The sequence below is a fragment of the Caloenas nicobarica genome, chromosome Z (assembly GCF_036013445.1).
Source record: "Caloenas nicobarica isolate bCalNic1 chromosome Z, bCalNic1.hap1, whole genome shotgun sequence".
Lineage (NCBI taxonomy): Eukaryota > Metazoa > Chordata > Aves > Columbiformes > Columbidae > Caloenas > Caloenas nicobarica.
In genome coordinates this window covers 14,931,358-15,055,451 of record NC_088284.1, presented here as the reverse complement: position 1 = coordinate 15,055,451, position 124,094 = coordinate 14,931,358, and the positions used below count along the sequence as shown (strand labels likewise).

At 38.6% G+C, this 124,094-nt stretch overlaps 3 protein-coding genes across 12 annotated transcripts; 1 reads left to right on the top strand and 2 right to left on the bottom strand.

Annotated features, from left to right (window-relative positions):
• Window positions 1–2,916: 2,916 nt before the first annotated feature.
• Window positions 2,917–38,491, bottom strand: POLK (DNA polymerase kappa). 7 transcript variants are annotated; one of them, XM_065657867.1, is made up of 16 exons: window positions 38,388–38,491; window positions 28,161–28,339; window positions 25,823–25,942; window positions 20,162–20,314; window positions 19,662–19,793; window positions 17,797–17,950; window positions 16,831–16,872; window positions 15,370–15,585; window positions 13,813–13,937; window positions 13,464–13,630; window positions 11,257–11,289; window positions 9,315–9,411; window positions 7,924–8,095; window positions 6,105–7,061; window positions 4,894–4,945; window positions 2,917–4,751 (listed from the first exon to the last, which is right to left on the bottom strand). In XM_065657867.1, the coding sequence occupies exons 2-16, from the start codon at window positions 28,296–28,298 to the stop codon at window positions 4,667–4,669; spliced, it is 2,643 nt and encodes an 880-aa protein (XP_065513939.1). In that variant the 5' UTR covers window positions 28,299–28,339; window positions 38,388–38,491; the 3' UTR covers window positions 2,917–4,666. The 7 variants fall into 7 exon arrangements, with proteins under 7 accessions (XP_065513939.1, XP_065513944.1, XP_065513940.1 ...); XM_065657872.1 differs by having other exon boundaries at window positions 15,370–15,525; XM_065657868.1 differs by having other exon boundaries at window positions 38,315–38,395.
• A 170-nt stretch (window positions 38,492–38,661) lies between these two features.
• CERT1 (ceramide transporter 1) lies at window positions 38,662–119,362 on the top strand. Of its 4 annotated transcripts, XM_065657874.1 has the most exons (19): window positions 38,663–39,125; window positions 43,084–43,218; window positions 51,849–51,899; window positions 64,459–64,575; window positions 89,761–89,868; window positions 90,661–90,799; window positions 91,769–91,852; window positions 97,699–97,856; window positions 103,255–103,347; window positions 104,792–104,878; window positions 105,855–105,947; window positions 106,523–106,600; window positions 110,406–110,501; window positions 111,175–111,307; window positions 111,426–111,496; window positions 112,814–112,942; window positions 113,664–113,793; window positions 115,144–115,280; window positions 116,456–119,362. In XM_065657874.1, the coding sequence occupies exons 1-18, from the start codon at window positions 39,030–39,032 to the stop codon at window positions 115,269–115,271; spliced, it is 1,926 nt and encodes a 641-aa protein (XP_065513946.1). In that variant the 5' UTR covers window positions 38,663–39,029; the 3' UTR covers window positions 115,272–115,280; window positions 116,456–119,362. The 4 variants fall into 4 exon arrangements, with proteins under 4 accessions (XP_065513948.1, XP_065513946.1, XP_065513950.1 ...); XM_065657876.1 differs by lacking the exon at window positions 106,523–106,600 and having other exon boundaries at window positions 38,662–39,125; XM_065657875.1 differs by lacking the exon at window positions 51,849–51,899 and having other exon boundaries at window positions 38,664–39,125.
• Window positions 119,363–122,034: 2,672 nt separating this feature from the next.
• MED18 (mediator complex subunit 18) lies at window positions 122,035–122,990 on the bottom strand. Its single transcript, XM_065657231.1, has 2 exons — window positions 122,882–122,990; window positions 122,035–122,711 (listed from the first exon to the last, which is right to left on the bottom strand). The coding sequence occupies exons 1-2, from the start codon at window positions 122,952–122,954 to the stop codon at window positions 122,158–122,160; spliced, it is 627 nt and encodes a 208-aa protein (XP_065513303.1). The 5' UTR covers window positions 122,955–122,990; the 3' UTR covers window positions 122,035–122,157.
• Window positions 122,991–124,094: the final 1,104 nt, after the last annotated feature.

Sequence of the window (124,094 nt, the reverse complement as noted above, 5' to 3'; positions counted from 1 at the left end):
TTGGATTATTGGGGCTTCATTCTGCTCCCCATCCCTGCCTTCCAGCTCAGGGGGGTGGGTACCTGGAGCACAACTGCTCTATTGAAAACTGAGGCAAAGAAGGCATTTAGTACCCCAGCCTTTCCCTCATCTTCTGTCACTACGTTTCCCCCCACATCCAATAAAGGATGGAGATTCTCCTTAGCCCTCCTTTTGTTATGAATGTATTTATAGAAACACTTTTTGTTGCCTTTTATAGTAGTAGCAAGGCTCAGCTCTTGTTCAGCTTGGGCCCTTCTGATTTTCTTCCTGCATAACTTCACAACATCCTTGTATTCCTCCTGAGTAGCCTGCCCCTTCTTCCAAAGGTTGTAAATTCTCCTTTTGTTCCTGAGTTCCAGCCACAGCTCTCTATTCAGCCAGGCTGGCCTTCTTCCTTGCTAGCTCACCTTCCTGCTTGTGCACCCTTAAGATTTCCTTCTTGAAGAGCAACCAGCCTTCCTGGACTCCTCTGTCCTTCAGGACTGCCTCCCAAGGGACTCTGCCAACCAACATCCTACACAGACCAAAGACTGCCCTTTGGAAGTCCAAGGCAGCAGTTCTGCTGACCCCTCTCCTGACTTCTCCAAGAATAGTAAACTTGATCATTTCATGATTGCAATGCTCAAGACAACCTCCAACCATCACATTGCCCACAAGTCCTTCTCTGTTCACAAACAACAGATCCAGTGGGGTGCCTTCCCTAGTAGGCTCACTGACCAGCTGTGCCAGGAAGCTGTCTTCCATGCACTCCAGGAGCCTCCTAGACTGCTTCCTCTCTGCTGTGTTGCATTTCTAGCAGACATCTGGTAGGTGAAGTCCCCCATAAGAACAGGGGCTAGCGATCGGAGACTTTCCCCAGCTGCCTGCAGAATATTTCATCTGTCTCTTTATCCTGGTTGGGTGGTCAGTAACAGTCCCCCACCAGGATATCTGCCTTGTTGCCCTTCCCCTTGATTCTTACCCATGAACACTGGACCCAATTGTCACCCTCATCAAGCTCCAGACAATCAAAACACTCTCTAACATCCTTCCTAACATTGAGGGCTACCCCATCTCCTCTCCTTCCTCGCCCATCCTTTCTGAAGAGCTTATAGCCACCCAATGTAGCATTCCAGTTGCCGGAGTCATCCCACCATGTTTCTGTGATGGCAACTATATTGTGGTTTTTCTGCTGCGCAATGGCTTCCAGTTCCTCCTGTTTGTTGCCCGTGCTGGCTGCATTGGTACAGATAGACTTCACCTGGGCTGTTGATCCCACTACATTTTTCTGGTGAGAAGCCCCTATTCCTTGTGGCCATTCTCAGCTGCTTCCATGGTTTCTGACACATCAATAACCATCATGTCTTTGCTGTCACATGGCTCTCCATCCCCTACCTCCACTGAGATGGCAGACTGAAGGACCTTGCTGGCATCCCGTTCCCCAAACGTTGGCATGCCGCCACCAGCTTTAACACTTGTGTGCCTGGTTTTCTCCCTTCCACTCTTCAAACCTAGTTTAAAGCTCTTTCAATGAGCCCTGCTAACTCCTGCCCAAGGAGCCTTTTCTCCCTTTGAGACAGGTGTGCCCGCATTTGTCACCAGCAGGCCAAGTGTCATATAAACCAACCCATGATCAAAAAACTCAAAATTCTGCCAGTGACACCAGTCCTGCAGCCAGGTATTGATCTGGTGGGTCTTCCCTCATTGCTCCCTGCAACTGGGGGGACAGATGAGAACACTACTTGTGCTCCTGACCCCTCAGCCAGTCATCCCAAGGCTCTGAAGTCTCTCTTGATTGCCTTTGGATTTCCCTTTTCGGTCTCATCACTGCCTACCTGAAAAATTAGTAGAGGATAATAATCAGAGGGCTGCACTAGGGCAGGAAGTTTTCACGCCTTTAACCCTGGCCTCAGGGAGGCAGCAAACTCCCCTAAGAAGTGGGTCCAGTCTGCATAAACCTTCTGTTCCATTCAGAAGGGAGTTTCCTGTGACAGTGACCTCCCTTTTGCTCTTTATAGCACCAGTTTTAATGAAGGGCATAGACTCAATCTCCGCAGCACCTTCAGCTTAGTTGAACAATCATCCTCAGCTTTGTTGTTCGGTTTCACTTGCAGAGCCTCATACCTGTTGTGCAAGGGAAGCTGGGCAAGTGGGGTAGTCACAGCAGAGACTGTCCCGCTGTGCCAGACAGAAACACGCTGCCATTGCCCCCTATCCCTTGAGCCATCGCGTTCCACCATGCAGACAGAGGACAGCGAGTCCTCTGTACCGTGTCCCCTGTCTACCTGCTGGACCTGCCTCGGGGAAGGCAGGGTGCAACTCTAGCGGTCTATCGCCCTCTCGCACTCCCTGGCATTCCTTAAGGTCCATTATATAACACACAAATATGCTGAGAAAAATACAAAACAAAAACGTGGTATACAGAGTCTTCTCCACAAGAACTGAGATTAAAAAAAAATCATATTGCAGAACTTCATGACGATACTGAAGGCCTTCTTCAGATAAAAAGTTATAAAGGTGCCATGAGAAGCTATAAGGAATAGAAGAAAAGGCTTCTGTTTTTCATTGCAGTAAATAATTTACATGGAAAACACGCAAATAATTTCACGAAGCACTTCCTTTAGGCACATGGAATAACCTCTCCAAAAGGTGTATTTTTACATACATCTCCAAAAATAGACCTTTCTGGCTTTAGAATCATACTGTAGGTTTTATTTCCACATTAACTCTAACATACTCCATTACTTTAACTTACTTTTTTTTTAAACAGATAGTATGACAACTTCTGAGGTTAAGCCAAACCAACTTCATTTGTCCAAGTACTTACAGCAGTTTACTTTTTGATAAGTAATGTATATGTAAAAATACGTTTTAAAGAAACACACAAAATGACAAGGTAATAGATTCTACACTTTTTTTATTGAATCAGACAGATACAAACTTATAAAGGGACAGATGTTCACTTTCTAAACAGCAGCATTAGCTTAAGTCATTGTTCCCTGAGTTGCTTTTATGTCTTTCCTACCACAAGTTTCTAGTTCCCACCTCTGTCAATAGAAGAGCTCATGTTGAATGCTTACTGATCTAGTTTAGAAAAAGCCAACTGATTCAGGTTACATAGTCTGAATCAGGCCAGCTGATTTGGTCCAAAGCAGATAAGGGAGCACTGACATGAATTCAAATGACAGACCTGTGGGTACAGTGGCATCTGGCAATCAAATAGATGAGCAAGTAGAGATGGTGAAGTCATTCCAGCAACTTTGGAAACAAAAACCCCACGTTCTGGACTTAGCCTGGGCATCTAAAACACACCAGGTATATATTCATTTACCTAAAATCAAGCAAACCCCCAGATACTTCCAATACAATTAAACAACAAAACACGTTTCTATAGTAGCTGCTTCTTTTAAAGATTTTGCAATTAAAAAGCAGTTTATATTTCATACAGGGTTTGACATTGTTCATGTAACTTTCAAGAAATACACTGTTATCATAAATTATTAGCCTGATAAATATTTAATTATAATAAAACATCTACATTTAAGCAATTTGGTGTGAACAGAAAAAAATCTAAACAATTATTTTAAATATTTGCACTTTACAACTCCCTTCTTCCACATATGCACTCATAAAATTGTTTATTCAGAAATACAAAATAATTTCCAAGAAGAAGATAGGTAAACAGTAAAAAAGTTCAGCATCTTCTGTATTTGCACATCATTCATATTATTATTGCACCATGAGACCTTTTATTTAGAGTAAATTTAGTGCTACTGACCTGTAACTATTTCATAATTGTGAAGAAAACTGAAGTTCTCAGTCTCTTTGGAAAGCCCAATTATCAAACAGCATTTGTGTGACTAACTTGGAGAAATCCTCCTCTCATCAACAGGCTTATTAACGTTTTTTAAATCAATGAAGTCATCCTGCATCTCACCACAATGAGTCCTTCAGGGCTGGTCCATCAACTTGTAATGAAGTCACTTTCCATGACAACAATGAAAGCTCGACTGTGCTCCAAATTCTTGATCTTTTCCTTTGAAACTGCAAGACCAGGCAGTGTTTGTGTCCACTGAGAAGACAGATGTTCATAAGCTGAAATGAAGCAACTCAGCTCTTCTTTGTTATCACACAGCTAGTACCACAATTAAATTTGGTGGTAAATTGTCTAAGCAAGTGTCAGCCTGAGCTACTATGGCTAAAATGGCCGATACAACCAACACTGAGAAGGCAAGTCAGATGTGGGAAGAGGGCCTTCAGTAAGCACAGCGAGGCACCCTAGCTAATGATTCCTGCTTTCTTGTGCTACAGGCTGGCTCAATGGCAGCTCTAATCCCCATTCTCTTTGTTCAACAGCAGAGAGAATTCACGAGGCTGCTCATGACTCTAACAAAGACCCCCACACATTCAATATAAACAAAGTTGAAGTGCTAGAGAATTTTGATTCTTGGAAACAACTGGGAAAAACAAAAAAAGCCCCAAACCCCACCACATGCCCCAAACTTAGTTTTACCTCTTCTTCTACCTCAAACATCATGTCCTTTTTACATGCGCACGCAATGGCTCCAAAGTGACAGGCACCGGCAAGCAGCCCACAACAATGCTAAAGGAATTTGCAGTCATAAAATACTATGAAATACTTCATACAGAATATGTTGCTACACAGTCATTTAAAAAACTTCTCAATTGTATGCTTGGAATTGCTTGACTTGGCCTTTTTTGATACTGACTGTGAAGTTGTTAGTCCAGACCTAAAGTTGAAAACAGAAGAAAAAACAGTAAGAGGTTAAAATATACAATGCATACCTACACAAACTTTACAACACTGAATATTTTTCTAAAGTTTATCGTTTTAAAATGAGTTGTATAGTCAAGTTTCCAGAAAACCCCTACCTTTTTGTTCCTTGTGATGGATTTGTGCATTGCTGTTCTTTGCTTAAACCTCCTGAAAAGTAATTGTAAACAACAAAAATTAATGACTTCAATAAAGAAAGCAAGCTTCAGAAATTACATACATGGCAGCACTTTTGAAAGAACAGTTTTAGGTAAAGCTTTGTTTTTTTAACATAAGTGAATGCAATCTGTCTCAAGGAGCAGACAACATCTTATTGTCTGCAGTTTGAGTACTGTAGTTTATAATAACGTTTTTAAAAGAGAGAACCGAAAAGACTTCAGTTTCCTGAATTGTAAGGGATTAATCTGAACCTTCTTTTAGTTTTCAACAATAGTAGTTGATTTTCAAGGTGGCTGTTGAAAAACATATTTTTAATTATTTTTTTATCCTGCAGGGAGAAAAAAAAAAGAATCTGTGCCAACAGCAAGTTTTCCATTTAAAACAAAGCTTGTTTGCACAAGCAATAACAGTACTGCCTATAAATTTTTTTGTGTAAAAGATTCATGTTGTAAGTCTTAATTGTGTTTTCATAATTCTAACACACTAGCATTTCCATTTCCTCTTATAAAGCTTTGCAGCTACATCAGGGAAAAGGTACTTTAAACAGATACTTAACTGCATGCACGTCTTGTAACCTGACCAAAGATTAACTCTTCATCAAAAAGAGAAACCACTTGAGTAAATATGCTACTGGTTTGCCACGTTACAGGTGCAGTTATATTATATTTATTAGATGTAAAACACACTTGCAAGTTCTTGCCTTTATGCTTTAGTTCACCAGCTCTCTGGTTTTGCCTGCACATTACATAATGGAACTTTCCTGTCAACTGAATCTCTGAAACAATCCAGGCTGAAGACATTTTCATTCATTTTCACTTCAGTATCAGAAGCCTTACTAATACCTTTCTGAACATTGTTGGGGTTAGCAAACATGCAATTTACAGAAATGGGCTGTAATTCCTATGTCACTATCATTGTGAATGAGAATGCACTGTATAACTACCATCACATTCATAAATCTAGTTAATCATGAGAACTGACTTGACATTTTTAAAATAAAAATATTCACTCTTACACAGGCCTTATTCAAATGAATTTGTTGCAAAAACCTCAAAGCCCCGAAAAGTTCAAACTATACCATTACCAAATTATTTTAAGTGTACAAGCAGATAATTTGAGTAATCAAATATATCCTAACGTGCATACTCACCAACTCTGTCCGAGTTTTCCATATTATAAGTCTTAGCGGGAAAATCTTTTTTTTCTGTCAGTTGCTGGATAAGACCTTTATTTAAGCAGACATCCACATGTCTGTTAAATGACACAAGACTGGTGGTTTTCTGTTCTGAATTACAAACTGGACAAACAAGAACACTGTCTTTGTTGGCTTCAAAGAAACAAGATGAACTAGTTTCTTCTGTATGTTCAGTCTTTTCAAAATGGTCTTCATTGTCTTGTGAAATTCTTGTAGGGAAGAGACACTGTTTCATACACACATTTCTAGCAATATCACTGAGATTGCTAGGCTGTCTTTCTCTGTGAGGTTTATCAGATATTACCTGAGCGAATTTGTCTGTGCTATTGCTAGCAGATTTGTCAGATGTACTTGCAGACTGGTCTGTTCCTGCTAATTGATCTGTTTTATTTTTTTGACACTCACCAACATTTTCACTTTTAAGTTGTGGTAGAAAGTTACGTGTACTTTCTCCTGAATTGTTATTGTTGGATATTTCCACAGTATCTTTAATAAAAGTTCCATTGAGGCACTCATCAATATGCCTATTAAGCTCTTCCAAATTATTGCTGCTTTGCTCCTCAAAGCAAACAGGGCAGGTGAAGATCCTACACACATTAGAATTCTGCAAGTCTGTGACTTTCTTTGTTTCTTCCACAAATTTTGCTGATGATTTCCTATCATGAAAAAGTTGTTTACCTACAGCTTCATTTGGAGAAAAATTTTCACTGTTTAGCTGCCTTGCAGCTCGCTTTTTATCAAAAAAACTCCCTCTGGGAGATGCTTCTGAATTTTTTGTGAAACATTCTTGGTTGGACTTCCCTGGCTGAAGACTAAGAAAACCAACTTCTTTTCCGGATTTTAAGAAACTTGTAATGCTTTTTTGTTGGTACTTCTTCTCTTCTTCACTTAGAAATCCTGATACTCGTACACCTAAAGATGAAAAACAAACTTATAATACCAATTTTATGAAAACTTGATAATAACTCTTAATTGACACCTTTTGAGGTATACATCCACTCAATAAAAGAGCATTTTATCTCTAAATGGAAGCTGTATTACCTGCAAATGCTAACAATGGATCACAAGTTCCATACAATTTTTTCAAACCCAAACACTTGCCAACCATACTATTCATTTCAATACCCATGAAGTTTTAACTGATTACACCACAACATGAGGCTATAAACTTAAAATAATTATCTAGAATTCAGTCTGAATGAGAGTTTTGCATGAAGTTTCCCCACCAAAATATTTTTTTCTTCAGCCCATTCTAATACCACAGACAAGTAATTTTTATATATCACTGAAAGGTTCAAGCAGAATGTGGAAGCACCTGAAACACATGTGTCTTAGAATTTACTTTTAACAGTAATTTTCAAATTTCTTGCAGAACACAGCATCTTCAGATCCATAAGCACTTTTTTTTTTTAAAGCATTTGTTTCTACAAGATGTTACAGACAGAAACTACCTGTTGCTGTGGTGCAAGGCAGATTTAAAAGCTCTTTCATGGCAGCAGAATTAAGCACTGCTATGTATTAAGATTCTACTCTCACATCAATGTGCATGTTGTTCCAAGGCTAACAGGTGTTAGGAAAAGTACAACCTCAATTAGTAAAACCTTCCTGAGTCACTATTCAGCACTCTAGACTTGTTTCACCTTGCAAAAACTACCAGGGTAATGGAGAAAGGATAAAGCCATTTATACTGATTCTACTTTAGAGTGTAGTCTATTATGTTGATACACTCTAAGACCTAACTCTGAACAGGAAGAACGTGTTTGAAATATTTTACCCATAAGTCTTATCCGTAAAGGATGAGGAGCAACACTATCAATTTCTGTTCCTAACAAGTCTTTAGCAACAGCAAATATTTCCTCCTCAGTAGAAACAGAAGACAGTACAGTCGAAGCTCTTGTTTTTACTTCGAAGTTCACATTCTTTAGCTTCAAGGTAACAGTTTTACCCTGGGAGGTGAGGGAAAAAAAGAAAAAAAAATGGTTAAGCATATACAGCACAGAAACAATTATCATGTAGCATTTATACAAGGGCCCTAAAACCATAGTCAGGAATGTGTGCTTATCTGTGTGCAGCAATGGACACTGCCAAGAATTTGCCTGCAAGATTCTGCACTTGCTCCTAAACTGATGCCGAAGTTGAATCCTCTGAACTGGGTCATTTTGCTATGGTTCCTAGTAGACCACGGGCCACCAGTGCACATTCAAGAGATTTCATGCTCTGGCTACAGTCACAACTTCTACCCTGTCTACAAAAAAAATTATTACCTCACTTGAAAACTTTCAGAGACAGATATCTTAACTTTGCTGGGAAAACTACTAGGGATGCATGTTATCCAATTAAGGATTCAACGAAAACATCCTTCCTTCTGCACAGTGCTTTCAGAGCCACACACAGTATCTGTGTATGGCACAGATATTCCCCTAGGAACACCTTCCAAACCATTTGTGTGATTTAGTGAGTCCACTGAAATGTAAATAAATGGCACTCCTTTTGTTAAGGTGCCTTTGTAAGCTTATTCCTTTTTCCTTCTTAGCTGATGATTCCCCTTTCAATATGTCATCTTTTGAAACAATCTTTTATGACTGAAGAAGACTAATAATGTCTTTTGCGTCTTGAATGTTATTCCTCACTTTACCATAAAGACCTCTATAGAAAATATGAACTGTTCTTTCTAGATAATGAAAAGAAATTTGGGGAGAAGGAATACAGAGACTGTTGCGACCATTCATACCCTTGAATGGTGTGAACAACTTGTCAGCAACTTTGGGACATATACACTTTGTAAATTTGACTACTGGCTATAGACTGAATCCTGTATAAATATGAGAGAGAAACATGGTGTTTTAAATATATTAGCATTACATGACTGACCAAAGCATAACAATCAGCTCTACTATTTATTTATAAACATTGCTTTTAGCATAAAATGCTTACATGCTAAATAACTTGCTTAACTAGTTTAATTTTTTTCCACACATATTATTACCCACCTGAACAAAATGCTGCCTAAATCATTCTAAACATCTGTAAATTAAAGAATGGACACTTCTGAAGATAGATCGCATGGTATGATGCTGCTGAAAGCATTCACACTAATGCTGCATTTAATAAGTTTGAGTGCAAAGTGTTGTCTTTTTCCAAGTAAACAGGGAATAATATAAATACCTTAAGTCCCTCTTTCTGTAGCTCCTGAGCAAGGTCTCTGCAGAGTTCTCGGCACAAGCTGTACTGGTCTTCTGCTGTGTTCATTTCACTGAATGTTCTAAGATAAAGATATTTTTTTCAGTGTGAGTCCTAAGATTTGTTCAGTGGCTGTCATCTAAAAGTATTCTTAGTCCAGTTAAACAAATCTACATCAGAAAAAGGTTGTGTAGGTTTGAATGATTACTTCAAGGAAAAACGAATATTCATACAAATATTATACAGAAAGATTTGTGCACATTTAGTTGTTTCAAAATCTTTGCAAAGCCTTTCAAATACTGAAATAATTTGGTGTTCAATTTTTCATGCACTATTTGAAAATGTATCAGATTTAAGGTCATTAATGCTATAATATACGCAAGAGAGAATACTAATAACAACTGAATTCATAGAACCAGCCATTTGTATTTAATCTCCTCTGTACAGTGCTGTGTAACATCAGAAGAAAGAAAGGATTAGAAAGTCAACATCATGCCAAGGATCAGAAATAAATAATTCAGATGCTGAGAAAAAGATGCCAGCTAGGATAATTATGTCTAGCCTTGGAGGAGGCAGAACTATCTTTCTGCCAAAAACCACTGCTAACTGCCTTTGCTAGACAGGGGAATTACAGGGCTTTTTGTTGCTGTTTTTCTGCATTTGCTTTTTAGTAATAACATGAAAGACAACTTTCCATTAACAGTGGTTTTAAGAAAAGTAGGAAGTAAAATTTACAGCCATCAGGTGCTTTTGGAAAGGTCTCATAGATCCATTATTTCGTGCCAGGCTTTATATGTATGAGTGTAAAGTTTATACAGTTACCACAGATTTCACATCTCTCGATTATGTCAGGTTTACCTGATTGTATTGAAAAGTCATCCTCTACTATCATTCACATTCCCCTAAGACCATTTGCATGCTGCCAAATTAACAGGATGAGTATTTTACTGCGGGTCCCATGCCACTATCCAAGGAGTAACTCATGTTATCCTGGCAATGCCGCAGTGATTTACAGCATTGCAATGCTGTGGTAATGGGGAAGCTGCGAAAGTCACAAGTTTGGTATGATATTTCAGGCCCATCTCTTTCCCCCATATAAGCTAGTTTCATGATTTCATCAGTCCATTGACGTCTCTGGTCTGAAACAGTTTCCCTTAGGGAAAAAAAGAAGGAAGAAAAGCAGAAAGATACAATAGGCTACTCAGATTATCTGTCTGTCTGCAAACCTGCACAAGACTATGGCCACAAATTTCTCAGCTCTAGTGGCACCAAATCTTACAGGGCTTACTTAAGCTGCCCACAACTATTAAGTCACAACAGGAATAAGAATCTTTTCTTCTTTTCTAAGAAGATACAACACATGAGGGTAGGGATAATTATTATGGTGCTCTACACATTCTCCTTGGAGTATTTTCTTTTTAAAAATGAACTTTTGAAAATTACATACAATACCTTCTTAAGGAACTTTACACTGATAAAACCTTAAAAGTTAGGACATGTAACCAATTTTAGTTAACCACGCAAAGTTACTGCCTGCTTTGCAAGTCTACCTTATGCTATACTTGCTGTGCATGTGACTGCAGGCTACTAGACTGATACTGACATTAAACTAGAACATATATATTTCCGCCCTATATTATGACTTAAAGACCACTTTGATGCATTAAATGCATTAGGAGAACTAGATTATGAGAAAAGAGAACACTCAAACTGACAGAAGTACCTCCACAGTATTCCAAAGCCCAGAAAAAAAAATAATGAAAGCTTGATTCTGATTTAGTAAGCTGGTTATAAATGTGTTGGGGTTTTGTTGTTTTTGTGTGGTTTTTTTGTTTGTTTTTTAACACATATAGATACACAACAATGCTACTTGACATTATGTAGGTTTAGTGATTAATGTATCTTTTTCAATATTAAAGAGGCGTACCTTTCAGTGCTCATACTTTTTCTTTCTCCATCCCTTTAAAAAGAAAAACAATTTATTATACTCGCTTTACTTAGAATTATCATCTTTTCAATAAACTGAGTCAACCAATCATGCTTCAATAACTAACAGCAGTCTCTTCTATAAAATCTGGGTGTCAACTTTTTCTACAAATCTTGTACATCAAGTTTGAGTGCAAAACTGAGAATGTTTTTTTAAAAAATTTAAACTACTGTAGATAAGTACAGACATAGATCAGCCACGGACTTCAATAAAAATGAAGTCTGGGGAAAAAAAACACCCAAACAACAAATAAACAAAATGCCCCAAACCAAACAAAATCAAAAACTAAGCCCTCAACGAAACTCCTTTCTCATAACAGAAGGAGTCTTACTTAAAAATGAAACTAACTACAAAACCTATGCTGTCTGACCTAGCTGTAACTGGGAAGCACTGCTATTAAAATCCTGAAAATACTATATCCATCTGAATATTTGTTTATCTGAGGAATTAGTTCACTTTCTGTCTAAATTACTGCCCATGTTAAAGGTGATGTGTTAAGGCTTTGTTTGTTTGGTTGATTGTTTTTTTTTATTTCTGGTTTTAAGTGAGCATCATTTAACAACTCTTCTCAATATAAGGAGCTGTGCAAAGCATTTTCGTTTTAGGTCCTTCTTCTGTTTCTAAGTATTGGAAATACCAATTTTAGTACCCTCAGATGTTCCTAAAAGAAGGTGGTCAAAGATCATGACCATAAGATGAACTGTTTACTGAGGACTCAGGTGATAATACATCAAAGGTTTGCTCTCTCCACAGTAAAATCACTGAAATCAAGTTGGTGCTAATAAAAACAAACCCAAGAAATAAATCTATTTGACAAGACCATTAAAAATGTGTTCCCCTTCACAAAGATAATCTTGGCTTTTGAAATGCTCTTTTTTGGTTTTTTTTTAAATGTACTGGGAGGTTACTCAGACTGTACAACACCTAAACAGGGTGAATAAGGGGAGACAGTGCACAAATTATTAAAGGACCACTTAAGATTGCATTATCTTAACAGAAACAAATAGTTGGAAAATGACGTTTTATCTTTTATCAAGTCACCTTCACAAAGTCAGTCTTACTGCATATTCTGTTTTAGTTCAACATACTTCTGAAAATTAAAAAAAACCCAAAACACACAAAGATTTGTGCTAGCACATTACTGGTCTACAAACGGCTAACTATACATTATTTCGTAGTCAAATGGAAAAAATTGAAGATCTATTACTGTCAGAGTACGTCTTTCAGAAGTACCTAAACCACTTTGGAACTCCTAATGAAACCAAATCATTGTCAAGCAATTTTAAAATAGAATTTCAGCAACATAGGAAAGATAAAAAGATATTTAAGGAAGGGATATTGAAAAGAAAGGATTCAATCTTAAATTAAGACGCTTGGTTACAAAACCAGCAAAATGCCACATTTTTTTTTTTAAAGAAGTTTTCCGTGTTTGTACTCAGGACAGGCTTAAAAATGACGCATATTATTGAAAAGATGCATTCACTAGCAGGATTAATTTCTTCTCTCCCAAACAGGAGGCTAAAAAGCCATTATAGTATGAACCTTAAAGGAACAGATATGAAAAAGGATATAAAAATCTTTAGTTCTGTTTCAGCAAATTCACAAGTTGATTATTACAAATATGTACATAAACGTAATAGGAGACACAGAAATTTCTTTTACTTTCATTAGAAATATAACAATTTACTGCCAGAAAAGATCAGAAATCAATGCAATTTTCATTACAATCAGAAAGCAATAAAATCCAATAAATATATTAATTTATTGTTTTTATAGAAAAAACAAGACTGAACACCTCTGCTTAAGATAACTCATTTCTATTTAGCTATTCTAGTAATGATGAGGTTATCCTAAATGATATTGACTTGATTTCTTGATACACACTTATGCCCAGCTTCTCTGACAGACATTTTGGATTTCATGTATTAGACATGGCTGTACAAACTTTTGTTCTTTACTGTTTGGCTGTAGTGTGTATCTCAACCATAAATGTACCAATAACAGGTATCAGAGATCTTTTAAAATATATTAAATAAGACAAATTTTCATAATATTTGTCAATATGTATTGAAATGTACAGTATGTGATACATACAAGGAAAAATTTATGAAAATGTAAATGCAGGAGAAAAAAACCCCAAAACATACTTTTCCAAATGTGTTGAACCCAAACCAAGGGAAATATCCAAGAAATTACGCCAAGATGCTTCTGAAAAAATAAGAGAAAGCAGTGCCCTCTGCTGGTAAAGTTCTGAGCAAGTCACGATTCCAAGGGCTTTTAACATCTTCTCTGTTACTTTTCCTATACCTGGCACCTGAAAAATAATAAGTATCGTTATTTTAGAAACTTTCCATTTGTAATCCAATACCAAGAACAATTTATATCAAATGGAACTGGGTGCATTACCTAGAAAAGTATATTTCTTCAGTAGAAATCTTGCTTTTAGAACATACAGAACATACATGATTGCACAGTAAATGTCATGGTATCTCTTACCTTTCGAATGGGCAAATCTTTTAGGAAGTCTAGCACTGCTTGTCTCTCAGGAGTAATTCTGTACTGCCCATTAGGTTTATTACAATCACTGCACATTTTTGCTAACATTGTATTCGGTGCTATTCCTTAAAAACAAACAAACAAAACCCATATTTTTTAAAAATACAAGGCAATGTTTAATTTCAACTGTTCAATATTTAAAAGCACAAGAGCAGTCTACACATTTGGCAAAGACTAAACACAAGCAAAAGAATTACAATAACTGATAACTAGATTTGCCACAATTCCACAAAAACATTTTGTAATAGACGTGTGAGAACATAAATACAAGACGTAGAATAAATATAATGGATGCACCAGATGAAGTGTACCTACTATTTTGAGATAGTCAAGGTAATACAACATGCACTAACCAGTTATGAGGGCTTAAATACCAAGTGTTTAAAAATAACATCAGTTACATACCTGATTGAAACATTTTATGATGGTGATTACAGTAAGACAAAAGGAAATGCTTACAACCGTTAGAAAGAACTGTTAATGAGGAGATATTGCTTCCTTGTATTTCAGCAAAAAGACTAAGCTAATTCTGACAAAATTTAACTTTTTCATTTTTGGTCTTAAAATGCTTGATACACTTATGAAAGCTATGTCCGTTTTCTAAACAATAACTTATCCTTAGGAAGACAAACTTTCAGCAGAACATAATTATTATTTTGCTACCAGTCATAAGATAACATACATGGGAGGGAGGTATCATCCTGCTTCTTCCTGCTAGCTGTCCCTTTACCTCTGCTTACATTCAATGCTTGCCTGGCCTTCCACATCTGCTTCATAAAGCTCACCATTCCCTGAAGCCTCTCTGAGTTGGTTCACAAAGCAGTTCAGATGTCATCCAGACTAAATGGCTAGGGACATACACCTTTTTCAGTCCCCTAATCCAGATTATTATCAAAACAGCTGAGATTTACAGGTAGGTTGCCTGAAGTCAAAAGACATAAAACTTGAATGATAAATACTAAAAAACTAGTGAACAGTTTATTAACTTCAACATATACTGCTCTGAGAGCTAACTTTTTAATAAATTTTGACATTGTCTTAAGCAAGGAACAATGTGGAGAACTCTTAGAAATACTTAATAGTATGGATCTGCTATTCAAACAGCAATTTAGCAACCAGTGACAGATTTCACTATGACAACTGGCTTATGAAAACAGTTTACATGAAGCACGAAAATAACAACCACCAGTGCCACGATTAGATCCTGAGTACACTGGTCATTCTTCCACACTACTTATATTTCAAGAATACAGAAGCAAAAAGATTATACAATAGTTTATACGATTAAACAAACAAAACTAACCTGGAGTGGCTTTGATAGCCATAGTATCTCTTGAAACACTTGAAAGTCACAGTCTGTGAGGACTTGCAAAGAGGCTATTTCTTTGCACCACAAGAACGCTGTGGTAATGCTGATTTCTTAATGCCCTCTGAGATTAGAGTAGAAGACATTGTGGAAGTACAAAGCATTATTATTATTAATACGTGTCTGAATACCTGCACTAGCAGTCAGCTGAGTTTTCTGCTCAATCCTAAAGCGAATTTCCTTCACGACTTCCTCTGCAGAAGTTCCAAAGACAACCCAATTTTCCTCTGACTGATGTCTTTGTTCAGGGTCATCACCCATCAGAGGTTTGTTGTCTTCAAACAGTACTGGTGAAGAAGAGTATCCATCTTTGTTAGATTTGGCAGACGTATTTACATCACCTTTATCTGTGTTAGACAGAAACATAATTAATTAACCCATCCATCCAAAACATATACTTTAATGATTTCATTTTGTGCTGGCTGAAGAGAGTCCATTAGCACTTTTATTTATTTGCTTGAGGAAAAAAAAAAAATTATCCAAAGCAATTGTGTTGCTTTTTTTGGTTGAAGAAAGGAGAGTCCTAACTGCTTTGTTCTTAGCATAATTTGACCTTGGCTGAGACTGGAAAAATTGGCTAGGAGACTGGATATAGCTCAAAGAAAAGCAACAAAGTTTAATGGCCTGTTGCCATAGCAGCAGAAAAACATCAAAATTTTGGTGGTTTTTATTTCATACCACAGTAAAGGCCAGATGCTTCCTTTTTGTGTGTGTGTGGAAATACTTTACAGAAGCTTTTTCAATATTCTCCAAAGAAAATTAGGGTTCTGGAATATCTCGTTCTAGAACCACCAGTCTGGTGAGCTTCTTGTTTTCAACTGTAGTCATCAAGTAACATCAGAAGCCCTTTGTCTGACTCTACCAACTTTACTACTATGGTTTCACATTCTGAGTGTCTGTGTTTCAGAAAAACAAAGATGTTAGAGAAGTATGAAGAGGCCTGTGACTACACATCAGGGATATTAGTTTTGTAAAGACTATGTCAGTTTGTTTCTTTCCATTCTGTTAATGCCTTAAAGTAGTAGTGTAGCCTTGATTATCCTCTTAATGGCTATTTGGATCATTTTTGAATACTGATAATCTAAATTTTCTGGTTTGGGCATTGAGCAACCATTTGTACGACTCCTTTTTTATTATTCCTGATTGGGTATACAGTTGTGGTTGTGGTTCCAACTCCATCTTTGAGAGCCAAGTGAAATCCAGTCGTACCTTAACCATTACTGTAACTCCTGCAGTGCTCATTACTTTATATATTTTTAGTCTTGTAAAATAATCATGTAACTACAGCTTAAGCACACTGTCTTTGCAGACAATTTCTCATGTTTCTGATGTACAGGACTCACTATAGCACTTTAGGAAACATCTTTGCAAAATACAATAACCTTTAGAACAGAAAATTTATTTATTCTACACCTCCTTAAGTCATAAGATTATTACTATTTATTTGCAAAATTATCATGTTAAATTGTAAAACAAAAATATACACATAAACCATGCAATTTGTTTTAGTAAACCTAGTACCACTTTTCACGCATTTTACTAAAGTGGAAAAAAAAAAAAAATCTTCCAAGTCCAAATCATCTGCAGCATACCTTTTATGCACAGGTGAATAGTGGAGGAAGTTAACCTGTAAACTAACAAATGGAAGGTAGAGAGTATATGTGAGGGTGAATTATGCAAGGACTTAAGCATCTGCCCTATGGATGCAGCACATATGAAGCTTACATTACACTCATATCTGACTGGCAGCCCCTGCTCCCAATTCCTGGTAATGTGGTTACAATAACTGATGCGATTTTATAAGGCAAGCAGCCATTCTCTGGGACCGAGCAGGTCGCATGTTTGTTCCTTTTCCCCTCATTACCAGTCCCTGAAGGCCCTGTGCACCAAGCAGACAAACCGAACAGGCTCCTTCTTCCCTTCCCTACTGGTCACAGGTTCCTGGGCACCAGGCCCATTACTCCCTTGTCAGCCCTGAAGGTCCCCGTCACCTGCCCAACCCAGTCGTGTTGGTGCCCCCACCACAGAACAGGGAAACGTAACAGGTCCCAGGGCACTGTCTGTAAAACTGAGCAGTTACAAGTCCTAAAGGGGAACTTGGACCAGAACGGCTGCTGGACAGGGAGACCAGGACCCCTGGGTGGCCAGGAAAGCCCCCACCACTGTCTGCTTCCTCTGAGGACTGAGGGAGTGACTCGTATTCTTTTAAGTGATTTTTGAGTCTAGATTATGATTGTTATATTGATACAGCAAACCATGTACTAAGATCCAACCCAATCTGCAGAGGGTCTAGGTGATTAGAAATTATAACTTAGCTTGTACTACAAATACAGTATTATGCTACTTCTATATTGTACTACATTGATTCTGCTTGTAGAAATCCTGTGCTATTCTGATCATAAGTTCCATGCTATAGTAATCATAATTTCCTGTTAAGAAAATAAAGCTTAAATTGTAACTACAATTTAGGGCTGCCATCACTCTGCCAATGATCCCTGAAAAAAATCTCTCTCCCTTCAGTGTCAGGTGACTGCATGAAAAGAGAGTAATTTGCTTACCTTTTTCTGTAGTGCTTTCTGTGTTAAAACAGAATCTTCTCCTATCTTCAGGCCAGTTCTGTCTTTCCTCTAAGTGCTCTGTTATGTTCAGGTAGGCTTCATCTAGGCCCATCGGCATAAAATTCGGATCATACTCACTCAATATTTCTCTAACCTTTATAAAGACATAGTGGAAGTTTAAAGCCTTGTTGCTGTAAGAGTGGATCTTGACACACAATTATGAAGTGAACAAATGTACTGTGAAACTTCAAGATGACCTACCAATTTTAAAGATATGTATAGAACAAACTATTGATGTTGGAAAATTATAGTACTGCTTCTTACAAGGAACAAGATATCAATAATAAGTGAGAACTAAACACATTTTGAGAAGTGTATTTTACTGCAGAGGTATTAAGATCAGCATAGGACCGCACAGGCACTAGGTTCACAGACGCTGCAGTAACTATCTGAATAAAACCCTGGGGACTTCAGAACTGATGCAACTTTCTGTGCACTGTGTGCTAGACATCACATATGCAAAGGTTAAAAACAAAACAAAACAAAACAATTGTTTTAAATTACATTCAAACTAATGTTATAGTCAATGTTTAAAGCACTGTCTAAAGCCACAAGCAAAATTTGTTAGAAAAATCTTCAGTGATAAGTGCATCACCCCAAAAGTCAACATAAAAATTAAATGGTCAAAATAAAATCTCTACCTTTTGTCTCTTCCCTCTGCCACTCCCCCACCCCTCTTTTTTTTAAAAAAAAAGGAAAATTTGACCTCATCATGTTTTCTCTATTGATTTTGGTCAAATTCTTAGGTATCACAATATTTGTTCACACACACTTCATCTTTCTGAAACTGATTAAAGATAGGACTCATTGCTCAACTTTTAATGACAAAATGAAATAAATTTTAATATTTAATGCAAATCCTAAGAGGAAAACACAACTGAAAAATCAAATTAACCTGAACCTTTAATACTTTCCCCATCAAAAACAAATGAAATACATATCATGAAATACGAGACTATTAACAAGTTCAAACCCACACTGAAATACTCATATTTATAAATGCTCTTTTACAACAGGAGTGAGAAAAATCAGATAAGATCAAAATGAGTAAAGAAGCTTGCTTCATTTATGTGAAGAGATTGAGGCTTCATAGAAAAAAAAAATCTTGGCATACTTTTATTGAAGTCAGGAGACTTGTGCCATGCACTAGTTTGATTTAAGACTCCAAAAAGATCGTTTTATTTTCTTTTTCCGCCCTCCTTTTCTTCAAAAACAAAACAAACAAAAAACCCACTACAATTTTGGGTATCCTGAGTATTTCCCCTGGTACTAACTAAAATTACTTCAATTAAAGCAAAATCTGATATCTTTTCTCACAATTTTTTTTCCTGTTTATTTCAGGTCCGTTCTTTTAAAACAAATGAATCTGCATTTAGAACTCACTAATGCTCTTTGCTTCTCTCTGCAGTAATTAGCATTTAAAAAAAACCCTATGCATTGCATGAAATTATTATCTCCATGTTTCCTCTGTACTTGCAGCTTCTGAGTAATTAGATTATGCTCCATGGTTTTGAAGTTTTAAAAATTATAAGGCTCAAGTGGTACCACTAGCTTACTATACAGTTTTTAAAATCTCTACCAGTATCACTACTGACTTCATTAAAATAGCAAGATGGGTGAATGCAATGCTTTTTCATCTCCTTGCCCAAAGGCACCAATATTTTGCTTAACTTATGTTTAAAGCCACATCATTGAGGAGTTAAATATTTAAACTAACACTTTACATATTATCTATAACTGATGTATTGATACAGTCTAAAAGGAAGTATGGTGAAATTTTGGTTAGAGAGCACTTTCAGACTTACCTCTTTACTCACTTTGCTGTATTTTTCGAAGTTGAGTGGTACTATAGTTAGATGTGGACAAAGCTTTTTAGCAATAAATCCAGGCATGGCTGCACGTACACCAAATCTCCTAGCGTGGTAATTTGAGGTGGACTTAGGAGAGATGAAATAAGTTTAGTGTTTAGTAATCAAGTTCTAAGTTTTGTGGTAATTAATCAAGTTCTAATCACGTATCTCCACACAGAAAAGACTAACAACACTGAGAGTTTATATGCATTCCTCTGTCTTTCAATCTGTTTACATCCTTTAAGCTTTAATCAGTACACTTTTTACTGAAAAATAAAATCTAGCTCACATGATCTAACGTAAGAACAGATGTTTTCTCTTTATTTTTGTTTTTTTTTCCCCACACTTATAAAAATTCTCTGTATAAAAGTGTCATATTATGTTGTTATTGTATGGTTTATTAGGCTCTAGATTAATGTAATCAGTTTCTGTATTAGGTTGACATTTGGCCTTACCAACATGCTCATTGATCCCACTGCTATGGGCTTTTCCTTCAGCTCTGGATTGTCTCTCATTTCCACAGCTGCATAGAAGGCATCCATGTCAATGTGTACAATCGTATTGCTAAGGTTACGGTTCTTTTCCAGTTCTATCACAAGTTTGTCCACCTGAACAGAATAAACAAACAACTGAAAAACAACCTGGCAGAAGGGCAACAGTACATATGACCCTAAAAATTCAACTGCACCTGGCATGCAGTTAAAAAAACAACAACAAAACCCCCAAACCATACCAAACCAGCACCAACGAAAAAAAACAATTAAGTTTCTGATGAAACCTGCTCCCAAAGAGAAACTACTGCAGCAAACAGTACGAAAAATTCCAAAAACCCAACTGAAAAAAAAACCAACCCAACAAACAACAAAAACTCACCTGTGTGGGGAAAAAAAAAAAAGATACATTATCCAATTCAGACAGAAACTTTGTAATATCACTTAATATGCAGCTTAGCTACTGTGATACAGGTTATTTTAAAAAACTGAAAACAAGTATTAGCGAATTTCCACCACTCATAAATTAAGCTATCACATTTCAGAACATCGGCCTAGATAGGTGAAGAGAAGACCAACAGCTCACAAGGCAGATCCATCTATTCTGTCTTGTGAGAAATAAGGTCTCAAACAAGCAGGCTCATTTACTGCTAAGTAAGCTACTGTTGACGTCTTCACAAAATTCCTCAACATTTGTTACAGGAATCCATGCCATATGAGACTGGATTGCTAGCAGAACTGCAAGGTGACTTTTAAATAAAAGAAATAAAAGCCCATACGTAGAAAGTGTGTTTCGCTCCAGGAGTTAAAGATGTATCATCTACTAATAGACTGGAGCAGTACTCCGTCATCAGCTCCATGGTAGTGTGAGACAGAAGCCAAGCACACAGACCTGAAACACTTTAATTGTGATTAATTTCCTTGCATTCTTTTACAAAAAGACTTGCAGATCATGTGCTTGTTTCTAAAATGTCTTTCAACTATGAATGAGGTATGAAGTGTGTCACAAGAAGAATGAATACATTATTTGACAGGCAATTTTTAAGGTCTACTGGTTTAATATGACTATGTTGGCAGCACCACACAATATTCTAGAAGCAAAAGAGAAAATATCAGAAAAGAAAAACACAAAAAGGGAAGTGCTATCAAACTGTGATTATCTAACCACACTAATGACTATGCTAATCTCTATTTACACAACAAAAGGTTGCTTCTGTTAGAAAAAAGCAACAAATATGCATAATAGAGCTCAAGAAACACACATAGTGAAAACAAACTGAAGATTCACTTTGCCTGCAAGCACAAGGACACCTACACACACATCCATGACATCAAGGTACAATTAGAGATGTCTCTGGATTTATTGCAATGGGTTTATGGTCCTGGAGAGGAATGTTTACATGCAATTTGCATGGTTACTTGAAGACAATTCCTCTCTTTTTTCCCCTTGACAGAGCTGCTTAATAAAAAAAGATTAAAAAACTTATCCAAAACCTCATCTTGGGAGCTGAAGACACTTGAACCAAGGCAAGTGTCTATGAATGTTCCAAGTTGATTTGAGGTATGGAAGGCTAGAATGGGGCCTCAAACCAGGCTATTCTATACAGAAGAACACAGCATGCTACCTGAGGCTGAGAAAACTGGCTTAGACAAATTAAAATCATAAGGCAAAAGCCATTCAAACAACCAAAAAAAAAAAAAAAGTGGGGAATTTACGTTGCTTTCATTATGCTACTAATTCAGCAAGGGTTCAAGTCACACCATTATTATGAAAACCACCCATATTTTAAAGTATTTTTGCCAATAATTTTCAAGTTACTCTCAAATTCATACTGCTTAATTAATTAATACTGTCAACTGCTTCTCCAGTTATATAATTGCTGTCTTTCAATTTATAACAAACCACTTTTTGCTTTTGTCCCATATATATTTCTAATGACGTTTACTGATCACCTAAACGTATGCTTCTAAAGTATGAAGTAAAATAACATTCAACTAATGAGAAATACAAAAAGATATCTCTTCAGCAAAAGCAACAGAAATAAGTAATATGCCAAAACAAAACATATCCAGACATACTCAGAGAATTCTGGGCACCGACAAATGTTTCTGTAGTAAGACAAAGGAAAATTATGGCATAGCTCCTTATGGGCAAGCCAGGATGACAAGTTTTTAAAAGGTGCTTTCAATTTTCCTTTGAAGACAAAAAGAGATACTAAGCTTGTTGGGGTTTTTTTTATCTCTAAGGTAGATGAAAAAATATCTAAAAAGTACAAATTGTAATTAGAAGTTCAATTTTGCATATCGTGACTTTTAGACAATTTAAAGAGTAATCTCTCATTCTGCCTTATCCCATGATGCAAAACGTAAGTATTCTACCTTAAATTGCTTTGTCAAAGAAAGACAGAAAAGATTATTAAAAAAATCTCTTTTATATTTGTAAACGCATCTGTGAAGGCGAAGAGATAAGAACCGGTAATACCATTTTAAGACAACAGTAACTATTTACAGTATAAGCACCTGGGATAAAACCCACATAAATAAAAATAGCAAAGATCAGTACAGCAGTTTGCAAATCTGGTAGCATCTGAATACATTTTAAAAGATTATTAACTACTGCTGAATGTCAAGCATTTCCACTCTAGGTTGTTAGGATAATAGAACTCTGTTACAAAAAAGTTTTCAAAAATTGAGAATTATATAATATTGTGCAGTATATATCTACCCTTAAAAGATTACAATGACATTCGTTAGGAAAAACTTCAACCTCCTTTTCACATTTCAGATTATTAAAAGAAAAAGAACAAACCAAACCACAACAAATGAAACTCTAAAGAAATATTTGTACATGGAAATGGCAGTTTTAAGAAGATTTACACGTACTTTCTAATCTCCAATATTTCCAAAATCAGTGGTGGTAAATGCTGTCCAGCAAAGGTGCCTTTCTAAGGAAAACTAAAAATACAAGAAATACCCTCACGAATGCCTTGGCATACACACACTTAAGTGGTGAGAAAGACAGCATTATGTTGCAGAGTCTACATTTTATTTATATTACTGTTGCCACCATGCAACCAGGATTTTGTCCAACAAATCCAGCAAGTAGGGATTTGTTTGTTTGTTTTTACATTACAGCACTTACATCAACTGCCAGCTTATGAAGCTGAGCCTCTAACCATTCTACAAACAAGCCTTGATCTGCAGATGACAACTTGCAGCATTCATAGAAGTAGACACCTGGATACCTTTGTAATTCTGGAGTACCTCCTACTTACAAATTTTCAGAGAACAAATTAACTCATGGTTTATCAGAAGACAGTACTAAAAAAAAAAAAAAAAAGAGTTAAGAACTTGATAGACAACAACAATAAAGATGATAAGAAGATAATAAGAGCTGACAAAATCCATATCTGAAGACCTAGAGAAGCTGATTAAACAACACACTGCACATATCAAGAAAACAAACAGGACAAATGACTTGCAAAGTTAAACGTGGAGATAAGAGCATGAGGGAAGAGTAGATGGTGGGTACGTGACAGGAAAAGGGAGAGGCGTTTAGGATATCAGAAGGAGATAAAGACTGGCTGGGCCAGGAGAATGAGGACTTCAGTGGGGACTCTGGGGGCATAGACAAGGACTGCTTTGGAAAGAGGAGGTGGTAATTTGAGGAGATGTGACAAGAAAAGGAAAATTCAGGATAGGATAAATTTTAAAAAAAGGAGGGGAGAGAGCAAAAGGGTCAGAGCTTATGATGAAGAAATAAGGGCAAAACCAATCATGAACCAGAGCTTATCTCCACACAGAAGACAGAACCAAAATCCAAGATTTTTGAGATGTTTTGATAGAAGCAAAGATCTAAAATCAGTCAGCAAAAAAGTGTGCATGTTATTCCCCTCTAATGACAGTTCTTATGCAGTATGGCAGCTGACTTAACAGTTACTCTGTTGGAAATAAAGATGACTGCTATTTGAGCAAGTGGCACAAAGACTTCCAACACAAGGTTTGAAACTCAGGTCCCAGTAAGACCCACATGAAAGAACTCTCCTTTTTGAAGCTTCCTTTTTCTTCTATAGAAAGCAATTTTTGTAGCAAACATTAAAAGAAAATAACATTGCATTGCAAGATCAAAGAATCAAGTTCAAAAAAAGACAGCATGAGGGTAGTCAAAGAAGTTCAAATACATTGGCTTTCACTATATATTCTCTAATTCCAAAATTCTACATTAGTTTTATAGGATGTGTGTCATTCATGTAACTCATTTTATAAGACAGACTGTTTTCTGTAAAATGAAAAGTTTTGTGGTGAAGGAATGGTAGAAATCAAAGTATTTTTTCATATTTAATGACTGAAAAGCTACCCCAGAAAACTAAAAAAAAACCTGGACAAGCAGAGACATAACTGATCCATGTTAAAGATCAACTAAGAATAGTTGAGGCATACAGCCTTACAATAAACTTTCCAGAGGTACTCTGTAATTGCAAGCTTCTCTTGGCACTGGCATCTAATTTACAGATATGATTTGCAAATCTGCAATGAACGAAAAAAGATTGTACACCAGATCTTGGAACTGATAATCTTCGCAATAGCATTCAAAGTTAACGGATGCGTTTAATTTTCATGTGCTGCAGCTCCTCATCTACAAAACAAAGGTATCACTCTACTTTGCTGGAGTATTGCAAGAATAATTTGAAGAATTGTTGTACAACATAGAAAAGCCTATGAGGAAGTCAGTAATTCTGCATTCAAAGCTGGATTAGACTTGTGTACAAAAAATAAAGCTTGAGGCCACCCATTGAACAATGAGGACAACAGTAAATATTTAATAATTGCCCACTCAGTGAACACTGTCTGCACTGAGCACTGAATGAAGCAGGAATCCTGTGAGGAAAAACAGCAAGCAATCATGTAATTAAAGACTGAATCACAGTACAAATGTAAAAGGAAAGCAATTAAGCTTGTGCAAGCAACTCTAATTCTGTCGCACCTAAGGATGTCTAGTGTGCAACCTTGGTGCCATTGTTTTCTTTTAACAACCTTTAATAATACACAGTAATGCTTTGGATACTATCATCTATCATTAGCATCTGAGAAGAGAAATAGCCTCTTTGTCTTTCTAGTTGAGGCCACTTGTATTTCTCATGACTGCTTGCTATGATGATTTTTTCATTAAATAGCATAAAAAAGGAATAAACTCGATCCAGAAGAGTTGACTAATATCATGCCCCTAATCCCATTGCAGGCTACTGAACACAAGTATACATATATTATAAAAATGGAAAGTAAACTTAAGAATGGTATGATATTTATTAACAAGGAATTTAACACAGCTTTTACATAAACCATAATGACATCCCTTTAAACTCAGACTTAGAACTTCAAACAGGAATCACTTTGCTTCATTTTATTAATTAGGAGAACATTTTGCAGTGATTTTACAATCTATTCTTCTAGCAAGTTTTTATTAAGATTACATCATCAAAATATTGTGCCCTTTTACTTGTATGACTAACATCAAAATGGTAGTTAACATTGTGCTTATCTCTAGAATTTAAGGCAATAAACTAGAACACACCAAAATGTTTATCATTTGCCATTTACTCCAAAAAGTCTTCACGACATTAGTACCTGCAACTGTGCTTTCAAGAGCTGTTGTGTTGTAATTTTCTCTTTTAGCTGCATCATTTTTTCAATCCGTTGGTTAACTTGTTGATCTTTTTTAAGTTCATTTTCATAAAATCTGGAACCCTGGAAGAAAATTGCAAAAACACTAAGGTTTTTATTTGTCTTTTCCTATAAACAACCACATTTGATCTCTAAATACAGAAAACATAAAGCACAGTGACAGTTTCTAATGCATACTTTAAGTTTTCATATAAATAATACACAAAAGAGACCAGTGGTGCTTTACATCTCTCTCCTCAAATGACACAAATGTATTTCTCGTTCTGAGATAGCTTGCACTCAGATGAGTACAAGAGACTATTTAGATAACTTACTATGTTTACTCATTCTAACACCTGACAACAAAAATTCCAAAATAGTAGATAACAGTCAAACTAATCTCTGCAATAACTCCGAGACAAAGAGTATAAAAAAATTAAGCATTTTGCCAGACTTCCATATAGTTTAATCCACATGGAAATAAATAATGACATTGTAAAAGTCGAATCCACTTATAATGTTGAGTATTGCACTGATCATTTAATCTTGAAGGACATGGCAGTGTTAGAATGTATTTGGAAGAAGATGAACAAAAGCAAATGGGTATAAAAAGGCCCTCTTGCTCTCAAGTAAGTAATTGCTCCTTCAATAGAAGTAATGAATAAAAGGAGATGGGAAAACATAAAAAGACAAGAATGATGTAGAGAACATACGATGTGACTTCCCCTACTGACTAATAATAAGGAAAAGAGGGCATACAATGAAATAGGAAAGAGGAGAACTCAAAACCAGGAAATAAGATATTTTTCTTGCAACATCTAGTTAGCTTACAAGATAAAACACTTGCAGGAAGAGGCAATATCCTTTATTGAACCACCTGATAAAATCTGCAAATGTGGACAAACTTGTAGCTCAAAGCCTTTGACTACCAAACTGACACTGATGCCAAGAATTCAGCCATGGCCAAATAAGAATCATACATTTATACAAAAAGCAAAAAAAATCCACTTTTATAATAATGGCAAAAAGGATGAACGTGAAGACTGTAATGTGTCATGTCTCATTGCTTAGAAGTAATCTCTACTTAAAAAAAAATTAGGGTGCGTTTTCTTTCAGTATCAGACATGCATTTCATGTTTTCTCCCCTCTGCAATCAAAAATGACTTGTTGAGACTCATTGAAAGAAATAAGTACCAAAATGTTGGTGTGGGAAACAACCTGATATTTAAGATTGTTATTAAGCTGTGAGGATTTTTATATCCCACAGTTGAAATGCTATAAAATCTGGTTGTAATACAATTGTGGGTAGTGTTTGTAGGTGTAATTTTGAAAGCTAAAGAAAAGCTTAAGAAAAAGAACCAATGCTTCTTTTTAGATTTCTCAAGCTATATCTGGCATTTATAATCTTTTTGACAGAAATATATTCTAATACATAGATGCCTGTATATCAGTTTTGAAAGTCTGTTTCACAGTTCATTTTCTTTCATAGCAGGAAATGAAATAGTAACTAAGAGCTGTTTGTGGTGTGTTTTCTGCTCCACTCCTGCCCTGCCCCCACTCCTGCAGTTTACCACAGAGCAACAGTAGTCAACACAGAATTCATGAGCAAAATGTCAAGCACAGCACCTAGGGCCATAGTGACACCAAACGGAATACACATTGGGCAAGGAAAAGTGAAAAAATCTAGAGCTGCTCAAATGAAGTGTTATCCCCATATAGTTCTATGAAGACTCTGCAATAACAGGTAGGAGAACTGATATTTCAATGCTTTGTAGATTTGTGAGGTCCTCTGTGGATCTTTGGTACAAAGCTGCATGCTACTTGGCACCTCTCTTGAATACAAAGACAGCAAGAATAACGGGCAGTAAGTGAAATTCTACGGAAAGTACTAGCAAAACCTGATCACATCAAATTCATCAGTTACAGGAAGGTGGCCAACAGAGGTAGATCTGCTTGGCTAATTAATAAGAGGGTGGACAAAAAGAATGGAAAAGGGGAAAACAAGAGGCCTAAGGAAGCTGAAACCTGTACAGTTACCTCTGGAAAATGCTGTGATATTTATACATTGCTTCGGGCAAAAAGGGAGCACCTAAGGATGACTCAGTTTGTTCCTCCACATACCCGTGGATGAATCAAAGAGTACCCTGTAGCAGTCCCTTCCATTCCTCCCAACACATGCATTTCTTCTTAGAAGCTGCCCTCCACTTACACATGTGAGGGATAAAATTTGGGGAAGGGAGGAAAAGGGCCTTATGATATTGGACAACAGAAAAAGCACCAGGAAAAGTGTATTCAAACCAACCTTTGTAGCTTCCATGATGATTTTATTGATTTTCTCTTTATCCAAACCTTGCATTCCAGCTTTGTTATCATTGAGGCCCATTCTAAGAAGAAATCCATCACTGCATGAGCTGTTCCCAACTTTGTGCATGTTCTTCATAGTACTTCTTGAAAACAAGTACGTCTTTTAGAACTTAATACCTGAAAAAAGGAATTTAAATCATATATTTGTTTCTAAGTTCCAGCTGAACAAAAAAATAAAAGAGATGGGATTAATTTGCTGTATTTATTGAAAAGCATTCTATTCTTATTCCTCATTTCTGCTTGAGACAAGCCATAGAATATTTCCCAGTGATTTCCAGCTCAAATTTAAAACTTTTGTGTTAAACCTCATCTTTTAGAAACAGATGGCTCCAACTAAGAGTTTTGAGTAAAATCCTGTTGTTTAATTCGGGGTAAAACTCATGCAATTTTTTCATTAATTTGTAGAGCCATGGTATCTAGCAAATTCAACTTACTGAGCCTTTACTACTCAATTACTGCCATCAGTAATTTCTTACATATGCAGGTACTTCTGATATGTGAACTTCTGACACCTTCCCTTGTTGTTTATGAAAATAAATAGCTGAATCCTTCAAAAGGCTCCAATTATATGGTAAAATGTCTAGTTATTAAGTTGATCTTAAAAAAACTAAAGAAAGTAAATCCTGCCCTCTGTAACATGAACCTGTGGTCTTATTTTTGCCAGATTAAAACAAGCAGAATACAAGCGTGATACTGGTATACATTAGTTAGCATGTATTTATTACTGGAGCAGCATACAGAAATAAAGTATTCCTTCCTCAAGTTGCTGACTCATAAACCCCTTCAGCTTGACTCTTACTCAGGAAGCACATTCAATCCTAAACTTCCCCTTCAAGCTGCTCCCTGTGACAGGAGCCCTTCCTGCCTGCAGAAGCCACACCCTCTCAGGCACATACAGCTGCTCTTTAAAAAACCACAAATGACACAAATCCAAGTGTGTCACATTTTTCCTTCAAATGTCACTGTACCACTCCGGGACTTAGGTGGGCCTCATAAGCAACCCAACTGCAAAGGGTCATTATGCATTTTTGCATTCACAGATGAATTTTTTGCTATTAAAGAACGACATGTGTGACTTTAAAAACTAATATTGGCAATGTTCGTATCTTCGTGAAGATCTTCTTCTGAAACAAATCCGCCAAATGAAGTCAAGATACTAAAGAAAGCGAACTTGAAAAAAAAAAAATCTGAGAAAAATATCCAAATTTTAATCATGTTCTATTAATTCAGATTATTATTCATTATGTCCTCCCAAGATGCAAGATCCGGTAAGTAATGTGGATTTATCTCCAGCTTGTATTTCAAAGAACAGAAGGTGCAGAGACCAGAACTCTTCTAGTGACCCTTTTGTAGCACTTGAGCTACCATATCGGCAACTGGGAATGGGAGTGGCTTCCTAGATCTTACGTGTATCTATCAAATAAAAGACGATGATGATAAACATTTTCATAAATTTTTCACTTACAGTATGAAAATCGAGTTGACATACACATTTACCAGAAGAGGTTTGCTAGACTTCAACCAAAGGAAAAAGCACTGCATCCCACAAAACATTCCAGGTTTAATCTCTAGCTCATAAGCACTCCCATATCAATTAGCTACACAAAAACTCCATTGCTGCTGGCAATCTCTGGTAAGTAACAGACAATTCCCAATAAATACTTTCCTGAAAGCAGATAAATGCCCCTCCACTATTGCCCTTGTTTCTTTTATCACTCTTTCCTTTCAAGAAGCTGGAATGCATGCAAGATTGCTACCACCTCCTTTTCCAGTCTCTGCAACATTTTTGTTCTGGAAAGTGTCTTTATCACTAGCATATACAAATCTTTGCCACTCCTCACTCAGATCACTCATAAAGGTGCAGTCTTATAGCAGAGGCTTTAACCACTAATTCACGTCAGTCAAAGGCTTCTCTATCACGCTTGTGTATATCAATGGAGAAAAAAAACCCCACACCATAATGACACCAGTGATGCAGAAAATAGTCTTTAAAAAAACCTCATAAATGGTGGTCTCTTGATGTGTTTTATCTTTTCAGCTTCTAATATGGAACAAAATACATTGCTAGTAACAGATCATGAAGTGTATAAATATCAAATAACACCTTAGTCGGAACTAAGAAGAAAATATTTATTTTAGGACATGGCATTAGTTTCCCACTAAAGCTTAAAGGTGTACAGAAGGGAAAACATGAATAACAACAGATATAATTTTCAGCATCTTTACATGAACAGAACCTGAAAAAAAAGGCCTGAAAAAAAAATAGGTAAAATATTTAGCATATTGAAATGAATCACAAAAACTACAATAAGACAACAGATATAGCACTTGTCAGATAAAAATCAGTGGATCATCTGCCACTGACAAAATGAAAATGGAAATATTTAAAGGAAACGCACGAGAAGAACAGTTGGAAACTATGCAAAATGGGAAGAAAACATCACTGTAGAAACTGGTAAGGACAAAGGGTAACTGTTTTATTAGAAAATTGACCTAGAGAAAATATTTTGCTTGTGGTGACACAAATGTTTGCTAAAACAACTTGGAAAAAGCGGGTGCAGGTTTAGAGTCTAAGGAAACACTAACACAGAACAGTCTAGGCAAAGAGTGACATATTTTTGGCATGCTGTCACCTCAAGAAGCTGCTGCACGACTGAGCTGTTTCCTCTAACAGAACACGTTAAATCACTCTCAGCATCATACCGGCTAAGTAGGGTGTGAAATCAGAGAAGTTTGTGAAGGCAGTGTACAATTAAATACTATCCTATTATTTCCTGTAATTTGGGAATGGGGGGAATGGAACAGGAGAATCACCTGTAAGTGGAGGAAGTAACTTTCCAATTGCTACCAGAAGGACTTCTAAAGGTAAACGGGAAGACTTTGGCAGTGGATGCCAACAGTTAATGCAAAACAACAAAGCGGAGAGGAATAGCATTGCTGTTTAAGAAGCTCTGGAATGCTCACAAGTGGAAAAAGACCACTAATAAAATCGCAACCAAGCCCTTCTAGGAGCAGGGACAGAAACTCAACTGAACTGGTCAGATAGGGTTATATGAAAGGATCATGAGACTGAAATAGCAATAAAACCAGAGCAATAATTTAATTTCAGGTGCGTCTAGCATATTTTTGGACAGCCTGAAGGAAATGGCTTGTATTTGATCAAGTGCCACACCTCAAGCCTGTCTTAGTACAAACCCTCCAATCCAGCAACGGAAACCCTATGCATGATACGAAAACTTAAATGCCTTCATATTATTATTTTCATGTAATAAAATATGTAAGAAAGACAAAAAAATATTTCTAAGAATATTCAGTTCAGTGGACACCATTTTATTATGCAGGTTGTTAGAAGTTTGCCTTTCATTGATAGCATTAACAACTTGTTCCACAGAAATAGCAGGACTGGAAACTGACATCATTATGGAAAAGCAGGAAAAAGAATTTATTTACATACTGAATTATGATTTGATGTATGTAAATTGTATACCATTCCGCAAAGAAAATAGAATTCTGACATCTCTGCTATCATAGATGCTTATGCCAATAGTAGAGATCACAAAAAAAAAAAGTCACAAACATACACAACTGCCTACTTCCCCCAGAGCTCAAAAGCTAAACGTAGAAATCAAGACCTATATTATAGATGTAAAGGACCACATTTTACAACCCAATTGCCCTGAGCAAAGCCCCACAGTGTGTAAAAAAATACCCATGTTGCAAATAGCAAAAAGACTCCTTTCTATATGATTTTTAATTATTATTTTTAGTATGGCTGAAACAATGTTCTAAATTAAATAGTTTATTTAATTTCTGTAAAACTCACAAAAGCCTCCAATAACATTTCATCAAAACCTGACATCTCATTTATTATAGTATGAGCCCATAATAAACTTCCTATTTTCCATCAAGTAAAATGTTTTAGATATTCCTTTATTTAAATTCTTCTATTCGTACTTCAGCAAGAACAAAACAAAATTATAACAGCTAACTTCACATAAAAATGTAGAGAATCGATGAAGGGCTAACTTCAGGAATCCTGTCATTACACAGGCTGCATCAGAAGAAAATCAGTATTACCCTTAATTTCAATGACAAGGTCATTAACAGGCGTTCTGTAAAAGCACTAAAAGTACAATAAACAATTAACAAAGTTAGGACTTACTTCACCCAGTTGCGACCACAAAGGATCACTTCTCGGGCTTTTGGCTACAATCATGTGTGGTGTGGTACAGATCACTCTGTGTTTGAAAGATAAATGCCTCTGAAATTAGTACTATAATAAAAACATCACGGACAAAAAAAGACAGAAAAACCGTCTTTCCAAATATCAATATATACATACATGAGACCACTGGTCTTTTGTTTTTCTTATGAAAACTTTACAAATGACCCATTATCAAATACTACTAAAGTTCGTAGCACTCAGAGCAAGTGTGGGATGGAAAAATTTCTTCCATAAAACAATTATTAAAATAATCATATCCCTGTAGAAGATGGTTGTGAATAATATGAAACTCCTATAACACCTCTGAAGTGTTCATAAGATCCTCAGAAGTCAAATATGAAATACCCATCTTTAACATATCTTCAGTAAAAGTGTAATTCAGTAGTTTAGGACTTCAGAACAGGCAATTTTCTATTCAAAAAATATATTTGTCACAAAATTTTGCTGGGCCACCACCTCTCCACAATACACACTTAAGCCAACCAAAAACCTCGTAAGCCAATATAAGCAACATGAACAAAAATAAGCAAGTTGGATAAGCATGTCTCCCTAGGGAGAATGCTACCAAAAAAAGTGACTAGTAACAATTCTTTGCAGTCACTTTCTTTTGTATTGAGATGAAATTAGGCTTGGTGTTGTAAGCAGCTCCCCCTACAAAAAGCTATCAACTAATGAGCAGTTACTATTCTAGATTTCGGACAGGACAACTCGTACTCACCTATTTGCAAAAACTTTCAGTTTATATAAACGTAAAATATAAACCACACCCCTCAAAGAAGTAATGTAGAAAGTGATATAGATACTCCATCAACATATAAGAAATTTAGTCCTTTTTAGAAAAGAACAAATAAAACACCAAAATAAACAAACAAAAACACCTAATGAAAATTGTTCTGACAAGACATGTGGAAAGCTGTTACTTTATCTACCTCATTACTTTTTGCCAAGCATTAAAGAATACTTGAAGAATACATAACAGAAGAGTGAATGCAGAGCAAACAAGACAAGCAGACTGATCCAACTCTTAATTCAAACCTTTCAAATGTCTCCCTTGCACTGGAAATTATTACAACTGGAAATCCCATCAGGGCCCACCTCGAAACAAAGCCTCTGGCACTACTGAAACAATACTATAATTAATAAATAAAAGACACTACATGAGACTTTCCCAATAAGACCACAACTCATCTAAATCAACATTTTTAATGGACACCACTTTATTTTTACTTCAATTGGTAATTAAGCTTTAACTGGTGGCCACAAAGTAACACTTCCTAGTCCACTCACTGCACAGAAGTATCTTTATCTAGGCTGGGCATGCAACAGTTCAAGTCACCACCTTAAAGAACTGAAGCCCAGCTAACTCACCTTGGTATAGAAATTCATGTGCCAATAGTCAGGTCATTTGAACAATGGGTGTCCCACAAATGCATTGCTTTATTTATTGCATTTCTAAGACAAGAACAAATATACATTCAACAAACCAGGAAAACTGAACCCAGCTAGAGTATTTTTAACATTTCTGGTATTTAAAAGGTTACACTACAAACTCCAGTAGTGCATTTGATTTCATCCTACTTGATTTATCCATTACTTGAATAAGGATTCTATCCCAAAACAGTAACATTACATTACATACTTTCCAACAAGAAGTGCACCTGTCTTTTCTGAGTATTCATTTGGCAAGAAAACACTCTGGCTGACAGGACCAAATTTAACCAACTCCTTAACTCTCATTTTCGTGTAAAAACATGTTCCTCCCATAATGATTTAAATATCAGCTGGTCTAAAGTCTTTCCTTCTCAGCAAGATAAAACACCAAGACAGACATGTGCAAGCAAGCACATCAGACTGTCCTTCTGAACTATCTGCTCAATTCTTTCCAGCCACAGGTTTGATATTTACTAGAGCCCTGGTTTCCAAATAGCCCTGGGAGGAGGACTCCGTCAGTTTTAATCCTGTAATGATTTACAAGAAACGAACTGGCAGGAGGAACTGCACAAAAGTGTTATTAGCATTTAGTATATACAGTGTTAACCACGTAGTTTCCCTACTTGAGCATTCAAAACTACTACTGTTTCACTGTTCTCACTCTCTCAATATATAATAAAATCTAGTTACCTAGAAAACAGAATCTTCTAAGATGTAAGGAATTTTACAAATGTAATAAACCAAGGTATATGATAAATTAATATTGAACAGAAAACTGGGCCAGGATTCACAGAAGTGAAAATTCCGAGTGTCCAAGCTGACACAGCTGAATAGAACTATTTTTCAAGTAGCAGCTGATTCAGCATTTTACAAAAACAGATCTCATACAAGCACCTAGAATTAGCCTTCAAAACACAAAGCCCTAAAATTATGTCTTTTCTGAACTCACTGGCTTTAAGATATAACAAATTACAGACAATTCCATCCTTTAAAAAAATAAATAATTCATACCGCAGAGTAAACAGATAGAGACTGCTTCTGACAGTGCCCAAAATTAAATGTCAAAATATCCATTTTACACCATTCATCAAACTGTTAGGATAATTCTTCGCCTATGTGAAGGTCGATTCAAGTGAAACAAGTGAAGTGCAAGTGAAACAAACTCATCCTCCTATTAATTTTCTGCAGGAAAGATGCAGTATAATTCTGTTGTATTTCCTGCTTTCAGCTTTTCTGTTTATAAAAACCTCATTTTTTTAAAACTTCAAAGTTTATTCAAAGGGCAAAGAACTGTGGTATCTTCTACTACCTCTATTCAGCATTTTACAGGACCTTTTAAACTGAGTTATCTCAAGTTTCTAACCAAGTTTTCCTAGTACTTCTAGATTACTGAAAACAAATGTTGCAGCAGTCTAATCCATAAAAACAACAAAGAAGCAACTGAATTATTTCTAAAAACATTCATCAGTAAAAACTGCACCAGAATTCATGTACGTGTCATCTTTTTTCTACAGATGTGCTTAATGCCAATATATTCACAAAAAGCGGTAATGTTCTGTTTATTTTTTTTTTTACTTAGAAGAAAAACCCTAATACAGTGATTCACAGAGATCACAATTGCTTTAGGAAAAACTGTCTGAATCATTTATATCTCAGAGTCCACACTATTAGGCAATACGCTGTGACATAAAAAAAGCTCGTTCAAGGGTCCACTTAAGTAAAATAGTTTTAAATTGAAGAACAAACATAACCACGAGTATGAACATACTAGAAAATGTTTATACACTGGTGGTGAATGTGTTTTAATAACATAAAATGAACATGCTAAAACTGCAGATACAATAATGGAAATAAGAGATATAAAAAGGGAGAAAAAAAAAGTTATTTATGAAGTTACCCACTTAATAATGTTTATGACAGACATTCTTAGAAGTAAAACTAAAAAAAAGAAAAAATTTGTATTACAAGAAGTACATTAGCAATACAGGACAAGAGTATCTATTCCACTATTCTAACAAAGGTGATGACTATATCCAGTTAAAACAGTAATTTGTAAACTTCTTGCACTCTCCAAGACACTAGAAAGGGTACTGGAGCTTGTGATGAAACAACAAACACAGCAATGAAGTGCAAATTGAAGGTTCAGTGGAGAAGGCATACAAGGAGGTAGAGAGGAGTGAGTGGTCTACCTCAGCGTATCAGTTCATATCTCCCACATTTTGATTTGCATCCCAGATTGGTCTTGGAGCAAGCAAACCAGATTCTTTTCAAACGAAACTGTAAGACTGTGTTTTCAGAGCACACCTGAAGCACTGCAAGTGCTAATGCAGGTGCCCTCCATGGGACCAGACTAGTGCTAGTCTGAAAGAACATCTCTTAAAGTATATGTAAGCTGAATTTAAGGTCCTCAGTATCAAATCTTTGCTTTACAAATCTAGTCCCACTGCACCGCATTTCTTGCTAATGTAGATATGGACTGATCTCATTAGAAGTAATAGACATACATAGGAAGAGACAGTCAGAACATCAGTAAGAGTTAATTTACATAAGGTATTCACCATCCCAATACACCTTTTGGAAGAACATAAACTGGTGATATTATGGAAAAAAGAAGACTTATCAGGAGGATGTGGCAGACGTTTAAAAAAAAAAAATCTATTCGTTAGCACACATAAAACATGATACAAGAAATTTAAAATGCAAACCTTTTAGCATCCAGTATTTATTCAAGTTTGGTTATAAAAATTAGCTAAAATTAATAATTAAACAAATATTCTCTCTAAAAACGATAAACATGTTTGTCAAACAACCTGAAAGAATATCTACCCTTGGCATTTTTATTTTTAACACCTGTTTGAGTTAACCTACATTCTGGAAGGGGGCGGGGGGGGGGAAGCTACTTTTGGAATTAAGTGAATAATCCCAGACCAAAAGCATGACAGTGCATGATTATGCAGTACACATCACTGCCATTGCCTAAAGGACTTGCTCAGACATGTCTCTTCACCTCTTGCTCTCACGACAGGGAAAGAAGTTCATTCACAGTTTAATGGGGAAAACATGAATCGCTTTACAGGTTATAGAACTTCACTTTATCCACATACTGCAGGGAAGAACTGTAAATTATTCTCATACATGTCAATATATACAAAACTCAGCCACTCTGCTTGCTTAACAGATGTAGTACATTGTAACATACACTAAAAAACATATATTGCTTGTTTTCTTCCTCAACAGCTGGCGAACCAAAAAACATAGTTTCTCAACGTCTTCTATGTCTGAAAATTGTCTAAAACAGCACCCACAGAAGACTCACATATTTTTTTTCTGTGGGTTCCAGTGATTACACAAATAGCAAGACATCTGTAATTGTTCTTTATTTCTGATTGTTTAGGATAGTGACACTCCTTTACCGATCACTCTCAGTGCTGCATTCATTGTAAACATCGGGTACTCATATTATTTAGGTGTTAGGTGCTACATATATAGAAAAGGCATACAAATAGCTATGTCAACGCCAAGAGCTCTTTCAAAAAAAAATATAAGCCCTCAATGAAATTGTCAAGCAGCATAACACAGAAAAATAGCATGACTATTTGCCATAAGAGGGAAGTCAGAGAAAATAAAATTGTACAGCATTGCTCTTTCAAAATAACCAGAAGTGTGTATTCCAAAACTGAAGCTTTCTCAAACAGCACTATTAAACTTTTCTATTTTCTTTCCAGAAAATCACGAGAAAGGAGATGAGCCAACACAAATCTTAAGTCCCTCCCAACCCACTACATTTGCTCATAAATTGTGAAGCGACACGTTAAACATTTTTTTTTCTGCAAATATTTTTCCACACATAAATCTCAGCAAGGGCACACATCTCAGATGGAAGTCTTAACAACAACAAATTATCGTTTCACTCCCTAAGCTGCGAAAACATTATACAAATAAAAGACAAGACACCGCTACCTCGCAGCTGACCGCCACGTTCCGCTCATCACACGCTTTGGGGCACGGCGGCTGAGCAGAACGAGAGCGGGCGGCGCCGAGCCGCCGGCCGGGAGGGGGCAAGCTGCTGAGCCCAACCGCGGCCGCGCTTGGCGCCCCGGGCCCCACCGCGACCGCCGCCGACCCGCGGGGCGAGGCCCACAGCGGCCTGTCGGCCCCGGGGAGCGGCGCAGGTGGCCGCCAGCCCCGCGCGGGCAGCAGAAACCCGTTATCCGCGGCGAGACGACCCGCCCTCCCCTCACGACTCACCTGGCAGCACCTCCCTCCCCTTCCTGCCCCGTCCGCGGCCACCATTTTTGTTAAGGGAAAGGTTTGGCGCTCGTCCCCCCAAGTCCCGCCGGCCTGAGGCAGGGAAGACGAGGCCACATCTCTCACGGCAGAAACCAAGGAGGGCCGGAGAAACACTTAACCTTACTAAAGAAAGAGTCCTTCCTCACCCAACTAAAAATAAAGCAAGCTTTGCCCCAGGCATCACCGCTGCCCTCGCCTGGCGACAGCGGAGTTCCCCACCTCGTCGGAGGCACAGAGGCGAGGCCCGCCGGCAGCGCCACTCAAACGACGAAATCAAGATGGCGGCCAGCACCTGGCGGGGGCAGACGGCCGCCTGGGCGGACTACACCTCCCAGCACGCCGTGCTGCAGTAGCGAGCGCCAGAACTACCTTTCCCGAGAGGCAGCGGCGGACGGACGGGCAGGCTGGCTTCCCGCTGCGCGGGGGGAAGACTACAAGTCCCGCCAGGCGTGGCCGGCCTGCGGGGCTGGGCGAGAGGGTGTGGGGCGGAGCGGGTAAATAGTGATACGGAGCACTCGGCTCGCGTAAGATGGCGGCGGCAGGAGCGGCTGTTTGCTGAGCCGAGTGCGCGGCAGGCGGACGCGCGCTCGCCCCTCCTCCCTTAGCCAGCCCTATGTTGTGGCTCTTACCGCGGGCCACGGAGCTGCGGTGAGGGAGAAGCCCGAGCCTGCGTGTCCCGGCGCCGGCCGGTCGTTGGCAGGGGCGGGCGGCTCTGGTGGCACCCGCGGGCGCGGAGCGGTGCCGTGCCGCTCCCGTGGAGCCCGCCGCTCCCGTCCCTTCGGCAGGAGGAGGCTCGGGCTGCTGTGGGCGGGGGCTGCTCCGGCTCTTCCCTGCTCGGCGGTCGCTGCGGCTCAGGTCTCCATGTCGGACAACCAGAGCTGGAATTCCTCCGGCTCCGAGGAGGACCCCGAGACCGAGCTCGGGGTGCCTGTTGAGCTCTGCGGGGTGCTCAGCAAGGTAAGCCGCCTCTCCCCCTCCCCGCAGCCTGTGCCCCGCGGCCTCTCGCATCCCCTCTCCTCGCCACCTCCCACTTCGCGGCTGGCCCAAGGCCGTCAGCCGCGTCCGCCTGTCTTGTGTCCGCTCCGGGGGATCAGGCCGAGGCTCCCGGCGCCAGCGGAGGGGCCTGGTGGGGGGGCCGGGAGGCTCCGCGGGAGGCGCTGGCACGGCCGGGGCAGCTGCCACCTGACGGCGGAGAGCCTGCCAGGCAGCCGCTGCGGCGCCGACCAACCGCCCCTCTCCCTCAGCCGCGGACACCGGCACATCCCCGCCGTCGGGCCCCCTGCCCGCCCCGGGAGGAAGCCGTTCCTCGGAGGAGAGCCGCGGGCGCGGCTTTAGCCCGGTCGGGTGGCTGGGGGAGACGACGTTCCCGCCCGGACCGGGAGTCCCTGCCGCCCCCTGGCCCCGCACCCAGCCCGCTGGCTGCTCGGCGTGAGGATCCGGAGAGCGGCGGCCGGGGGAGCGCGTCTCCCCCGCGCCTCAGGCTCCTGGCCGGAGCCGGTGTCGGGCCCGGGTGCGGGGCTGGGGCCGCCGCACCCCGCTCGCCTCCCGGGAGCTCCCGAAGGCCGACGCAGCCCGTGACCGCTCCCCAGGATCGCACCGGCACAGGAGCGGCACAGCCTTTAGCCCAACTATCAAAACAGGGCAATAAAATACTGCAGCAAGAGATACGGGAGAGGTGGGGAGGAGAGGAAGGAAAATGGCACTGAAGCTTGTTTCCCCCTTTAAAAAAACAAAACAAAACAAAAAAACCCATACTTTTTTTTTCTATTTTATCACTGAAAATAAGATGACTTGCAAGTATGCTTTGGGTGATGCTGGGAAATTTTATTTTTAGGAGTACTCCAAAGTTGAACGTTGAATTACTGAGCTGGAATATAGATGATTATTATTATTATTAATACAGAAAGTACTTTCAGAATAATGTTAAAATATCGTTAAAATTAAAGCACTGCATTTTGGGTTTTCTTTTTTTTTTTTTTTTTTTTTCCTGCCCTACATGATATGTAGAAGGCACATGTCACAGGTTGCAGAGACCAAAAACCAGCCCTGGATGCTGAGAAAACAGCCATAACAGTGGTTTTATTGTGGTTGGTGATGGGGTTGGTTGGTTTGTTTGTTTATTGGTCTGAGTGTTGGTTTTTGTTGTTGTTGCAAAGTTTTCTTCAATTAGATGCTTCCATCACTGGAAACTTTAATATTTGTGGGATGTTCTTGATTTTCATATTGGTAAATTAATCAGGTGCTCTTTCTTACTGGTGTAGCAGGTGAAGCCGTGGCTTCTGACATAGCCACGATATTCTTCTGGATGATTATGCTGAGTGTAGCTGACACTGCCTTTCCTGTGAGAACATGGGATGTAATCTGAATAGTCACGTATGGTGAAACCTGTTGCAGTAAATATGGCTGAGGGAGAAGTTTACCTTTTTTTAGTTGGTGCCTCGGTAGTACTTGAGACAAACTAGCTAAAACGAAATGGTAGCATACCAAACTTTCTAAGGAATATCTATTTTTAATAACTTATCGTGCATAATTGAATTCTAAAGCAACAAAAGTAGGCTACGGTTCTCTGTGTGCTTAGTAGTGTTTCAATTGTTCTGCCCTTCAGTAAAGAGAGAAGCTTTGAAGGGAAGGGTGTAATTTGGTAAGAGAGGCTTATTAGAAGTATGTCCTGCTGGTCTCTTTAAATGTTTCAGAACTCTAGACTTTTTTCCATTGCGTTTCCTGCTGGCCATTTTCAGGTGGATATGAGGGAAGAACTTCGGTGTGGAAGAATCTTTGTTGAAATGCAAGGATCTAGATGCTTGAAAAAACAGTGGTTTTTTGGTAGGCAAAACCTTATGCCTACCCAGTATGTTTTAAGGAGTCTCTTAATTCATGACACGTTTTCATTGCAACAGCAAGCGTTGATTGCAACAGCAAATGCAAGATTGACTGCTATATTTATCTCACTTAACTCTGTCACAGAAAGGAAGGTGATTTCCTCCTTGCCCCTTGCTCTTTTGCCCAAGATAACTTCGGTCTCTGCCTTTCACATCTGGGAGGAGCTGGGAACATGAGAGACAGGAAAATAGGAAGGGAGGAAATAATGCACCTCCATGACTGCTTGTGCTACCAGTTCGTGTACTGAGCACAGCTGAGGCTTTATTTAAGAAATACTGAACTTAGCAGTTTGATATATTGAGAGTTCACAAAGGACTTTATCTTTGGAGACAAATCAAGGTCTTACCTACATTTGAAAATTGTTAGGAATTTCTCAGCTACAGAATTTGCTTTTCTTAGACCTCTTCTTGTTATTACTACAGTTAACAAGTAGTTATAGGACACTGGCCTCTCACTACAGGAAAGACATTGAGGTGCTGCTGAGAGTTCAGAGGAGGGCAACAAAGCTGGTGAGGGGCCTGGAGCACAAGTCTGAGGAGGAGCGGCTGAGGGAACTGGGGCTGTTCAGCCTGGAGAAAAGGAGGCTGAGGGGAGACCTTATCACTATCTACAACTACCTGAAAGGAGGTTGTGGTGATGTGAGTGTTGGTCTCTTCTCCCAAATAACAAGTGATGGGATGAGAGGAAACAGCCTCAAGTTGTGCCAGGGGAGGCTTACATTGGATATTAGGAAAAATTTCTTCATGGAGAGGATTGTCAGGCACTGGAACAGGCTGCCCAGGGAAGTGATAGAGTCACTATCCCTACAGGTGTGTTAAAACATGTGTAGATGTGGTGCTCAGGAACATGGCTTAGTGGTGGACTTCACAGTGTTAGGTTTATGGTTGGACTTGATCATAATGGTTTTTTTTACAAACAAAACAATTATATCATTCTACGTATTAACCAGTATGTGTATGATAATGTAGAAACAAGCCTTTTAATCTACTTTCTTCCTCCCATTTATATATTACAAAATGATGAATAATGATTCGACTTAAATGCTAAAAAGCTCCCTTCTCAGAGCTTTTTGTTAAAGAATGGTTGTCATGACCAAATAAATACTTGCATGATAAAGTTATTTTTGATGCTTTTGTTTCCATGTTAATCTAATTTATGATTTTTGTACTGTGAAGACCAAACATCACTATATAGTCAGCTATGGAACAGCCCTGATGCTTTATCAGTGTTGTATGATTCTGCAAAGTGCAGTGGGGAAGATGTTGCAAATATAAGATTAATAGCCGGAACTTTTAGTCCCTACTTACTAGATCTGTGTGGGACGAATCCAGGACTTGTTCCTGGAATATCAGTTTCATTCCATGTGTTAATGTGGAGTCCCTAGAAAAATCTCAATAACAAAAGAATGTTTGGAGTATCTTCTTAATGAGCACCTGGTTAGGAGTTAAAACCTAAAGCAATATCTCTGGGCAATATTAAATTGATAAAGAACTGATTACTCTAGGCACTGCAATCGTCATATAGTGTACTGTGGGATAATGGCATGTTTGTATTTATATGAAGAGAACTAGATACTTTAGTAAAATAATTTTGTAGAAATTAACTTTTATGTAAAATAAATTATCTCATGTTCCACTTAAGTTTGGCTTTTGGTCTAACTCCAGATTTTAAATAAAGTGGCTAAACTCACTGTAGCAATTAACCTTTGATCTGCCCCCTCCCCCACTTTCCATAATTTGCGTCATCAGTGTGTTTATTACCTTTATTTTAACTGCCCTGAGCAATGCAGTTGAAGTCAAGACATCTGTTATCTTATTGTCCATTTGAAGCAACTGGTTTTTAGTGCCTTTAGGAGTTTGTAAAATTGTTTTAGGAGCTCTGAGCAGAATAAGCTTCTCAATTGAGAAGAACCTTTTAAAAATAAGTTGTTGTTTTGTTTTTCTCCTGGTGCTTGAAAGCCTGAGAAATATCAGCCACACTGTCTTTTATTGTTATTTTTCTGTTCACTGATCTTTGGAATTTTTTTTTTTTACAGTGGACCAACTACATCCATGGATGGCAGGATCGATGGGTAGTTCTGAAAAGCAACACACTCAGTTATTACAAGTCTGAAGATGAAACTGAGTATGGCTGCAGAGGTTCTATCTGTCTGAGCAAGGCCGTGATTACAGTAAGTGCTAATTCATTATTGCCAGCTTTGCATATATGTAGGCTCATGTCTGGTGAAAGCAGTCATAGGTATGGCAAATTCTAATTAGGTCATGTGTTATGAAAGTTAATGGTATCAGTGGAAGACTGTGGAGCAGGGCAAAGAGTTCCTAATAAGAAAACAAGCTGTTCTCATTTGCGGCTGCAGTGAGCAGCTTTTTATCTGTTCTGTTAGAGGTGTCTGTGGGTAGGGATACAGTTTGCCTCTGGAGGCTGTAAACTTTCTCCAGGGTCAGCCTAAGACCCTGCACCAGCTTCCCAAAAGAGGCACCATCCGTCACAGTCTTTACACTTTGCACTAGAGGGAGAGCATAGTAGTTCACAGAATGTTAGGGATTGGAAGGGACCTCGAAAGATCATCTAGTCCAATCCCCCCGCTGGAGCAGGAACACCCAGATGAGGTTACACAGGAATGTGTCCAGGTGGGTTTCGAATGTCTCTAGAGAAGGAGACACCACAACCCCCCTGGGCAGCCTGTTCCAGTGTTCTATCATCCTCACTGTGAAGAAGTTTCTTCTCGTATTTAAGTGGAACCTCTTGCGTTCCAGTTTGTACCCATTGGCCTGTGACTTACCATTGGTTGTCACCGAGAAGAGCCTGGCTTCATCCTCGTGACATTCACCCTTTATATATTTATAAACACTAATGAAGTCACCCCTCCGTCTCCTCTTCTCCAGGCTAAAGAGACCCAACTCTCTGTCTTTCCTCATAAGGGAGATGCTCCACTCTCTTAATCATCTTCGTGGCCCTGCACTGGACTCTCTCCCTGTCCTCCTTGAACTGAGGGGCCCAGAACTGGATACAGTACCCCAGATATGGTCTCACCAGGGCAGAGTAGAGGGGAAGGAGAACCTCTCTTGACCTACTAACTACGCCCCTTCTAATACACCCCAGGATACCATTGGCCTTCCTGGCCACAAGGGCACAGTGCTGGCTCATGGTCATCCTGCTGTCCACCAGGACCCCCAGGTCCCTTTCCCCTACACTGGTCTCTAACAGGTAGTTCCCCAACTTATACTGGAACTTGGGGTTGTTCCTGCCCAGATGCAAGACTCTACATTTTCCCTTGTTATATTTCATTAAATTTTTCCCCACCCAACTCTCCAGCCTGTCTAGGTCTCGCTGGATGGCAGCACAGCCTTCTGGCGTGTCAGCTACTCCTCCCAGCTTGGTGTCATCAGCAAACTTGCTGATAGTACACTCAATTCCCTCATCCAAGTCATTGATGAATATATTGAATAGTACTGGTCCCAGTACTGACCCTTGAAGCACTGCGTTAGATACAGGCCTCCAACTAGACTCTGTCCTATTGACCACAACTCTCTGGCTTCTTTCCTTCAACCAGTTCACAGTCCACCTCACTACCAGGTCGTCCAGACCACACTTCCTCAGTTTAGCCGTGAGGATGCTGTGGGAGACTGTGTCAAATGCTTTACTGAAATCAAGATAGACCGCATCTACTGCTTTGCCATCATCTATCTACCAGTTCTTTGACTATATTTTCTGAACATGACTCCAGAACATTTCCGAGAGAAAATGTTCTACCACATTCTTCCTCCTCTGAAGAAGTTAGTGTTGCTGGTTTTGGTTAGTGCTAAAAGATCTGGTATTACACTGGTAAGAATAAAGAGCCTGCATATAAGTGAAATCTCAAAGATTAATTGGCCTTTGAAGATAAAAATCTGCTTTTTGTGGCTTTCAGAATTGTGATGTGTATTAATTATGACTAATGCTTGCCAAAAAGCATGCTGTAGCTATTCTACGTTACTGTTAAATAGTCAGTCCAGTTATGTGATTTAGGGAAAAAATAGCTGGACTTCTATGTAGCACACAAGTTCTTAGACTACTAGTGTTAAATCTTAGTATTTATGTTCTTATTCAACAAATGTTGTTTTTTGTTTTTTTTTTTTTCCCAAACTGAGTTATGGATGACAAATGGGAAGTTTTCTTTCTTGATAATATTCAGCTTGCGAATAGAATTTTATTAAACACAGCTTGGTTTGAAAAAAGACTGGATTGAGTACATTTGTATGCATTTTGAAAAAAAAAAAAAACAAACTTGTGAAGAAAAGGCAGATTTTTACGTTTAGATGTCTGACAGCTATTGCAGTTGTTTAAGTATTAGAACAGATCACCTCATTTCTTTTAAAACTCTTGCTTAAACTTTTAAAACTTGCTCAGGATTTGACTTACTCAGGAAAATGCTCTGTACAACAACAGTCTCTAGGAACTTTAATTCAAAGTGTGTTTTTGTCATCCTGTAGTAGTAGCAGCCTCTGATCAGGACTTACAAAAAGGTCTCAAGTTCCCTAGCATAGAGGCTTAACATGCCAACTAGGCAGAGACAGGGAGGTGGCGGCAAGGAAGTGGGTCAAGGGACGTCTGGAAGCATCCTGTAGAGCACATCTCAGCAGCCTGAATTCCAGTTGTGGTTGCAGAGTGAGAGATTATAGTGATGCTGCTATTGCTGCTGGAATGTTTTGGTACATTGCACTTTGTAAGGGGAAGTTGGCAAGCTTATCTTCTGACTAGGAAGTGCGTAGCTACTGGAACTTCTTACAGATAGCTTTTTTTCCTCTTCTATTTGGCACTTGTTACATCGAGTAACTTGGAGTTGAATTGTTGCAATTTTTTTTAGGTTCTTGAGCTTCTCAAGTACATGGGGAAAGAAACTGTATACAGAGTTGGAGAAAGGAAAAGAATAAAAAAAGCGTCACAATTCTAAAAGCTTATGTGACATTTAATTGTTCCATTTTTCCTTCAGGCTCATGCTTTGTCAGTGATATTTGACAGTTCGGTTGCTTCATTGTGGTTTGAGATGGCATCTCTGAAACACAGTAAACTCTTAATTATTTCTAGCTGTAGTTAAAGTGATTGTTGTGTAAGTATTAAAGGTTCAGGAATAGTACTGGATTATTTCATGTCTCTAGGGTATAGAAATATACTTTTAAAACTATCATGATTATTCTCTCTTATTTTTCAGAAGCTATTCTTCTAAGCCAGAGTGCTTCTGGTTTGATAGTTGTTTGGTAGCAAATTGAATATTTTTTAAAAATATGTTTTCAATAGAAAATCAGTTGTGCTTGAAGATAAATGTTTAAATATTCTTCCTGAAGTATGTAGTTAATCTTTACTTTCATGTCCTTGTAATGTCTTACTAACTAAGCTTACAAACGTATATTTAAACGCATTGGAGAAAACCAATAGCTGATAAAATAAATGTTAAGATGATAATGTGTGAAAACTACTTTTGCTAGCAGTAGAACTTAACTCTTTACTATATGTTTTGTGGTTACTTTGATAGAGAGGAGAGGTCAGGTTTCCAACTGGCTTAATGTTCAATAGCACTGATTTCATGTAATTGGAATCTTGAGTATTTTTCAGCAAGCTTTCATTGTACTGTAAATTTAGTTTTCTTTGATTTTGCTGATCCAGAACTGGGCATAGTAACTACCTACCTCCTAACCTGGTATATGTCAGTAAATTTTTCTTCAGGACAAAGCAGAATGAGTGATATGGGATGGTGTTGATGGCTGTAGTGTTTCCTTTTAGGGAAGGATGACTCGATTTTCATGAGGCTTTCTTTTAAGCCCTCAGATTAGAGAGGCTTGTTTGGATTCAACAGGGAATGTAGTGATTTTCTGTGTGTAATTAATGCTACTAGCACTATAGGATGTCCACATAGTCTTACAACAATGAAGATCAGCCCAATGATAAGTCATAGTATTAGTTGAGACGTGAATGTTGTATTCAGAAAGACACAGTTGCTTCTGCTCTTACTGTATCGTTCCTGTCACATTGAGCAGAGATTGACAGACAGCAAATTCTACAGGGATATTTTATAAGACACATGTCTCTCCCTGTTTATTTAATGTGAGGAAGACTTGTTAAATTAGCTTGTTAAAATATTTTCTTCAGGTATTTCAACCTACCCAAAACAGGTAGGTTGCTATGACAGTAGTCTTTAATTGAATGAAAATGATGTGGTCTGGTTGGGCAACTTACTATAATAACCACTGGGACTGAAAAGAGCTGATTTTTCTGGAATAGAGACCTAAAGGATGAATATTTATTGTATACTGATTGGATAAGATCAAGTAATGAACTGCCAGGAACTGGGCATGTTAATTAAGTTATGGGGGAGGACAGTGAAAGTCAATACATGATGCTGAGTTGCTATTAGCCAGGTATGGAAAAACACCTTGATGGTGTTTAATTAGTTATAACAGGGTGGAGGCTTAAACTCAAGTTAAAAGCTCTGCTATGTGTTCCAGGGATGAGAAGAAATTATGGGTATGATGGAAAGTTCATATATACACAGATTTAAGCTTTGTTACATTAATCCAGCCTGAATGTCCCAAATTACTGCTGTAGTTGGTTGTCAAAGTCAGATGGTATTTATTAAAGATATCCTTCCTTACTGTAAAGCTTTGTAGTTCTTTCATTTCCTAAAGTCAATCTTTCAATGGCCACTTCTGTGTACAGGATTAGGAGTGGATGTTTATGGCAGTTCTATAGTGATGGATCTGTGGGATTCAGCTTTGGAGTTGGAAGGTCTAGGGTCTGTTGCTAAAAGAACAAACAAATGTTCTTTGGAGCTGGAAGTCCAGCTTCCAAAATGACCTTTAAGCTTGTACTGTCTTTATCTTGATTACTGTGTCTGTTCTTGTAGTGCAATCACTGCTTTTATACAGAGTGACTTGCAGTAACTCATGCAGTCACAGCATGATATATCAAACATAACATGGTATGCACAGAATAACTTAATCTGGAAGAGAATTCTCAGGGTAATCTACTATGCCCCTCTCTGCTTGAGGCAGTCTCACAGAAAGGCCAGCACTAATTTAATCCTGGTGGTAATTTATATTAATAGATTTTGAAACCTGTTTACAAAGCCTTGACAACAAAGTGTTTATATCACAAGTTCCAGGGTTTTTCCAGAAAGGGTTTAGCTGGTCAGGATAGCTCTTCTGCATGGATCCCTATGGAGGATCTTGAAAAATGCTTAGAGAAATGTCGTGTTTGATAAATTTTAAGAGTGCTTAAACTTAGCCATGTGTTTGTCACTGGAGATGACTATCTATACAGGGAGACTTCCAAATCTTATGTTCCAACCTAACCTTCAGCTTTTCCTTCGGATAGGATTCATACTTGCCATGTTGTTTTAATCCAGTGGTTGGTTTTCATCTTCCTTTCTGTATATATTACTGATGTAGAAAACCTTCTTGATTTCTAATTTGGTAGCTTGAACAAGATGCAATAACTGTGATGCAATGATTTTCTTTGATTTGGTTATACTGTGATGATGCATACTCATGTCAAAATCTTAATGGAAACATGCTATTGGTTATTAGTCTTCTTTTAGGACACTCTATGTTGTAAAGAGATGTTTAGACAGTTCTGCAGCAATGCCTGGACCAGGACTGAGCAATAAATTCAGTTTGCATAATGGAGATACTATCAGTAAAATAGGTTGTGTGGCATTTTTTCGTTGGTATGTTGTTGTTTTCTTTGTGTGTGTTTTTTTTTGTTTTTTTTTTTCTTTCCAGAAACAGTGATTAGGAAGCACTATTGTTTAATGAAGGCAGTAATGACATTTTATATTAATTTACAAGTTGCAAGCCATTCTTCTTCAGAATGGACTCCTGAAAGGGTGGATTTCTTGAATATCTGTTGTGAGTATCTGGAGCTCAGGACAGGCAAGAAGATAGAAGACTGAAGTCTACCTGAGAGATGCTTACTGAATTACTTTTTTTTTTCCTAAATAACAAAAAGTTGCTTTTGTGAAGAACTTAATAATTATTCATGTTATAAATTAGAGCTGGTATAAATGTATTAGTTCCAGTTTACAAAAAGTACAAGAAAGTATGTATGTGAAAGAGCAGTGGCAGTTTCCAATTTTAAGCTTCTCATTTCTTTATACATGATCTGAAGAAAAAATGAGATGGTTCTTTCCAGTAATTAAACACCAATAATAAAAACCTTACCCACTTTTAAAAGATACCATTAGTTGAACAGCCACTGTTACTCACTCTAATAGTACTTCTTGTTTGTTAATGGTGGTCAGTGTCATATTATAAATAATTAGGCACTTTTGAGAGGAAGTACAGGTTGACATTTTAAAAAATATATTGACAAGTTAACAGAGGGTGCTTCATGCATATGTCAGCTTACACAGATACGGAAGCTTCCTATGAGAACCTTTTCCACAGCAACTTGAAACTCTACAAGTATTGAAGTTTTAGAATAATGCCATGGATTTTTAGTTAAAGGAGATGTCAGTGCTGGGCAAATATTCTTAGTATTGTTTAAAACACTTTAAGCATGAGGAATCATGTCTTGCAAAATAGACTTTCAAAAATTTACCTTGACGTTAACAGTGTTGACACGTTTCTTTTCAATTTTATAAAATGTGAAATGTAACAGTATTTCAGAAGCAATTTGAGTGGAAGTGTATAGAAGTGGGCCCACTTGGAGGACTAATGTAGGTAAACTTTGGATTTGCTTTTTTCTAGCTACTGCTTTGAACTTTGATCTTGGTAACAGACCCGCTTATGATAAAAGAAAAAACGTAATTGCGGCTTTTATCTGTTGATAGGTTTGATCCAGTCTGTTGCTAGTTAAGTTGAATGGGAGCTGATAGCTTTCAGTTGGCGAAAGTTTTTATTGAAAAAGCTAAGCTATAAATCCATGCCCTGGGCAGAAGCACCAGAGCAGTGAATTTGTAATAACTGCTGATTTCATGGGGAAAATACTGTTTCCAGCTGTCTGGGGTTGCAAAACAATCTAGCTTATTATGAAGTGACGAGCATTTAATTAAATAATTAATTTTCTGTAATTCGATTAAGTACTCCCTTTGCCTTATTTGCTACTAAAAGGATGACCTGAGTAAACTAAGACATAGAATACAAGCCCTGACTGGATAGAGGTTTATTTAGGACACAAGGCGGTTAGTACTTTTAGGCTTTGGTGTGTGCCTTAAATAATCAAGTAGCTAAATCCATACTAGTGGAAAATCTTGACTAAATGGGAGAGAAATCTGAGTGAATATCCTAGACAGAGGCAAGTGTGGTCAGAAGTGCTTACTCTGTGTGAAAGGCCCAAGGGGATTGTATTCTGGAGAGGAAATTGCTAAAGAGCAACAGGGGAGTGAGGGAGAGAAAGAGAGCTGATGCCTGGGAGACAATGACACTGGGATGGTGGTGATGCAGTAGACAGAAGTTGCTTGGAACGTGGAATTCTCCTGGACAATTGTTTTTAGTGTTCACATCCTTTGTACAAATTTGTATATGTCTTTGAGTTATCTGAATCAGGAAAGAATGGGTGGATGTTCAAAGTGAAAATGTCAGAACATTGCTCTGTATTTATCAAAGTGGTGCAGAGTGCTTATATCCTAGGGAAGTAAAGAGCAATTATTTGGTAGGGTGGAGAAATTCAAGATTTCTTCCTTTTATGCATTGAGGGAATTATGTCAGAAGTGGAAGAATATGCATCCAGATCAGCTCAGATTGGATATTGGGAAACATTTCTTCACAGAAAGGGTTGTGAAGCAGTGGAACAGGCTGCCCAGGGAAGTGGTGGAGTCACCGTCCCTGGAGGTGTTTAGAAGACTTATAGATGAGGCTCTTAAGGACATGGTTTAGTGCTAGAGTTAGGTTATGGTTGTACTTGACAATCTGAAGGGTCTCTTCTAACCGAAATAATTCTACTACACTGTTCTTCATATGATAAATGATTCCATAATGATTAAGATATGAAAAAAAATCAGTAATGTGTATTAGCCAAATATTTTAGGATTACTTAATATTGCTGAAGAATTCTGCTTTAATACTTGAATATAATGATGTGTTACCACACACTTGAAATCAACTCTTAATTTTTTGTTATCAATTAGAACATTCCCTCACTTGATTTTTTTTTTAAAACTTTTTTTATTAAGAGAATTAATTAACTTTTAACAGTGTTCATGATTTGACATCCACTTGAGGATCAAAATTCCTGCCCATGGTTTATATCAGAGCATTTTCATGCTGTGGAGTGCTTCTCATGGATACTATACGAAGCCTTAAATAATTTCAGTGTTTGCATTTGGTATTAAAGCTATGGATTTATACCTCAGTAAATTTTTCTGTGTTTTTTGCAATCCTTATTCTTGCTCAGTCTCTATTTCTGTGCATCTTCATAAGAGTGATTTATAGTTGATTTATTGTTTGTGCATACAGTTGGTTCATAAGTCACCCCCCTCCACAGCTGTACTGTTGAGCAACAAGACCTGCTAGGCAACCTGCTGCTGATTATCTGTCTTATGATAGCCATTAATGACATTTTTAACATCTGTATTGAGGGTTTGTACAATACCAGTCCTCACTTTCTGATATGCATTCTTAGAATGCCAAGTGAAAAGGTTGGAATATTCTTTTTTTAATCTACTAATATGTAGCTACATGAGGCCACCTCCTGTTTTGCAGCCTTGGAAAGTTGCTAAATTATCAGCCTTTCGTTTCTGTTCATACAGACAGAATAGTTCTTCACAGATGACTGTTGAGTGTTGTTTCTGCTTCTCCCAGTTAATCTTTTTGCATCCTCCTTCAGGCATACACTTCAGTTGCTGTTTTTGCCATGTGCCTCATGAATTCCATCACTGTGAGTCTAGGGTGCTCTACTCTCTCTGCAGGCTCAATGTAGTGCTGCAAAGCATGGCTTTTAGTGTAGAGTATCTTCTCTGCATGTTGCCTCATGGCTTTCTTGTGAAATCCATACTGTACTGTTGCTACTGGGTTACATACAGCTTCTGGGTCTTCCATGGCATGCTGCAGTACATAGTAGACAACAAAGCTAATCAATACACAGATAGTGATTATAGGGGTCCAGCAGTGTATATGTGATTCTTGCTCCTGTATTTGACAGTCCTATAAAAATAAACTTCTTTAAAAAGTTACACACAGGGTTTCTACATTCTGTAAAGTTGATCTGAAGTTGCCTTGCTTCCTACCTGACTAATAACTCTAGCTTCTTGCTGTGTACGATGGGATTTGTAATGAGTTTAAGTTGGTGATTCCACGTCAATTCTAAGCTGACGTTTTTCCAGATGGTATAATTCTGATTTTTTTTTTTTTTTTTTTTTAGTGGCTGAAGCATGATTTTGGCAGATAATGCACGTATTTTGCTCCCAGTGGATACATGAGAAGCATCATATGTATCTTTCTGCAGGGGACTCAGTTCTCTGGTTCCCACCAGAGTGCAAACAGACACGCTTCCATTTCCAGTATCTCGTATCCTGGAGTCAGTAACTGATAGTTAGCTCTAAAGGCAAGTTGTTATGACTTTGGTAAAGTTTAGGACTTTTCAGACTGTATTCAAACAGGACGGGTCCATTAGTTATATCCTGAATCTCATGGTCCATATCTAAATCTGTTAATACCTTGTCACTAATCCATGGAGCTCTTACATCAGGTATCTACAACATGGCTGTGTGCACGTTGTTTTACAGCTATTTCATTCTTGCTCTCATTTCTTCTAATAACACAGTGACATTCCATGTCTTTGACCAAAGTTTAGCTGGTATTTCAAGCGCACAGGTGTTATACTCTAGATCTTGCTGTTCTAAGTAATTTGTTTTTCAGTAGGCAGTTCAGAATAGCATGTGTCAGAGGTGTGTTTACATATAAACCAATACAGCATGACTCAATACTACATAGTAATTCCACATTATTAACATGGAAATAATTGGATAAAATAATAATTAACAAATTTGGTACTGTAAGACTATATGATAGTTGATTCCCCACAAAAAATCTAAAGATTATTTTTATATGATCACTGCCTCTGAACCCCTTTGCCAGATGTGTAGAAAATCAGCTTGACCAGGTTTGTTCTTGAGAACTGTAGGTTTCAAGTTTTAAATGTGGTTTCAGTGCTAATGTAACACATACAATATCTGCTTGTTTCAGACTTAAAAAGGAAATTCTCAGATGGGAGAGCTTCTTTGCATTAGATTAAACCAAGCTAATTTTGAAGTTTGTGTAGCATGCCAACAAGCTAATATTAAATTCTGCTTAGCACGCTTCTGCTTTCATAGGTGCAGTGGGCCTCTACATTGGCTAGGGTTTGGAAAGATATTATTTAAAAGAAAAAAACATTAAAAGGCATTTTAAAAGGCAAATATCTTAAGACCTGAAGTGAAATATTTGGGTAGTACCAAAGAATGTAAAAATATTTAATAGGCTTTTATATTTTTAAGCCTATATCCTTGACAAGATTTTTCTATGTGTATGAGTGTGCCATAATGAGAAAGTTTTTAATGTAGTAATGAGCAAACAGAGGTCCCATATTTTGCCTAGGATTAAAAGGATTATCAATATTTTGGTAGGCATAAAGCTGTGTTGTTTACTTGCTTGTTTGCAGTAAGGTTTTTCTATATCCTGTAGGAAAAAAAATGCAGCCAGTTGTTGTAACCAAAAGGTAGATTCTTATTGCTTGAGAATAACAGCAAGGAAAGCAAGACATCTTAGTCCAATGTTTCTATTAGGTTTTTCCTGGATTTTGCAATTCAGAAAGGCAAACTGGAATTTTGTGTTGTGAGTTTTGTCTGACCCTGATTCCCCAGGTTTGTGGATCTACTTGGATTTTGTTTTGAGGTGGGCCGGGGAAATATGACAAATAAAGTGAATTAGAACTTGCAACATCTCTTGCATTTTTGGTACATTATTAATAAAATGTATTATAAACAATGAAGCATAACACTTTCTCTTAGTTGCTCCACCTGGAGAGTTAGATCTAGGATAGTTCATGATATTTAAAAAAAAAAACAACTTGCAAAATTAATGACTTTATTTAGTAACTTCAGTATTTATACTTCCATAGCCAAGTGTCTTCAAAAATGACTTGTAGAGACAAAATGATATTGATGGACTTCCATAGTTTGCCTGGGTGTGCATGGCAAGGGTGGGGGCTGCTGGCTGGCCTGGAGAGCCCACACTGGAGCAGATGTATCCTGAAGGACTGCAGCCATGGAGAAGATTCATGCTGAAGCAGGGGAGGAGTGTGAGGAAGGACTGGCAGAGCTAAAGCCCTGTGAACTGACTGCAACCCTCATTCCCCACCCCCCTGTGTCTGTTTTTAGTATTGTCTTTGTTTCTAACCATCCAACTCTAATTGGCAATACATGAAACTAATTTTCATAGAATCATTTTGGTTGTAAGAGACCCCTCAGATCATGGAGTCCAACCATAACCTAACTAGCACTAACCCATGTCCCTAAGAACCTCATATATACGTCTTTTAAACACCTCCAGGGATGGTGACTCTACCACTTCCCTGGGCAGCCTGTTCCAATGCCTGACAACCCTTTCTGTGAAGGTTTTTTTCCTAATATCCAATCTAAACCTCCCCTGCTGCTGCTTGAGGCCATTTCCTCTCATCGTAATATTTGCCACTTGGGAGAAAAGACCAACCCCCTCCATGCTACAACCTCCTTTCAGGTAGCTGTAGACAGCAATAATGTCTCCCCTCAGCCTCCTTTTCTCCAGGCTAAACAGCTCCAGTTCCCTCAGCTGCTCCGCAGAAAACTTGTTCACCAAATCAAGTCTGTTTTGGCCATGATGGCTGTTGATAAGTGATCCCCCTGTTTTTACCTTGACCCACGAACTTTTCATCTTTTATTTTTTCCCTAGTACAGCTGAGGAGGAGTGAGAGCAACTGGGCAGGGGTCCTCAGTCAGCCAGGGTCACACCATTACAGTAATCTAGAGAGTCATTATAGACATAGCTTGTGATTAATGTGCTTGTTTGAAAGAATGAGAAAGGACAAGGATTGTTCCTAAATGGAGGATTTTGCTGTGTGTACTCAAACTTTAGGAGAAGAAGGAATTTCTAGAGGAAAATACAGTGATGATGCTCATTCAGATGAAATAATGTCAAGGAAGAATACAAGGAGGAGCAGACCATTTGGAATAGCAATATTCAGCCTGTATTCTGAAGGATGAGCAGTGACTCAAGAAAGAAGTATACTAACTACACTAATTACTTCTCCTTAGTATCTAATAGGGCACAAGAGACTATGTTTTTAGACCTGTCTTGTCTGGTAAAATTCTTGCCAGGCATAGTATTCATTGGTAAAACACATATTTTGATTCAGCTGATTGAGAGGATTCTTCCATTGGTGATTTTAAGTACTATTCACCGTGTAGAATACAACTTTAAAATAATCTCTGTGATACTTCATTTCACTATATTTTTCCATTCAATAGTGTTTCCTAAATTAGCATGTTTTCAGCCATTTTAAATTTGGTAGGGAGGGGTTATTCCTCTACAGTTTTGATCTGTGATGAATTAAATGCTTTACAAAATTATTTTAAGATGTGTGCTTTTTGAAACTTGGCTGAGGTTTTTCACTTGTCTTTTTTTTTTGCAGCTGCATAATCACAGACTTTGCCAACTCTGTGCTGGTTTTACATGGGAGCTGAAATGCAGTTTTCATGTGTACTTTTAAAATTATTTCCTTCAATCATACAGCACAAATCTTAAAGTAACCTTTTTATCTTTGGATTTTTGTTAGCACCTTAAGATAAGAACATATAGAAAGTGTTCATATAACTTTTCCTTCCTGGCATTAGATAGGTTATTTTTTAATTTGCTTCCACAGTCAAAATACACACTTTGGTGTTAACCTTACTTCTCAATAATGGCAGTGTTGTTCTTATTTTGATACATGCTGCTTACTGAAAATGGTGAAGTGAAGCTATTTTTTTGTTGTTATTTTAGATTCAATCTTGTTACTAGTTAATGTTGCTTTCACTGGCTTCCCCTTTTTCAGTTGCATCAGATAAGCTACTCTTTAAGGTCCTCAGCATCATATTTCTAGAGCTTATAATGTAAGATGTTACACCTTCTCTTGTTTAATATGCAATAGTGTTTTTGTTTATTGCTTCCTAAATTATCGAATACGTCTCTCTCCCTTTTTCCAGTTTGCTGCCTCCTTGTTGTGAGGAGGTTCCCTTGCTTATGTGTGAACACAGTCCTCTCTTGAACTTCTGTCTGTTTCAGAAGTAATACGATCTTATAGATGCAGTTTAGCGTATTCTGATAATTACTTGTTCTCCTCTATCCTTCCTTGTCCTATACATATTGTCCTGGAATGATCTCCTGGATTTCCTGTGGGAAACTAGAGAGGATAGAGGAGTTTTTGGCATTTGAATGAATACATACAGGTCCAGGACCTATTGAGTGATCTATGCGAACGTATAGGCAGATTTGTAGATATTTTTAATGTCGTAACTGCTCTGAACTCCTTTTTTTGTGGAGGAATTGTAGAGTCATAGCATAGTTTGGGTCGGAAGGGATCTGAAAAGGTCATCCAGCCAAACCCCCTGCAGTGAGCAGGGGCATGTTCAACCAGATCAGGTTGCTCAGAGCCCCATCCAGCCTGGCCTGGAATGTCTCCAGGGATCGGGCATCTACCACCTCTCTGGGAAACCTGTGCCAGTGTTTTACCACCCTTATTGTAAAAAATTTCTTCCTCATATCTAGCCTGAATCTCCCTTCCTTTAGTTTAAAACCTGCAACCCTTGTTCTATTGCAACAGGCCCTGCTAAGAAGTCTGTTCCCATCCTTCTTGTAGACCCCTTTTAAGTACTGAAAGACCGCAATAAGGTCTCCACGGAGCCTTCTCCTCTCCAGGCTGAATAATCCTAACTCTCTCAGCCTGTCCTCACAGCAGAGCTGTTCCAGCCTCTGATCATTTTTGTGGCTCCTCTGGCCCCTCTCCAACAGGTCCATGTCTTTCCTGTATTGAGGACTCCAGAGCTGGACGCAGGACTCCAGGTGGGGTCTCACCAGAGTGCAGTAGAGGGGCAGAATCACCTCCCTCGACCTCCTGGTCCTGCTCTTTTTGATGCAGCCCAGATGGTTTCCTGGGCTGCATGCGCACATTGCAGCTCATGTCCAATCCCTCATCCACCAGTACCCCTAAGTCCTTGTCCACAGGGTTGCTCTCAGTCCCTTCGGCCTGCAGCCTGTATTGATGGTAGTTCGTTCAGGTGCTGTGTAAGTGGCAGATTTCAGGAAGTTGCAGAATGGTGCAGAAGGGACACATTTTCCTGAATTCCATGAGGGTGGCAGAAAAACTAATGCACAAACCAGTGGAGAAATTGTACCTTGTGTTGAAAGTGACACTGTTCATGTGGGAATAGATTATATTCAACTCTGAGCTGGCAACCATTGGTTATGATGGCTTGCATCTCATTTTCCAGGGTATAACTTTTCATGTCCGCTTTGATAAGAGATATTTAAGTTGCAGTTGGTGAAGACTGCTGTCTTCACAGATTTTTCAGACTTTTGAATGTAAAGATGCTTGCAGATAGACATCAGAGTTGTAAAGTGATGCTCCAGTGCTGTCTCATCAGATGAAGCAAAAGATGAAATACACTAACTCTCATTCTGAGTGGAGAATATGTGATCTTGGGTGGTTTGTCCTTATACACATCCTACTTGCAAAAAAAAAAATTCTGCAAGCATGGGTTACAGCATTTGCATAAGTAGAATATACACAAAACACTTTGTATTTATATAGGAAGAATAATCCTAAATCAGTTTTACTTATATAAGGCATTCAAAAAAACCTGAGAATTAGCATTTTTAATAGCTTTAGGTCTTCTAATCTAAGGCATGTAAGTTTAGGCTATTTTTTAAGAAAAACCTTTCCCTTTGATTACAGAAGTTTTAATTAATTTTTTCAGTGAAGTACCTTTTGACTGACACCATCCTCAAGCCTACCTGGAAAAAAGAATGAGAAGTTCTGTTAACTTGCTTTGAGTCGCACTAGGAGAAGTGGGGGAGACATCAGATTTCATGTTTTAGCTTAAAGCTACTACTAAAGTCTTTGCTAATGGTTGAAAGGAAACTGATCATCAGAGGAATTCAGATTGGTCAAGCTTTTTCACTTAAGAGCAAACTTTTTCCCTTAAGATAATTTCGTGAAGCTTAATTACATAAAACAAAATGCATCACTTTACAAAATACCTTTTCTAAAGCAATGATTTATCTCAATTTTGCAATAGTTGTACTAGAGGGAACAAAACAGGTAGTACTTAATATTTGCCTTCATTGTAGAATCACTCTTTTATTAATATAGTTTTCCTATAAGACTTTATAGCTGTGATAACTCAGTCCAAAGAAAAGTAAATAATGTGGTGCTCTAGCAGGATGCATGAGAATAAGCATTGGAAGTTTTTGGAACCTGGCGTAAATATGACTGAAATTTTGAAATTCAAGAATTGCATTCAGAAGCTGATCAGGTTTTTGCAGTTAGCTGTGGGCAAAATCAATGTACAGCTATACAAAATTTTTCTTCTATGGAAAAAAAAAATTACTTACTGGCATCACCAAAAAAACCTATGTCAAAACTTTGGGGATAAATAGCTTTGTACTGCCAAATTAGGTAAGTACAATGCTTGTCTTCGCTCAGTTAATGTTATTATAATGCATAACACAGGTTATAAACTGCAGTTATCTTCATAGCAGTATATGGTGGTGTTTTGTTAATAACTGCAAACTGGTGGAGCTAGACTAGATAACAGCCTGTGTCACATTTATTGTGTTGACATTTGTGTCTGAGAGAGAACTAGAGAGTGGCAGTTCTCATTTTCTGTAGGCGTCTGTTGCTTGTCTTGTGTCCTAGTGCTCTGCTTGGTATTTTCTTAATATGAAAAACCTTCAAAATTTTACAATAAGTTAACTGTAGATAAGTTTCAGTTCTGCAGTGGAAACAGCAGCACAAGTATGCTTTAATAGGTGTGATGTGCAGACTCGAGTTCCATCTGCTATGAACTGCCCCAGCTTTCCTCTGTAGGGAAAAGAAGAAATGCCATTTAGAGTACTGAGAGAGCAAGCAAAAGTTTCTTTGTTCAAGTATTATTTTTCCCGTGGAGTACTCTTGAAGGTCATGAAGTATATAGAAACACTTAAGCTTCCCTGTGTGATTTGCCGTAAGCACTTGAATCAGTATTTTTCAAGCAGATAGTGCTCTGAAGTTTATTTCATGAATACCTCAGGCTTGAGAGCTGTATAGCAGGAAGGATTTTGTGGCAATGGGGTTAGCTATGACTCAGGAGACATGAGCTGGCTATGAACTTCCTCAGTAACTGTAGCCAAGTAAATGTTTCTTCATGTTAACTGTTCTTGCTTGTTTAGTATTTAAGAGCTAGTATCAGTTGGTTTTATACAGAAAGATCTGGGGCACTTGAATACTTGCAGTTGCCTTTTTTTCAGAAGGATTCTCTGCAGGTACCTTGGAAGCTTAGGAGCCAGACAAGAGTGTGTTTGAGGATGCTGGAGGCATATTTCTTGCTGCATATTCTTGCATGGAATTATGATTTAGCCGTGTTGCCTTTTTTTGTTTTGGTTTTTTGTTTGGAGTTTGTGTGTGGTGGTGTTTGGTTTGGTTTTGTGTGTGTGGTTTTTTTCCCTTGTTTTGTTTGTGGGGTATGTGTTTGGTTTTTTTTTTTTTAATACTGGCTCTGGAAGGAGGCCTGGGTGCACACGCAGGCTGCCTCTGCCACAGACTTTTAAATCTGCCCAGCTCACCTTTGAAAATGCTAGAAAGGTTTTCAGGTACTCCCATTCACAGTGTCACATCACTCTGGGTTTGTTCTCCAGTGCCCTCTCAATTTATATATGTATGTTTCTTGAGGCTTCTGTGAGGTGGGGGTGTTAAGAAAACGCAGCTGAAGTTCTCCAACCTGCTTTAGGTCCTGGGGGTAGACAGTGAACTCCTGCTGGCTTCCTGCTTCCCTGTGTGACGAAAACATACCTCTTTATTGCCTTGTCTTGGTTGTCAAAGGGCAGTAGGACACATGCTAGCGTCAGCACAGGTGCCTAACTTGTTACAGATTAAAATCCCTATTTATCCTCCAATGTTTTGTCAGGCAGCTGCCTAAGAACCTGTACCATTTTATAATTGCTTCCAAGCATAAGGAGGAAAGTCAACATTAGGCTAGAAACAGTGAACCTCAGAAAAAAAGGAGATCTAAATGAAGTGAGTTGAGATCCACAGGAAGAAAGTGAAGAGAAATGGAAAAACTTCCAGCAAGTATAAGGAGAGGCTCTAACTAGTCTCAGGAGGATGTCAGAAGTATGAAAGACAGATGTGAAAAGTGCTGAGTAACACTTTGTGGTCTCCCCTAGATGTAGCTACAGAAAACAATAAAAGCATTTATAGCAAAAGGGAAAAGAAGGAAGTTTGTCCATAGCACAACGGAGAGAAGAATGTAACAGATGATACCAAAAAGTTACATACTGAAGTCTGCCAAGTTATCAATGAAGATGAAACGTGAACTCATTCCTGGTTGAGAAGAGGGTTATTTGATAACAATGTGATTTGTTCTGTGTTAAGAAAAGACCAGGTCATGTGTAATTACTTGCTCTTTGTAAAACATATTAGAGAACTTGCTTTTCATGTTCAGTCAGTTCAGGGTTTTTACAATGGGACACGTCTTAAAAAAAGCAGAGGAAAAGTGGAAGAAATAATGAATCTGACTTCAGTTGCCAAAAAATATTGAAAATAGGCAATTAATGAGTACTATAAGATGGTAAATAGGTAGCATGCATCTGTCAAGAGCAAATCACGTATCACCTGCTGAACTTCCTTTTTGAAGCAGTGTTTAGTTTTGTTAGAGGATATTTCTTATCTTTAAGCAACTTGTCTAACAGGACCACCTGATCGATTGGCTTTTTTGTAACGTGGAACTGCACAGTGAGCTGAGTATAACCCTATACCTGGCTTTTAGATTGCCTAGTCTCTTAATGATAGGTAAGGCTGAAGTGTGCATGCAGTGAATGGCCCAGAGAAGTGTTTAAAGGTTTTAGCTGGACCTCAACAAAAACTTTTCCCTTCTCTGTCATAGCAATGAGACATAGAATTTCATATTGGAAGTTGCTATGCAAAGAAAGAGAATACATAAACTTGCCCTTGAAAAGGGCAAAGAAGTGATTGTCTTAACTGATATTAGCAGATATTTAGGTTGAAGATGGAGGCAGGGGCAAGGCAAGAATGGTTGTGCACTGGACTAACTTCTGTATGGAAGTGTGGAATCAGTAGTACTGCAGGCTTTTAAGGTGAATTTTGGCAAGTCCTTCTGACAGTGTAGCATGTGCTTTTAACTCCTCCCAAAGGGCTTCAGAGAGAGACATCGAGCAGAGGAATACAGTCACAGCAGGAAAAAACTTGATAGCTAATCCTTGTACACTTGTCTTTTGGGCGATTTTGGGGGACAGTCTTCAGTTACTGTAGATGCATGTCCCCTCTCACATGGCTAAAGGAGGGCCTGGCAGACAGGTCGCTGAGAACAGGCATAGAAGCATGACACATTGATGTGGCAACTTTCCTACTCTAAAGCAGATAAACATCTTTCTTATATATAGTAATAATAATGTAGCAAACGCAGTTCGAAGAAGGCAGACCTGAACTAGAAAACTCGGTGTCCCATGTTGGGTTTGTGTGGCAAGGTTTTGGTAGGGGGTGGGCTACAGGGGTGGCTTCTGTGAGAAGATGTCAGACGCTTCTCCCATGTCTGACAGAGCCAATGCCAGCCAGAGCCAAGAGGGACCTGCCGCTGGCCAAGGCTGAGCCCATCAGTGATGGTGGTAGCACCTCTGGGATAACATATTAAAGAAGGGGAACAGCTGCTTCACAACAGCAGCCAGAGGAGTGAGAATATGTGAGAGAAACACTTTGCAGACACCAAGGTCAGTGAAGGAGGGGAGGAGGTGTCCCAGGCGCTGGAGCAGAGCTTCCCCTGCAGCCCGTGGTGCAGCCCATGGTCAGGCCGGCTGTCCCCCTGCAGCCCTTGGAGACCCATGGTGGAGCAGATACCCACCTGCAGCCCAGGGAGGATCCCGTGCCAGAGCAGGTGGATGTGCCCAAAGGACGCTGTGACCCTGTGGGAAGCCTGTGCTGGAGCAGCTGCTGGCAGGACCTGTGGTCCCGTGAAGAGAGGAGCCCAGGCTGGAGCAGGTTTTCTGGCAGGACTTGTGACCCTGTGGGGGGCCCACGCTGGAGCAGTCTGTCCCTGGAGGACTGCACCCCTTGGAAAGGATCCACGGTGCAGCAGTTGGTGAGGAACAGCAGCCTGTGGGTGGGACCCATGTTGGAGAAGTTTGTGGGGAACTGTATCCTGTGGGTGGGACCCCAGGCTGGAGCAGGGGAAGAGTGTGAGGAGTCTTCCCCATGAGGAGGAGGGAGTGGCAGTAACAACATGTGATGAACTGACTGCAGCCCCCATTCCCATCCCCCTGCACAGCGTAGGGGGAGTAGGTGGAGAAGCTGGGTGTGAAGTTGAGCCCAGGAAGAAGGGTAGAGGTGGCGGGAAGGTGCCTTTAGTTTTGTTTTTTTCTTATTATCCTGCACTGATTTAGGTTGGTAGTAAATTAAATTAAGACAGTTGTTTTGCCTGTGGTTGTTGGTGAGAGATCTCCCTGTACTCATCTCTATATATGAACCTTTTGTTCTGTATTCTCCTCCCTGTCCAGCCTGGGAGGAGACTGAGAGTGGGTTTGGTGGGCCAGGTTTGGTCCAGCCAGGATCAACCCACCACATGTAACTTCTTGCATCGCTATGTTCTGCGGTTCAGTGGAGGCAAAGCAGTGTGTAGAACCAGTTTTGAAAACTGTTTGTGTTGAATTAGGTTGAGATGGTCAGGTAGTAAGTAATTGGTAGATGCAGTTGATTGACTTGATTGTCAGTTTTGTCAGTTGTTTTTTTGTTTGCTTGTTGGTTTGGGTTTTTTTTTGGTGTGTGTGGTTTGTGCTTTTGTTGAGTGGTTTTTTGTGTTTTGTTTTGTTTCCTCCCTCCCAGTGGGAAGTTTAAATTTCTTTAAATTGAACATAGGTGCAGATGCTGAACCAAATATGTGAGGTTTTTAAATACATTAAGCTTTGTGTACTTCTGTTAAACTCTTCCTTGTTCCTTTTTTATTTGTTAGTTTCACTTCTGTTGTGCTTTTTTTTCCTCAGTATATTTAGACAAGAAAGATTGTGTTACTTATAAGTGGCTCCACATTTCCAGATCTTTTGACAATAATTCTCACTGACACTGGACTATGGTGCATGACAACAAATGAGACTGGCTTCTAGTTTTTCTTGGAATGTTTTGCGAGTGATCCATAGTGTTTTAGTTGTCTGCAAGATAAGCGTATTCACAGAGTGGTTCTTGTACTGTAAGGGAAATGACTAACCTGTGTAGACTTGTCTTTAGCATCTGGAATCAATATTTGTGGTCCTTGAGATCCTGCCGTTTGCCTTAACCTTAGAGCCTGTTAGCTTCCTAAGGTTATTTGCATTTGTAATTTTTCTTTGTATTCAAATTCAAAAGTCAGCTATACCTGTGTTAGGTTTCTTCAAGAATAGTTTTCAGGTGGGGAGGTGGGGGGAATGTGCTCACTTGGGTGTTTGCTAATGAGTAGCTTTAAACTGAGGGTGTCAGGGCACAGGGCAAATTAGATGGTGTTTTTTTTTTACCCTGTCCTTTCCTTACCGGCTTCATTGTAATGCTAGTAAAAGTGTTTTAGTATTTGTGGCATGTAAACTGAAGGTTAGATGCATTCAAGTGGCCACACTGGAAAGGATTGCAAGTGGCTTGTGGTTACCTGACAATCCTGTCTTACATGGTGAAAATAATTGAGGCAAAGGGTGCCACAGCTTCCTTTAGTTGCTGCTCTTGTCACTTTGCTGTAGTCTGCTTTTATGGTTCTGTCCTCTGGTGCTTTTTGCTACAATGTATGTATTCCTTCCATCTAAAATCAGTACTGATAGCAATAACCTTAATTCTTTTTTTTCCTGCTTTGAAATTAAAAAAATATTTTTATATATAGGTGTATTTTCCTGGCTGTGTCCAGTAGTTATTTTGCTGAAGGATTTGTTTGAAGGATGATGTTTTGGTCAATGGTTGTGTGGAACATTTTTTGTGACAATTTTATTTAATAAGAACGTGTTACAGACTTTTCTGTTTCAGAAGATTGGCATTTTTAATTTTGAGACTGTATGTTCATTATGTGAGACAGCTACATAAAACAGAATTTAGAATATAAGATGAATTCAAGACAATGTAGACCAGGTTTTCTAACTACAGTGTTTTAGAGTGTCAAAATATTGTGAGGTATTGTTGATCATGTTGCTAATTTTAGCTACTTTTACACTCTTTTCTGTCACAGCCCCATGACTTTGATGAATGCAGATTTGATATTAGCGTAAACGATAGTGTTTGGTACCTCCGAGCTCAGGACCCAGACCACAGACAACAGTGGGTAGATGCAATAGAACAACACAAGGTATGTTTTTTCTTTTTTTTTTTTTTTTTTTATGATTTCCTTTCTCACTCTTTTATTAGATCTGGTGGTGCTTGCAGAGAGTTGTAAACTTCCCCGTACAGTCATTAAAGTACTCAAGGTATTTATGACAGATGAAAGCTGCAAAATGAAGCTGTGTGTTAAATATGTTTCAAAGAAATTGATTTGCTTGTTCTTCATAGATAAGAATTTAGAGAACTGGGAGATAACTGTGAACCTTTCTTGAGCTCTCTAGCTTGAAAAACAAAAGCTTGCATTATGTTTGAGTGACTTATTAATGGTTTTGTCCATCCTCCCATACTGATTATTGAATTGTTCTGTATCTTAGATGTTAAACTTGTTAGTCCTAGAGTCAATTCTCCTAGGTGATCATTCTGGTTTTAGGCTACTCTCTTTCATAGTTTGGCTGCTTTTACTGTATCCGTTTACTGTCATTTGTCTCCTTGTCTTTTAAGGCCCTATTCTTCATCAGCATTTTGGTTCAGCTTTCCTGATCTGTTCCTTATGTCTTCCAATTAACTCATTTATTTTCATTTTAAAGTATGTAGCATGCAAAACATCCATTTTGTTTTCAGGTACAAGATAGGCACTGCCCCAAGGTGTAGCGTGTAACTACAATGCATATTCTGCATCTGAGTTGTATGCGTGTTATAGGAATACAAATTACAATAGGTATCTAAGTACGCATTTTTACCTTGAGCTTCTTGAAGTATTGCTTATGTGTACTATGTGTAATTAGGAAATTTCAGCTTTTATTGGGCAGGCCTTACAATAAGCAGTACACGCTCTTAAACTTAAAGTGCTGCCTTTTGATAATGGTTGTCTAAAGAAAAATCATCTCAGAGTATCAGTCCATTTATAGCTTGGCATTTTGCCTTCACTTGGATACAGGAGTAATGTTAAAACATACATATTAAGTTACAAAACCAGGATTCTTTTCTGTGGTTTAGTGAAAAAATACAAATTTGACCATGGAGTATTCTGAGACAAAAATACTGAATTTTTTTACTATTGCAATATGTGAGAGAAATATCCAAAGAGATACATTGAACAAGTTGCTGGATTACACATCCATGTTGCTGACATTTGAAAAATTGTTTTACAGGCATGGAGATCTTGAGATGTGGGGTTGTGGGGCCCTGGAACTTGATAACCTTGGGCTAAAATTCAGACTAGGTTTGGTCAGTGATTTAGCTGGTGAAATGTAGAACTTAACCTGAAGTCTGGATAAGCAGAAATGCAAGCTGGGTCATTGCATGCTACTGTTCAGGAATGAAGGAGGAAAAAACACAAATTCTGTCTCAAACTCTGCTCTGCACAACCTCAAAGCAAAGTCTTTTTCATGCTGTTCTTTTCCTTCTTCTAAGGTTGTCCTTAACTGTTGCTGAGTTCTGAGATAACAATTATATGGAAGCACCTGTTAATAATATGAAAGTATCAAGTGGTAATAGTTTTGAGTTTGTCATTTAATGTGTAAATTTGGAATCGTTTTTCTGTGTCACAAAAAAAGGTCTTGTATTTATTGACACTGAATTTTCTTCTGCTTTACTGCCCAGCCCCTATCATGAGGCACCTGTTTGATTTTCTTTTTCTGTTTGGTATTATTAGTAAACTTAACTAATCTTATGCAACCTCCTTTTTAGATCATAGTGAGTGTTGATAGGTGTGAGTTCTAGCAGTGCAAAAGTGACCTGCCTTTGTGAAGAAGCCTGATTAATTATGCAGTTTTTCCACTTAAAAAAAGGCCTCTTTTAATAGTGATTTCAGTTGAGATGGTTTAAACTCCCATGCTTTGCAAGAATTTGGTGGTTCTTTTTTTTTTAAAAAAAAAAGGCAATAAATTTTACCAGATCTGTCTTGACATTTAAAGGAGTGAGAGGTTAATTGGAAAATTCCACTACCCAATTTTTTCAACATTTACAGAGTTAGTATTCAGTTAGGGGTAATGAGTGCTTTTTTCATTATTTTATTAAAGTTATCTTTCTGCTCATTGCTAAAAGAGTCGTGTTCTGGAATGTCATGTAAACTGAAGAAAAGTAATGTCTACAAGTAGGAAGTAGAAATAAAACTATTTCTGTATATGCTGAACTGATGAGAAATAGTTCAGTTTGCATTTTGCTGTCCTAATGTAATAACACTGGACTTAACTGTTGTGAATCTGATGGCTTTTTTTACTATGTGTAGTTTGCAGTTTCGTGGCTATCTGACATCTTTCAGTTTCTTGCATACTCCTTTTTACTCCATAGTGTTTACAATGTTCAAGACAAATAGCAGTTGTTTTCATTCTTAAATGGAGAGGGAAATATGATGACACCTCACTTCTAAATAAACCATCAAACCAGTTCATATATTAAAAGCGTTCTTTTTGTAGTATGCAACTAAACACTATGATCAAGACAAAGCAAGGGAAACGGCGAAAGGTAATGCAATCTTGTAAAAACAGCTTGGACTCAAGAGTATATAATTAAATCTCAGAAAATAAGGAGTTATTAGTGTGTTTTTTCCAGTGCCATATTCTGTTGTCGTCATAATACGGTAGTAGCTTCATCTGATGAATGTTGTAGGTGTGGAGTGCATCTGTTCCTACTCACTGCTCTTGTTAAAATACATAGGAATCTTACCACCTGAAGCCTTGGAAAAGTGCTATATACATATGACTAGGTATTTGATGTAGTTAAACATAAACCAGAAATGTTCAAATCCAGTTTTCAGGCTGATTATTGTTAACCTTTCTTAAAGAATGTGTCCCCAACTGTTTTGTTTCTATATTTTCCAAATTGAGTGGTTAGTGCTATATCCTATAATGTATATACAGCTTTATAGGAAAAAATTACTGGAAAATGTACCACTTAATACCATTGATAAGATCTGAAAAATAGATTTTCTTGGAGTTTGGAAGTTAATTGCATTTTTCATTTGAATTTGTATGAACAACACTTCAGTGATACTTAGCTTTAAGTAACTTCTCACCCATCCTTTGATTTTATTCACCTCTTGTAGAAGTTTTATATCTAAACACTTGATTAAGAAGAAGAGATGGGCTTTTATGAGGCAAAATACCCTGTTTCACTGAAAAGTTCAGATTTTTATTTGCGTACTCTGAAATTTTCTGAAGCAGCTGTCCTGGTCAGGTTACCAAAACTCAAGCAAAATTTCCTTGATAACATCTTATTGGATAAAAATTGGTTTCGTTTGAGAACTAGGTTCTTGAACAGACACAATAATTTGAATAAAATTGACAGAGGAAATTATATCCTTTACTAAGCAGTCATTTTGATAAACTTGAGCCTACTGCTATACAAAGTACTTTTTTGTTTGTTTTTGAAGCTCTTTGTTGCTTACGGAGTGGGTAGATCTGGTAGGCTGCTTAAGCTATTTGCTAACAAAAGTATGTTTGTGAGACTTACTGTAGCATGTCACAAGGTTGTTTATCTTTAGACTATGAAAGATGGACTGAAACTTTGTGAATGTGTTTCATTGTGCTCCAAACAGAGAAAACACTGATTTTAAATGAATTTTTAATTAAATTTGAGTATGAGCAGACTCAGAAAATCTTTCTGCTTAGCAACACCAATGAGTAGCTGGTAGCTGAGAAATGTGAAACATCTAATGTTCAAGCATAAAAACTGTTACAATTTGCTGGTTTTTATTATTGCATTAGCCTTTTCTTGTATCAACGTTCTGGAATGTTTACTAGATTCAGTGTTTCAAGTACAGCTTCTAAAATGCTTATTAAAATCTCCCTGAACTAGAGGAGGGAAAAGTCTAAACCAGCGAACCATCAGTGAGGCAAATAAGGAAATAGTTCTTGTGTAACCAAGAGTCCTTTCGTCTACTTAAATGTTTCAATAAATGTAATGAGCAGATATTTATCTCTAAAATATCTGGGTTTAAGGGTGTGTATCATTAGGAAGCTTCTCTGTTCTCCTACCCTAAGAGATGGTGAGGTCTAAGATGGCTGATAACCTTTTCCTAGGTGGGTCTAATGGCAATATTGCTGAAGCCCTCTAGACCAGACTAGTTTTCCACATTTCTCCTATTTAAAAACATTGATAGTGCATGAGCACCAAGGTATCAAAGCTTTTGAAAACTTGCTCTCTTCTTAAATAATAAATTGAAGGACTGACTTAAGGACCCTACCATGGTTTGAAAATGGAGTATGGAGTTTCTAACCTAAGATTAGTGAAACTGGGTTAAATGTTGTTAGTTCTGTGCTATGCAGAAAATGTCTGGGTTTATGTGTAGAGAACATGGACTCCTGCAGCATGTGAGTTCTTACAAATATGTGCTATGTAGTATGGAAAAACAAGATTTTCTCTTTCACTGAAGCAGAAAGTGTTTCATTACACATATTGAACTTATCCAAAGTTTTCATTCTTTACTCTCTGTTGTGATTGAGTTGATATATTACCTTATAAACTTTTTTGACTTTCCAAAGGTATAGATGAGGGGAGTCAATTGCTGTTTGCTGTGAGAACCATCTGGATAATTAAACTTATTTTGAGCAAATAAATTTGAACTCCTGAGACCTAGATAATGATTTCTTGTACTGTTAATCTTAACACCCAAGTTGAAAACTTTATGAGAATTTCTTAAGAAATGAATGCTTCATGGGAAACTCTGCATCAGCTTATATTTGCCCCATTTTGTTTCATCTTAGTTTTAATCTTTTTCACACAGATTCTGAATGTGTTTATTATCAACTTTGTGACGCTTCAGCAAAATCGATAGTGTTTGAAGTCTTTGATTTTCAAAATCTTGTGTTTATCAAACTGAAATATTGTTTTAAGATTTGCTGAATTTCTTACAATACCTTTCTTCAGTGTGTTGAACTGGAAAATTTCGTTCTCCAGGCAGACATCTAGATGTCCCACAAGTTTGGCATGTAAGGAGTATGTAGGTTGCTGTATTGGGTTTGTGTGGCAAGGTTTTGGTAGGGGGTGGGCTACAGGGGTGGCTTCTGTGAGAAGATGTCAGACGCTTCTCCCATGTCTGACAGAGCCAATGCCAGCCAGAGCCAAGAGGGACCTGCCGCTGGCCAAGGCTGAGCCCATCAGTGATGGTGGTAGCACCTCTGGGATAACATATTAAAGAAGGGGAAAAGCTGCTTCACAACAGCAGCCAGAGGAGTGAGAATATGTGAGAGAAACACTTTGCAGACACCAAGGTCAGTGAAGGAGGGGAGGAGGCGTCCCAGGCGCTGGAGCAGAGGTTCCCCTGCAGCCCGTGGTGCAGCCCATGGTCAGGCCGGCTGTCCCCCTGCAGCCCTTGGAGACCCATGGTGGAGCAGGTACCCACCTGCAGCCCAGGGAGGATCCCGTGCCAGAGCAGGTGGATGTGCCCAAAGGACGCTGTGACCCTGTGGGAAGCCTGTGCTGGAGCAGCTGCTGGCAGGACCTGTGGTCCCGTGAAGAGAGGAGCCCAGGCTGGAGCAGGTTTTCTGGCAGGACTTGTGACCCTGTGGGGGGCCCACGCTGGAGCAGTCTGTCCCTGGAGGACTGCACCCCTTGGAAAGGATCCACGGTGCAGCAGTTGGTGAGGAACAGCAGCCTGTGGGTGGGACCCATGTTGGAGAAGTTTGTGGGGAACTGTATCCTGTGGGTGGGACCCCAGGCTGGAGCAGGGGAAGAGTGTGAGGAGTCTTCCCCATGAGGAGGAGGGAGTGGCAGTAACAACATGTGATGAACTGACTGCAGCCCCCGTCCCGCTGTGATTCTCTGAGGGAAGGAGATATAGAAATCAATAAAGTTAAGCCTGTTAAGAAGGGAGTGGTGGGGGAAGGCTTTTTAAGATTTAGCTTTCATTTCTCATTACCCTGCTCTGATTTGATTAGTAATAAATTAAGCTAATCTTCCCAAGTTGTGTTTATTTTGCCCATGACAGGTAGTTGCTGAGTGATCTCTCTATACTTACCTCAACCCATGAGCCTTTCATTAAATTTTCTCTCCCCTGTCCAGCTGAGGACGAATGTGATAGAGTGGCTTGGTGGGTACTTTGTGTCCAGCCTGGGTCAGTTTACCCCATATTCCTTTTTCTTTTTGAAGGGATGATCCACAAGGTCATTATACCTAGAGCAGGAGGCATGAATTTCAGTGAGACTGTGAAAGGCAGCAAGTGGCTACCTTGCAGAAGTGACTACTTAGTTGTTTCTACTGTTCATTAGATACTGGGAGAGGAGGAGTCAACTACTTAGAATAGAGGTTATACAGAATCATCGGGCAAATAAAACATAGGTTTCTTTTCTAGCAATTTTTTTCCCCAAATAGCCTGGGGAGAGGGGACATTGCAGCCTCGATGGATCAAAGATAGTTTAGCTTGTAAGTAATTCTAATGTGAAACTCTTGATATACTACAGCTTGTTTTCTAGATTATCAGTAGTCAAACTCAGTAAGATGTTTCAGTTCCTGTTGTTTTGCATCAAGTACACAGCTAGTTTAGATAATGGAAAAAATGAAAAGCTGGATTTGTCAGGATAGTAAAGTCAAATTTAGGCATATGTATTAAAACAGTCCATTGACTTCCTTTATTGAATAGATGCACTTCCAAACAAGTAAACTAGAAATGGGACATTTAGTTTTGAGACTATTATTTTCTGAATGTGAATCCTACTTCAAAGATGAATTTGGAAAACCGCAAAGCAAAGTTTAAACAGCATAATTTTGATTGCAGTTAATAAGGGCACTTCAGAATGGGGGGCGGGAGGAGGGAAGAACAAACAACCAACATTTTCAGCTTAAAGTTTCCACAAAATGCTTGTTAATCCCAACTGTGCTGCTTTGACTGAAAGCAAGTTAATTTTCTTCATGCAGTTCGAAAGTTCTTTTTCATGGCTATCCTGATTGTTTGCATTTAGTTTGAGAATGAGAAGATAACACCCGGGGACAGAGTTAATGTTTTTCTTCGAGTAATTGTCCGGTGTGTTTGAGTTGGAACAAAGAGAACGTAAGAGCTTACTGGTGTCTTAGTTGTTGTCTGGGAGCCAAGGCCTGTTCTGAGCTCTGTGCCTGCAGGTGTGAGGAGCGAGGAAGGGGGGCAGGGATGGGGCAGAGCTTGACTGACATCCAGGGTGATCAGTGACAATATGCCATCCCATTAGCGTCATGCTTTGTATTTAACATGAGTTGGGTGTTCCACCAAGGGAGACTGAGACAGAGACCTGTTCTGGTTCTGCTCCATTTTGGTGGAGTTCTGCTCTCTCTCCCTGGAATTGGCTGCTTGGTGCAGACAGAGCTCATGAGGAATTACATAGAGTATCTTTTACATTAAACAGCACTGATCCCTGTATGGACCCTTCAGGGAATACCAGTCATCACTGATCTCCATCCAGACATTGAGCCAGAAGGCTGTGCTGCCATCCAGCGAGACCTAGACAGGCTAGGGAGTTGAGCAGGGAAAAATTTAATGAAATATAACAAAGGCAAGTGTAGAGTCTTGCATCTGGGCAGGAACAACCCCAGGTTCCAGTATAGGTTGGGGAACTACCTGTTGGAGAGCAGTGTACGGGAAAGGGACCTGGGGGTCCTGGTGGACAGCAGGATGACCATGAGCCAGCACTGTGCCCTTGTGGCCAGGAAGGCCAATGGCATCCTGGGGTGTATGAGAAGGGGGGTGGTTAGTAGGTTGAGGGAGGTTCTCGTCCCCCTCTGCTCTGCCCTGGTGAGACTGCATCTGGAATATTGTGTCCAGTTCTGGGTCCCTCAGTTCAAGAAGGACAGGGAATTGCTGGAGAGAGTCCAGCGCAGAGCCATGAAGATGATTAAGGGAGTGGAGCATCTCCCTTATGAGGAAAGGCTGAGGGAGCTGGGGCTCTTTAGCTTGGAGAAGAGGAGACTGAGGGGTGACCTCATTAATGTTTATAAATATGTAAAGGGTGAGTGTCATGAAGATGGAGCCAGGCTCTTCTTGGTGACAACCAATGGTAAGTCAAGGGCCAGTGGGTACAAACTGGAGCACAGGAGGTTCCACTTAAATATGAGAAGAAACTTCTTCACAGTGAGGGTGACAAAACACTGGAACAGGCTGCCCAGGGGGGTTGTGGAGTCGTCTTCTCTGGAGACATTCAAAACCCACCTGGACACATTCCTGTGTAACCTCATCTGGGTGTTCCTGCTCCAGCGGGGGGATTGGACTGGATGAGCTTTTGAGGTCCCTTCCAGTCGCTAACATTCTGTGACTTTGTGACCACTACTCTCTGGATGCAACCACCCAGCCAATTTCTCATCCACTGAACAATCCACCCATCAAATCCTTACCTTCCCAATTTAGAAAGAAGTATGTCATGGGGGACCATGTGAAAGGCTTCACAGAAATCCAGATAGATGACATCTGTAGCTCTTCCTTTGTCCACTGATGTAGTTACTCCATTGCAGAAGGCCACTAGGTTAGTCAAGCAGAACTTGCCCTTGGTGAAGTCACACTGTCCTCCATGTGCCTTAGCACAGCTTCTAGGAGGATCTGTTCCATGCTCTTCCCATCTACTTCCCATTTTTCCATCTACTTCCTCTTCTGTAGTTTAGGTATTTCAGTAATACGTGATTGCTAAATTATTTGCTTCCTCAGCAGTAGTTGCTGAGGTCTGAAAAAGAAAAAGAATGTGGCTGTCTAATCTGATGTCTGGTTTTGGTTTGGGTTTTTTTTTTGGGCATTTCATCCTGACATGGGTTCCTCTGTCCCTTATTTCCCTTCTGTGCCCATTGACAAATTAGCTTAAGTAGAAATAATACTAGAAATGAAGGAAAGCACAGGAGGTATGCGAGTAGATATATATTGTTTTACTTTGGTTTTATTTCTTAGGTTCATAGCAAGGATCGTAGGAGAGTGATGATGAGGCCTCCTTTTTCTTTGGTTAATATCGGTAGCTTAAGTGCTGGAACAAGTTTCTTCAGTAGTCTTGATGTCAGCTATTGCATCCTATCAAATTGATTTGGTTTGCCTTGTTCTGCACATATTCATGCAGTATGCAAGATACTGGAGTGAACTGGATTTTGCATGCCAGTACAAAAGGCTGGTTGTTTAAAGAGGCTTTAAAATAACTATATCTGTGAAAGAAGGTAAATGTTGGTATAGAAGAAAAAGCCAGCTAAATTAGGTAGATTCTGGTGTCTTCCAGTGCTGCTAGAATGCAGTTTGTTTGCATGTTTAAAATACCCAGGTTTACCAACTAATTGTTGGTGTGGTTACTTGTTTCCCAGTTTGCACAACAGCTGTTTTTCTGTTAGAGCATTTGCAATGATAAAAGAGTCTGAATTACAAATAAAAGAATAACAACCTGGTGATAAGAGTAAAATATTCCTAAAATACTTGTGCATTGATGATCTTTAAGTAATCTCTCACTGGTCACTTGAAGCATATATAGTTTGTTAAATTTACTTGTGCTTGATGGGAGTTTTCTGAAACAGTAAAAACACGAGGGTTGGCATATTGCTCCACAAGCTAGTGTCCCACTCTCACTGAGGTGTTGCAAGTCCCTGACTTGCAGCAGCAGCATAGCTTACCTGAGAGGGGGCTACAGAACAGCATTCAGGTATGTGTTAAGCTGCAAAAAGTTGTTACCTGTTTAACAGGCTTAAATGTGTAGGCAAGTTGCTGATGACTTGTAGAGACGTATGCTTAAAGGTGTTGCAAAAACATGGTATACTAGCTTGAAACTAGAAAACCAAGTACTGTTGCTCAGGCTTATGCAGGAACTTAGATCTGCTCTTGTTGCTATTCTGACACTGTCGTATGTTGACATAAAATATGTATCCAGAGTTCTTTTCACGTCAAATGTGAGTACAAATATTAATTTGAAGAGTTTGCAAAAATAATCCCAGATAACTAAACAAGAAAATAAGTCCGAGTGTAGTCTTCTGAACTGTGCAGTAACAAGCTTATTTATTTTGGGTTTTGGCCTGAATCTTAGACTAAAGGGGGAAATACCCAGGAGAACGATGTAGCTGCCTCAAGTCCAAGCTCCTTGAACTGTGAATACTAGCTTTTTTGTTCTTCAGTGACATCTGACTAATATAGGTATCAAAAGAGAAATAAACTGAAGGAAAAGTCATAAAGCTCATCCTAATTCTTCCACTAATATGAACTAAATACATCCTTATTAGATGCCATGTTTTATTATATGTTAGACTGGTAAGTGTTGTAATGGTGAGGGGTCATAGAATCATTTTAGCCTGTTTCTGCTGTTAAAGAGGTTTCTTATTGCTGTTCTCGTCAAATCTGAGTTTTCCTTTATAGTCTTACAGTCAGTCTGGAGAGATGATTATGCTCTTCATCTTTGCAACACTTAGGATTTATTTTCATTTTCTGTTAGAACAGCTCCCCAGTCTTTAATTGTTGTTCATGTGGACAGCTTTTACACCACTTTTACATGTTTTATGGCTCTGTTCCAAACTCAGTCTTCATCTTTCTTTGAGATATGGCACTAAAATTGGACTCAGTATTTCTACTGAGGATCCTACAGATGTTGTATAGAACACCAGATTATTTTGTGGATCTTGTAGACCACCCTGTTTTGCAACACCATTATTTTTTTTTGTTTACTTATTCAGCACGAGAACCACTAAATCTGGTTGATCTCTAAAGCTATCTGCAGGTTGTTACCTGTCCTGTAGTTTTGCAGTACAGTATTTCTTATAACCAAGTAAACCTTGAACTTTGTTTTTTCGCCAGCATACATGAGTGTTAATTTTTTGCTGCTCTTCTGTGAACTCCGCTGTCTTAGGTTTTGGTTTCTTTCCAGGAATAATTTTTTGTGCTGCTTGGGTTGGGTTCAGTTTTTTAAGTGATTGTGCTGCTTCTACCACCTTCTAAAACATGGAGACTTTCTGGGTGATGAAAGGCTAGATCATTTTGCAGTATCTTGCTTGATAGCTGAGCTTGCTTGTTATTCTGTTGAGAACTGCTTATCTCAGTCTGAAGCTGTATATGTATGTGCACTTAAGGTATCTTAAATCTTTGCATCCCTGAAAGCTGTGATCATTATCTGCCATGTGTTCCTAATTAAAAAGTTTCCTCCTCCACCTAGTCAGAGAATTAACAGGTAGTCTTCATAATCTTAGTAGAGGTCTTGAACTCTTCTTCTCTCAAACCCCTGTCCCCAAAAGATAGTGAACTTAGTTGAGATGGTTTACTCCTCTCTTTCCCTTAAATTAGTTAAATACATGTATTGACTGAAGATTCAAATGCACATCAGGGTTAAAGTGGCTTTTTGATCACTGTATAGCCAGTGAACCAGGGTGTTCTGGTATATCTAAAGAATGCCTGAAAACTACGGCCAAAATGGAAATCAGCAGAGCATTGCCTTGTGAGTGCAACACCATGTGAAAGAAAACTCTTTGAGAAGTGCAAACTCAGTGTCAGATGAAAGGCTTGTGACCCTATGGCTGAGCTGTTAGAGTGTGTCAGTCAGTATTTTTGGAATGCTGTTTAATGGGGGTGGTGTTGTACATGGCTAAAGTAAACCTGGTGCCAAGTCTAATACTGAGTCTTGAGGTGACTGAACTAAGTGACCAGACTCAACATGCAGCTGGCTGTGCAGTAAGTAACCAGTCTCATTTCTGTAAACAAGTGTGATTCTAGTAGTAAACTCAAAGGTATTAATAATTAACTTTGTGAAAACAACTGTGGTAGATCATTCTGATAGCCTATACTTTCACTTAATAGAAATAAGGGAAATGTCAGTGTTTGTAACTGGCAAAATGATGTGGGGTAGTTCTAGGAGTTGAGCTCTTCATGACGGGAGTGCGGCATGTTTTTACATTGTCTCCCTGAAAACAATATTGTTCCTTGAGAGACACTTCTATCAAACTTGACTTTGGTACAAGCCTCTTCAAATCAGGGTAAGCTCTTGATATCAAAAACAGAAAGTACAGAGTTGCAATGTAGTCATAGAATGTCCTGAGTTGGAAGGGACCCGCAAGGATTATCGAGTCCAACTCCTGTCCCTGCGTATGGCAACCCCACAGTTCACACCATGTGTCTGAGGATGTTGTCCAGTCTCTTCTTGAACACTGTCAGGCTTGGGGCTGTGACACCTCCTTGGGGAGCCTGTTCCAGTGCTGCAGCACCCTCTGGGTGAAGAACCTTTTCCTAATGTCCAACCTAAACCTCCCCTGGCACATCTTCCTGCCATTCCCTCGGGTTCTGTCATCGGTGACCAAAAAGAAGAGATTGGCAAAGCTGTGAGTGGTTAAACAGTTAAAAGTTGACACTTGCCAAATAGCTCTGCGTGCTGTTTACTCAGAGTTATTACTCATCAGCTCGAACAGTACCGTGCATTAACAGTTCAATAGAAAAATCTTGGATACTCTGTATGCCTCCCTCTACCAAATGCAGTCTTTTTTCTTTCTAAAAAGACTTTGTAAGGGGTGGTTTCTCTTAGTGAGCTTTCATTACAGTGAAATTCATTTGAGTTGATATTAGGAGACCAGAGTTACACCCTAGCCATAGGGAGTGTATGCTGTTCAGCCACGTGGGTGGGGTGCACAAGTAGCAATGATGCATATTCAGGAACATTCAACAGAGTTAACTTTTTGGTTATTTTCGGAGAGACAGACACACAAAGACTCACACCACCACCTGGTTCTCATACTGAAAAAGAGAATAGCTGTAGGAGCTAATGTGACTCTAAAAAGCTGGGGGAATTCTTTTAAAAACACAACAAGACTTGGGGCATCTCCTGCTCTTTTAACTGAGGGTCTGCTTGCTGTTATTGGAAGATCTTAAGGTAATTCTTCTAATATAATTTCCACTGTAGGACAAGAAAAAGATCTTCATCTCTCCCTGAAAACAGATAATGCTTGAAAATACACATTTGCTATCACTTTAGTGTCTTCTAGGTAAATTAACTTAGTGCAGAGGAATCGAAATTCTGGTGTGTTGAGCATACCTATTTTAACTGGCAGGGGGAAAACAAAGGTTTCCTATTTAACTCCTAGTATTTAAATGTCATATATTGATCGGTATGAACACAGGCATCAGAAAATTTTGGGGGGAGATAAAGAGAGAGATGTCCATCTTTCTTCCCCCCCAGTAATCTGAAATAACTCATGGGGGTTTGTGTATTACCCAAACCTTCCGCTTTAAGCAAGCAAATACAGCTGAGGCTGCTCAGCTGACAAGAACTCTTTGCCCTGATGAACATTATAATGCTGGTAGTGAAACTTGTAGATGTTGTAGAGAAGCTGTGCTTTCAGGGGAAGATTAGATGAATTGCTCAAGTTATTAGTCATTTACTGGAAATAACAAAAGCTTCTTTCTTTAAAATTGAACCAAACATGCTCTTTCAAGGAGGAAGACTAAGCTTGGGTATGTCTTACACATTCCATTATTTTAGCACTGTTATCAGCAGGAATTCTTTAATACATACAATATTGCTTGTCATTTAATGTTACTAAATATGCTAAGTGCACTTATTGCTGGAAACTGTAGATTTCCTGGAAGAAGGCTTTAAGGCAAAAGCCAGTGAATCAGCAGTTTCAGCTGACTACACAAGCAAATGCTGCAGCAAACCTAAATGCTGTCACTTCCAAACTGTTGAAACTTCCCTTTCAGGAAAGAAAAAATAGTTCTTTGTCTGTCTTTTGCCACTCGTGGGCCCGTTTTTGATCAGCAGCTCTAAGTTGCAACTTTATTAATAAAGTAGTTACAGTTCAGACTGTTTAAAGCTGGACTGAAGCTTTCAGTCCGTTCCAGCCCAACACGCTCAATTCATTACAAACAATGCAGATTCTTTCACTTTGACCAGCCCAATATTTCTTTGCCTGTGTTCCAGTTATGTTACATAACAATCACTTCAGCTTCAAAAATAATTTTCTGAATAATACATTCTAATGAGGTGGAGGCCTGGGTATTTAACTGGATGGGCTCTGGGCGGGAGGTGGTACTAGAGATATCTTGCAACCTAGTCATTTGGATTCTATGATAAAATCACATTTCTTGTATAGCAGTTCAATTCTTCCTCCTTCATACTATTTCCTACTTTACAGCACAAGGATTCCTCAGTCCTGTATTGAAATGATCCTTTTTTAACAAAATGAAATTTTATTGCCTCAATTTGCTAGTTTTCAAACTTCGTAAATAAAAGATGGATTTAAACTGTCTCCTTGACATTTTGCTTTATTCTTGCACTGTTTGAAGGTGCAGCTTCTACTTATTTTCATTCTTCTTTCTACCTGCCCCCAAATATACTAAACAAGATTAAGCAGAAAATATCTATTTCATGTGTTTCATAGTGTTAATAAGTAGGTTTGAGGAAATCTGTTTGCTAAACCTGTCACTTCGAAATGTAAAGAGAAAGTGCAAATATAAGCAACATAATCTATTTAGACTATATTTCCCATTACCTAATCAAGCGACCCATAGGACTTGATGTTTGTGTAACTGTATCTAATTGAACTTCAGAGACTTACCGGGCTGGTTTGTGTTGTAATTCTTAAAAACAGGCCATCATGGCTGCTAGATGCATGTCTTTAATAGATCAAGAGTGTTCAGCTGGCAGTACCAGTCATACATAGCCTCTCTTCTTGGAGTATCTGTGTGAGTAGACAGGTGATGCACATTGGAGTAAAACCATGCTTCACTATGTGTTTGGGCTTGGTCGTATGAAAAGGAAGTCTGCAGTGTGTGACCTGAGGCTGCAATTAGAAGCAAAACTTGTGTGTCACCCAACTGGAAGGGTTTTCTGCCAGCCTCATTTATAATGTCATGATATAAAATGCTCCCAAAAAGTCTTATATTTTTAGACCCACATGATACACAGGCAATCTACAGTTTTCTTACACTGTCCTAGACTGTGGGGCAGCTTTTAGTCTAGAGTGCTTTTGGATAAAGATACCATAGGTTCATTTCACTGCCGTTTTTATGGCTGCTGCTTTGTCATGCCTGAACTGGACTACATGCATATGAAGAGCTGGTGGCAGAATATGCTTTTTGTCACTGTGCTGGATGCACAAGAATAGTCAAGGAACGCCTTGCCTACCATCAGGTGGAAGTCTCCATCCTCTCACTTAGCAATGGAGTGAAGTCAGCTTTTAATGTGGTGCTATTCAAAGCAGAGAATGGCAAAAGTGTGGCCATTCTCTTCAAGTCGTAACACCACTGCCCCGTACACACACTCCGGTGTCTGCAGGCAATAGCATCAGTATTTCAAGCAGTTTTTGAGCGCTTATAACATGGGTGGCATTCTCATAGAATGTCCTGAGTTGGAAGGGACCTACAAGGATCATCAAGTTCAACTCCTGTCCCTGCATATGACAACCTCACAGTTCACACCGTGTGTCTGAGTCTCTTCTTGAACACTGTCAGGCTTGGGGCTGTGACACCTCCCTGGGGAGCCTGTTCCAGTGCTGCAGCACCCTCTGGGTGAAGAACCTTTCCCTAATGTCCAACCTAAACCTGGCACATGTTCCTGCCATTCTCTCGGGTTCTGTCACTGGTCACCAGAGAGAAGAGCTCAGCCCTGCTCCTCTTCCTCCCCTTGTGAGGAAGCTGTAGCCATGATGAGGTCTCCCCCCAGTCTCTTCCAGGCTGAACAAACCAAGTGACTTTAGCCCCTCCTCCTATGGCTTCCCCTCCAAATGCTTCACCAACTTCATAGCCCTCTTCTGGACACTCTCTAGTAGCTTAATATCTTTTTTTATACTGTGTTGCACAGAACTGCGCATAGTTCTCCAGGTGAGGCCGCACCGGAGCAGAGCGAGACAATCCCCTCCCTGCCCGGCTGGCAATGCTGTGCTGGATGCACCCAGGACACGGGTGGCCCTCTTGGCTGCCAGGACACACTGTTGGCTCATGTTCAACTTGCCGTTGGCCAGAACCCCCAGATTCCTCTCTGCAGAGCTGTTTCCAGCATCTCATCCCCCAGTCTGTATGTACAGCCAGGGTTGCCGTGTCCCAGGTGCAAAATCCAGCACTTTCCCTTGTTGAACTTCATGCGGTTGGTGATTGCCCAGTTCTCCAATTTGTCCAGATCCCTCTGCAGAGCCTCTCTGCCCTCGACAGTGTCAACAGCTCCTCTCAATTTTGTGTCATCAGCAAACTCACTAAGTAATCCCTGAAGTCCTGAGTCTAAGTAATTTATAAAGACATTGCACTCTTCAATGATGAATTCTTTGGGGATACACCACTGTAAGGGAACCAACAATAGGATTGGACTTCTGCAATATGTAGAGAATATATGGATCTACAAAATTATTTATTCTGAGGACATACATATTGAATATGTTTCTGCAGCTGCCTGGACTTTTCATAGTACAGTGTGCAGTGAAGGCACAAGTTGTTGCGGAAGGTGTTCCTACAGCTTATACAAAACATGGTGCTGTAATGAAATGAGACAGTTTAGTTATTAGAAGATTAAGTTAGGATAGGCTACTAAAGTGCTTGTTTTATCAGTAATACACTATTTTCTAGCCAATGCTTATTACATGGAGTTTTTTTGTGTTCATGTTCAGCGCTGCACCGGCATCCTTTGTCTTGTTCATACTTTTTTTTTTTTTTTTTTTTTACCCCTCTGGAAAGAAAAGGTGACACACAACTTAATGATGGCCAACAGTATTACAATCCTGTCTAAAGCTGATGATAATGCTGATCTCCAGAGTCCTGAGCATTTTAAAGCCTAGATCTTTAGGTTTGCTTTCTTCTGGTGCACTAGAAGCAGCCTTTTTTGGGCTGTTTTTCCATCAGTTCCCAGGTTTTCCTTCAAGGGCAGGGTAGGTCACCTTATTGTAGAGACCTGTGCTGTGCTTGAAGTTGTTTTTCCCGTAGTCTTGCACAGCGGGTGTTTGCTTTCATAAAATAAATGCAGTCTGCTGCTTTTGGCATGAATGAGTAATAATAGTGTGGGGAGTGTTTTTGTATTGGCAGATTACGTTGAATTTAGTATTTTTTACTGATAGGTTTACTGATATTGTGTGTAATGTCAGACAACATTTTAATAAAAAAATAAGCTTTCTGAAAGTTACCTTGCACAAAACAGTTCTACAGACTCCTAAGTAAGCCTGCTTAAGTTATCTATTCCAGTAATAACTCTTGAGTTTATTTCAAATTAAATGTGTCTGTATTGCTACTGCATCACTTCGTGGGTTTGGAAGGGTTTAAGTAGAACTTGTTTTTTTCTGATGCTTCTCAAAGTGCATATGCATACAGGGAAAACTAGTTTGGTGAGAACTACTTAATGCAGACTGTGTATGTGAAGAAATCCAGTACCTGTTCCTCTGGCTGGTATTTAAAACTCCTCTTCACAATGTGCTGTATGTTTGACAGCTGCAGACTAATGGCAAAGCAGTTGAATTTGAAGAAAACTCTTCTATTCGGACATAGTACTTGAGACAGAGGTGCCCAGTTTTCTATATGTCACATATTAAGTGTCTCTTTTAAAGCTAAGTTATATTGAGCTTAACTGCTTCGTGTTAAATGAAGTTCTATGAAATCTGTGCCTAAACATTTTTCAGAGTGTTAAATTTGCTGCTAATGACTTTAGACAATGTTAATTGGAAATTAGCGGTTTGTTTTTCACTGTTTTGAACTGGGTGAGAGGTGCGACTCCAGAATAATTTCACTAATCTCTCTTAAAATTTATAATTCACTGACTTTATTTCAGCAATAGATGTCATTGTTGCTTCTTTGTATACTGTGCACAAAACTTTATCCTCACTTAGCAGTGTGTCTCAAATGTAATTATAAAGGCTAAAGGTAAAACTGCTCTGTTTTTAATTGTCAGCTGAGGAAAGGAGGCTTATACTCACAGGGACTGGAGCAGAAACAGAATAAGGGTTACTGTTGGGCTTTGACCAATAGTAACCTCTGGACGTGTCTGTTTCCTTTTTGAGATTTCACTCTAGTGGTCACACAGGATATTGACTTGTGAAGGTTAAATACGTGAACTGGTGTCTTTTCAAATGCTTGTCCATAAATAAACAGGGAAGTAATATGAGGTGTATGGAAACTTAATTTTCCCAGTCCTGACCTGTTAGAATGCAGTGTATCGTGTTATCTTGTGATGGGAGGACATACTTTCATGCTTCAGGTTGCTGATTCAACAAGCTTTTGAAAGTTATCTGAATTTTTATTCTTTAGATACCCGAATGTGTCCTTTACTTGAAACTCAATCATACAGAGCTCTTAGCATAACCTGTATTTGCTTCTGAAGTTTTTTGAGGTGGCAGCTGCACTATATGCATTATCTGTTTCTGGGACTAGGTCTTATGTCTAAACAGTTGAAGTGTTTGGAGATAATTTATCACTTCAGCACTTTGTTTTTATCATGTTAGGCTTGCTCTTGACCCACAGACTAGCATGAGAATTATGTGATCAGGTAGTGCGAGTTTTTGTCAACCAATTCATGTTTTTATTTAACTTTTTAGAAGTGTTAGTACATCTGTGTATCACGTGCTAGACTTAAGATCTTGCATTTTTTCTTATTGTACAAGCTCTTTCATGCTTGTCATGCAGAACTGTTCTTTTTTTGTTTATATAGTTACGCTTTCAGAACCTCATAATTGATACTCTCTAAGTAGTGTGTTAATATTTTGTTAAAAAACCGAAACAAACAAAGCATAAACACCACCCCCCCCCTCTTTGAACAGTATTACTACCCAGTTAGATTGAGCTTAAGATATGGAATCCTTGTGTTGCTGTTATGGTTTAACCTGAGCTAGCAATACAACCACAATAGCTGCTTGCTCACCCTCTCCCCCAACCCCTCCAACAGGGGAAAGAATCACAAGGGAAGGGAGAAACTTGGATTGAGATAAACACAGTTTAATAAAGTAACAAAATACTAATACACTACTAGTAAATAGTCCCATGGCTGTTGGTATGAGCTGGGTTATTCCTGCATGACCTGTCCCAGCCAGGCACGGACTTTCCCTCCGCATCACGGGCGCCTCCTGGACAGTGCGCTCAGAGGCCAGTTCTTGGGCTCTTGCAGCAGAGTTCCCTGCCGTGTCCTGGCTCGGCTGCCTGCCAGCACTTGTGCATAATCCCTGGCAACACACCCTTTTGAATTTTGTACATAACGATGATGTGATAAATTGTATTTAATACTCATATTAAATATTAACTTAAGTAATTTTGTATAACTGTTAAAAAGAACAATATGATGAGTGTTTTCTGTTAGGATCAGAACTGTTCTTTTTTTAATGGCATAGTTGTGCAATGACTATCCTTAAGCCAATATCAAGCAGTATGTATTTGAATTAACTCATTCTTTAAAACTTTAAAAAACTTTTAAAAACTTTTAAACTATCAGTATTCCCTCTAGCTTTCAAAGCATTAAAGCAAATATGAACATTTACTTCAGTGCATTTGGAGCTGAGGCCAGCACATCAGTGCTTTCCTGACAGTGTCTACTAGCAGAGTGGAGATTTCTAGTCCCTATGTAGCTCTGCAGATCTTACTTGTCCCTCTTCTGACAGCCCAGATTGATAGGAGGGGCAGATGTAGCCCTCTCCCTGTCTTGCTATAGCTTCGTGGCCCAGTAGTACAAGCTGCTTTAGTTTTATTGATAAGTCAATATACAGAGGTATGCCACTATTGTCAGCTTGGGTTTTGGTACTTTTGCTCGGGGAAGGCTTTTATTCTGTAAAGTCATGCTTTAATACAGTGGCTCTCAAGCCTGAGGAGCGGGGCTGTAAAGGTGTTCTGTCACGCACCTTCTCTGAGGGCCCTTGGGTGTTGTCCTGCTCAGCATTCTGGCTGTTCTTCATTCTGCTTTTGAAGCACTTGCCTCTCCCTATTCAGCTTTTGTGGAATCTTAGCATTTAAAGACATTGAATAATATTTGGTGGATAGTTTCCTTTGTATGTTAACAGTTAAATGAATTAATAGAAAAACAGTACACATCCATGTAATTAAACATGGATGTGAACTACGTGGGTAAAGATGATCAAAGACTAGTCATTTGCTTTTAGTTGTCTCTTTGTCAACCTGTGTTGTCTCTGCAATGATTTGTGTTCATACTGCTTCTCGTCCCTTTCCCGTTCTTCAGAAAGCAGTATGTGGTTCCAGGTCTTACCAGTCTGTGTGCTACTCTAGCTCATGCAGTTGTTAAAGTGGCTTATTGTCTGCAGGCAGCACATGGTGACTTAACAAAACTACATGGATTTTGGGGAGTAAAGACCCAAAATATAATTGTCACTTGGATTGGACAAGTGAGCGTAGCAGTTACAATAATCCTAGGTCTGTATTGCTATAGTTTCTGTTTTTTCAGTTGTCTTATTATACTTATTTTTCAACTCAAAATTCCTGGGGTTTCTTTTTCCCCCTGTGCATGTGGTATGTCTATTTTCTATGGAATGGCAACATTTATCACTATTGGTGGAAAAATGTCTACATTTCTTTAGCTTTTTGCAGTTCCAAAAGAAGGTCATGTTAGAAGCTTTTTTGCTTTCTAAGTGGTCTCCTGCACTGTGCTTGTGAGAGCTGTAGGCAGAGGAATCATCATCCAGCTGCTGTGACCTGGATTGTGGCTTTACTGTCTCTGCCTTCCTGCTAATAAGTACCTTATTGTTGAAACCTTAAATTTCTGTTGTCAGCAGCTATTGAACAATTGAAAAATGAGACCTACATACACACCTTAATTGTTTCTTTAACTTAAAACCTCAGAAATGCATCTCTGACTGCCCTACTTGTAGTGGCTGTGGTGTTCTTACTGTCCGCAGCCATCCCTAGGTAGCCCTTCCTTGGCTCACCCTAGCAGTAGCCCTTCTGTCTTTGAGTACATGTTAAAGCATTTGCAGCACATCTGAAAACTGCCCTTGAACACAGAGGTTCTACAGACCTTGTCTAGTCTCCACCAAGTCTTTCGTATAATAGTACCTTCCAGCTCTTTCATTTTGCATTTTTACTTTTTTTTTCTACATTCTTATTTTTCATAAGATACTGTGGTTTGATCTCTTGGATGTTTTAGTTGGATTTTTCACAAATACTGCAGAGAATATTATTAGAGTCACTGTATCCTAATGTCTATTTCATCACCTCCTAGGGTGAGCCATATGCCTTAGAGGGAGGAGCTGCCTGCTGCTTGTGTTATGTAAAATAATAAATAATTTATAATGCTAACTGAAAATAGCTGCCTTGGTGGACAAACATACACTGAAGTGTTCGACAGGCACCGAAATGAGACATAACCAGAATAGTTTTTTGAAGACATGGGAGAATAATTAGCTTTATTTGAATTTTTTTTTTTTTTAAGCAGGGGGCCCTTCCCATGAGTCTGTGCTTTGCTCGGGAGTATTACTGACCCACTTCAGGAGATCCTTAACCAGCAGATCAGTGTGAGACATAGTGGAGGTCTACAATGTGATTCTGCGAATGCTTAGCTATTTTACTGAAAGCAGCTTTTCTGACATACTGCCTTGTTGCTGATACCAACACCTGCTCCAGTAAAGAATCGCATGAAGCTTTGGATCATGTGCCTCTTTTCTCTCATCTATCATAATGAAAGGATTAATGGATTTTGTACACCGCCTTAGAAAGCTGAAGGTGTTGCAATGTACTAACAAATGCTAGTTTTAATGTAGCTTTGAAGCTATGATGAATGCATGGAATTTTAAAGAACGGCATCTATATACTAAGCATGGTAATTTGGCATTAGTGCTTGATGGTATGAATTGATACAACTTCTGCAAGTTCTTTTGTTTTCATGCAGAGACTGTTAGCTTCTATCATGTGGACTCTACCTGCTTTTTCAATTTTTATCTTTGGAAATTAACAATTGTGTAAACAGAAGAAGCTTGTGTCATCATTCCTCTTGATGTAATTATTTCTGAAGTGAATAGTTAATGATGATCTGCTTTGCAAGACATAAATGCGCCAGTGACCTGCTCTCATTTAGATGTTGCGGTAGTAGAATGGTGGGGCTTTGCATGATGCATGCTTTTATTTTCTGTGTTAAGCTGCTGCATGTGTCTGCTGTGAGCTGGATGTCTTGTCTCTGCATCAGTTATAAAGGAATACTTATTTCCTGTTTCTTCTGACAAATAAGTGTTCTTGGTGTAATTTTCACTTTTTTCCATTGGCTATTGAAACATAATTGTCTGAGACAGTTTTGTGAACATGATCTGTAAATGCACATGCCGTTTGGTCTGCTGTTCCATTTGCTGAATTTCCTTCTTGGTTGCAAAGAGTTAAAAACTGCCAAAACGCTTTTTATGCAGCACCTTTTTATTTGTAGGGTTTACAAGTTGATAGCTATATACAATTTAAAGCTGTATATGCTGTCTTGTTTATAATTCTGAAGCGTGGATAAACTGTTTAGTGGAATTATTAATCACAAGCGTAAATGACAGACAAATATACTGCTGAAAAGGTACCTTAAAAAAATCAAGCTTATGTATTCATATGGAAAGAAGTTTTTCTTCCTTTCACCCTCGGCTTTTACTTGGTGAACTAAATTAACTGAGCATTAACTCTATGGGTAATAGTAGAAGAAAATGAATTAATTCAAATGTAGAGTATACATCACCACATTTTCTGCTTTGAAGATTACAGTTATTCTTGTAAGTTCTAGAGTAGTACTATTAAGATATGAGTTTGATTAAGTCTTCAGACAGAGAAATGTGGAAATTTCACTTACTGAGCTTAAATTCAGGTTTTGCATAGGTATGTCTTTCTCACTTACAGGAAAAAGCAATCAGAAGACATTTGCTGTCCTTAGTTAAAATGCTCTGACATCAGTGCGATAGATACCTTGCCTAGATTTTTTAAATTGATCTGTTCATTAGGTCATACCCATTGAAACGGAATTTTACCTCCTTTCTAGTGTGTACAACTTACAAAGAAAATAGTATGAGTTCTTACTGTCCAACTGACTGTAGTAAAAGCACATTCAGAGTCCTCTTAATATTTGTAGCATCTGATTAAACACTGAAGTTCCAAGTGGAACAGTGAAGTGTTTTTAGATTTGAATTTAGAGGAATCTTAAAATAAATGTTTCATTCATCAAAGTATTGTGTGACTTACAAAATGCTCTTTTGAGGTTTATGCTCATTAAACACTCTTGAAACAAAATAATTGTACTCCCAAAACTTTTTACTTGCCCTTTCAAAAATCCTTTTATTTCCTTGCCTACTTCATTTTTGCTTGTCGAGCCTTTGGAGGACATAAAGTCCATAAAAACAGCCAAAAGCCCTTACTTGGGTATTTGAAAAAAAAAACTAATCAAATCTTCGTTATTTGACATTGGTTATACTTAAAATTACAAACCAGTGAATTAAGGTATAATCTTTGCACTAAATTGCATTGCAATTCAAAATGTGGTCCCATGTCCCAAATATGTTACCAGAGCCAGGTGTACTACTAAACACCTGAACCGATATTCTAGAAAATGCCTCTTGTATCCAATGTGAATGTTTTAACAAAAATACTATTCCAAAAGATATTTTAAAGCCAAGCTTTAAAAGAAACAATAGGACTAATTCTTAAACAAACAAACCCCACAAAAACAAACAAAACACCAACCACAAGCTTTTAGCACTTTAGTTGCTACACTTATGTAGCTATTTTTCTAGGACTCATGCTCAGGATAAAACAGCTTTAAATGCATGATTTATAGCAGAAATTACTAAATGATTAATACATCCTTGTAGTATGATTTACACGTGCCTCCCCCCTTTTTTTTTTAAAGTTAATGATTACTTAGCCTTCTTCTACCAAGACTTTTGGAGTACCTTTTTCTAATTACACATGCATTTCTTGGACATACTGAGTTTTCAACTGTGCTTCTACTTTTTATACTTCTATGGTTGATACTCATCCTATTCCTCTTCTGTTTCCTCAGTGCTTTCATGTCTTCCATCTAATTCTTTAAATGGGCTCCTTATGGCTTGGTTTTGGTGGATAATCTCTTTCAGTCATGTTCATTTAGGAATTATGTTAACAGCTCTGGGACATTTTTCTCTTTAGTTGTGTCTTCATTTCTCTAAAAGTGTGTTTCTCTGTCACTGCTACTTTGTAACTCAAGCATAAATATTTGTTCCGCACATTGTACTGTTGTCCGAATTCTACTGTTCTAACCAACACTTCAAACAACTTTTTGTCCTTTCTCCTTGCTTTTAATATTCTTTTAAGTTCATTTGCATCCTAATTTATCAGCACTCTCCTGCCTTCCAAAGCCTATGCAGTTCCAGTTTTTTGCATAAAAAGTACAACAGCTAGAATTTCATCATTGCTTCTTGTTTATTCTGTATAATTCATCTTGTCTCCCATTCTCCCTACCCCATCTGAATTTCTGTGCTACTGCAGAATTTCTTATTTCTATCAAAAGTCCTTCACAACGTTGTCACTGTCTATTTGATCAACTCATCTATTAACATTATTTCAAATATTACTCTGAACCATCTGTTTATTTCTTACATTCTTTTTCAGGGTTTTTCTACTCCTTTGCCATGCACAGGCCATTTACATTAACCTTTAGGGCAATATTTTTCCTTCAGTTCCTCAGTACCTGCTTCTGTTTGATTTGTGAGGAAATTTGTCAAACTTGTTATTTTTTATCTTTGTAGTGTTATTTTAACCAAGAGATTTTTTTTTCATTGTTTAATAAGTTACTGTTATGGTGGTCTTCTTGCTTTCAGTATCTCAACTTGTCTTGTGTAGATGTCTGTTCTTTGTAAAAAATGAATTCAGTCTAGTATAAAGAATTTTGCTAAGGAAACCTGGAACAAGGAGAAAAAAAAAAGGCAGTAACTGTCTTTCTGTGATCTGTTTTGTTGTTTTTAAATGTAAAGTGGCACTATTTGAATGATTAGAAGGATTGACTGAGGCTGATTGTCTTCAAACTGAACTGTGTTGTCCCTTGATTAATTGTAGAATACTGTATGTTTTTTGGTGCTGTATGAAAATTGTTTAGTAGGGATTACATAAACCAAAATGAAACGTAGTCCCTTTTTGGAACCCTTAAATATATGTTTCCTTGTTCTTTTGGGGGCACACAGTAGGTTGTAGATAACTTATTTTTTACAGATCATTATGATAACATAAAATAGATTCATAGTAACTTTACAAATCAAGCATCAACATCCTAAGTATGCAGGGATGATGTGAGTTAAGCCCGTGCTGCTTCCTGACAAGAAACAAATGGACTGGTTTTAGATGAAATTAATGAATCTTGCTTACATTATTTGATTTTTATTAAAAGCCTCAGTACTCTAGTTTTGTGTGTGGTTTGTTTTTTAGACTGAATCTGGCTATGGATCAGAGTCAAGTTTGCGACGCCATGGCTCCATGGTGTCTCTTGTTTCTGGAGCAAGTGGATACTCTGCGACATCCACCTCTTCATTCAAGGTTAGTGAATAAAATTTTCTTAGTATTGATGTGTAAATAACACACAGAACTGGAAAATAAATAACTTATGTGAAGGCTTATTCACACAATGACAGAAAAAGTACAAAAGTTTAAGTGTTAGAAATTCATCATAAGTTGAATGGATCATACAAGAAGCTCTCTTGTGCCTCTGTGCAGTTGCCCCTTTTAAACTGTGCTGTCACCTTCCAATGGGAAGAACATCAAGCCTGTGGCACCATTTAGGCACCTTGCCTAGTTTACTCTTCAGAATATCAGGGCCTTTAAATGAAAAGGAATGCTGATTCCGTGACATTTGATTAATTCTGATTGGCAAATGATGGCTTTCCTTGTCTCATACGTATAAGTATTTAATTTATGAAGTTGAACGGGCTATACTTCTGGGAGAGCAGAAGGGGAGCAACACAAGGAAAGTGAGTAAAGATTGAAACAATAATCCTAAACTAGAGCTGACTGTTTTCAGGCAAATAGGCATCGAGTTGGTAGCATGCAAGATTGCATTTTTAGTAAGCTTTTGTTGGATGCCCTAAAGTAGCAGATGCAGTCAAGAAGGAAAATTGAGACCAGTGGACAAAACGAATAGGGAACACTTGAGTACAGTTTCTTATGCTCTTCTAACATTAACAGTATTTCATAGCTGCTGATATCTAAAATGTTGTTAGTGTACTTTAATTTGTTCTTCATAGCTGCAGAAATAATTTTTTTTTTATTAATGCATTGAACTATTGCTGAGTATGTAGAAGCATTTCAGGCCTTTTTCTCTTGTATTTTCAGAAGGGCCATAGCTTACGTGAGAAGCTTGCAGAAATGGAAACCTTTAGAGACATCTTGTGTAGACAAGTGGATACTTTACAAAAATACTTTGATGCCTGTGCAGATGCAGTTTCCAAAGACGAACTCCAGAGGGATAAAGGTAAAACTGTAGCTGATAACACTTATCCCCATGGAATTTAGCTTTTTACACAGTAATAGCCCTTGAAATCGTTACTAGAGCATTTGATGCTGTGTAAATAAAATATATATGTTAAATTTACTCTTCAGTATAGGAATCAATCATAGATATTTCTGCATGAAAAGTATTAACTATTTTCACTGCAGAAGGTGGATTCCCATAAAAATCTGCCTAACTTAAAATTACCTGTAGCTGTCAACTGTATGAAAGAAAATGCTCTTTTAAGCAGTTGATGTTATAGAACAATAATTGTTTACCCTCTTAAGATTAATTCAAGTTTATTGCTCTCTTTTTATTTTGAAAAACCAATAAGACACTGGTTCTGATGGAAACAATGCATTCTTTAAAAAAGGCAGAGGTCCTGCCATAATGAATGCTTCTGAGAAGTATTGGCTGGAACTAGAGCGCTGAGTGCACACTTGAGGCCCAGATAGACTCGTGTGGCTGTCTGCATATCTCTGAGTTGCTGGTCTCAGAGCACAGCCTGTTGTCATATCCATGCAGTCTCCTGAGGCATTTATATATTCATCCCTGGGTTTGTTCTGGCAGCCTGAAACTTTTGGTAGTAGGAAAACAATAGGTAAGTACAATTCCACTTCTTTGCAAACTTCCTAGAGTAGAAGACTAGATAGTTGCTGAATTGTGACTCCCTGCTCATCCAGTTATAACACCAAAATAATGTTGTTCTTACCATAGAATCGAGATCTAAACTTCAACACTGAGCAGATATTAGTCTCCTGATCATTTCTGACAGTAATGTTGATAGTGGCCTTGGGTCAAAAAAGAAAAAGGGGTGGAGGGGGTCCATAACTGTTATAGGAAAAAATCTTAAATGCTGCCTAGCTGTGAAGGTGCTCTTAATTCTTTCTTGCACACTAAAGAATTGGAAAAGCTTTCTCACTCCCATAACACACTCTCTCTCAAATTTAGTGGTAGAAGATGATGAAGATGATTTCCCTACAATGCGTTCGGATGGGGATTTTTTACATAACAGTAACAGCAGCAAGGAAAAATGTAAGTGTGTATCTGCTTTTCATGATTCTCTAAGTTATTCTTAGTTTCATACAACTACTAATGCAAGCTTGTCAAGCTAGAATTTCCTATTATGTGTCCAAAGCAGTCTTCACTGCAAAATTCTGTTGAAACAACTGCATCATTCAGGTATTGGGAACTGAGATTTGTAACACGTAATTGCAGTTTCTCTTGCAAATGTTACCTGCTTTAGAGGTGTGGTGGAGCATGATGCTTTTCCAGTGAGGTATGTTCCAGTATAGTTTTTCCAAGTTCTATGGCTATGTAATGGTTAAGTAAACACTGTTACTGATTCTCATTCATCATAATTTTAACACTTTTTTAGTGTCTTTTCCATTGTTATGATGAACAGAATTCTGATATTTACTCTTATCTTAAATGGTCTAGTTATTATACGCATGCATCCATGCAGTAAATATGAAGAGCTCATGCTAGTCTTGCTGTTCTAGAAATCTGGTACTTCTGGCCTGGCAGAAGTTGTGCATGCATTTGTCTATTTGCATTCTTCTTAAACCTTCTCTTGTTTCCTGACTAGAAGTATTTTAGTATTTACATTCTCAAGATCTTGACAATTCAGTTGGTCATAAGGTATTTTTTAGACTTTGATTCACAAAACTTGTTGCACTACAAAACAAAGTTGCACTACCTCTGGTTTCAAATTTGATGGAATCCCCCAAAGTACTCACCGAAAGTGTTTATAAAATGTGAAGACTTTCATCAAGGACCTGGAAAACATAATGGGCAAAATAAGCCTTTTCTGTGTCTCCTGTTTTCTTTTTAGTTGGCTGTTGTCCCAATGTGTTACATCTTCCTTGCTGGATTTAAGTACTCTTTCTAGATTATAGCCAAAGCTGTTAGGAGGAAGGAGGAAAGGAAATGGAAGGAGCTTTCAGCATGCTTCCAGAATTAATCATATGAGATTTTTTTTTTCCATTATATAAAGTGCTGGCTCTACTGAGGATTAATTGTAATGCTGATTTCAAAAGTTAAGTGGTGTATAAGTTTTGAATAAGTCTTTCTTGCCTCTTATCACCAAAGATAAGCAAGCTTGCAATGCTCCCCTGTAAGCAAGTGCAAAGTTCCACTAACCCTACTGTCAATACAGAAGTGTACATTTTTTGGAGGACTGTTAAGTCAGAACAAATTTCAAAGAATTGAAAAAGCCTTTTTAAAAAAATGTTAAGCGAGAATTTCATTTTACTGCATGATTCATTTTGAAAGAGCTGTCTTTGTCAAACTTAATTTTTGTAGGATCATGTAGGAGTTTCAGCTTAATTTACCTTCAGAACATTTCTACATATCTACCTTCTTTTGATGTATCTGCTATATATATACACATATGATATGGGGAATGTTATTAGGAAAGTCTATATTTTTAGTACATCTGGTCATCTTGGAATATTTAAATGCAAAGTAAGTGACTGCCTTTTTTGATCACCTGTTTAACAGAAATTTGATAACCTTATTCTTCTTGTAAAATGTTCTGTATCAAGTCTTTGGGAACTCAATGCTAAGAAATTGCTATGTATTGCGGGTACCTGTATATTACTCGCTTGCTGTAGCTCACTACAGAAAATGGTTTCTGCAGCCCCTTGCTTTTTGCAGAACTTCTAATTCCAGTTATGGTACCTGAATCCATTAAATTTACTCTCAATCAATTATTTCTATGAAAAGCTTTATCTCCATTTTAGTTTTTCTGTGCCTCAGTTTGATTTCTAAAGGCTAAATCCATTAAATATTTAGTAGCGAAGTGCTGCAGGGCTTGAGTAGAAAAACTGGAGTCTCTGACCTAAAGTAGAATCTAAGTGATGCAGTGGGGGAAGTAGATGTCTCAGGTTGAGATAGCCATACCCGTGCATTGGGCATAAAGCTACTCAGCCCAACTGATAATGGAGATTTATCTTCAGCTTCACCCTTTCTTAAAGCTTAGCCTCAGAGCAGCTGTTAAGATTATTTGGTTTCTCAAACTTCAGATTCTCTAAGGAGGTTGTGGCAAGGTGGGTGTTGGTCTCTTTTCCCAAGTAACAAGTGACAGGATGAGAGGAAAGGGACTTAAGTTGCACCAGAGGATTGGAGATTGGAGAAATTTCTTCACAGAAGGGGTTGCCAAGCGCTGGAACAGGCTGCCCAGGGAGATGGTTGAGTCACCATCCCTGGAGGTGTTTACAAGACATGTAGATGAGGTTCTTAGAAGTGTGGTGGACTTGGCAGGCTTAGGTTTATGGTTGGATTCGATGATCTTAAAAGGGCTTTTCCAAACTGATTGATTCTGTGATTCTATAAGTCTCTATACAGTCCTGGAAGTACTGGAACAATCTTTTTAACTGTAGTTGATAAGTGGTTGCCAGTTTATTTTGGGGCTGTTCCAGATTCAGCGTTCCAGGAAGTGGGAAGCATGGGTTCAACCTCTTCTTTAGCCTGCTATGAAAAGGAGTGTTTGAGCCTCTTGTTCAAACCACTAGTGCACCAATTTAATGCTCAAATCATCAGATTTAAGACTGACTTAAGGGACCATATTCACATTGTCTTTTGAAATTTGTTCCCTTCTGCACCTTCCCTGGGTGGGAGGAGAAAGTTAACATGACTATAGAGATTTATGTACTACTTTGAAGAAGACATTTTAGGTAGGGAGGCTTTTTCTTTTTTGTGTTCTCTAGGATCATTGAAAAGCTAGGAAGAGTATTATAAAGCTATTTAAATGTACTGGTCACTTTTCAATTGAAAAGTCTGGTAACTGAAACAATGATCATTTGTATAAAACAAGGAGGAGTCTGGCTGATGCATATTTACCCATTGGGATCTTATATTCAAAGAATGTAGAATCTTGATCAGGAAGTCTTCCCATCCATCCGCTCAGGAAAATGATCATATTTGGATTTAAACTATGTAAGAATAGGAGAAGCAGGTGAAACCTACTCTTGAAGACAAAATGTGGTTTTGTGCTGGAACTATAAAGATGGAAATGGTACAGAGGCTAAAGGGGATAAATTTGGTGTAAAACATGATGGCATTTATGCTGGAATTTTGTGCTTTGAATGGAGAAAGAATATTCACCAATGTATTGCTGAAATAATGGGGTTGTTCTTAGAGGAAACCTAGTATTGATTTTTCTGCCATCCACATAAAATCAACAACAATAGGTACCAATAAATGGGTCATGCACCTGAACATTTCTTTTTCACTTAGTTTAGTGACATAAGTTATGGTGGTATGAAATGGAAAAGATAAAGGCACTTTTTACTTACTGTCTTTAAAATAATTTTCTGTTTCACTGGAAAAGAGAATTGATCCAACACGGATGTTTGGGATATCTGGGAAAGTATTACAAACACAGTCATGAGAACAAGAAGGGAAAACTGACCTATCCTAACAAACATGCAGATGTAGGAGGGAAAGACTAAAGAGCTATTGAAGGCTAAAGCATGATATGAAGAATCCTTTATATGAAAGGCTAGATAAAATGAATCAGAAATAAAGCAAAATGCTTAAAAGACAGTATAATTAAAATGAAACCACTTGGAAGATGTTGAGATTGAAGTTAAAGTAGGAGAAAAATCATACTGCTGCTTTTTCCGGTTAGCTGCATGCAGTTTGATCACCAAATTAGAAAAGCAGTGGCAATGGTAAGAACACTTTCCTATTAGCCTTTACCTTGAACCATATAGATTGCCTGATGCCATACTTCATTTTGAAAAGCTCAGTCTTGCAGCTGGCATTGAAAAGTGTTAAAAAGTAATAATATGTTGAGGCTCTCCAAATAAAAAATCTCTTGACAAATACTTCTAATCTGCTGAAGCTCAGCTGTTACTGAGACAAGGCTTGAGGTCATGTTCTGATGTGTACCAGGAAGACAGATGTCTCCTGTGATGAGTGAATCAAAATACTCCCATCCATCATTAAGGAATCTCTTGAGTGATCATCTCTTCAAAGAAACAGGTTTTGCATCTTCCTGCGACAAGTTTGTTGGTTTTTGCATTTTGGCTTTGTTTTGTTTTGTTTCCAGAATTGTAATGGCTAAAAGGAGATAAGCAAGCTCTGTATGTGTCACTGCTACTTTGAGACTAGTCATTAAAGATTGACTTAGAATATATTATGTTTGAAACTGTATGGAAATATTCATGAGCTGTTGGTGAGACCTAAAGATACCCAGGAACGAAAGCTGGCATTTTTCCAGGAAATGAGGCTGCATTGCTGTATCTCCCTTGAAATTTACAGTAGAGATTTTTGCAATGATTTTATAGTGTTGCAGCCAGTGGTTGTTTCATAAGCATGTCTAGCATGTTGCATAATTAAGAGAGAAAAATCACATCTACAAGCATTATAGCTGTACTGGTGAGCCTGCATGCGAACACAGTCTATACCAGCAGGACAAATTATTAGTGCAAACTGCATTTTTCAGTCGTGTATTGTTATGGGTGGAGCTCTTGTTGTGTGATTTTCATTATTCTCAGTTAATCCACTGCATCGTCTCCTTGCCAGCCTATACCACTCTGTCTCAACCTCCTCCGTGTTCTCTCTGCAGCTGTGGATGGAAAGCTTTTCTGCTCATTATTTTTTCTGAAACAGATTTTTCTTTTTCTTACTTTCCTTTTTTCCCTCCAGCCCCCATCATCTTTAGCTTTTTTAGGGAGTATTCTTGATTAACATGAAACAAAAAATAAGCTGTATTCTACCATAGTATATATGCATATTGAGGTATTTGAAGTAGTGTGTATTCTGTAATCATCTATTTGAAAAATAGTTTGATTCCTTCTGAAAGAAGGGTGTATAAAACCTCCAGAGACTAAAACCATTGCTTAAGATCGTGTGACAATTGCTTTCTGTTCTTGAAGTGTAGATACTGTGCTTTGCCATTAGGCAACGGCAATTGCTTTTCTCTTCCCTACAAGAACTGAGCTGCTTGAAAGCTCTGCTTTGCCCTTGCAGAGTGGTATTGGATAAACTTACCCAAATATTTATTTGTACTTTTAAAACCATAACAGTGGCATGTTGACAAACCGACAGACTGGGGGGGTGGGGAGGGAAGCGTTATCCAGCTGGGTGATAAGTCATTAGCTTGCCCCATGGCATAGCAGGAGTTACTTTTAACTTGCTGGGCTCAGTCAGCTTCAACATGGGTGTTCCTTCTGCTTTCTAATATTTTCTGACATTAATGTGTAGTGTTTGATTTGTTATTATGTCAACCTACATACGAGTTTGACATATAATAGGCACTTTTTTTGTCACACATTTTAAGTGACTCGTTTAAATAGCCTTAGCAACAGATGGCTTGGTTGACAGCACGAAGTAGTTGGAACTGCAAACCCCACAGTACTTAGATAATTCAACAGATTTGATACCTTTATCTTATATCGTACCTTTTTACGTTGAGGTGCTTACATCTATAATTACTTGCGTAAAGGACCCTTCAATGTTACATTTTTGGGTTTGATTGCATTTTGAAATTGTTCCCTTTTTAGTGCAGTATTAGATATGTGTTATGGTTCTCTGTGTTAATTAGGCCCCACTTCAAGCTGTCAAACTGCTATTGTTACAAAGTATTACCACTCCCTCCACCCACATGATTTGCAGAGTGCAGAGTAATACAGCATTACAAGCAGACTCGAAATACGGTATAGCAAGATGATGCTGGAGGGATTGTGTTCCTTGTTTTGAATCTCTTCTTATTCTGTGGTTAGCTGAAAATTATTAGCACTTTTGATTTTTATATTTAAATTAAGTTTCTAGGCAGTCTATTTACTTCAAACAGTTGTAATATAAACCGTACCTATAAAATGCTTGTTTGAGTTAAAGGCAGCTATCAGTGCATGATTCGTGTTTGTTTTTAGTGTTTCCACATGTGACACCCAAAGGAATTAATGGCATAGACTTCAAAGGAGAAGCTATAACTTTCAAGGCAACTACTGCTGGAATCCTTGCCACTCTCTCTCATTGTATTGAACTCATGGTAAAACGTGAAGAAAGCTGGCAAAAAAGACTAGATAAGGTAAGATAATTTTTCTTCTACTTTTGTTGAAAAAAGTATTCTTTAGCTTGAAATTGAAATTTCAAATGAGCTGTTAACTTTTTTTATTCCAGACGTAGCTTTTATTTTTTTATTCCAGGTATTGCTTTTATTTTCATTTACAGCATTTAGTAATTTTAGGTGCTTTCCTTATGACTCCTATAAAATGTTAAAGTCTCATCCTGACTGGTGATATAGTAACATTATTCATCATAGTCTTTTCCCAGTCCTTGTTCAGATAGTATTCCTATATTTTTATATGTATAGAGAACCTGACAGCATTCCATAGTAATAGGTGTATTGCTTGCAGTCTTTTAAACGAGACCTAATTATCCATGCTTGCAAAATGGTGTGCAAATTTCTGAAATGTTTTGATTGTAATAAGAGATGGTGATAATAATGAGGAGAACAACCGGTTCTAACTTTGTGTCTCTTTAAGATACAATTATCTCTCTTTCCTTTAGGAGACTGGAGAGATTAAGTCAGGCTTTATACTAATTGGCTGATTTTTTTACGTGTGTGGTATTAGAATATCTGTTATTCTAATGACATTGTTGGTTCATGCTAAGCCTACTCAACCAGTGCAGTGTCTTGTCTTACAGGATGGGCTGGAGGCATGGCTGGGTTGTACTTCAGGCTTTGATTTCTAGAATCCTGAAATTACTGTCTGGTGCCCTGTGCAGTCCTCTAGCAGTTGTCTCATGTTTTTCATTTAACATGTTTCTATGTCATGTGTATCACACTTCAGATCTTACTCCATATGTTTTAGTGGTACACAATTCAAAGAATGAACACATCCACACAAAATACATCAGTGTTTGAATTCTTGCCGTTGTCTCCTGAGTTGTCTTTGTCCATATGTCAAAGGCTTGGCCTTGTCTAACTGTATTGCAACTTCTGTCAGCACTTAGTTACTGCTTCATCTAAGTAGTTGGAGGAATTGCAGTAGATCGAAGACTTGAAGCTTGTTCATAGGATCATTGGGTAATTCAGGTTGGGCTAGAGACCCCAAGAGATCTCTCTCTAACCTCCTGCTTAGAGGAAGGACAGTTCGAGGTCAGACTGGGTTGTTTAGGGCTTTATCAAGTCTGATTTTAAGTCTCCAAGGCTGGAGCCTGCATAGCTTTTCTGGGCAGCCTGTTCTGCTGCCCAGCTGTTGTTATAGTGAGAAAATGCTTCCTTCTATCTAGCTGGAGCAACTCTTATTCCAGTATCTGCCTATTGTTTCTCATCCTTCTCCTGCAGACTTCTGTGAAGAGTCTGGCTCGGTTTCTTTGTGAATTCTGTGGAGATATTGGAAGGCTAATATTAGGTCCTCCCACAAAAGCCTTCTCTTCTCCGCGCTGAGCAAACACAGTTTGCTCTTGCTGATCAGACTTTGCTCAGAGCATGGATGAAGTGAATATTTCTTGTCCCTAGGTCAGTAGATGTTAATACAGAATAATATGTTAATATAGAATTTGAATTTGTTTAGATTAGGTATTTGTCACTTTTTTTTGCTTCTTCTGTAGACTAACTTTAAAGCACTTTTTTAGCTGCAAGTGATTAAAAACTTCAAACTTAAATTTCACTTTGGGTCTCATGTGACTGATACTTCATACAGCATGAGTAAGTATATTTTAACAGGGGTCACAGGCTTATTTGGACTCTTTTCCAATAAACTAAAATAGCAAAAGCTCCTAAAAACTTGGAGGTTTTAAATTGCTCTGCTTTGGTAGATTTATAACTTTTGTAAAGTCACGTTTTTCAGTTAAATTTTCTGGGATTTACAGCACACTCATGGTAAAGTAATTCTGATAAAAAATAATTATTTTTAATTGGTATTTCTCTAATTGCTATCCTTTTGGAAGAGGAGATTTCTATTGAAGTAATTAATATGGAGTTGTGGTGGGCTAGTCTTGGCTAGCAGCCAAGTGCCCACTCAACTGCTCACCACCCCTCCAGCAGGATTATGTGGAAAAACAGGATGAGAAAGCTTGTAGGTGAGGAGATTGCTTACTGGTTCTTGTTGTGGCAGAATGTTCTTGACTTGGGAAAAATCAACTTGTTACTAATTGAAAATAGATCTAGTTCATTGGAAACAAAAAGAGAAACACTAAACCAGCTTTATTCCTCTGTTTCCCCAAGCTCAACTTCACTCCGCTGCAGGCCCCTCTACCTGCTGCTTGCTCACCCCACGCAGTGCTGGGTGAGGAATGGGGGATTGCAGACAGTCCAAAAAATGCTTCATCTCTGCCACTCCTTCTTCCTCAAACTTCTTCCCTGCTCCAGTGCTGGTCCTCTCCATGGGTGGCAGTCCTCTGGGAAAAATCAGCTGCAGTGTGGGTCCTCTGTGGGATAAGACTTCTTCAGGAAATGTCCCTCTGTCCTGTTGTGGGCTCCATGGGTTGCAGCGTGGATATGTTCTCCACCTTGGAGCTGTTCCTCCTCCTCCTCTTCTGGCCGTAACATCACCTCTGTTTCTCACTTCGTGTTCCCCCTTTTCTCCCTGGGGTATATTTTCCTGTTAAGTACACGCATGGTGGATGGGCTCAGCTGTGTCCTTCTGTGGGTCTGTCTTGGAGCTGGCTAGATCTACCCGTGGCTGACACGGGGCAGCCCCATGTCTCCTCCTGCAGAGGCCACCCCTGCAGTCACCCATGGCCAGCTCCCTGGCACCTACACCCTTAAATACAGCAGTTGTCTTCTGAAAAGGAAGTAGATATTGTGAGATAATGAAGTTAAGAATACCATCTCTGAGAGATTAGAGGGGAAAATTACATGAAATGGGGCAGCTGTTTGTGTTTATGTTCTAGCTGGGAGGGTTTTAGAGCTCTTGTAAATCTGTCCAGTGCCTGTAAAAGACCATCTAGCAAGAGCTGAAAGGGACAGGATCAAGTTTGTCATTTTGCATGTCAGCACATTTATGCGACCAGCTCTGTGTTGTGCAGGTTTGTCACAGGAAGAAAAAGATCTCTTGTCAGTGGCTAAAACTGATGAGTGTTTCACAAGTGATACAAGTACTGCTGTAATCCAGCTCAGTCTCTTCTCCAGCCTCCTCACTCCACTAGCTTCAGAACTGCTTTTTACTAAACAGCAGCACACAAAGTCATTAGTAAGAATCCCACTACCTCACAAATACATACAACCTCCATCTTGTAGAGCGCTAGCTTAGCGTAAAGATGCAAGACAGATTTATGTCTGTTGAACTTGAAACAAATATGTTTCAAAATTATAGCTGTCCTAAAAGCTTGCTCATATTAAAAAAGCTCAAGTTCAGTAGAATTTGTTGAATCTGGAAGTGACTACACTTTGACTAGAGATGAGTACAGTGTTATGAAGTATCTTTCTCTACAACCCCCTCCTTTTTGTGTAAATAAAAGAAATGGTTTCAAGTTACATTCTGAAGGTTGAAAACTCTTTTTAAACCTTTGAAAACAAAGTATTATAAAAAAATTTTAATTTTTAAGGAGGCTGCTGAAATAATGCGCTTAATGATTGTAATTTTAGAATTCTATATTTAGTTTTCTGTTACCAAAAGAGTCAGATGGACAGAATAAATTAATACAAAAGCATGTACTGTTATCTAAAGGTAATTTTCTTTATAGTTTTGCTTTCAACCTTTTACTCTTAACTGTTAAGATATTTTTATTTTTCCAGTGAATTGTTTTTCAATATGAGCCTCTTGAATGCATTTTAAAATAGACCTGACTTAAAATGGATAAACAAGGAAAGGATTTAATCTTTACTGTTTGGTCCACTGTTTTATTTGCAAAAAAATCTGTGATGATGCTTTTCTTGTTGTCTTGACTACAGGAATGTTTCTCTGGTTTTGCTTTCTTTGGCCTTACTAGTTGTTGTTAATGAGCAAACTTATCTTCTCAACATTAAGTTTTACCTTAAGATTAACATGTTTAGGTTGCTTATTTTGTTCACATTTGACAATTTTAACTGAAATGTCATACTAAATTTTACAGAGTTTTAATAAACCAGTAAATTTTCTGCTATGCAGTCAAACAGTTTCCCAATTTCTGCCTTATTTGTTGTTGTTGCCAAGAGAAGCTGGGAAATTTGGGGAGTTGTCTTTTGACATGTGAATTATTGGTAATTTGCAGATTGAAGTACACTAAGTGAGAGGATTTGGGGCAAGCAGGAGGAGGAAGTGGGGGGCGTTTTGCTTGGTTTTTTTATTCCAGGTATTCTGCAATGAAGCTTCTATGATTTCTCTCAATGACTTATACTCAAGTCATGCTTTATGCATCTTCAGGACTCTCCAGTTACTTTCAAAAACAATAAGAATGTGAAATTTTGTGAAACATTAGCAGTTATTGCCTCTTAGTGATAGTTTCAGAAGGGAAAAGCCAGCATTCACAATACTGTCTTCATCTTAGTGCTGCTTTTTTTCCTAGGAATTTACATGTGGAAAAGTAAACTACTTTGTTTTGTGTCGAAACTGTTGCTTTACTTTTCGAACTTTTCTTCAGAACCTGCAAAACTTCTTCCAGAGTGAATGTTACCACCAAATGACCAGTTCATAAACTTAGCCTTTCAGTGTTGCTTAAGGGTTTTCCACTGAATCTTTAAAGTTCAAATTGAATAATTGTATCTGCAAGAAATAGTGTGTAGTGTCCAGTTGCCACCCATGAGACTTTTTTCCACTTGAAGTGATTCTGAAAAAGGACAGAAAAACATCTTGTGTTAAAGTTGAATTCTGCGAGAATTTCAAAAGTGTTCATAGCTTTTTCACTGAGAATGTCTGGCAGTATGTAGAATTTGCAGGGTAAATATTAGTTTTAATCGGATTCTGAGATTGCTATTTTTTAATTCAAAATATACAATGAGAAAGATAGACATCATCAGTGGCTCTACTACAGTCACATACCTATTACGGGAGAATGATGTTGAGTTGTTTGTCTCTGCTTGGAGTTGACAAAATGATTCACGTTGATCCTGTGCCAGATAATTATAGATACAAATTTACATGCTGTGACTCATTAGTATCTCACCACATTCAACAAGTTAGCTTTTTAGCAGTCTTACTTTTCAGCCTTTTATCACTGCCCAAGCATCTGTGTCAAGATTTATATAAACTGTCAGTCAGATATGAAGTCTGACCCTCAGTGAACCATGAATAGCTATGCTTAAACTAGGTACCAGTTTTTGCTTGCTGACTTCCACATGACTTAAAGACGGTATCCTCAAGGTAGCTGGTTCCCCAAGCTTTGTATTATATGTACCCATACACATGCATATATAATGCATGTATGCAAATAAATTCAGAAAATCAGGTGCTTTGCAATTGTTACTTGGAAAAAAATACGCTTGTCATTCAGTTTATTGGCATGTTGACTATTATCGGTCAATTCATTCTCACTGCCTCAAATTATGATGTGATTTTCAGGAGGTAGAGAAGAGGAGAAGGTTTGAAGAAGCATACAAAAATGCTGTGACAGAACTGAAGAAAAAGTCCCATTTCGGAGGGCCAGACTATGAGGTACAATTCTGCTTTTGAAATCTTTAAAAACACTATGACTTTTAAAGATTGGTTTGTTTCTCAAAGCGGGGAAGGAATCTGTAAATGGAAGTGTTTGGGTTGTGCAAGTGTGTTCATGCTACTTTTATTTTTACACCTTGGAAACTGAAACTGTATGAAGAATCTGTCTTCAATTTTTTGAAAATGGAAGTCTGCTTTCACCTCAGGCTTCCATATTCTGCTTTCGTGTAAAGCATTTTGCTTACAGATATTTCTGTTGCTTTTTGATTATTTTTCTTGTACATTTGATCCCACTTATATGCAATAGTTTTGTACTTTGCTTGCTTAATGGTTCAGCTCTATAGATACATAAAGCAAATATGAAAACCCTGACCACAGAGGAAGTCCTAGTATGTGAAGTTTAACCTGAATTGCTTTTTAACTTGTCACTGCCTTTTGAAATTACATGTTGACAAATTCAGTGATTTTTTTTTTTTTTTTTGGTTCCTTTTATCTATTAAGTTGCGTATTTCAGCAGCTTCCTCCTCAGTGAAATATTTAGTTAAATTCTAAGATGCTTAAACCACCTTTTCAAGAATAACAAAAGCTAATGCACTTACAATGAAGTTTCATAGTTTTTAAGAACTTGACTCTTTCATGTACATTAATCAAACACATTTCTACTTGAAAATCATAGCCTGAGAAATAGCCTTGAGATATTTAAAAGATACTTGAGCCTAGGTTCTCTGTTGTGACTGAGGCATGTGCTGTAAAAGATGATGATGGATAGGAAGTTGGACTTTGTCTACCTGGTTAGGAATTCAGCTGCTTCTCCCAGCTATCCCTGTTGTATTTTTTGAAATTTGCAGGACCAGCTTGTTTTGCAGTATAGTAAAAGCAGTAAACCTAATTTTCTGAAATTACCATTTTACTTAGTAGGCTTGAGTTTTTGATAGTTGACTCTACCTGCTGTTCAGTGTTAAACTGTTCTTTCCAAGAATTTTCAATACAGATCGCTGGAATTTTGTCGTCTTTTGTTGTGTTTTGAGCACATATCTGAATCCGCCCTAAAGCACTGGAATGCATGGAAGGAGTCTAGCTACTCTATTATGTTAATATGCGTATTTTACTGACACACTGTAAACATTTCTAAGAGAAGATATATGTTAATTAAAACCTATATCTGATGTCAAAGCATATTGACACTGTTACTTGGTTTCCTGGTTTTTTTTTTTTCTTCTTTATACAACTATCTCTAAACTGTACTTAGAAGGAGTAACTTCCTTTTAACAAGTACTGTTTTCAGAGGAGTTGTAGTCTAAAAATATTGGTGAAAATATTTGAGGAAAATTTGCTTCCCATCAGTTATATGCATAATATATAAATAATGTATTTCTAATATTAAACTTAAGTGGAACTCTCATATTTCCAATATTTTGAACCAATTTTATTTCTTATGCTCTAGGAGGGTCCTAATAGTCTGATTAATGAAGAAGAATTCTTTGATGCTGTTGAAGCTGCTCTCGATAGACAGGATAAAATGGAAGAACAGGTATTAATACTTGGAAAATGTCTTAATGATGGCCACTTCATGGGAGACTTGTGACTTAAGTTCAGTCCTGGGGTGCATGTCCTGAAGCTCTAGATGTTTTATTCTGACAATCATGAGGGAAATTAGCCTATATTTTTTTACAGTTAAATATTGTTGCTTAACACTAATTTTGAGAAAGCGACTTCACAGCTTACATATAAATGGATAGTATAAGTGTTAAGCAAATTTAATATCTCTAGTTTCTAATGCCTAAATAAGTGTCCTGTATAAAACTTACCTTTGTATGTAACTGTTGCTGTGTGTAAATAGGAATATCAAACACTGCAGCTATTTCTCAAAACCTAATTATTGCTCTGAAGTTTCTTTTAACTCTAGCTGTATGTAAAACAGGAAGGAACTAGTTCTGTTGGGTTTTGGTTTTATTTTAAAGTTCTGTTGGCTCTGACTACTACTCTAATTTCTTGAATACACTTCAGTGACAAGGATCAAAAAGGGATAAAATGCATGTGAGGAGACATATAGAATATAAGAACGTATAGCAGTATATTAAATGAGAGGGAATAACAAAGTGGTGCATCCTTTGTCTTACAAGTGTCCAGGCTTATGAATATAGTGAATATGTGATTTGGTTAAGAATTAGAAGACTTTCTATTGGACATACAGTACCCAGCAGAGTTTACCTATGTTGGGATCTCCGAGCAGAGAGGAAGAGTTTTGAGTGACTGTTGTGCTACTACATGGATCCTTAACGCTGCCCATCTATTTTCTCTAACTCAGAAATACACCTTGAAGTATAGATTAATTCAGTCTTCAAGCCCATTCACTTACTGAGAATTCCAGCAGGATGACAGCTTCATGTCTGTCACGGGCAGCATTAGTCGTTGTAGCCACTGTGTAGACTGAGAATGACTCACTCTTGTTTCGTTGTCCACACAGTAGCAGCTGACTACTAATAATTAAACTTATTTTGTTGCAGTCCCAAAGTGAAAAGGTCAGATTACACTGGCCAACATCCTTACCTTCTGGAGATTCATATTCTGCTGTGGGGACTCATCGATTTGTCCAAAAGGTATGATATTTCTCATTATCTCCTCTGAATAATGAGCCAACCTATGATATTTCTATATAATATTTTGTATGACTAGGTGAGATTTTTTTTTTTCCTAGGTGGTTATAGTAACTTTCAATGGTTTATTCATTTTCAAATGAAGTAGCTGGAATTGAAGGAGGACTGGTTTCCTGTCTTGGCTCGAAGATATTGATTTGAATACTCATTTAGAATACTATTGACTTTTATCAAGCTTGTCAGATAATTAAGGAAAAATCACAACTTGCTAACCTCAGTTTAAGATACCTTCACCAAAGTTCATGGAATTGATTTTTATTTTTAAGAAAAAGTTATTTTGTATAAGGATCAGTTGACTTTTTTTTTTAGTGCTACTGGAAACACTATGCTCCTCTCAGGGCTACACTGGGAGCATAATACATAATAGGTGCATGAAATCAGCATTTGCTGCTGTGCTTGCTGCTTATGGTGCTTTTGTTTTTCTTTTCTTCATTATCTTGTGCTTGCAAGTTGGTACTGAATGCTCTGTTGTGCCTTTGTTCTGATTACTTGGTTTTTTCTTTGTCTGTCTCTGGTAGCCCTATAGTCGCTCTTCCTCCATGTCTTCCATTGATCTAGTCAGTGCCTCTGATGATGTTCACAGATTCAGCGCCCAGGTACTGTATTAATGTGCAGAGTGGGGGTTGCATATCTTTGCTGTATTTCATCCTCTTCTCTAGAACCTGGGTTTTTTGTTACATAAATCACTGCTTGCTTTAAACTAGTATGTTGAGACAAACAGAAGAGTTCTCTATTTCTGTACTAAATGGTTGTCTTTTTACATTCTGCTTGCATGCATATCACTTGTGCAGAGGCCCAAATCTTGTGAAACTATTGGATTTAATTCAGTAGCTTTAATAGAAATGCCTACAATTTGAAAATTTTGCATTTCTGATTATAATAAAAGTAGAATAACACCTGTTTTGTGTGGGATGGAGATGGTCTTTTCTTCAAATTGAATAGTTTCTCTTGCTTGCAAGGAAAGGTTTGATTTTTCTCTTTAACATTTGTTCATGACATTAAGATATTAAATATTAAGGTTCTGCAACTACTTTCATTGCTGAAAGTTCATAAAGTATGTTGTTGACAAACAAGATTGTGCGTATGAGAATTTTTACTGAAGAGTTTCAATATATTCAATTATTCTTCAGAAAATAAATCTGACATCCTAAATATGTCGATGTAGTCATAGTGACATATTCCAGTAATGTGCAAAATTACTCTGGGTGATTTCTCTGAATGTCATAGTTCAGAGTAGAATTAGATAGGTGAGTTCATGTGTTTGCTCTTTAGTCTCAGAAAAAGTTTGTCAGACATGGCATTCATGACACTACTTTCCTCCTGCTGTGGTCCATAATGTGACTGTGAATATGGAGCATCCTTCTGGGATCTGTTATTTTGGAGTTTTTTGAATTTATTAATTAATGCTGCAAACAACCTGGTTTTTCAAATAGAAGGAATGGATTTTCTCTTTATTAACAGAGCCTGGAATTATACCACCTGCAGACCTTACTACCAGCTTTATGAGCAGGACGCAAAAACTGAAGGACTTACTCATTGGACTGGAATCCCAGCAGTTGTCTTGACCTTTTGCAGTCAGTTTATTTGTGAAATTTGAACTTATGACAAGGCAAAACATATGCAGGTCATATTGCACAAAACTGATACCCTCACCTACTGGTACTCCAATAGTAAACTAAGTTTTCAAGTTCATTTTTGTTTGGGAGGAGGAGGGGAGATGAAGTAATAGAAAGCAAATTTGATTCCAAAGATAGGAACTTGTTGTCTGTCAGGTACAAGGGCAGTTCAATATAAGGGAAATTCATAGTTGCTAAAATATGTGGGCATCCTCATTTTCACCTGTGATAACGTTTGTGCATTTGTATGATAAACCTGAGTATTAGAGCACTGGTGTGCACCATTTTGAAGCAAATCTGAGGTGGACCAGGTCCCTGTCACAATAACACAAATGAGGATGAGTATAAGGATCAAACAGACTGGTAGAGTCAAGTTGTTGCTCTTTTCAGCTGCTGCATGGATTATACTATGTAGAAGTTAATACTGACTGCCTTTGAATGCAATATTAAATTAGTGGGCTCACTGCAGAAAGTATTTTCTTCTGAACTTACGGGAAACTAGTTTTCCGGCCCCCCATATATTTTCCCTAGAACACTTTTTGCCAGATCAAGCCAGTCCACCTGCTTTGGAGCTTCATCGCTACTGAGCAAGCAGGTGAAAGATGACTGAGAGAATGAAGAGAAGACCAGCACACCTTTTGGTGGCAACCTGCTCTGGACCTTATTAATGTATGAAATTGTCCTCTGTTCCCAGGCTGAGGATTTGGCTTTTGGAAAGGCAAGCTAATATCTTGATTCTGAATAAATGTGACTTATTTCTGGACTTCATTGATACGAAGGGAATTTTGGTATCAGTAAAAGGTCAAGTACAAACTTGCAGCCTTGTTTTTAAGACTGAGAAGTATAAACATGTGTTCTGATGGGAGCTGGTTCTTCAGTGTGCCCATACAAAGGCATTGATTTGTCTCTGCCAGTTGAGTGGGAGGTTGTGGGCGTAATGCTGTAATTGTTTTGCAGATTGCTTTTGTTTAAAGGACCATAAGATTTTAAAATAGATCATGCTGTTCTAGGGGTCTTTAAAGTGAAGAACTTCCCACTTAATATTCAGGCCAAGGCTGCAATGGCATGTAGGTTGCAGACCATTCCTGTAGCCTGCCAGGACCCCAGAGGTAAAAGCGTGGCCTCCCCCGTGGCGAAGCAGCTGTGAATCTTGACTCTGTGGCCCTGAAATACGTGCAAGTGGTTGGATTTTGACCAGTGTGTAGATTACGTACAGTTTGGACAGATAGCATGCACAAGGCAGTTGTAGGTACTGCAATTCCTTAGTGAAGCAGAAGGATCTCTTTAGATTACACTTCTGTGGATGCCTCCTTCTCTTCTTTCCTTGCTGTGCCCCTCATCCCTCTGCATTTAGCATAAAGCAAAAAGCAGCAAAACACTAAAGAAACATTTAAAAGCTAGCTTTGTCTTTAATAGCTTAAGAGCTAGGGAGGAAGAGACATAGGGACCTGAAGGTGTTGCAAGTAAATGCTGGGAGCATGACAAGGATTCCTTTTTGAAAGAAGTGTGACCTAGAGCTAGTAAATTGAATATTTAGCCCACAATCGTACCTGGTTTGGATTGTACTGTCATTGTTTCACTGGGGGGAAAGAAAAGTATTATTTAATTTTGCTTTCTACTTGTTGTACTACTTGCTCAAATATATGTTTTGTAAGCTATTTTATATGCACACTAGGCTTCATATTTTTGTATGTTGTGAAAAAACATTTATGGGTTCAGGCTGTTAATCGTGTGCATTTCTTAGACTAATCTTTGGTCAATTAACTAACCTTTGCTCGTAGTGCTTTTCCTTTTTTTAAAAAAAAAAAAAAGGTATTCTGGTAATTCAGGAAAATAGTGTCAATCATGCGGGCTTATTTGCTCTAACAAGTTTTAGTAGGCATCTACCTTTTGGGTGGAAAGAAGTTAAAGTGTTTCCAGTACTCATAAACATTACACACCAATAGATACCTTATATTTTTGCTTCTATTTTTATTTGGAGGAGAGTGGGATTTTGAAGGGGTTGAGGAACCAAAGAATCATAAGATTGCAGATTTTTAAATAAAAATCCATTTCCTTTTCCAGCACCCATTTTCATGCACATCATATGGAATTAAAAAATGAGATATTCACATAGCTTGATAAAAAATTATCAAATATTTGGCCTTTCAGAAAAGAATGCAAATGTTTAGCTAAATAATTTTTAAATTGGTATTTTATAATAGTAGCGAATCTGTATCATATTTTTTGAATGTAAGCATTTCTGTTCTTTTTTTTTTTTCTAGCTGGCAACTGTGCAAAGATGCCAATGAAACAGAATAGGCATGCTTTGCTCATGACTGTTTCCTTCACTGCTCTTCCAATATGACTTTTGATATACCTTTAGTTTTTTAGAGCTTGTCTGTCTTTCCCCTGCCCCCCCCCCACCTTGGCTCAACTTTTTAAATGGTCTTCAGTGAATATTTTACAGTGCATTGTAATTCTGTTTAGAGATATCTGAAGTAAGTTCCTATATGCTGAAACAAATCTGTCTTAGGTAGAAATAGTGAGTTTTTACAGTTCACAGATGCAAAGAAAGGATAAAAGTACCATAAAGAATGAAGCTGGAAGTTGAATCAAGATTTTGGCTTTTGTTTCTGAAGGCCAGAATTATCTGCTTATTCTTAACCTGTAATAGAAAGCCATTGCCCAAATTTGGCTCCTGCACAGGATTTGAAGTATTGACTTGCGGCTTCCAATACTGTAAAATCTCTGCCCAAGATGATGAAAAGAATGAGTAAAAATGTGTATTTTTTTTCATTCCAAGGTGGAAGAGATGGTACAAAACCATATGACATATTCCTTGCAAGATGTAGGAGGAGATGCCAATTGGCAGCTAGTGGTAGAAGAGGGAGAAATGAAGGTAAACTTTTGGGGTTTTGTTTATTTGATATAAGATGATATGCTATAAAGACAGATTCTTTCAGTCGGGTGGACTTGGCAGAGTTTGGTTCATGGTTGGACTCTGATCTTAAAGGGTCTTTTCCAGCCTCAGTGATTGTGTGGTTCTCTGGGAATACTATCACTCAGCAAGTTATGCTGTTAAAACTTCTGAGAATAGCATTGTTTAAATTAGGACTGGAGTGCACAAGAGCTGTGGCTTCTAATATACTGATTCATACAAAATCCTGTGTAACTCTCACAGTAGCTTTGTTTGTAGATTCCTTTCTCGTTCTCTCCTATTTGACACTTGGTACCAAAATGATGTGTAAATTCAATGTATAAAAATGTTATAGAGTAGCAAGCTACTGTGTCAGCTGCTTTACTGTACTTGTATGGATCCTTGTGCATAGTGGTAAATAAAGTAGCTTAATTGTTTTTTGAAGTAGATATTCTTAAAATATTGGCATTTTAATGTGAATTGCCATATAAGAATGTCTGCATTGGTAGTTACCAGAGAACACTGATATGAGAAATTATTCATGTGTTAAGTCTTCTAGGTAAGTATTTTTTTAAAAAAAAATGATAAAATTTTAAACAATTAAAACGTGAGTTTTCACAATTTCTGTTCTACGTTTCTTTTTATTGGGCTACAGGTATACAGAAGAGAGGTGGAAGAGAATGGAATAGTTTTAGATCCTTTGAAAGCAACCCATGCCGTTAAAGGGGTAACAGGGCATGAAGTTTGCCACTACTTTTGGAATGTCGATGTTCGTAATGACTGGGAAAGTAAGGAATTGGTTCTTAAGCTTTGCATGTTTATAAGCAAAGGTGTTGTTTTTACCATTGACCTACTATCTGTGGTTGTTTACTGATGGATTTTTTTTTTCCTCCCTTCCTCTTTTAGCAACAATTGAAAATTTCCATGTTGTGGAAAATTTAGCTGATAATGCAATCATCATTTACCAGACACATAAGGTAATAAAACTTCAGCCATATTCATATGTTACTGATACAGTCTGGGCCATATGTGTTCTAATGTTATTCTGTAATATTTCAATAGCTTAACAACTTAAAATACTGTTCAAAACAACAGATTTTTCTATTAAACTGCAACTTTGTCAATTTTTCAAACTTGTCTTGATAGCATAATGGGTCGTGCGTGTGTCTGTTAGAGCTTGTAGTAACAAAAGGGGACTGGTTTTAATCTCTAAATGTATCACTGCCAGCAAGGTAAGAGCCATGTAAAGCAAACTGAAGCCATAAATGAACACTGACTATAAGGAAGAAACCTGTACCACTGTATCGTGTCTTTCGTTGCAATAATGCAAGCTATTGTTCACCACAATTAGTTGACATACACGTTTGCATTATGAAGTGGTATAATTGCTGGTACATTTGTTCTTGTAACTTCTTTATGTTTTTCTCCCGCCAGCCAGTTCTATTGCAAATATACCAAAATGTTCATTTGAATTAGAACCCAAAAAGTGTAACTTAAAGGTTCAAAAAAAATGAGAACAAAATGTACAGACTAATCTTCTATCTTGCATGATTCCAAGTATTAGTATACACAAATATTAGACCAAATATTTGTCTTTGATAATTTTACCAGTAATGGGGTTACCTTAAAACTTGTGTAACGGAGGACTTGTGATTTTGAGCAAGACAGTTGTGTAAAACTTTATGGTGGTGTGGTAAAAACTAGACTTTTTTCCCCTATTGAGTGTCAGGAAAATGGCTTTTGTATATTTTCTTATTTTATCAGACATTTTACTTCTGAAACTTTCTCTTAAATAATATTAGTTTACCACATTGGTCTTACTGAAGTAGAAGCTTTTTGAAAAAGCATTTGTTTAAGTATTTGTCTCACCCTCTCTCTCTCTGGAGACTTAAGTAACTGTAGACACATCTGTTTATACTGCACCACTAGTTCAGTTTGCAGCTTACAAGTATTAACTACCATGTAAACCTGAGGTTGAGGGTACAGGAGGGAAGCTGCTTCTTCCTGTTCGCCTACTGAAAAAGTCACTGCAGCTTGACTTTCTGCATTTCAAAGTCCTTAAACTTTTGCCTTAAATTTTTAAAAATGAAGTGTGGCCATATAACATGATACACATCTGTATAGCAGCCATGTTCTGTTTCAGTTCTGAAAATGAAATTACTCACTTGAAGAAACTTTTGCTTAAATAACATGACTGACCTGGTTTGCCTTGCTTGTTTTTTTCCTTTATCTAAGGATAGTAAGTACTTAATTTGCAAAACTGGAAAAGTTTATATTCAGATGTTTCTCTGCAGAGGGTGTGGCCAGCTTCTCAAAGGGATGTGCTGTATTTATCTGCCATCAGAAAGATACCAGCGTTCAGTGAAAATGATCCTGAAACGTGGATTGTGTGCAATTTCTCTGTGGAACATGACAGTGCTCCTGTAAGCAGTGTTTTCATTCTATCAAATTATGCTTTTAAGAGAACATTTTTCAGTTACGTAGTAATGGGAGGGGGTTATGCAAAAATACAGTTTATTAAAACCAGGTGATATAATCGCCTGATGAAGATGTCCTGAGCCAAAAACATTCCTGCCTTTCCTCAGCAGTTGGCAGATCTCAGGTGTTGCAGCAGAATGGAAGGAAAATTTGTGGAATTGAGGTTATTTTGTATGGAATCAAATCAATAACTCTTCAGTATTATCAGATATAGGAGGAGGCTTGTATAGTTGTAGATATTGAACCTGTTAAACCTCAATTTTACACAGTTCTGCCTTGGTTCTGTCAGATAGTAGCAGTGATTGTTTTCGTTGGAGTATTTATCTGCTGATTGCTATGCCATAGCCTGCTTACAAGGGAATAGTTATTAACTGATATTTGTAAATGCTGATACATTATTCTTTAAATATTTCTTTACTCATTTGTCACAATAATTGAAGTAATTCACTTGAAATATGTATTAAGCAAGAGAAACCTGAGATTCCAGCATTTTAGTTTTATGCTTTCCCTATTCACTGACATTCATGTTAGATACTACTGGAATTCTAACTCTCAGAAACACAGTTTCTGGAATGTCCTATACTGGATAGTAAATGAAAATGCTAGCAGTCAAATATGCTGAAAAAAAATTACTTTGAGGCTTACAAATGTTTCATTTCTTGGCAGCTGAACAATCGCTGTGTCCGTGCCAAAATAAATATTGCTATGATTTGTCAGACATTAGTAAGCCCACCAGAGGGGAACAAGGAAATAAGCAGGGACAACATCCTATGCAAGATTACATATGTAGCTAATGGTAAGTCTAAAATTTTTCAGTATGATATTCATTATATATGCTAATTCTGGGGAGCTGAAGACTGGCAAAAAAAGCTTCATGCAGTTTTCTGTTTAATTTATATATAGCATCACACTTGTGGTCTTCGTGTTCAAAAAGACTCGAATTAATGTGGTACAGGAATCAATGAGATCATTCATTGTGTGGCATTCTGGGAGCAGTTAATGGAAATGGTGTGTAGCTCAGTCCTAAGTACAGAACCTTCGGATGGAGGAGGGAAGGCAGAAGAAATGTCTGCCACTGGCATGACAGCATAGGTTTTCATTTCAGTAATATTATGGGGTTTTTTTTCATGTATGCTGTAATTTTTTTTTTCCAGAGTCGTCTTGTTAGGCTGAAAAGCTCCTGGTAGTGAAGATACAGTTCTTACTCTCGGTGTTAAGGAGGAGCGAATACATTTTGTGTGAAGATTTTTGCAAGCTGTATAATCTAGTCTCAATTTTTTAAATTTATTTTTAACTGGTAAAATTATTTGCATTGACTGAAAAGTTATCAAAACCAAACTGTATTGTTACTGTACCCTCTATTGACTATTGTAGTATTTGAGCTACATACTTACTAGCTGCAACTACAAAACACTTCTGGAGTAGCTCACTTCAATATTACTTTTAACCAACGATTACATGTCTCACTGAAGAGACAAAAGTCTGAAAAATTGGTTCACTAAATCTTTACCGTATAGGAGTGAGGTAATTCGTAAATCCTGTACAAATAATACTATATGGTGTTAAACTCTAGGGTAAGCTGCTTTCTTTCCTTTTTAGAAGTTTCCCAATTACTTAAAATATATTTTCATTGATAAATTCTGAACTATGATTATATGGGAAGTGGCAGCTTTTTCAGCAAAATACTTGCCCTGTAAATTGAAGCATCTTTTAGAATCAGTTCTAATTTTGTTTGAAGTCCTTTAAAAATAATTTGTAAGACATTGTCTATGTAGCAGTTCTTCAGACAAATGCAGAAGTTATTGAAAAGTTAAAACTGACTTCTGTTTTCTTTGAAATAATAAGTAACTCAAGTCTCTGTTTATTGGAAGTCTTTAGAGAATACCATGTTCCATTTGAGCATTACCCAAAGACTCACAAAACATCATGTTCAGCGTTTTCTAAATAGTGGCATCACAGAACTGGACTGAGCATAAGAGTACAAAGTGCTACACTGCAAGGCATAAGGGCATTAAAAAGAATCGACGATTATTATTCTTTCCTGTTACTTCAGAAAGAGTTGCAGGACTAATAAACTTAAATTTTATTTTCTAGATTTTAGTAGGTGCACTTGTATTTCAATGTCTTTCTTCCTGTCTGCTTCTAGTGAACCCAGGAGGATGGGCGCCAGCATCAGTGTTACGGGCAGTGGCAAAACGAGAATATCCAAAATTCTTGAAGCGTTTTACATCATATGTGCAAGAGAAAACAGCAGGAAAGCCTATTTTATTCTAGTATTAGCAGGTATATGTTCATTTTTTTTTTGTTCTGGATTCATTGTTGTGAATTTAAGGCCAAACAGAAGTATTCAATCTAGAAATGTCTTACGATTCGCACGAATTCAGTGCTTTGTTTTAAAACTATATTGCATACATGTATTAAAACTTTCGTGTAATTTGTGTGTAATATTAGCATGACAAATAAGGGCAGCACAAGTTACCAAGTATTAGTTTTTGTAGACTTTCATTAGTTTATCTTGCAATTTTTTGCATACATGTCTGATTTATGTAGAAGTATGAAATGATTAAGTATCATTTTTCCTCAGCTATCACAGGCATTTTACACTTGCTCTGAGAAGAATACATACTGAAGTTTCTCTAGAGCTTCACGAGCTTTTAGTATCTTAAATTCTACTTGTAAGTCCAAATTTAATAGAACATTATGAAGGTCAAAGTATTCTTTTATATTGACAGAACAGTTTTGGTCTAGAATTTTTATTAATGGAACTTCTCTGACAGACCAGTGTCAATTACTGGAGTATTTAAAAGTCTGAGACTTCATTTTTTTTTTAGCCCTTCTGATGAGCCTAAGAAAGAAAAGGGACTTACAGATGCTTTCTGAAATCAGTGGATGTATTTTAATGGTATAGATCATTGTGCTAATCTAAAATAATTTAAACATTTAAATGATCGTATGACTTAGAAGAGGATTTCTTGATCACTCTTGGGCCTGTCTGAATCTGTCAGACATAAGCCTTAGTTCTAAGAAAGGCTTAGCTTAATTTTTGTTAATATAGACTGTTGCTATATATTTCATTATATATAACTGTAGTGTCAAACTATCAAATTCCCTTTGGTAGTTCTGTTATTACAGCATGATCCGAAAATGAGTTTTCATCACTTTTTCAATGCATGACATAGGCTACCTCTATTTTTGAGTTCTATTTATTATGTCAGACACCAGAAGTCTTAGTTGTTTGATCCATCTGTAACAGGTAGCCCTGTAATGATTCACATTTTTAATTGTATATTGTTACGGAACTAGTGTAGGTGAACCATTAAAAGCAAGGCTGTTGTGAGCCAACAGTTCAAATGTGATCATAGCAGTGCTGATACTATTTAAGGTGTTTAACAACTTTTTCTTTTTGCATTAGTGTTCAGCCTTTTCAGTGCTGTATTTTTGTCTTTGCTTACCTGCAGCAATCAGAACAAGACTGGGTGAGCATTCCATGTTGGAGAAGTGACCATGCATAGAGAACTCCATGCTGGAACGAAGGATCTACAGTCTTTTTATGGCCCAAGTTCTAGGCTTTGTATACTGAAGTGAAGAAGTGTTGCAACACCATGAGGCTGAGTATTTAACACTAGCTCTCTCATGCTAACTTTTCTTGCTGAATCAGTGTGTAATTATAAATACATGTATTGATAACATGTATATGGCTCTATTTTTATTTGCTTGCTTTAGAAGAGGAAGGACGCGTACAACTTTGAATCATCAATGTGGGTTTCTGCTTTAATTTTGAACAAGTTGCAGAATTTCACTGTCAACCTACCTAAGATATTCACACGGTTTTTGTGCATGTGTAAAAAGCACAAAAGACAAATGCGCATATAGCATACTGTATGTGCTTTATATGCACAAAAATCTATGTGGTATTTTGAGGGGGGAGAGAGAGGACTTCAGTAAAGCCTAGGTGACTTACTGGTAGGTTTTGTTTGGCTTTGTATAATCATAGTTCATTGCTGCTGGTTTCTATAATGAATCTTCTTGTTACATAAAATGTCAGTTAATAACTGAGGGCTGTCAATATCCTTATGACTTTGCCTTTTCTATTGTCTTACTCTTATGACGATCTTTGGTTCTGAAGGAGTAAGAGTGTGAAAAGCTTTATTTTTTTTTTCCAGATATCTTTATATTTCTATTGTATTTTTTAGTTATGTAATATGTGCTACAGAATTTTTGTTATTAAACATGATCCAGAAATATATAGGAAGATTCTGTATGAGAGAGTAAGAGACTAACTGAAAGCTAGAAGTCATCTGTCCATGCTGTATGTGGACTGCTTTCTTGCATGATATCCAGGGCTTTCCTGAAGCTGTGAGAAGGTACACTATAATATATATATATTGAAGTAATTTGAACTACATAAGACAACATTCCCAGTCTAGAATGAGGATGAGTACATTATTTTCAGATCCTGCATGTGTTTTCCTCATCTCAGTAAAGCCATGCTATGAGGTTCATGTAGAACATTATTTGCCTCTTGATCAAAAACCCATCAGAGCCATAAGGACGCGTAATTCTTATTGGAAAGTTCCCTTTGGTTGCTGTGAGAATTTGAATGTCAGATATCTGCCTGCCTTTGATTCTGGAGATGCTCATTAGGAGAGGACTCTGGCAGACTGGTACTGACTTTGAGATCTCCTATCTGTGTCCCATAGTTGGAAACTCTTGGGAGACTGCTCGGTGTTAACTAATCTGTGTATCTCAAGAAAAAAGTTTTGATATATTTTTTTCAAAAGAAAGCTGAAAGTCTTATTTGATAAGAGTATGGTTGGTGCCTGAAAATAAATATAATATAGTAACTTAATGAAGATTTGGTAGATGATTAAATGTGATGATCTGCAGAGTGTTAAAAAACTTGATCTATTCATCTTCTCCATACAGATGAAATCATACATTACACATGATTACACATGCATGCGGATTTTGTGCTCCATAACTCTTCCCGTTTTATTTGCCTTTCTCTAATGGTGTGCATGGAATATGCCTTATTACAGAGTTATTCTGTTAATTTGAATATGTAGAGAAGTGCCTATATGGTAATGCTAGTAAGGCAAATAAGATGAAAATTTGTACACGTTTACTATATCACCAGTGAGCATTTTATATAGCGATGTTAAAAAAAAATCTTATACCTCAAATGTACTTCATCTTTTTACAATCAACCAATCAATGGTTCATTCCACCATAGCCACTGATGGGAACTTTAAAAAAAAAAAAAATGCAAAGAGTTTAACTCCTTATCTGCTGTTTCTGGTAATTGTTGGAACACAAGCAAGTTTATTAATTTAATTGGATAGCTTTATTTTACAAAGGTATGGAAAGTTTACAAAGCAGTATATAAACTTATATAATTAGTTGCATTTGCACTAAATGTGATGTACTTTTGCGATTTATTCTGTAAATAATTACACTACAGATACTATTTGTAAAAAAATGTTTTGCTTTTAAAGGCACTGGTACTTCACTACAGCTAGCCCTGCCCAGTCAGTTTAAGAGGCTTCTTAAAAGAGTTGAAAGATGGAGAAATCTATATTAACTGACCTCTTTAAAAACAAATGGAAAAAAGGCAGTTCTCTGTAGGCCTCTCAGATTGTCCGTGTGCAAGTAGCCATTAGATCCTTGCTTCTGGAAGAGATCTTGCTTTTATAAAACTTGTCATGTCTGTTGAGCCCATCCCTCTTTTCAGTCACTGCCACACATCTGTGTGCTCTGAGTTCCCTTTTTCCTGTTAATGGATCGGTAATGTTTATACAGCTGTGGCAGTCTTCGCAGAAGCAGCTCGTGACTCTAGAATGGAGCTGAACCAATTTGAAGGGATGAGAATGCAGCAGTCTTCTCTATTAGATATCATTCTCTGAATATCTGTGTCTGTCTGGGGAATTTGGACAGTGCCAAACTAGATCTGAAGGAACTGACTCGATAGAACTTGTCTTGGGAATGCCGATGAGATGGTCATTGTTTTCCTATCTGAGAACTTGAACATCTTATTTTGACAAATTTACCAGTGAAAAATGTGATGCACTTTGAAAAAAAAAAATTACCTTTTACTTACTTGGGCTGAGCTGGCTTATCTGAAGTTGTGCATATTCTCTTTAATCAGATTGCCCACCTGTATTTTTGTCAAGTTGTACAGATAACGCTGTATTTGAATTGCCACTGTTCATCTACAGACTTAAAACATGAATCATATTTTTGAGTACCTTGAGTGTGTAGAGTGTAACTGTTTGTTCTATAATAGCTTTATGATCCTAATGATAAGTTTTAAAAATTAAAAGAAGTTGGCTCTTCCATGTTACAATCACAAATTTAAAACCCGTATTTAAAAGTGAAAAGTATTAAAAATTATGAAAAAAAAATCCTGGTTTGTGGTTATTTTTAACTTTCAGTGCTTTGGAGAAACTTATTTAGAACACATCTTACCTTGTAACCAACTTTTAGATCCTGGATAAAGTCATATATAATATTATATGGAAAACATTTAAAAGGAAAGCAGTTTCCTTGTATTACTGAGATGAAAACTTGAATGCCAAATTAGTTTATACATCAAAAAGCTCATTTTGTGCTAGCATGTCAGAGGCGTGTTAACAGATGTTCCCGTACAGTATACTCTTAATATAGAGCACTTCTAAATTATTTCAGCTCATTTTCATTTGCACAGAACTAACATTATGGAAGTTTCCATGGGAAGAATATAGAGATCCAGGACTGAGGAGTGCTAGAGGATAAAACTTGTGGCTTTTTCTAAAGTATGAAGAACTTCTAAGAACAGAGATGAGCTTTCTTAATAGCAGAAATAGGTGGTGCCTAATGGATCAACAACAATCCTGCCTTTATTTGCTATGGAGGGATTTCTACTTTATATATAGTAATCAGTAAAGTTGTAGAAACCTTACAAGCGTGCAAGACTGGAGGAACAGCGTGAAATAACAGAAGGCATTACTTGCACAGAAATAAAACTCACCTTGAGCTCCGCTGCATTGGGCCTTGAGTAATATATTGCAACAAAGTCCTGAGGTAAGCCTTGCCCTTGTAAAATGCAGCTATTTTAGCTAGCAAAAACAAATTCCCCAGAATAAAATAATACAGTCGCATTCTTGATCCCATAAGTTATGTTTGCAATTTAAAAAATAATGTAATTCCCAGTAAGGGGAGGTTGAGCATTTCTGTAGCTGTCTGTCCTAGATATAATGAATGATAATTAGAGTTATGCCATGGAATTTACCAGTGTGTATTACTAATAGTATTGCTATAATCTTTAGTCTCCAGCTATAAAAGCTAAGTGAAAAGTGTATTTCGTTAGATAAAAGGGATACACTCTTTGAGCATTAGGTGCCTGAAAGGGTCCAGTTTTTCAGCTGTAACTATTGAAGCAGTAAGCTTTTCTTCTCTGCACGTCTGCCCCTTGTATGCATAGACTACAGCTAGAATAAGGAAAGCTGGTAATGTGGATTGGTACAGTTTTAAACTAATTCTCCTTAAAAAGAACTATTTAAGATTAGACCATTTTTATTTTTGAGGACTTAGCCCGAGCAATAGTCAGACTATCATCTAAGGTATAAAAACTTCAATTAAGAACTTTCCATTCAGTCTCCTTTTGCTTGAGCTGGTCTGCCTGAAATTCCATGTGGACTTTCCTCTCTACCACCATTACATTAATATCAATGCTCTGCAATTTCTTTGCCCCTCTACGTAGAGACTTACAAGGTCAATTACCAAGTGAGATCCTTTCAGATGCAACGGGAAGGACCTGCGTACTTACAAGTACCTACCTTTTGTAAAGCTGGCATACAGTGTTCAACTTTTCTGACCCACTGGACTTTGAAAATTCTGTGTCACAAGAGAAAAGCTGTGGATCATCGAAGTCTGTGGCAAGCAATTCCTAACCAGTGTCACAGCGGCAGGATATGACACAGCCCTGAGGATTCCTACCTGTCCAGGTGGGACTGCAGTGAATCACAGAGCAACGGGCAAGTCTGGGATTTGGGGGGAGTCCCCTTGCCCCCTGGGGAGTTATGCCCTGAAATGGTATAAGAAATCCAGATAGTGTGATGATGAGGGCGAGTCGTGCCTGAGTATGAACAAAAGAATTGTAGGTGTGTCTATACCCTCCAGGAAATATTTCCAGTCTAGGTAACAAGCAGTCACTAGGTGATCATGTTGCTTGTGCCCTGTTGGAAGTCACTGCTGTGTTCAGCGTAATGGCATTCTCCAACCGACACTTAACTTTGCAGTTGTCCCCATGTCCTGTACGTAGAGCCTGCATCAGTGCAACACACTGCACCCAGTGAGCACTAACCCAGTTGCCATGGCTTCTCTTACCAAAACTCCAGTGTTGAAAACATACCTGTTAAAAGGCTAATTTTGAAGGAGTGGTCTTGGCTTTCAGTTGTTATAGAGAGTTGTGTGGTGCTAAGGGGTTTCTCATTAGCAAAGACTGCCATACCCAACTTCAATGAAAAAGACAGAACAGCATTAAAAGGTTTGCAAACCTCTTGCAGTAGTAATACTGCTGAATTGTTTTCCAGTTCTAACTTTGGTTGTATCAGAAACAGTTCCGCTATAAAGTATCCTGTGTCCCAACTGTTCCTGTTACACATGCTATTACTTTTCTATTGTAAATAGGTACACACTTGCTCTTCTGTACTGCGTAGTTCCTGGCTTTATGCTTGTGTTAAACACCTCCTGCATTAAAGGCTATTAACTTCCTGTATTACTTAAAATAGGATGACTAGGTAGGATGCATGAATGGTGCTTAAAAACACAAAAACAAGGAAACAGCACCAGGATGTGGGTACACAGAGCAATGAATTCCAGTCAGTCTGACGGTTTGGGATTGTTAGGCAATATGCTTTCTAACAGGTATCTGTCTTCCCAACAGGAGAGTGAAAACTACCAATATTGGCATTTATAGATGTTTTGAATGGCATTAATTTCAAGTGCCCAGTTTGATTCACATCCACAACCAGGAATAAACAGTAATTGCAACTGACAATACTGATCTGTAGTCCTTTATTCCCCTCTCCCTGTTTTGATTTGCCCTCACAAAGCTTTTTAGAAAAACACCCCCTTCAGGAACACTTAACAAAAGCAATGCCATAACCGCCCAGCTTTTCCATCACATTAGCCTTTTGGGGTCAATCTTCTCCAGGTGCACCAGAGGCTTGAGTTGCTCAGCAAAGTTCCTCATGTCATCAGAGACGACATCCTGTCCTGCTGGTGCTACCACGTTGAGCTCCACCAGGTAGGACAGGGAGAGCGGCTCAATGCTCTCCGTGTTTCCCGGCATGAGGATGCGGAAGATCTTGTACACCACGATCTTCATGATGCCCTTGCGGAACACGTGCCCTTTGGCCACGAACTCGTGGTCCATGCGGAAGCCCATCTCCACCAGGAAGTCCGTCAGGTTGTCCGACGTCGCGATGTCCACGCAGTTGCGCACCAGCGCGTGCCGGTTCTTGTCGCCGATCTCCGGCTGCCCCAGGTAGCGCAGGTGCCAGGGCATCCCGCTCTTGTCCATGGAGCGCCGCGCCCGCAGCACGAACGGGCTGGCCTGCTGCCCCTTCAGCAGGAACACCATCTCGTGGTCCAGGAAGGTCTCGGGCTCCATGTTGTCGCACAGCCCGCGCAGGCGGTGCAGCAGGCTCTCCAGGCTCTGGTCCAAAACGCTCCCTGGGGCGGGCGGAGGCAGAGCCGCGGTTACCCCCGCCCGCCCGCTCCCCTCCCCGCAGCGCGGCCCGTTCCCGCGCCCGCTCAGCGCCGGGCCCGGGGCGGCAGCGGCCTGCCGGGCGGCACGCAGGCCCGGCGGGAGCGAGCTGCCCGCCGGCGCGGCCGCCGCTTACCTTGGAGCAGGTACTCCATCATGTTGATGGTGCCGCCCGTCACGGGCATCATGGTGACGGGGGGCGCCTCCATGGCGCGGGCCGGGCCGCGGGGCCGAGCGCAGGCGGCGGCGGCGGCGGCGGCAGGAGCGGCAGCGGCAGCGGGGCGGCCCGCGCGGCAGCGCCGCCTGGCGGCCCGGCGGTGCCCGCTGAGGCGCGGAGGGTCCCCTGGCGGGGCCGGGCGAGGCTGCAGCTCCGCCGGCGCCGCCTCGGCTGGAGGGAGCGGGAGGCCGGCGGGCGGCAGCGGCCGCGCGGGTCACCGCTGCCCCGGCCGAGCTGTGGCAGCCGCCGCTTTGGTTGCAGCGCAGCGCCCTGGACCCCCCCTCAGGTTTCCCGCGCCGTGAAAGGTCTGCGGGTAAAACCGTGCGTACAGTCGGCGCCAGAAACGTCCCGGCTTGTCTCCTGCTGCCTGCGGGTCGGTGCGTGTCGCTGGTGCGGGCAGGAGCCGCGCCGGGGCGCCGCGCGGGTTCTGGGGCTCCGCGGGCACAGAGGCCGCCGCCGGCCCGGCTCGGCCTGCAGGCCGCGGGCTCTGCGCGCCGTGCGCCCGGCCGGGAACGCCTCTGCTTTCAACGAGTAGCAGAAATTCCCGGTGCGCGCCAGTTAAACTCGCTTCTGCGGATTCCCAACCTGGGGTTATAAATTTACTCTTTCCTCAGCGGTTTTCGTAGGAAGCCTTCGCGCCGCACGGGAAGCAAACTGCCCGTCTTTCCTTTATCCCAACCTCCACACAGCGGAGCGGGTTCCCGCTTCCCCCACGTAAGTTGCATCCGTGTCAGCGCAGGCCGAACGCCCGTGAGTGAGAACTGGCACTGGCGTGGCAGAAGTTTGGTTTCGGGCCTGGCAGATGGGGCCTGGTTTGGGGACCAGCCGTGCCGCTGCACTGCGCTGACTTCGGGCACAGGGCAGCCCAGGGGGGACCCGGCTGCTGCTGCTCTGGCTGGACCCTTTTGCCGTTCTGCCATTTTGCAGTTGGCCTTTGGTCCTTTCTGCCTCTTTTCTGGGTCACTGGGAGCAGCTGTTGGGGACCAGGGTGCTCTCCTCTCCAGGGCTGGCTGCACGCCCTGTGTCTGCCGCAGTGCGGGTGTGCTGTGTGCGCTGCCCTGGCCGGGAGCGAGAGGCCTGTGTTCAGATACCGGAAGGGTCAACAAAAGGTCTGGATGATGGTTTAAAAGCT

Bases quoted from the DNA above. Each gene is read 5' to 3' on its own strand.
- POLK (XM_065657867.1), bottom strand. From the start codon at position 28,298: ATGAAGAACATGCACAAAGTTGGGAACAGCTCATGCAGTGATGGATTT. The intron at 13,938-15,369 runs GTATTCAGACAC...TTTGTTTTTAAG, and splicing joins TCAGCTGACTGCTAGTGCAG to GAATAGCACCGAATACAATG. The intron at 7,062-7,923 runs GTAAAATATTTC...TTTCATCTTTAG, and splicing joins TTTACGGATAAGACTTATGG to GTGTACGAGTATCAGGATTT.
- MED18 (XM_065657231.1), bottom strand. From the start codon at position 122,954: ATGGAGGCGCCCCCCGTCACCATGATGCCCGTGACGGGCGGCACCATC. The intron at 122,712-122,881 runs GTAAGCGGCGGC...CGCCCGCCCCAG, and splicing joins GATGGAGTACCTGCTCCAAG to GGAGCGTTTTGGACCAGAGC.
- CERT1 (XM_065657874.1), top strand. From the start codon at position 39,030: ATGTCGGACAACCAGAGCTGGAATTCCTCCGGCTCCGAGGAGGACCCC. The intron at 39,126-43,083 runs GTAAGCCGCCTC...TTTTTTTTACAG, and splicing joins TCTGCGGGGTGCTCAGCAAG to TGGACCAACTACATCCATGG. The intron at 111,308-111,425 runs GTAAGGAATTGG...TTCCTCTTTTAG, and splicing joins TGTTCGTAATGACTGGGAAA to CAACAATTGAAAATTTCCAT.